This window comes from Mustela nigripes, chromosome 7 (assembly GCF_022355385.1).
Source record: "Mustela nigripes isolate SB6536 chromosome 7, MUSNIG.SB6536, whole genome shotgun sequence".
Classification (NCBI taxonomy): Eukaryota; Metazoa; Chordata; class Mammalia; order Carnivora; family Mustelidae; genus Mustela; species Mustela nigripes.
In genome coordinates, this window is record NC_081563.1 from 41,244,641 (window position 1) to 41,366,536 (window position 121,896).

The following is a 121,896-nucleotide window of genomic DNA, read 5'->3' on the forward strand; positions in this document are numbered from 1 at the left end:
TCTCAGATCCCTAGAATTAGGATGCAGACATCTTTTCAGGGGAGCAGGGCACCATTCGATCCATGACACCTCCCAAAGTTGTTTGTGTTAATGTTCCATGATTCACACTCATTCCGTGCGGCGGGACTGGGACACAGAGAAGCCAGTGCCTGGTGTGCAGGTCTGAATCGCACTTTATTCCAAGCTCTAGGAAGGATCTCCAGGGATGGGATCGGGCACATTCTTTTAGCAGGAGGGAGACAAGATTCAGGGTTTATTGGGTGCCCTGTGGGAGGATGCTGGAAGTGGTAGTTGTCTCTTCTTTTTAGAAAACTCTCGATGGAATGCAGACAGGGTCATCAGCTGAAAGTAAAGGGGAGGCAGAATTGTTGGAGCCTTGAAGAACAGGGAGAACGCGTGAACTGTCCTCAGGAGACTAGTAAAGCAACCAGTTTGGGTCTTTATCACACGTCAGCTAAGTGCTCATAATTGTTCCCTGCCACAGATCTCTCTACTGTCTTTATCTTCACGCCTCCCCTTCTTTGTTTTGTTCAACAACCTTCAGTGAATCCTTCGTTAAGACAATGGAGGTGAAAGTCCATAGCCTGGTAAGACCCACGACAACGTGGACTCCGACCATTCTCCTGTTCCTAGATCTGTTTGAGTGATTCCTCCTCAGCTAAGCCAGGAGGAGGCTGTTTTTTTTGTTTTTTTTTTTTGTTTTTTTTTTTTTCTGTAATGAACCACATAGTAAATATTTTAGGCTTTGCCAGCAACAGTCTCTGTTGTGACTCCCCAACTCCGCTGTTGCCGTGAGAAAGTCAGAAACAATACTGCATGAACGAGCATGGCTGTCTTCCAATCACTGTATCTGTCGGCTCTGAAATTTGAATTTCATAGAATTTTCATGTGTCACGAAAGATTTCTTTGACGGTTTTTCAACCATCCAAAAATGTAAAACCCTTTCTTTGCTTGCAGCCCTTACAAAAACACGGCAGTCCTGGATTTGGCCAGTGACCCACAGATCACTGAAGACTGACCTAAACCATGTATATTCTTTTATTCACTCGGACCACCCTTCCTGCCCCAAATCCATCTTCCTTACAAGTCTACATCTGTCCTTTATTTTAACCTTAGTGCTTTCCACTCCTTTTCCTTAGAGTTCTTCAATCTCCCATTTGCCCCAAAGCTCTTAGGGATTCTGCATGGTATTTGACTTTTTCTGTAGCCCAAATTGTCTGTGCTTCTCATGATGTTCAGCTAGGTCTGTTATTTGTCTTTTCTCTATCTATCTTATGCCTCCCAAGCAGACTGTATATTTCTGGAGGGCGGGCAGAACTAGCATTTTATGTGTCCATGTGTCTCATGGAGTCATGCCCTACACCTACTTGGTGTTCAATAAATATTCAAGAAGAAAAAAGGTACTTTTTAGCCCCTACTCTGTTGGGCTCAACGGGATTGTTTTATGCACTAAGTTCAGAAATAAAAAGCCAAACCCCAGCAAAATTGCTTCCTTTTGCATTCTTCATTTTGATGATGTCTCTAAGGTGTGGTTTCCTAGATTCTTTATGCCCCTAATATAGTCCAAATTACCTTATATTTCTGTTGTCTCTAATAGATAGGAGGTGACATGTAAGGGTACAGAGCCCCCGGTCACCTAGAGTCATATACCAAAACCTGTCAGTAATGTAAGGAACAGACTACATCAGATATTTTATTAAAGGCTTTTACCTTGTACCAGGTAATTGTGCACCATAAAGTTAATTCACACTGGAAAGAAGCAAAAGGAATTTGGGGTGTGTTGAATGTGTGGTTCAGCCCATTTGGACAATGATTCGGATGACTCTGTCTGAAACTATGGAGTATCGTTCAGATAGGGGCATTATTTGGAGGTCATTGAACAGACGTCATTTGAGAGACTGGTACTCTGGGAAGGGAGACTAGGGAGAAAACAGCGGATTCTGAATGTTTCAATTTCTTCACCTCAGGTATGCCCCACCGCCACTGCAGGAACATTCCACAGTCTATCTGTTGAAACTTCAGCCTGAACTTGAGATAGCCACCATGCTATTTTTGCCAAGTAGAAAATAATAAATTGTTGAAGACGTGTCTCCCTCTAAAAACATTGTTCTGTTTTGTTTTGTTTTGAAAGTAAGGGCTGACGCAGCATTTCCTCTCTTCTCTGGAAGTTCATTATTCCCTGAGTTACCTCAGGGAAGCCCACAGGCATTCAGCCTTCATCACCACAGCGAAATCCTGCTCTCAGACTTCTCTCGTGGAAAAAACAAACACCACAAACTCACGTTCAGGAATTCTGTTCCCTCTTTCCTCATTGCTTGGTACACCCATCATATACAGGGGAGTAGTTACATATGGAACCTGCAAAGATGCATGAGCAGCCGAACACTGGTGATCACTCCCACCCATTGCTCTCATAAGGCAGTCTCTTGAGAAGACTTTGGGAGATTGTTCAACTTTTATAGGACTTTATACTTTCTGGGAGGTCTGTAACCATGACCAATGAGGTCATTAGCCTAGACTTACAAAGGGACATGTAGATCTCTTACTTGAAAATTGCTCAGTCCACAAGACCAAGTGTATCTAATTCACACCAGGAGTCCAGTGTGGTATTAGATATAAAGTAGATGTGAAATACATATGTCTCCTTGGGTCACCCTCATAACCTATTAATTACTCTATAATTTTCAATGAAAAGTGATACACTATGGGTGTGACCTAACAAATACATATATATTTGTTAAATGATCGAATGAATCTTGACCACCCACATTATCGTTTTCTTTGGGATGCTGGCCTACATGGGAATGGGTGTGATTAAAGGAGGTGGGGTATATGCAAGTTTTAATTAGTGAGCTCCATGGGAGGCTATCCCGACTCCAGGCAATGGAGGCAGAGGACTGGAATGGAGGTTGCTGGCAGACGTCCCAAGAAGCGAATCAGACTTAAGCTTCCAGACTCTTCTCCACCACTGCCCTTCCACGGCTATGCTAGGGGCCCCGGCATCTTTCTATCCCCCTTCTCATATTCTCTTCCTTATGGCTTCAAAAGCTTCAGGCCTCACGAAACTCAGACCTGTCCTGGGAGGTTCTCCTTAGAAAGCTTCTTTGATTTTCAGGAAACCTGTTTTGATCAACATGTATTTCCAGCCACAGTTGAAAAGACCCCACTGGAGTATTTCCCAGACTCCTCTAGCTTCTCCACTCCCCCCCCACCCCCTACCTCACTCCCAGCAGCCACACTCCCCTTCCTTTGGTTTGTGTATGTGGTCACCCTCTTTGCCACCTCCAGGACACCTCACATCTTATTCTCTCTGTGGCCCTTGGCCCACATAAACATAACCAGCCTGAGGAGGTCCTTCCCAGCCGGGCGACAGGTCTATCCCCCGGGGCCCCTCCTTGCCCTCATTCATTCTCTTTCCAAGTAGCACCTACAGGCTTCCACCCTTGAGATCCTCACACATCCTCAGCTTACAGTGATTTGTGTGTGTCTCTCTGCCCCACCTATCTCCCCGCAAACTCGAGGGCGGAAGTAGAGCTAACTTGTGTTCACCCACGTTTGCCGTCTTAGACGCTGCCTGGCACACAGTGTGAGCACAGTGACTATTTAATGAATAAATGGACAGATGCTTCCACGGCACAGAGTGACAAATCACGTCACTTTACGGCTTCGTTTTTATTTGCTTATTTTGTTTGTCTTGACATTATTATCTCTTTCACTGCACATCCCTGTTCTTAGAGGACTGTACGTTTTTTATTATTTGTGTCAGGCACATAGATGAGTGCTGAAAAATACTGTAGTAACAATTAGGAAAAACCCTCTTCTGCCTTCCCTGGTGCGGTGCAGAATCTGGCAGTGATTTTGCGATAGTTTGCTCTGAGGTACCTGGAGCCGACCTTGACCTTGCTCTCCTTGCGTTGTTTTCTGAGGGAGTAGCTGAGCCGGAGAGAGAGTCTTTGAACCACTTTGCTCTTGCTTTCTGCTTCCCTGTCCCTGTTGATGTTAGGCTGTAGAAGTAAGAGGCAAGAAATCACGAGACAAAGCACGGGGGTGGGGGTTGGTCAGAAGGAGAAGAAGACCCCCCGCTGAGCAGGGAGCTTAACCTGGCACTGGATCCTACGACTCTAGAATCATGACCCGAGCTGAAGGCCATTGGTTAACCAACTGAGTCACCCAGGCATCCCACGTTCCCTTCACTGGCAGCCCTAAAGAGCGGCTGAAACGCCGGAGCGGTGATCTTCAAACTGTGGGGAAGATTTGAAAGAGCACGGACGTCTGGGACCCACACCAGAACACTTACAGCAGGATCTTGGCGGTGGGTCCTCCACGGAGGTGTTTTAAAAGCTTCCAGGTGAGACAGAAAGACAAACGCTGCATAGTCTCTCTTATTTGTGGAAACTAAGAACAAAGTCAAACTCACAGAAACAGAGTAGAATGGTGGCTGCTGGTGCTGGGAGGTGGGGGACATGGGGAGGTGTTGGTCAAAGGGAACTAACTCTCAGTTTTAAGTAAGTTCTGGGGATCTAATGTGCCACCTGGGGACTGCAGTTAACAATAGTGTATTGTATACTTGAAATTTGCTGAGAGTAGGTCTCAAGCACAGAGGTAACCGGGTAAGGTGATGGACGTGTGGATTAACTTGACCTGGTGATTATCCCATAATGTATACATGTATCAAACCATTACATTGTCTACTTTGCATATATCCAGTTTTGCTTGTCAATTTAACCTCCATAAAGCTTGGGGAGAAAAAAGCCCCCATGGGATTCTTTTGTGCAGTGAGGGCTAAGAACCAGTGGCGTGGAGGAGGAAACGCAGCTAGGGATTGGCTGAAGAGGGGTTCCTAGCATCTTGACTGTAGCAATGGCAAGCCCCTGGAACCAGTCTAAGTTTTTTTTGTGACTGGCAAGCAGAGAAGCCTTGCTCCCAGAGTATAATCCGCTTCTTTTCTCACACATGTGTGGACGGAGTAACCCTCTAGAGTCCATGTGGCCTGGAAAACTTCAGAAGGGAAATTAGGCTTTGGGACCCAGAGTATCTCATTTGATTCCCTCTGCTTTTTCAGCTGGCGGTGGGGCAGGCAGGATTTATGAGGTCTGCAGTGGGGCCAAGGTGATTTGAAATTTGATTATTAGGGGTGTGAGGGTATTCAGGAGAGGAAGATCCACTTTCCAGGTGATGACGCTGTTGGTCTGGGAATCACAGTTGGGGAAGCATTGGTTTATTATCCCATGGTCATTCTGTCTTTGATTCCTAATGACTGATCACTTTGAGATAACTAAGGCATCACTGAAATGGCTTTCTCAGAGGAGAGGAGGGTAAACAGCAATCCGCCCTGCTCACTCTGCCTTTCTTCATCTCTCCACCAACTCAAGACTTGCTTCCTGGAGCCAGATTTAATTCAAGCCTAGGAGCTAGTACCAAGTGCTTGATGTGTACTTTGGCCCATAACTATTTCGGTAGATTCAATATCTCAAATAACTCTTCAGAAAACCCAAGTGTTTTATTCTTCTGCTTCTTCTGTTTACTCATGACATTTCTTCTCCTGTAGATCTTCAACTTTATCCATCCATCCATCCATCCATCCATCCATCCATCCATCCATCCCTCATTTACTTACTTTGGCTTGCAGTGGTGCTGGACCTGATCCTCACTATTTGACTACAGTCTGTGTCTCTCAGTTCCAGTTCTCAAAGAATATTTGATTAGCTACCCACACCCGTGGGTGAGAGATACTCTTGGGTCAGGGGCCACCTCACTCCTACCTCAAACCGTCTGATGGGAAATTGAGGTAGGCATAGATGGAGGCCCACTCAACAGGGTCATTGAACAAGGACAGGGGTCAATAAAATTTTCCCAAAAGGGCCAGACAGTAAAGAGTTTAGGCTCTGTAGGCCATATGGTCTGTGTTGCTGTTATAGCTCCCATATAAGCTGTAGACAACATATAAATAAATGGGTGTGGCTATGTTCTAATATAACTATATTTACATAAATAAGATTGGACTCTGTGTTGGGTTGGCGGCTCCGGGAATGCAGGAGAAACAATAGAAATGACCGCCGGGCCGCCATCTTCCTGCCCTCCTCTCCACCCCTCCACTTCTTAGCCCTCCACTCTCCTACCATAAGGATATATGCCCAGGTCACATCTCCACAAGTAACCTGATACCGATGCAAGAAACCGAACTCGAAGACTCCCCCAACCCTCCAATCCCCGAATACCATACCTTCTATGGCTGTGAACCTATTCCCTGTCTTAACCCAGATAAAAGACCCACTTGACCCCCTCCTGACACGACTTCCCTGACTCTCCTCTCTGGAGTCGTGGAACCTCGCCCAAGGGCATCTTTAATAAATCTTGCCTTGTGCCTGCCTCGCCTGGTGTTGTTGTGTTTATCTCGCCTGTAAAACCTTACACTCTGTTTGATGCCTTGGCCACAGTTTACTGCCACTTGTATCTGAGCACCCTTAACACTTTTAACTTCTTAACTGCAATAACTTAATCATAATTTTTCTCTGTTAATTGTGTCACTTGCAAAGGCTTACAGAGCTCCCAAGACAGATATCATTGTCTATTTTGTATTCCTCATAACACTAACATGGCAAGTGATGCACATTGTGTCCCAGCAATTGTTTTGTAATGGATGTAAAGAATGTTTGGATGAGCTATTTGGACTTCATAGAGATTGGCATAATGTAAATCCAACCAGTCTGTTTTATTAAATTGGCCAAATCTTCTAATCAGCGCACATGCCTTAATTTTCCCCATAGAAGCCAAGTATGATGCATATTGGGCATTATTCACTAAAAAAAATTTCTCCTGATTGTCTTGATCCCACAGACCATAGGATTCTTTGTGAAGATTTCATTCCTTTTTTCTTTTTTAAAAGATTTTTAAATTTATTTATTTGATAGAGAGAGAGAGAGAGAGATCACAAGTAGGCAGAGAGGCGGATGAACCAGGCTTCCTGTGGAGCAGAGAGCTGGATGCGGGGCTTGATCCCAGGACTCTGAGATCATGATGGAAGCCGAAGGCAGAGGCTTAACCCACTGAGCCATCCAGACACCCCATGTGAAGATTTCATTCTTAAGTCCCTGGCCAGGAGTAGCGTAGATGGGGCAGAGTTGGGATCTGTGGAGGCAAGGCTTCTTACTCTGACTGAACATTTAAACATTAATTTAATTAATCTGATCATTTAATTTACTTTTTTTAAAAAAGATTTTATTTATTTATTTGACAGACAGAGATCACAAGTAGGCAGAGAGGCAGACAGAGAAAGAAGAGGAAGCAGGCTCCCCGCTGAGCAGAGAGCCCGATGCAGGGCTTGATTCCAGGACCCTGGGATCATGACCTGAGCATGAAGGCAGAGGCTTTAACCCACTGAGCCACCCAGGCACCCCTTAATTTACTTTTAATAATCACCTGGGCAGTTTTCAGAAATGCCAGTTGCCAGGCTGAAGATTCTTTGAGGATGAGACCTGGCATCATTCTTATTGTATGATAGGGCCTAGAAAGCCAAATACTATATTCACTGTAGTCCCTTCCACTTGGGTTCTAGAAAGGACCCAGCTTCTTCCAAGCAGATGCGCCCATGCAAGATAGAAGGAAAAAGTGACCATCACGAGGCAAATATAGTTGTGGGAGCATTTAGTATTTTTCTGTAGCAACTGTCACAGAGCCCTGCTGTCTGGTTTCATATTGTGGATATTGAGAAACATGGTATTTTATTTGCTGATGAACATTGCAGCAGAGGTGTGGTGATCTTGGTGCCATTAGGTGGCTTCTGGATCATGGTAGAAAGCAGCAGCTCCTGATAAGCAAGTTCTGCTTTGTATTGAGGGTCATTTCTGGAAGCTCAGCTCAGTTTTTCTAGTGTTTTTTGTAAGTCATCTAAAAATGAGCATTAAATTCCTTTATACTAAAGCTAGCTAGAATGAACTCTGTTGTTTGCATGGAACTGGGAGTGATATTGAAATCAGGCAACAGAAACTCAAGGATGGGAATCTGGAGTGGGGGATGTGACTTGGCTGGATTTGAAGGCACTGAGGATCTGGTGACCATTAGAGGGTAGGCTCCTAACAGACCATGCCAGGCTGATAAAATAGTTACTTCAGTTATGTAAATTCCAGGGTCACCTGGAAAAAAGTGCTTATTGGAATCATGGTGCTCTCAGACTGAGTGAGTGTGGATTGGGGTAGCAGTACAAAGACCATGGGAATGTGCTGGCTTATTTACTTATCTGAGAGAGGGAGAAAGAGAAAGAATCTCCAGCAGATTCCCTGCTGAGTGGGGAGCCCAACTGAGGGCTTGATTCTAAGACCCTGAAACCAAGACCGGAGATGAAATCAAGAGTCAATGGCCAACTGACTGCATCACCTAGGCACCCCTGTGTTGGCTTTTCTTTTTTAAATAGCATTTGAAAACTTTGAAAAAAGGAACTTAGATTTTAAAAATTTCATTCCAGCCTCGGCTAGAGAACTAGTGAGTTTCTTCTGCCCTAAAAGAATCTCTTATTTCTTGCTATTGTAGAGTTGATACAATCTAACTCAGCTAGCAGTCTGATGGGGGCAGGGAATGCTTAATTACATGCAGGTTGCACTCTTAGCCTCACCAGATTGCATGTGAATGCTGGAATAATCGTGGAAAGGAGCAGGAATTTAACACTGGAAATCCTCCCTCCTTTGGGAGGATTTGAATGAGTCCCAGAACCCAGAAGCCCCAAATCCTACTGAGTTTCCATTGGACTGGAAGCCTGTGTTTCCAGACTTCCTTATTTCTTGGACTCTGCAAACTGTTCTAGCTTCCACCAGGCAGACATGGCCCCACGAGAGTGGGAAGGCAGCGTGGACTTAGGGAGGCAGGTGCCTCCATTCTGGTGGTGCTGATCATGGCAGAGGCAGTGTGATTCTAGAGGCAGGGCACGTGGACACAGCTTCCTGATTCCTCAGCTTTCTTTCTGAAATGGCTGAGGCTTTCTCAGAAGGTGAGTTCTGCTGTATGATTTGGAAAGTTGCTCCTACAATCTCACCCTCAAGCCTGTTCTCCAGGTATTTCTGCCAGCCACCTAATAACACATGATACATTTTTTTCTGCTTAAAGTAGCCAGAGTGAAGTCTGTCCCCTATAGCTAAGCCCTGATATGGAGAGGTAATACATCAAGTCATCCACAGCCTTCTAGCCACTGTGGAACCCTAACAACCATAAGAAAAAGGCATATAGGCTCTGCCTGAATCCCTCTAGGGACAAGTTTCTTAGGCAACTCATTCCATTTTGAACAAATTCCAATTATCCAAAGAAATTTTTATGGTTGTCTGGAATCTGTCTATTGGTAACATGGTCCCATTGATTTGGTTTCCTGTTAGCACATTTGTTTGATTTCCTGTTAGTCACTTGGACAAGCTAAGAACTCAAATGCCTCTACTTGTTTTCTCTATGGCATGGTTCCTGGATTCCTCCACACTGCCTACAACCAGCTGAGGAAGACAGGACAGGAGACCTAAGGAGTCCTAAGGAAAGGAAAAGAAAAAAGGAAAGGAGCAGGAGTGGAGAGGAGAGGGGAGGGGAGGGGAGGGGAGGGTTAGTTAGTCCTAATGGGGACTGTCAACCCTGAGAGTGGCGACATGTACTGGTATAAATCGTTAATGTAGAAAAAAAAGCAAAAAAGGGTGGAGAAAGCGTATGTGATTAAAACCTTCTTATTTCAAAACAAAACAAAACAAAACAACCTTCTTATTTAGTAAGAGTCCCCGTGCCAGCTCTTGGCTGCTTTGTCAGCCTCACTGGAACATTTTATTTATACAGTAATTTATCTCTCATCTATTAGTTCATCTTTCTTTTGGTAAATTAGTGACCTTTGTTCATCCACTCGATAGCATGAGTTTTGTTATTTTACTCAAGGGGTAGTTACCCATATTGAAAAAGAGGAAAGGGGAATAGAAATTAAAAATAAATCCAAAGTAATGGGGGATTAGCTAACATCCCCCAATTATTTTTATTTCTCAAACTACTTACCACTGTCGAAGCATAGTTGTTTATATGCTTACTGTCTGTGTTCTTTTGCCAGAACATAAACTCTAAGAGGGCAAAGAATTTGTGTGTTTTGATCCTTGCTGTGTCCTCAGAGTCTGGTCTCTCTCTCCCACTCTGTGCTAATTTAACGAATGCATGTTAGTGGATACAATGATAGAAAGAAACCAGGGAAGTGGAGGAGCAGAATGGAGCCTGTGTTAGTTTCCTATTGCTGTGTAACTAGTTACCACAAACTTAGCTACTTAAAACAACAGGCGCTTATTATCTCATAGTTCACATGGGTCAGGAATCTGGGAGGCATTGCTTGATTGGGTCCTCTGCTCCAGGTCTCACCTGTCTGAGGCCAAAATGTTGATTGGCTCCATTCTTATCTGGAGGCTCATCTGAGAAAATACTTCTGAGCTTACTCAGGTTGTTGGTAGAATTCATTTCCTTGCCATATAACAGAGGACCCCAGTTTCTTTCTTTTTCTTTTTTCCCTGTTTATTTTATTTCTTTTCAGTGTTCTAAAATTCATTGTTTATGCAACACAACCAGTGCTCCATGCACTATGTGCCCTCCTTAATAAGCACCACCAGGCTCACCCATCCTCCCCCTACCCCCTCCCCTCCAAAACTCTCAGTTTGTTTCTCAGAGTCCATAGTCTTTCATGGTTTGTCTCCCCCTCCAATTTCTCCCAACTTCCTTCTCTCCATCTCCCAATGTATTATTCCTTATGCTCCACAAGTAAGTGAAGTCATATGATAATTGACTCTATCTGCTTGACTTATTTCACTCAACATAATCTCCTCTAGTCCCATTCATGTTGGTACAAAAGTTCGGTATTCATCCTTTCTGATGGAGACATAATACTTCATTGTATATATGGACCATATCTGCTTTATCCATTTGTCTGTTGAAAGGCATCTTGGTTCTTTCTACAGTTTGGTGACTGTAGCTATTGCTGCTATGAACATTGGGGTACAGATGGCCCTTCTTTTCAGTGCATTTGTATCTTTGGGGTAAATACCCAGTAGTGCAATTGTAGGGTCATAGAGTAGCTTTATTTTTAATTTCTTAAGGAATCTCCACACTGTTTTCCAAAGTGGCTGCACCAACTTGCATTCCCACCAACAGTGTAAGAGAGTTCCCCTATCTCCACATCCTCTCCAACACTTGTTGTTTACTGTCGTATTGATTTTGGCTATTCTAACTGGTGTAAGGTGGTATCTCAATGTGGTATTGATTTGAATCTCCTTGATGGCTAATGATGATGAACATTTTTTTATGTGTCTGATAGCCATTTGTATGTCTTCAATGGAGAAGTGTCTGTTCATGTCTTCTGCCTATTTTTTTTATGTGATTATCTGTTTTGAGTCTGTTGAATTTGAGGAGTTCTTTATAGATCTTGGATATCAGCCCTTTGTCTGTAGTGTCATTTGTGAATATCTTCTCCCATTCTGTGGGAATGGAATGGGAGAAGATCCACTTTGTTTTGTTGACTTTCTTTTGCTGTGCAGAAGCTTTTGATCTTGATGAAGTCCCAGAAGTTTTGCTTTTGAGGACCCCAGTTTCTTAGGGGTATCAGGTAGAGGCTGCTCTCAGATTTTAGAGACCATCCTGAATCCTTTGCCATGTGGTTCTTCCATAGGTGATTCACAGCATGGCTGTTTGCTTCCTCAAGGCCAGCAGAGAAAGTCTCTCTTCACTCTGCTATGAGTTTTATATAATGTAATGCCAGCATGGGAATGGCATTACTTTTGTCATATTCTGTCAGTTAGAAGCAAGTCACGGGCTCTATCCACACTCAACAGAAGGGATTTATACAAGGTTACTTCTTGGGGATCATCCTAGGGTGTGTTCACCACCGAAGCCCTGGAAAAACTAGAAATGGTCAAGAGCAGAGGGATTTGGCTTTTGTTTCTCAAATGTTTCTTTTTATGAAATTCACCCTGTATTTTACAATCAAAGTACAGTGCAGCTCAGAGACTTGGTTTGGAATCCCCCCAGTCTTAAACATTTTAGCAAATTCCAAGGTCTGGAATTTTTGGTTCAGTTAATGATTCACACTGTGTGGAGTCCTTCTCTGGATTTTAATTGCTCTCTGATGAAGAGGACATTTTGAGATAGATTTAGCCTGGATCTGGCTCCCTGGCTGCTTAAGAAGTAGAAGTATCTTGGTTAACAAGATAGGTAAAACTCCAAGCTGAGAATTTAGAGCACTCAGCATGAACAAAAGTCTACCAGGGAATTCAGAGGAGGTATATGGTTGGGAGACTGGACTTTTCCCTCAGAGCTGCTTCATTTTTTTTTTTAAAAGATTTTATTTTATTTATTTGACAGAGAGAGAGATCACAGGCAGAGAGACAGGCAGAGAGAGAGGGGGAAGCAGGCTCCCCGCTGAGCGGAGAGCCTGATCTGGGGCTCGATCCCAGGACCCTGGGATCATGACCAGAGCCGAAGGCAGAGGCTTTTAACCCACTGAGCCATCCAGGCACCCCAGAGCTGCTTCATTTTGTCACCAATGAATTTGGACTGCTCAGACAAGTTGTTTCATGCAGTTCTACAAAAAAACAGTCCTAAAGCCTTTGAAATATTTTCTTGCCACTTGTTTCTCTTCCATAGTAGTCGAGTCATCAAAATGTTAGCCCTTACCCTGTCAAATGGGCGAGGGGGTTGCCTACAAAGCCTGTGGTTATATACCAGATGGTATATATATTTGAAAATCGTAAGAAAAAAGAATGGATTAATCACGCTTCCGTGAGAGAACCTGGTTAATTGAATCAAAGATGCCATTGTTAGGCACAACCTTATTTTATATGTCACTAAGGAAGAAATTTAACAGTGACAACCCATTGGTTATACAATACATCACTATTTCAGAGGTATTAGTGTGTACAAAAAAGGCATGTCTTAGAATTGATGAATAAGGTTGGCTTCCCAGGAGCAAACATACTTGGAAATGGTATTACCTTCAGGAAGCCCTGATTCTCAGCAGGGCTGGGGTCTAGAAGACCTGGAAATGTGACACTGACTAGTTTGCTGTCACTAGGAAAAGAAAACATTCAAGTTGGAAATGTCCTTGGAAGTTTTGTAACCCTCCTCCCTCCTAGGTCAAGAGAAGCTGTGCCTCTCTTTCTAACAGATGTTTTTCCAGTCTCTGCAGAAATATTTGGAGCATTGAGGAGCTCACTACCTCATGTAGCATCTGGTTGCATTTTAGGGTATAATTTATCAGATAATGGGGTCCCGATTTAAACCTAATGATCTTGATCTAGCTATGTGTGAGAGCATCTGAGTGATTTTAGGTTGGGTATCATCTGTGAAATGAGAAAACCAAAGATCCTGTAGAGAAAGCTAATGCCAAGGGAAGAGGAAGATGGAATGACAGGTGTGCCCTAACAGTGCCTCAGTTTATTTATTCTTTCTCTCCTCCGGTGAGAGTACTTGTCAAGTGCCGAGGTCTAAGTCAATGACAGACATAAGTTCCCAGTTTCCACTCCTCTCAGCTCACAGCTCTTCCAACTCGAGTTTGAAAAATACAGAACTCTGACTGGATGTGTTTGCCTGGAGTCCCTGCATGGGGTCCCATCACTCACCACCCAGGGGTGCTGTGGTGTAGCAGACAAGTCATTGACCTTTCCATCTATAGGCACCTTGTCATGGCAGATGGATTGGGTGCCACTGGGCGCACCATTGATGAGTGTTAGCTGGAAATGAGGACGCACCGTGGTACATTGCTTTGCTTAGACCTCAAAGAGCCAGACTGAGGGGAGTCACAGAGGAGGTGGAAAATGATCACACATGGTAGCAAAGGGGGTTGCATTCATCGCACAAGGAGAAGCACCTTGATGGAGTGCCCGAAGCATTCAGATTTATGTAGCGAACGGGTTTTCATCATAGAAAACAGGGACAGGGGGCACCTGGGTGGCTCAGGGTTAAAGCGTCTGCCTTCAGCTCAGGTCATGATCTCAGGGTCCTGGGATGGAGCCCTGAGTCGTCGGCTCTCTGCTCAGCAAGGAGCCTGCTTCTACCTCTCTCTCTGCCTGCCTCTCTGCCGACTTGTGATCTCTGTCTGTCAAATAAATAAATAAAATCTTTTAAAAAGGAAGAAAACAGGGACAGAGCCAGGTACACATCACTAGCCAGCGTTAAGTAACCCTGCTTCAACAACGAGCAAAGAAATCTGCAGGAAAGCATGGATTATATTTTTGCTAGTTGCACTCATTATGACTAACACCATTATAGTGGATATTGTCATTAATAAAATATTAACAAGTTGTTAAAACTTTAATAACAATAAAGTGCTAATGCATTTTATTTATTTATATTTGATTGTACATAATCTCACTCTTCTGTGCTATAATTAATGAGTTCGCTGTCCCAGCTCTTAAGAGAACCATTCAGAGATGCCTGTGCCTAAATTCAGTTTTAGGAAATGGAAGTAGACTTCCAAAAGCCTGTGCCAATGACTGGTGGATGGTTTTGGAAAAAGCTAAATGAAAAGAAAATTATTTTCTTCTGAATATAAAAGGTGCATTTGATTTTTATCATGGGTGAAGTTAGAGATATGACTAGGAGGAGAACAATACCCGAGCTGATTGCAGTGCTTACTCTTGGAACAGATTTTGGAAGTTAGGCTCTTGTAGGTGGATTTATACATATTGATTATCGGCGTCCCACAATTTTAGTAGTCTTAAAACATTTTACCCTTCTCATTTCCAATTGTTTTTTTTCTTCCGTCATCATTCTCTGTCTTAGTCATGTAACATTTCATGCTGGAGGAGTTGTCTATTTTGTGTGTGTGTGTGCATTGTTATATCAATATCTCTTCCTTGGATTCTTAGACTTCTCCTACACAGTCGAGCCCCTTTGAAAAATTTCTTAAAAATGTATATCCTTTTGGGGCACCTGTGTGGCTCAGGTCATGATCCCAGGGTCCTAAGACTGAGCCCCGCATCAGGCTCCCTGCTCAGTGGGGAAGCCTGCTTCTCTCTCTCTGCCCCTCCCCCCTGCTTGTGCATTCTCTGTGTGTGTCTGTAAAATAAGTAAAATCTTTTTTAAAAAAGTAAATCCTTTCTTAAGTAAAAGAAAGCTCGAAAAGGCATAAATACCTTAATTTTTTTAAGATTTTACTTATTTATTTCAGAGAAAGAGTGAAAGGGAGAGAGAATCTCAAGCAGACTACACATTGAAGCAGAAATAGCTTTATTTTTTAAGATTTTATTTGCTTGAGAGAAAGAGAGAGATTGAGAGGTCTCAAGCAGTCTACAGGCTGGGCACAGAGCCCGACATGGTGCTTGATCTCACAACCCTGGGATCATGACCTGATCTGAAACCAAGAGTTGGACACCTAACTGCCTGAGCCACCCAGGCACCCTGGCATGAAGAAATTTGTACAAGAGAATAAAAACATAATTCTTAAAAATATTTTAATTTTGGCTTTAATTTACGATAAGTATTTCAGACATTCAAAAGATGTACATGGTAATATAACGAGTACCAAAACACTTGATTCCCAGATTAAGAATTAGAACATAATCAACACAGTTGAAGCCCTTGTGTATGCTTCCTCAAATGCATTCTTCATGCCCCTACCCCCACAGAAGCATCATCTTGACTTTATTATTCCAATGCATCTCTTTTACATGTTTACATATAATTACATATTAACTTGCCTTGAATAGTATGTATGTATTGTTCTGCATCTTTAAACATTTTACATAAATGGTATCATTTTGCATGAATTATTTTGCATCTTACTTTTTTCATTCAGAACTATGTATTTGTCCATGTTGATATATGTAACTCTGGTTCATTTTAACAGGGGTATGTTTTTCCAAAATACCCTCCATTTATTATCATTCTCCCTCCCAATGTAGGCATTTCATTTATTTCTGATATTTTTGTCTTTTTATATGTTATTAGAGCAAATGCAACAAAGTTGCTTATGCATGTTTCTTTGTGCTCCTGATGGGGAGTCTAAGGAAACTGTTTGGACAAATCATTGTGCCTGCCCAAATTCATATGTTGAAGCCCTGATGCCCAGTGTCTCAGCTCCTGACTGCATTGAGAGACAGGGCTTGCAAAGAAAAAATTAAGTTAAAATGAGGCTGGTAGGGTGGTGAGTAATCCAATCTGACCAGTGTGCTTATGAAAAGAGGGGCCTGGGACACACAGAGAACCCTGGAGACAGAAGCACTGAGGGTTGCGTGTGGGAAGAGTCCACAGAGGGTGGCTCTCTGAAAGCCAGGAGGTCGTTCTCCTCCTATTCATATCTCTAACCTCACCCATGATAAAAATCAAATGTGTCTTTTATAGTCTAAAGACAATAATTTTCTTTTCATTCTCTTGTTGATGCCTCCTGGTCTGTGGTATTTTGTTATGGCAGCTCGAGCAGACTGATACGCTCTCTTCGCATGACACCACTGGCTGGAGGGATGTTTGCAGGTTCAACTTTTTGAGCTAATGCCATGCACTCTCCAACATCCCTGACACACATCTAACTCCCACCACGGGGCCTATTCTAGGGGCACTGCCTCCCCAACATCAGAGGAGCATTGACATGGTATCTATGATTTTAATTTGCACTTGATTTTTGGTGAGATTGAACATCTTTCCTTGTGTTTCATTAGCCATTTGCAGTCAAATGCTCTACCACTGACCTATACCCCCTCTCATTAGCAATTTATGCTTTCTGTTTCTCTGTAAATGGCCTATATGTATATTTTTGCTTCTTTTTTTCTTGGATGGATATTTTTTAAATAATGGATGGGTGCTGTGTTCTATTAATGCCATCAGTTTAGATTTTTATATTCTCACTGATTTTTTAAAAAGATTTCTTTATTTGAGAGAGCAGGAGAGAGAGAGCATGCATGTGTGCAAGCCGGGGCGGGGGCTTTTAAGGACTTTCAAGGCCAGGAAGATAAGCTGCGTCGTCTTCTCTGTTTTAATAGCATCCAGTGCATAGTTTGTTGCTAGTTATGGTTGTGATCACATTTGTTTGGTAGATGCATGTTGAATTGTCTTTCTTTTCTAGACTGTGAGTTTCTTAATGACAAGGAGCGTGTCTTTATTTCTGCTCCCACAGTATAGGCCTGATTTGTATTTGTTGAATAAATAAATACAATAATAATATAATGTTATCATGAAGGAAAAGAATTTGTTTTATAAATCATAAATCACATCGCTCTCACTTCTGATATTTATATGCTTTTTTTCTGTTTCACTGAGAATGACTTGCCTTCCCAGCTGCATTGTGAGTTCACGTGGACAGAGGCTGTGTTTCATAGAGGATTGGTGCTGCTTTGCTCCGTAGCACGGTGTGAAGTATATTAAAAATCCCAGAAGGTATTGTTTGATTGATGAGAGACTAAATAAAATAATGTAGTATACATTTTTTATTTGTATCTTTTTATTAAAATAAAGGTATGACAATTAGTATTAATAATGTACCAGTTACTCGAATAAGGTGACATATGGGGACATATGTAAAAAGGTTTAAATGCAGAGGGACAGGCTCACACCCCCTTCATTGGAGCCAGTGCCGCATGGTTGCAGGTACTATGGTCAATCTCTGCCTTTCTTCAGTAACCCAGTCTCCTGGAGAGGCCCATTTTGACAATCTCAGCAGGTCTTGAAACTTCCTTCTCGTTTACTCACTAATTTTAATCTTTCTTTCCTTCTCAGAAATAGAAAAGCTAAGAAAGCCACCTATCTTCACTCTTAATCTGAATATAATCTTTTTTCCAAGATGTATTTATTTATTTGAGAAAGAGAATGAGAGAGAGAGAAAGAGAGAGTGAGAGAGAGAGAGAGAGAGAGCAAATGTGGGTAGCGGCAAAGGGAGAGAGAGAAGCTCAAGCAGACTCCCTCCTGAGCATGGAGCCCTATGCAGGATTCGATCTCACGACCTTGAGATCATGACCTGAGCTGAAATCAAGAGTCAGACACCCAACCTACTGAGCCTCCCAGGTGCCCTGATCTGCACATAATCTTAAGAGTCCTCTTTGGTTTCTCTTTTTCTTTTTAGGAGAGATTGCCTTTCTTTCCACTGATCAAAAATGATTTGGGATGAAATCATTTAATAGCCAAATGTTTATTAGACTACGGTTTCTCAGCAGTTAAAAACAGTGCTTTGGACTGACAGTTGTCAAAGTGTGGTCCCCAGAGCGTCAGCATCAGCGTCACTCAGGAACTTGTTGGAGATAGACATTCTCGGCCCCTATCAGACCTACTGACTCAGAAACTCTGGGGTGTAGCAGTCTGTGTCTTAATAAGCTCTCCAGGGGATTCTGATACATGCCAAAGTTTGAAAACCACTGCTTTAAACCTTCCGTTAAGGGTCTAAAAGGAATAAATACCTCCCTCCCCCATCTTTTCCTTCGTGATTATTTTAAAGACTTAAACAGCCCATGACTTCAAAACAAAGCAGTCATACAACTGTGTTAGGGAAGGACGTGATTAGGTCATATAGTAGCCAGAAAGACAGAGCAGAACAGTTACTACGAGGAAAAGAACTCCAAGACCAGAAGTTGGCTTCTGTTCACGTCCTGCTACCATTCTGTTGTGTGACCTTGAGCGTGCTACTGAACTTCCCCGCAGTTCCGATGCCTCATCTGTAACTCTGAGATTCTGGCAGTGCCTCTCTTATGGGGAGGGTTGTTGCTGGGAATGAAGGATTCATACTGATACGTGCTTGGAACAGTGTCTGGCATGCAATGAGTGCTCTGTTAAGTGATTGCTCAATCCAATAAATGAACTTGAAGCCGATGGGTTTCATAATCTGGGATAGTCCCCTACAAGGGGGACACAGAGCAGGTAGGTGGAGCAAGTCACACCCCATGCGGAGTGCCTTTTGCTACTGCCTGCTGGTGGTGACAGCCTGGGTATGAGGCCAGAGCTGTTCTCCCAGCTGTGGAGGGACAGAACTGGATCACCAGGGACTGCAGCGTACAGGAAATCTGTATATATTTAAGCAGGATTCACACTTGTGCCACTCTGAATCCTGGAGAGGGAGGCAGTAAGAAATGCAATGATCCTTCACCAGGATGTGGCAGGTGTCTGAGATCCCTGGGCCAAATCTTGGTTGTCAGAACTTCTGCATGTACTGCTTTAAAAAAAAAAAAAAATCCATTCAACATGAACTAGGCACCAACATCCATTTCTGTTGGTTGCTGGTATATGCTCCATCACTTGGCAGATTTGATGTATTTTAACCTAGCTTTCAGCTTTCTGTAATCTCGCTTCATCAATCCTTCTCTGCTCAGGCATGTCTGCCTTCATTTGGCAGACATGGCAGGTTTTTCATTTCCCCCATGTAAATGACTTGTTTATTACAGTAGGGGTCCCTGGTCTTTGGAAACAGCTTATAGATATCCTCACACAGAGCTGAGAAAGGGCTTCATGAATAATAATGCCCGAGTAAACCTGAGATGAGCTTGGACGTTGCCTCTTTGAAATTCATACATCATTCTAAGTGCCATCATTTAAATAGAATATGTGGAAGGCTTCCTGGGAAGGCTGGGTCTGAAATATGCTTTCTTTACAAAACTTATCATTTCAGCACGAAACAAACAAACAGCAGAAAGCAAAGGTGGGAGTATGTGATTCCTGGTATGTGTTTTACTTGAGCATAAAATTTGTTTTTCTGATTGTACTGGGACTTTTCACAGCCCCATGGTTTTAACTTTTTAATTTGCATTTCTCTTTCTACCAAATGTTTCTCAGCTTCCTTTGGATTTTTGGGAAAAAGCACAAAACTGAAGATGAGAAGACTGCCATCCAAGGTAAGTTATCGCTCAATTCCATTTATCTTGGGAGACAAAAGAGAATTATTAATGCATTTGTAGCATGGACTTCAGTTTCTGTCCAGACCGCAGCTCCTCGAACTTGGCTGTATGTGGGAATCACTTGGAGACTGTTAAAAATACGGGTGCCGGCGGGGCACCTGGGTGGCTCAGTGGGTTAAGCTTCTGCCTTGGGCTCAGGTCATGATCCCAGAGTCGCAGGCTTGAGTCCTGCATTGGGCTCCCCAATGCTTCTCCCCCTGCCCCTCCCTGCTCTTGTGCACTCGCTCTCTCTCTCTTTCTCTCTCAAATAAATAAATAAAATCTTAAAAAAAAAAAAAATAAGAGAGGGGCACCTGCGTGGCTCAGTGGGTTAAAACCTCTGTCTTCAGTTCAGGTCGTGATCTCAGGGTCCTGGGATGGAGCCTTACATTGGGCTCTCTGCTCAGTGGGGAGCCTGCTCCCCTCACCTCTTGCCTCTCTGCCTACTTGTGATCTCTGTCAAATAAATAAGTAAAATCTTTAAAAAAAGAAAGAAAGAAAGAAAGAAAAGTGACACCTGGGACCCTTCCTGGGTGTTCTGGTCTGGGTGTGTCCTGGACACTGATTTTCTATTGAAGATACCCAGGTGATTCTAACATGCGGGAAGGTTTGAGAATGACAGGTGCACATCGTGTCAACTACATAGATTTGGAGATACCCAGCCATGCATAGAAAACGTCATATGACCCAGCCAAAGTCTATTTAAATGTGAACCGAGTGGCCTCTGAAGACAGAACCCATCCTGAAGTAGGAATGAGCCAGGCATACTCGGGTATGAAAGCTGGGAATTGTGCTTCTGGGTATATTCACTCTGCTCTGTCCCCTCCCTACTGTTATGGTTGCAGATCGCAGATGGAGGGAGAGAGAGGACTGAGTGGAAGTGGAAGTGCTTTTCCAGTAAAAGCTCTGCACAGCACTGGGGTCCTGCAGAAGTGGTCACAGAGTGTGACATAATGACACAGGGGAGGTGGACTCCTCTGCCTTGTCAACACACTATACAGCAAATCAGGCCTAGAGGCGGGAAGGCAGTGGGACCCAGGACCCAGTGAGCCAGAGTGACCTCCCACAGCGCCCTGCGTGATCGGTAGTGATGGGCTGTGAGGGGTCAGGAGAGGGCTGCACCTCGTGGTACGCACAGCAGGTACTGCGTCTGGCAGAAATGATGAAATGATGGGAGGACGGCAGATTTGTCAGAGCATTGAGGTCACAGACATGGGCAGGGAACAAGGTAACTAACATTGGCTTTTCATACTCTTGGTGTCTATCCACCAGCAGGTGAGGGCTGGGGACTGAGCACAGTTCATCCGTGTAAGTAAGGATGTGAAGATACAGCTGTACTGTTAAACAGAGAAAATCAGAATTCTACCTTCCTGATCATCTTGACTTAGCTGCCCTAAAGAACGGTTGGACATTAATAGGATGCCCTTGGTCTGAATTGAGAAAGTAGCTACGTAAGAAGGTTTTGGCCATTGCTGTGGAGCTGTTGTTAAAGTAATTGTTCATTAAATCCTTCAGTAGTCCTCCTAAGGCCCCATGTAATTTATGGGATTTATCAATTATCCAATTATCCAATTTATCCAATTATCAAAGGAATTTATCAATTCCTTTTGGAATTCAAGAGCGAGTCTATCCTCGAATAATCGGTATGCTTCCATTTATGAGGTAGTAAGAACTGTGCAACCCTTTGCATTTCCCGCCCTCCGCCCCTCCTCAGCCATCAAGAATTTCAAACCAAACACAGTGCTTTCTTGCAATAAATACAACCTCTGCTGTTAATAAGATCGAGTCCTTCTCATTAGGGCTTTGCTGTGGTTTAATAACTTTCTCTATATGTGTCTTGTTTTAAACCACACAAAATATTTTTAAAACAAACAGGGTGGGGCGCCTGCATGGCTCTGTCAGTTAAGCATCTGCCTTCGGCTCAGGTCATGATCTCAGGGTCCTGGGATGTAGCTCCGCCCCGCCTTCCGTTTCCCTACTCAGCAGGAACCTGCTTTACCCCTTCCCTCTGCTCTCCCTCATACCCCCTGCTTGTGTTCTCTCTGTTTTTCTCTTTCAAATAAATAGAATTTTTTTAAAAAAGAAGCAAAGGAAAAACATGAAACTCTGAATTAATAGATTTTTATTTGTAAGTCTTTTTTATAGCTTTATTGTGGCATAATATATACACTAAATTGAACATATTTAAAGTGTAATATTTGTACATTTTGACATAATATATACCCCTGAAACCATTACCGTGATTGGGCTGATGAGCTATTTATCATCCGCCAAAGGTCTCCTCGTGTTCCTTGGTCATCTCTCCCCCAGCTCTCCCTGTCCCTAGGCAACTACTTTTGCTTTTTGCTACTGTAGGTCAGTTTCCATGTTTTAGAGTCATACACAAGTTGATTCAAACATTACATTCCTTTTCTTGTCTGAATTCTTTTCCTCGGCGTAATTACTTTGAAATTCATTCATCTTATTGGATGCATTAATAGTTTATATTTATTGCTAAGTAATATTCTGTTGAACATATACATCTGTAATTGTTTCTGTTCAGGGGTTGAAAAACATTTGGGTTACCTCCAGTTCTAGTTACTACACACAAGCTGCAAAAAACATTCATGAGCACATCTTTGTGTGGACATATGCTTTCACTCATCTCGAGGAAACAAATGTAATGGCTAGGTTATATGGTATGGGCACAGGTAGTTTTTTAGAAACTGCTGCCATGTTTTGAGAAGTGAGTGTACCATTTTACATCCCTATCAGCAGCATAGGAAAGTTCCAGTTGCTCCACATTCTCCCCAACACTTGGTATGATCAGTATTTTAAATTTTAGCCATCCTAATGGGTAAGTAGTCATATCTCACTTGGGTTTTGGCTTGTATTTCCCTAATGACTAATGATGCTGAACATCTGTTCTTGTGTTTATGTGCAGTCCGTATATGTTTGGTGAGATGACTGGGAATCTTTAGCTAATCTTCAAAACTTGAGTCGTTTGCTTTCTCATGATTGTGTTTTGAGGTTCTTTATATATTCTTGGACATAAGTCCTTTATTATATATGTTATTTGAAAAGTATTTTCTTTTTTTTTTTAAGATTTTATTTATTTATTTGACAGACAGAGATCACAGGTAGGCAGAGAGGCAGGCAGAGAGAGAGAAGGGAGGAAGCAGGCTCCCTGCTGAGCAGAGAGCCCGATGTGGGGCTTGATCCCAGGACCCTGGGATCACGACCTGAGCCAAAGGCAGAGGCTTTAACCCACTGAACCACCCAGGCGTCCCAAAAAGTATTATCTTATAGACTGTGACTAGTTATCTCGTAGACTCTGATGGTTAAGTTCACCATTTAAAGCACTCCAGCACCATCCAGGCTTGTGGGACTGTGAGAAGTGGTGTTCAGAATTACCACTCTGAGACTCTGCAACATCCTCGGGCATCCTTCTGCCTTGTGGTTGGATTCGCTGAGTATCCTGGGTGGGTGTAACTGGCCCCAGTTCATCCTCTTGCAAGCCTCGCTTTGCCTCCCCCTCCTCCAGCCTCTGCACACAACTGTTATTGAGATATGGATACCTGCTCATTGAAAAGACCTTTATTTGCTAAAATAGCACTTGTTACTCTATTTTTTTAAAAAATTTATTTATTTGAGAGAGAGAGAGAGAGAGAGAGTGCAGGGGGAAGGGTCAGAAGGAGAGCAGAGAGAGAGATTCTCAAGCAGATTCCGTGCTTAGTGCAGAGCCCATTGTGGGGCTTGATCTTATGACCCTGGGATCAGGACCTGAAACCAAGAGATCCATGCCTAACCCACTGCACCACCCAGGCACCCCAGTACTCCACTAATCTTTTATTTATTTTTTTTAAAGATTTTATTTATTTATTTGACAGAGATCACAAGTAGGCAGAGAGGCAGGCAGAGAGAGAGGAGGAAGCAGGCTCCCTGACAAGCAGAGAGCCCAATGTGGGACTCGATCCCAGGACCCTGAGATCGTGACCTGAGCCGAAGACAGAGCCTTTAACCCACTGAGCCACATAGGTGCCCCATTTTTTAAAAAAGATTTTATTTATTTATTTATTTGACAGATAGAGATCACCAGAGAGACAGGTAGAGAGAGAGAGGAGGAAGCAGGCACCCTGCTAAGCAGAGAGCCAATGTGGGGCTCTATCCCAGGACCCTGGGATCATGACTTGAGACAAAGGCAGAGGCTTTAATCCACTGAGCCACCCAGGTGTCCCTCCACTAATCTTTTTTTTTTTTTTTTAAAGATTTTATTTATTTGACAGAGAGAGACACAGCAAGAGAGTGAGCAGAAGCAGGGGGAGGGGCAGGCAGAGGGTGAAGGAGAAGCAGTCTTCTCGCTGAGCAGGGAGCCCGATGTGGGGCTTGATCCCAAGACCCTGGGATTGTGACCTGAGCCAAAGGCAGATGCGTAACGATGAAGCCACCCAGTCGACCCCCACTCCACTAATCTTTGATCTGCTTCACATACAGGAGATTGGAAGAACCTCATCTTTTTCTCCAGGGACTAAAATCTGGCTCTGCTGGGGTCGGGGGAGAAGGAGAACCTAACAGTCTACCTCTTGTATTTAGGTTGAATCAACTGAAATTACCGCTTTTTTTGTTGGTCAGAGAGTATCCAACTGTGGGTGTATTTGTATTTGGTTGCCAGAACAAAATAACAAAAATCTGGATGGCTTAAACAGCAGAAATTTACTGTCTCCCAGCTCTGGAGGCTCAAAGTCTGAGATCAAGGTGTCAGCAGCCTTGGTTGTATCTGAGGGCCATGAGGGAGAGTCTGCACAGACCTTTTTCCTAGTTTCCAGTGTTTGGTTGGGAGTTGTTGGCTTTCCTTGGCCTTTAGATGCATCACCCCAAAGTCTGCCTTTATCTTCACATGGTGTTCTCCTTGTATGTGTGTCTCTGTGTCTGAATTTCTCCTTTTTATAGGGATACCGATCATATAGGGTTAGGACTCACCCTAACAACCTCATTTTAATTAATTATATCTGCAAAGACGCTATTTCCAAATAAGGTCATCTTCTGACATACTGAGGGTAAGGGCTTCATCATATGAATTTTGGGGGAATATAGCTCAACCCATAACAATAGGCAATTGCATATAGCTCAGTCTAACAGAAACTTTCAATCGATGAACTTGGTTTTTTGCTCCTGACTTCCTTACACATTCGTCTTTGGATTGGTTCCTCCTATTTCTAAATTTTCCAAGATACCTTGGAGTCAGAGTGGTTATGTCTCATTACTTTTCTCATGTCTCCATCTCAGAGGTACTTAGAGTTGACTTTTCTTCTCTAGGTCTGTTATGCCATTTGACATTCATCCAATGAACTCTTTATTGAAGTTGATTTGTTGCTTTAAAGTCTTTGGCTTTAGCTTAGTCAGAGATTTTTGGGGAGTGTAAAGATCTGCTCTGCAGGTCTCCTGTATTTAGAACAGGAGTTTAGTGTCAAGACAATAGAATTTGGACTCAGAACACTTGGGTTTGGGCCATGACTCTACTATTTACTAGTCTTATGAAACTGGACAAATTGGAGGCTCGGTTTCCTCATCTGCACAATATGAAAACAATGTTGCTTGGTGTCTAAATAAATCGTGGACAAAAACATGGGGGGTAATTTTCATGAACATAATTTGTGTATGGTAAGGCTTTATCTAACCATTAATTATAACAACAAAAAGAATTATATTGCTGCTGTGGAGAACTACAAAATTAACAGCAAACATGCACTGAGAGTTTACTTCTCAGTTAGTTCTTAGCCTCTTTATACATTGACTCATTTAATCATTACAGCTGCTATTTCAAGTAGTTAACCATTTAGGCTCCACTAGAGGGAGGAGGAAACTGAGGCACAGAGGGGATGTGTATTAATCCTCTTTAAAAATCCCCTGCTCTGCATAAGACCCAGACAAAGCATTTGTCACTTTCTCCCTCCGCAGAACACTCTCCCCAACTCTCTTGTCTCACACTTCCTTTGCTGTCAGAGAAGGTAATTTCTCTCTTCTTCATTTATTGTTTTCTTTTCTTCTGTATCTCATGAGAACTCCCACTGCCCTGCATTCTCTCTCATTCTATATCATGCCACTTTCCTCTATTTGTAGGTTCAGTTTCTTACCCATCCAGAAAAGTAGAGGAGTCTAAGAAAAACAGGAAAACCGCTCAGACTGTTGTCTCTTTTATCTACCTTTAATTGGAGTCATCCCTTTTTGTGTCAGATAGCACTCGAAGTGTACCTAGACTCGATTCACATTTCTTCTTAACTCCTGCCATCTAGGTTCTCATCTCTCCAGTCCAAACACAGTATGGAAGCAAATCTCCCTGAATTTCCTTCTGTTCTATCTTCCTTCCTCTCTTACCCTTCTCTGCCTGTATGAGACTTCTGGTGGTGTCCATCTGAGTGAAATCACGTAGTCCTGAGCTCGCTCTTTGTAGCTAGTACTTTTTTTTTTTTTAAAGATTTTTAATTTATTTATTTGACAGACAGAGATCACGAGTAGACAGAGAGGCAGGCAGAGAGAGGGAAGCAGCCTCCCCGCTGAGCAGAGAGCCTGATGCGGGGCCTGATCCCAGGACCCTGGGATCATGACCTAAGCCGGAGGCAGAGGCCTTAACCCACAGAGCCACCCAGGTACCCCTGTAGCTCGTACTTTTCAGGTTTGATCCACTTGCCTTCCTTCCTACCTGGACCACTTGATCTCCTCTGTTTCTCTATTTCACTTTGAGAAATATTTCTGTTTCCTCTCTTTCACTTGGCGAAATTATCACTACTTGATACCATATTATATGTGAATATTTTCTTTTCTGTCTGACATCAGTTGTCTTCTTTCTTCAGCTTGTCTAACTCCATGGCCAGTATTTTTATAAGAGGCAGGGACTGGTGGGGTAGAATGAAATCTAAGTCAACTGTTTGTTTCTTTCTTTCTAGAAATAGACTGTTGCTTTGACCACATCTTTTTGGCTTTTGAAAAATTACTTGAGGGCTTCTTTGTATTTTCTCAGTGGTACAACTAGTGGTTTTGGAGGTGACAGGAATACTACAGAGAGCGTGGGAGGAGAAATAGACTGACAAGATGGGAATGAATGAAGGCATTAGTGATGTCTCCTTTCTTGTGGAATGGAGTCAGGCCAAATCTGGTGAAGGAATAAGTTCTAAATGGGTTGAAATGTTGAATCTTGGATATCAGCATGGATTGGAGTCAAGAAACTCTGCCATAGGGTAGGTGAGTGATGGCAGGTGAAAATGAGAGAGGTCTAGACTGGCGATAGGCAAGATAAGCAGTGGTTGATTCTGGAGCTTCTTAATGGGTAGAGGACCTGAGATTTGGGGTTCGATGAGGTACGGGGTTAAGAGAAAGAGAGGAGTCAAGGATTGGTGTCATTTACTAACAAGGAAGGAGCGGAGTAAATCCCACAATGTGGTTTTAGAGGTGATGTTTGAAGTAGTGAGATGAGATGTTTTGCACAGGCTAGCAGATGTAGAAGAAACAGTCTTTTTTGGCTGGAAGAGTTCCCTCCTCTAGATTTAAAAGCTTTCTCTTGGTGTGAATTTTCTGACGGATAAAAATCTCTGTAAACTGGGTGAAATGAGTGGCAGCATGGGATGGTTGGCAAGGCTTCACACATCCATCACACACACAGGATTTTTCCTGTGCTCATTTCCTAATCAAAGATGGCAAATTATTTCATGTTGCCTGCCAAAGTAGAAAAAATAGTCCTCATTCACAATTCCATGTGCCATGTGTGGAATACTAATAAATCAATATGATTTACTATAAAATATTTAATAGAAGTACATTTTCATCACTGATTCTAATAAAAGTCATACAAAGATTTGATCAATATTGATGATATCATTTCTAATTTGTTTTACCATATAAAGCTGTTCTTTTCTGTTGGGAACAAAGCAAAGTTATTTCTGACTGGATAGAATTTGTAGTAGAGCAAAGATATCAAGAAAAAATTAGTTACCGAAAAACATGATCAAATACATGATCAAATAAAAATTTTATTCTTTAAAATTTATAAAAAGGATTAGGTTATAATTTTGAGATGTGCAGATGCTACAACCTCAATCTGCAGATAATACCGCGAGCATTGATGTCAACTCAGCTTAAATTCAAATGCATGTAAAAGCTACTTTGGTCTTTATTTTTTGAAACTTAAGCTTTTTTATGGCTTTAAAACTAAATTTGTTGTTTTGGGGTGTCTGGCTCAGTACGCTAAATATCCAGCTCTTGTTCTCAGTTCAGGTCTTGATCTCAGGGTCATGAGTTCAAGCCCTGCACTGGGTTCCATATTGGGCGTGGAGCCTACTTAAAAATTAATCAATTAATTAATCCTTTAAAAATGGTTAATCCATAAAATTGATAGATATTTATTAAATACCTACTATGTGTCAGACTCTGGGTTAAATGCTGAGTACACTTAAGTGATGGGAATGAACTAAGTCAAGGCTTCATGGAGATTACATGATTGTTTTGGTTTCAGACATAAAGATGAAACAAATCTCAAATAATTTGAAATGCTTACAGATTTCAATAATTTATTTGTTTGGTATGTTTTACATGTTGGGAAATAATTTCTTATGTTTACCTATATTTTTTTTGACTGATTGATCTATCACTTAAAATGTTTCTTTGCAGAAAGTAATGCACAATGAATTGGTTTAAAGCACACAACGCGTGAGGATTTATCTCTGTTTTACAAAATTCTAGCTAGCAACTCACAATTATTTCAATCCTGTATGTCTTCTCTTTCCTCTTTTGTAACTACTAAATTAGAAAATTCAACTGGACAGTCAGTATAATTAAAAAAAATCAAATAAAGTTCATTTTGGTTTCTTTGAACAAAATTTTAGGGTGCCAGTAAAATCATTCAAGAAGCCAATATTAAAATAGTCACAACTCTCAAGCTCAAAATCAAATTAGGACCCCAAACCAAATGGAAAGGTTTGAGATGGGTTTTAAAATTAATGATGTGGGCGCCTGTGTGGCTCAGTCATTAAGGGTCTGCCTCCTGCTCAGGTCATGATCCCACGGTCCTGCGATCAAGTCCCACATGGGGCTCCTTGCTCGGCAGGAAGCCTGATTCTCCCCCACCCACTCCCCCTACTTGCGCTCCCTCTCTTGCTGTGTGTCTCTGTCAAATAAATAAAAATAAAATATTTTTAAAAAATAAAAAAATAAAAGTCATGAGGTATGGTGACTAACATAACACAATAAAAAAAAAATAAACCAACAAACATAAAGTCATCTGTAAGTAAACTGTAGAACAGCACACTTGGTTGAATAGAGAACTACACAGAATAAGATTTCCAACAACATGCACATTCAGCTCTATATCAAATGATCAGGGTCATGCTTAGGCGAGGTACACAGCATACACTGTTGTGTGGCACAACGCCATATGCAGTATTGTCAGATGTCATTATACTCATAGACTTAGTGTCATCTGATTCATTATGCGATTTTATATTCTCCACAGAAAAACTAAGGCATCTCCAAGTTCATTATAATAAAACTCAAGTGGAAATTCAAATTAATAAAAACCCCAACCTTTAAAAATTCATTTTCTTCTCAAAATTTAATTGGAATATCAGATGAGATTATTAAAGGAAAACATTAATTTGAAAATCTCTTCTATGATCATATCACCAAATGAACCCTAACACATATGTATGTTTGTATCTGTGGATACAGACGTGGACACACACACACACACACACACACACACTTAACCATTCCTACTTGATGTGTATCAAGAGAGAGGTGCTTCTACATTCCTTATGTCCATATGTTCTCCCCTCCCCCACAGGATGAATTTCTGATGATGAATAAGAAATTTACTTTGAGGTATTTTCCGGTGTAGAATAAACTATTCAATGGCCTCTAAATTGGTGTAACTTGGGCCATCTTGCTTGGTTAGAATGTACAGCGGGTTCTTTAGGACTCAGAGAGTGAATCACTGATTCTTGTCAGAGGGTGAAGGCCTGACAGCTTCTGCTGGTGGAGTGAAATCATGTCTCAGGTCTAAGAGTATCACACTTGGGGTCAGGAGCCCTCACTTGGAGTTCTAGTTCTGCCACCTTCTCAATGTGTGAAAGCCAAGCTTCCCCAGACTTGACTAACTTTTGAGTATAAAATTAGGTTGTTATCAATGGTCTGATTTCACTTTCTTCTCACCTGACTTAAAAAAGAACTCATAATCCTAAAATAAATCCCTTTCTTGAGGTTATCTCATGCCTTTAGCAACTGTCAATTGGAGTTGTTCCTCCAGAAAGCCCCTCTAGATGGATCCACATACACATGTAAGCCTCCTTGAACATAATGGAACGGAATTTTCTGCCTTTGTACTTGTACTCTCTAGCTACTAGGTTTTGCGTGTTAAATGGAATTCTCTGAATCCAATGGAATTTTCATATCTGCAGGAATCTCTCAATGCAGATACTTAACACTATAACCCTTCTCTGGCAAAGCTAAACCAAAGGCAAGGCCAGGCTCCATTTTCTTTGACAGTGGTGGTTGAGATGCGCATGTTGCACCAGTCAGGGGCAGAAAGACAGCTATTCATCCCTGAATGGCACCAGATAAGTAAGAGATAGTCTGAAATTTCTGCTGGGGTTTTCAATGAGAAACCTCCTACATCTGTCTAATTTTCTGTCTGTGACACTTTGCAACAACTTGTGGCCAGACTCTCTATGCCAAAGTCTAGCGGCTTGACTTTTAGTTCAGAAAAAGAGTGCTTAAACGTGGTAGCAGTATATGCATCTCCTATGTTAAGGTGGTCCAAAGGCACACACTTTTAGTTATTATCATCTGCTTCTAGCACTAGCTCTCCTTACTTCTCCTCCCCGCCTGCTCCCCTCCCCCAGCCAACCCCAATGAAAAGATGTCTTACGTTATTCTCTTGGACGAGACAGCTCTTCCTCCCAAACTTCCATGTCTCAGGCAGCACCTACAACTTAGGCAAAATTATTTCCCTCCACTTCAGATAGATTGACCTCTTTAAGAGCCATTCCTGTCTAGTCACCCCAGGATCAGTGCAGAACAGTGGAACCCTAGGAGATTTACTCAGAAATTAAGTATTTATCCACATCCAGAAAGAATCTCAGACATTTCAAGAGTGATGAGTCTTAAACATGCACTAAGACTGTCAACTTTGGTGTGAAGTGCTGTAAAAGAAATTATTGAGCTAGGAGGCTGATTGGACCACACAGAGTTTTGTCCTGGCCCACTGTCTGACAGACCTTACCTCCCAAATAATAGCTGACTCTGAGATGCGGAATGCTCTTTGTAAGACTTTCATGCCTCGGCCAGTGCTCCTCCCCCAGCTGTCTCTGTGACTCGTTTAGCTCACACAGTCCAGGAACAACACTTATCCATCTATATCTGTTAACAATCAAAAAAATGGGCAGAAGATATGAACAGACACTTCTCCAATGAAGACATACAAATGGCTATCAGACACACGAAAAAATGTTCATCATCACTAGCCATAACGGAGATTCAAATTAAAACCACATTGAGATACCACCTTACACCAGTTAGAATGGCCAAAATTAGCAAGACAGGAAACAACATGTGTTGGAGGGGATGTGGAGAAAGGGGAACCCTCTTCCACTGTTGGTGGGAATGCAAATTGGTGCAGCCACTTTGGAAAACAGTGTGGAGATTCCTCAAGAAATTAAAAATAGAGCTTCCCTATGACCCTGCAATTGCCCTACTGGGTATTTACCCCAAAGATACAGATGTAGTGAAAAGAAGGGCCATCTGTACCCCAATGTTTATAGCAGCAATGGCCACGGTCGCCATGGAAAGAACCAAGATGCCCTTCAGTGGATGAATGATAAGGAAGATGTGGTCCATATACACTATGGAGTATTATGCCTCCATCAGAAAGGATGAATACCCAACTTTTGTAGCAAATGGACGGGACTGGAAGAGATTATGTTGAGTGAAATAAGTCAAGCAGAGGGAGTCAATTATCATATGGTTTCACTTATTTGTGGAGCATAACAAATAGCATGGAGGACAAGGGGAGTTAGAGAGGAGAAGGGAGTTGAGGGAAATTGGAAGGGGAGGTGAACCATGAGAGACTATGGACTCTGAAAAACAACCTGAGGGGTTTGAAGGGGTAGGGGCGGGGGGAGGTTGGGGGAACCAGGTGGTGGGTATTGGAGAGGGCACAGATTGCATGGAGCACTGGGTGTGGTGCAAAAACCATGAATACTGTTATGCTGAAAATAAATTTAAAAAAATTAAAAAAAATCAGTCAGTGAACTCGCTCCATAGCTGAATATTACTTGGCTTGCCAAATTATGAAAACAGAAATCCCCATTGTTAGTCTGATGCTATTACCAATCAAACGCTTTAAAGCCCCCAGTAAGGGGGTAGGAAAACATTAGAGGGAGGATAAAAATGGCAGTGGGGCCCCAGATAGTATCCAGCAAATGGGGAAAGTTAGTTGGATTGGCCACAATAGTGGCCAATTAGACAGCATCACCTGCCTGTACTGACTTTTGTCTCACAAACTTTTACTCCTTTCCTTTTTTTCTTTCACTGTTAACTAGCCCAGGAAATAGTAACATCATCTCTGTTCCTCTTCCCCCAGTAACACGGAATTTAAGGCCTTGTTGACTTAGGGGCCAGATCTAAATATCCTTCAAGCTAAGGGCTTAAGATTTCTCCCATATTCCATGAACTTCTGATGTAGCAGAAATTTCCCCTCATATCATCCCATTCTGAAAACATCTCTCTGACCAACATCTTTTCCTTTTAAGCCTATTTTCTCCCACCAATCTGTTAGATCTTCTGTAAAATGAGATGACACTCATTTCTGAGCAGGAATTCTTTGTATGTGCTTACTCACTTTCCCTCTCCAGAGCTTCCTTTCTAATAACCTCTGCTCATCAAAGAATATTTGCATCTTCATCTTCCCACCCACTCTTATGTCTCACAGCATAAATGATGTCAGATTCACTCATTCTGCCAACTATTGCAAATCAATAGGAGTCCTACCATTCCCCTCCCAAATTACCTGAAACTGCTTGCAGCTGGAGTCAATCGTATTTTTCCTACCCTCTTCTGCCAGTTAAAAACCCCCAAATCTGTCAGAGACACACTTTTCTTTAGGATCTTCAAATGGTAGGTACTCCGGCTTGCTTCCTTTTCCTGTCATAATACAACCTACAATTCAAATATTTTCGTGATGCATTTTGTTCCAACTTTCTTTTCCATAATAATAGATCTTGACAGGCAATTTCTGTTTACTTTCTTCCTATTAAGGTTTCCATTTCACCTAGACCACAATTTCCCAAGACTAAAATCCAAAATCTTAAAAAGTGATTTAGATTACATTAGGTTTCCTGGAAACTCTGTTCTTGTTCAACACATTCGTGAACTAATGTTAGACTTTCTCTGCCTAGAAGCCTGCAAAAAAGGTGCCTTCACCTTGCTTCTCCAACACCCAGGGCTTCAAACCCCTCTGGTGACTGATTAGAGTAACCCCAAGCTTGCCCCGAGTTGTCTAGGACTTTGGGAAATGGCATCTCAGCTGGATAGAAACACTTCTCCTCCTGACTGGGGTGGTAGCCTCGGGACCCTTGGGCCCTGCAACCTCATGATGCACACCGTGGCTTGCGTGGCCAGGTACGGTGGGGAGTGGCAACAATAACATGTCTCAGGGAGAAAGCTTCTTTCACATCCAGCTGAACACCATCTTTCTCTTTGACCAAAACACAATCCATTTTGTACTGTTGGTTTCTTTCTCCTGATCATTGTACTGTGACTGAGCCACTACTAAATTTTGCCTCTTCACTTTGGATGAAAGCTCCAGAATCTCATGATTATCTTAGAGTTATAAATCTCATGAGGTTCTCCAAGACACCCTGCTTGAAATTTAGGATCTCATCCTTTCTTAAATGGGTCTGATTCAAGACTCTTTTTTTTTTTTTTTTTTAAGATTTTATTTATTTATTTGACAGAGATCACAAGTAGGCAGAGAGGCGGGTGGGGGCGGGGAAGCACTGAGCAGAGAGCCTGTTGTGGGGCTCCATCCTAGGACCCTGGGACCACGACCTAAGCTGAAGGCAGAGGCTTTAACCCACTAAGCCACCCAGGTGCCCCTGGTTCAAGACTTAAAGAAAGATGGTCCCAGACAAGGTGGTAAGATTTCCTTTTGCCCTCTTATATTTTGTTCAAGGGACCAAACTCTCCTCTGAGTGCCCAACCTGCGGAGGTACCTCTTCTTTTCATAAGCTTTATGCTTTAGCATCGTCGATGATGCACACCTGTGGAATCGGTATAGATTTTCATTTCTGCAAAAAGCATAATCTCTAACAGCCCTTTTTTTTCCCTTTATAATTCATCTAAAATGGCCGTACGCTCTGCTGTGTCATGGAAGGCTTTGATGAGGGCACACATCATCTCTGGCCACTGTTGCACCACAGCCAGCAGCCATTTGTCCTTCTCTGAACATGCCCTGATTTCTATTTGCATTTCTCTCATGGTTTCCTCTGGTACTTCTGCTCTCACATAATGTCGTTTCTACCAGCGTTGCCACGAAGGGCCAAGTTCTTCCTATTGGAACCATAGTCTCATGGCTAGATGCCGCTGCTCCAGGGAACTCATCCAGCCCTGCTGTCTGATTGTGTTGACATCTCCTGTCCGGGAAGCCTGGGCCACCTGAATGGCTACTGCTGAAGTCAGTTGTGCATGCTAGAGAGCAGTCCCTGTGGTGGTTTTAGTTTCTGCATCATTGTGAAGGGGATTTGGCGGGGGAAAAAAGCTATTTACAAAGTGAAGAGGTTTGCTTCTCCAAATACGTGAAGCATTTAGGTATAGGGTCTATATTAGTTTGCTTGGGCTGCTCTAACAACCACAGTCTGGGTGACTTAAAAAACAGAGCTTTATTTTCATGCAGTTCTAGAAGCTTGGAGTCTAGAAATCAAGATGTTGGCAGGGCTGGTTGTTTCCCTCCGGGGACTGTGAGGGGAGGCTCTGCTCCAGCCTCTTTCCTTGGCTTGCAGATGGTCGTCTTCTCTCTGTATCTCTTCACATTGTCTTCCCTTTGTGTGCATCTCTGTGTCCAAATCCTACTACCCCTTTTAAGAAAGATTGATTGATTTTATTTTTTTTCAAGAATTTTATTTATGTATTTGATAGACAGAGATCACAAGTAGGCAGGAGAGGCAGGCAGAGAGAGGAGGAAGCAGGCTCCCTGCTGAGCAGAGAGTCCAATGCGGAGCTCGATCCCAGGACCCTGAGATCATAACCTGAGCCAAAGGCAGAGGCTTTCACTCACTGAGCCACCCAGGCGCTCCTGATTTATTTATTTTGAGAGGAGAGAGAGAGAGAGAGCACCAGGCTGCTATGGGCGGGGAGGGATATAAGGAGAGGGAGAGAGTCCCAAGCACAGAGCCCGATGCAGAGCTCAATCTCACGATCCTGAGATAATAACCTGAGCCAAAACCGAAGTCAGATGCCCCCATATTTCTTGTTTTCATAAGGACACAAGTCATATTGGGTTTGAGCCCAACCTAATGACCTAACTTTAACTGGGTTATCTCTATAAAGACCCTTTGCCAATGAAGTCACCTTCTAAAGTCCTGGGCATTAGACTTCAACATAGAAGTTTTTTGGGGAGGGACACAATTCAACCCATAATAGGGTCTATGTCCTAGTGCCTTTCGGTTCATACTATAGGCAATCATAAATATATATACACTTCTGAACCCTAATCATGGGCAGGATTAAAGTGGGTTTTTTTCCTCCACAGGAATTTTATTCACACTTAGTAAATATAACTTGTATGGCCTGGCTTGATCCTCCCACAGTGAAGCCAGTGTGTTGAACATATCCAAGTATTCCCTCTGATTACTAGAAAAAGATGATTAATACACAAGGTTAGGACCTTGAGAATTTACAGAAACAACAAAGATGGACATGATTAAGTGTCAGCATAAATAGCATAACTACTAAAGGAGGGAACCTCTCAGGAAAAAACAAATATGCATGAGGAAAAACATTTTGAGAGAGGTGGGTTTGAGCTTCGGAAGACAGATAAGATGTAAACTGTTGTGGAAGGAGCTGATGGTGGAGACCGTTCCAGACAAAAAACTTACTCACAAACCCTCTTAGAGTTTCCGGGGACTAGATTGTCAGGAGACTCGTGTGGATGCAGTCAGCTTTTCCTTTAGTGTTTGAGAGGAGAGGGGTGTGCGAGGTGCGATGAGATTGTGAAGGCTCTGCTATTTCTCCCGGAGATTACAGAGGACAACCGAATGTTTCTGAGGACAGAAGTGACATGATGGGGAAATGTTTGGGGGACAGACAACTGAGTGTGGAGGGCACACAGTGTGGGGAGGTGGGGAGATGACTCCCGGGAGGGCTGGGTGGAGGCTGACATAAAGGGGAGGAAGGCAGACTAATGTCTTCTGAGCCTATAACCATCAAGCATGTTTACAAAGTCATGATGATAGTCACACTGGATGTTGATAGGATATAGATTATAAAGATCTGTATTGGGCAGTTGGGGAAGTGTGTGTGTGTGTGTGTGTGTGTGTGTGGTTAGAGAGGCAATGATGCAAAAGAGCTTAGATAGGAAATTAAGAGGTAGTGATGAAAAGGAAGTCTCAGAAATTCCTGATGTAATTATATTAATTAGTAGAATGGAGGAAACTATCAAAATATTTAACTGAGTCTTTTGCACTAAAAGTAGTTGCCTATAAGGAACAGGCAACAGTGGGGGTGTGGGGGTGTGCAAGTGGGGGTACGTGAGGGAGGAGAGGCAGATCAAGGGGCTCTTTTGTAAAACAAAAGGAACTCATAGAGCTACTTGAGTCTCTAAAATGTGTCTACAAGTAACTTTGATAAAATTAAAGATTAAATTCAGAAAGAAATGGTAATAACAATAGTGAGTTGTTTTTGTCTATCAGATTGGAAAAGTTTTAAAACATTGACAGTTTTTCTAAAAGGCTGCTTGATAATGCATATTAAATATTTAAGCTATATACTTTTTTAAAAAGATTTTTTATTCATTTATTTGGCAGGTAGAGATCACAAGTAGGCAGAGAGGCAGGGAGAGAGAGAGAGAGGAGGAAGCAGGCTCCCCACTGAGCAGAGAGCAGGATGCGGGGCTCAATCCCAGGACCTTGGGATCATGACTGGAGCCTAAGGCAGAGGCTTTAACCCACTGAGCCACCCAGGTGCCCCTAAGCTATATACTTTTTTTCCCCCTCTCAGAACCCCTGGTTCTGGAAATTGACCCTAAAGAGTACAGTACAATTGCAGGTATTTACCCTGAAGATACAGATGTAGTGAAAAGAAGGGCCATCTGTACCCCAATGTTTTTATAGCAGCAATGGTCACAGTCGCCAAACTGGAAAGAACCAAGATGCCCTTCAATGGACGAATGGATAAGGAAAATGTGGTCCATATACACTATGGAGTATTATGCCTCCATCAGAAAGGATGAATACCCAACTTTTGTAGCAACATGGACGGGACTGGAAGAGATTATGTTGAGTGAAATAAGTCAGGCAGAGAGAGTCATTTATTATATGGTGTCACTTATTTGTGGAGCATAACAAATAGCATGGAGGACAAGGGGAGTTAGAGAGGAGAAGGGAGTTGAGGGAAATTGGAAGGGGAGGTGAACCATGAGAAACTATGGACTCTGAAAAACAACCTGAGGGTCTTGAAGGGGCGGGTGTGGGAGGTTGGGGGAACCAGGTGGTGGATAATGGGGAGGCATGTATTGCATGGAGCACTGGGTATGGTGCAAAAACAATGAATACTGTTACGCTGAAAAGAAATTAAAAAAAAAAGTACAGTACAGCTATGTTCAAAAGTATGATTAAATCTATTCTACCATAAGCATCCATGCCAGCTGTCATTTCTGAGCCTTTTCATGTGCCTGGCTCTAAGCGGTCAGCAACTGATTTAATCCCAGTGACAGCTCAGGTACTTAGATCTTGGAGATGGCAATAGCTCTCTCTTGTTCATGCTCTCCTCTTCTTCTCTTTTTTTTTCTTCCCTGCTCACTTACTCTCCTCTCCCCTCTTCCTCCACTGTCTTTTCCTATATGGTAGGAGCACCAGGATAGCTCCCATCTAGCATGAAGTCTTCCATTCATTTAACATCTGTGATTAGATTCAAGTCAAGAAATAGAAAGGGAAAGGAAAGCTCCCTTTTGTCTACAGACTATGTTCTGTAATATTGCTTTATTTCTTTTTTTTTTTTTTAAGTAAAGACAGTATTTTTTCCCTCTTCTTCTCAATTGGTGAGAACTTGAGGTGGAGGACAGTGGGTGATCAGCCAGACAAATCTCCAAATGTTCATGTTGTAGAAAGTTTTAGTAATGAATGAGACTACAGACTAAAAGAGGACAGTAAGAAAACATGCCGGATTGGAAAGATCAATGTGGACCCATAACTTTTTAAGGAAACAGATATTCTAGCTAAAAAAGTGGCCCGTGGCAATAATAGTTTCAACAGTAGCCATTGTGCTCATCATGATTCTCATGTGTCTAGTGCCAGATTTTCATGTTTTGTTTTTATCCACTAAAAGAACTAGATTTTCTTTAAAAGTAGCTGATTCCCAAGTCTTGGCACGAAAATTCAGATGGGTCTAGAACATCTTGTTGTTGCTAGAAAGCAAGGATGCTTTCAGTGTGTCAACCCACTAGTCAAAGCATATCAGGAACAGATTTAAATGTATTTAGCTTGGGAAGCAAGGAAGAATACACTCCAGGGGAACCATCTGCATCTGGGTAAAAGGGATTCAGAGAGGCTTATTAGAAGATTTGTGCTCATGCTGAGTGATTTTTAAAAAGAGATTGGGGAAGCAGGGACCATCCCTGGACTGGATAATGTCAAGAAGCTGGGAGAAGTTGACTGATTCACTATCTCCGTAATGTCTTTCAGAAGGTAGGAGGAATGAAGCTAGGCTGGTAATTTCATTGGTAAGAAAATAAAAGTCACTCAGAAATACTTTTTTCTCCAGTTGCATTATGACTTTAATTATGTTAGAAATTGTTCAACATATCTTGATATTCACTTTCTCAAAAATATTCAAGGCAGTGCTAAAAGAATAAAGCAACCAACTTAAAAAAGGTCTCCTAGTGGCCATGTTGAGACAGTATGAGCAACAAATAGAGAATGATAATTATAATCATTAAGTCTATGAGGTCACTAAATACTCAAAATTAAAGGCTATGTATTAAAATGTAGCTATAATAAAAATATAAATATGATAGAATATATTTAATTTTTACTGACTATAATACCCACAGACAGACATTTAGTACCTACATGTTAAGAAATGTCAGCCATCCAAACATTAACACATCAGTTCTCAGAAAACAATCCATGTCAAAAGTTTGAAACCTATATGAAAGGCAAGCACTTAAAAATCTCATGATGTATCAAGTAAACCTTTATTATAAAAAGGTACTCTGCATAATGCCCCAAGGCTTAGGTTGAAATTATAGTGCTGTATGCAATCAGGACCCTTGGCTAACCAAGATCAGTGGCAAAATTCCAGAAGCTGTCATATCAGCTGATCTGAGAAGGTATTCTTCTTCTGTGACGGGTAAAATTACTTCAGCCTCGGGAAACTTGGATAAAACATAAAAACAAAAATCCTAGGGAGGAAGAAGCATAAGACTGTATGATGAAATTAAAATTCATCTTGATTTGAGCATCTTTATTACCAGTTTAAATGAAAGTATAATAAAAGTAATTTAAAGCTTTATTTTATTTTTTGTATTTTGTTGGATTTTTTCCAAAAGCTATGAAATATTTATAATCATGATTTTAATTAAACTGTTTAGAACATTTTATTAGATAAGCTCATAACCAATTAATAAGTTTGGGGAAATTTAATTTGTTAGATTCCAAGTCCAGACATTCATTATGAAGATACCATGTGAAAACGTAGAATAGTGACTGCTTACTCCTTAACGAGAATGTTATCTTATTTTTTACTGAAATATAATGGACAAACAATGTTACATTAGTTTCAAGTGTACAACATAGTGATTCGACAAGTCTATATGTTATGCTATGCTGACCACAAGTGTAGCTCCCATCTGTAGAAGGTTAATCCTTTAATGAAATTGTACAATTAACAAGTTAAGCTTTATGTAATAGTAATGAATATTCTGATTTACATACAGATTATTTTCAGACGTCTGAAAGTCTACCAACAGAACAGAGGTGAGGTTATAAGAGAACTCAAAAGCAAGGTGTTGAAGAACGTTTCATGTCTTATCTTTTAAGATGTTTCTAGAAAAAAGCTTCTTTGAGAACAGTTGTTCATCTACATCCCCTGAGAACCCTGTGATTCCATGGTCTTCACCGTAAATAATTAGGTTAGAAGAGATTATGTTTATTTCCCTTGGCTTTTTCCTAATGATCACAAAATGGTGCCCTCAGGATCAGGCAGGTGGCCAGGAAGATTGTACTCAGAGCTGTTCATAGAAGAGTACAAGTTTAAGTCAACTCCCTCAGTCAGGATTATCCCATCCACCCCTCCATTATGGCTCTCTTTATATGGAAATCATACATTGCAATGCCTGAAACTTCCCAATCCCAACATGAGTTCCCAAGCAACATCTCCATTTGTGAATTAATGGACAAATCTCTTGCCATTGTGGTCTCTTTGGTTAGGAATGTAAGGGAGGTTGGGAAAGGACGAATTTATGTCTGTTACTGCCTCTCTGAAAAAACTTGGGCCATTTAATAAGAAAGACAAGAAAAATGGATATTGGGTGACCGGTAGTTGTGTCTGCCACAGGAGTGATTAATTGTCCCAACCAGGTATCCAATTGGGAAAAAGAAAAGAAAAATGGTGCATGGAGGGAAAAATCCCTGGAGCAATGTACTCTGCTGTGGACCAGGCAAATAGAGCGTTTGGACACAGAAAGATGCTATGTTTTGTGATTTGGGGTGGGCCCGTGGCAGATAGAGTCATCAGTTGTGCACTCTCAGAGCCCTTGACCTTATCTACGATCAGCAATTTCCCTTCTTCTAGGCTCTCACACTTCCCTGATCTCAGAGCAAGCAAAGACCTGCTGTCCGTTGAAGCATCCTTGCAGCCTGTCCTGTGGACCCCATCGATTTCGTCTCTACTGCATCCCTGTCTTTCTGTGTGCCTTTCACTCCGTTTCTCCATCTCTCCTGTCCCCTGAGTACAAATGCACTCAGCCATTTGTACACTTCCCTTTGTAAAATATGAAACCTCATTCCTGATGTGAATCCGCCCATATTTTTTTCCATTATTCTATATTAAACACCTCAGTGTTGTGGCTCATCCCCAGTTTCCTTTTCCTTTCCTGCCCTCAGAATTTGGAGTTTCCCATTTCACACATTATTAAATTGGCTCCTTGGACGACATTCTAGATTTCTTCCTATTCACATGTAGTTGCTTTAAAAAACTTGTATTATCAACAGCCAGCTTCCTTTGGTAAGAGATAGTCTTGACCTTGTGTTCTTCCTAAAGGCCTTTCTTCCATAATTACTTTCTTACTAGCTTTTCTCTCTTCCCCAACCCGTGAATTTTCTGAGGACTCTTTCCCCCAACTCCTACCCTCCCTTCTATCTTGAGAGAAAAAGCAGAGGAGTATTTCCCTGAGTCTTTATTCTCTGGGTTAAGTGCTGGCCACACATGCACATCCCACTCCCTTGAATTTCCTCTGTTCTAACTCCACATTTGGAGTTGCTGTGGGAGATTTCCATTTCAAAGTCCCACCACCATTTAAAGCTGAGTTCATCTCCTGCAAAACCTCTTTCCCTTCCCGTTGCTTCCATCTCCAACAGGGTGGCACCATGTTTTCTAGCACGAACCCTGGAATCAAACAGAAAGACTGCTCTGACAGTGACCTGCCCGGGGCCTTTGGACCCATTATGTAACCTCTCTATGTCTCTTTTCTTCCCTGCAAAATGAGACCACCAACCTCAGAGGGCCTGGCACTTATTGAGTAGTTATTAGCTGTTTTACAAATATTTAGTTCTTTCCTCGAAAGCAAATGGGAGGGCTATACTCCTTTGCCCCATGGAACTCTGGTGGGTCGTGTAACTTGCTGTGGCCCAAAATGTGAGTAGAAGTGACAAATATCATTTCTCACTAGATCCATCAAAAGCTGTGATCCCTTTCCCTCTGCTGCAACAACCAGCAATGTTCCTCTGGTGACTTCTGGATCATTCTGGTGTCTCTGACGTGGGGCAGAGCCATACCAGTCTTTTATGGATCTGTAAGGTTAGTGAGAAATAAGCCTTTGTTGCTTGAAGCCACTGGAATTTAGGGCTGTTTTGATACTGCAACATCCCAGAGCTTATACTGACTGTTCTAAGAACACGACAGCAGGAGCTTACAGCTAAGTGGAGAAGACAAACACTGCAGAACAATTATGCAAGGCTTTCTGCCTGTGATAGCTCTTGCCTTGTTTTGTCTTCACATTTCAGCCTCCCATACTGTCAAATGCTATTAGTTCTCTGACACGAAGCTTCCCCTTTTCGTTGCCATGAAAAAATCTTTGTTTTGCTTGAGAGACTCTCGAATGCAAGCATGCATCGAAATCACCTAGAGGGCTAGTTAAACCACAGATAGCTGGTTTTAGCCCCAGACATTCTGATTCAGTAGGTCTTGGGTGGGGCCAAGAATTGCTTTTTTAACAAGCTCCCAGATGATGCACATGCTGCCATGTTGGGGACCATGCTTCTAGAAACACTGTTTTACTGGTTGTGGTTTTTAAGGATATGGGGGCATCCTCAATTTTTCAGTCTTTGTATGCCCACTAGTTAATGTTAGGTTTGACTTTAGTCTTCGAGGGAAATGTTTATGTAATACCAGGAAGGGAAAGAATTTTGGGGACCACTTGGAAAGGAAAAACACTGAGTCAGGGGTAGTGACATTCAGATCCCCAGGGGGCTTTATGGACAGCAAAGCAAGGCAGGCAAGATCCTCAAGCTGGACTTTGAGTTCGTGGAGCAATTCAACACTGATTTTATTGATTAGTGATGGGACCACATTGATCTGCTAAGAGCTGATCCCAGCAGAAAAAAAATGATTCAGTCCTCCCCGGAGCATCAACCTCCTACGTCCAGTTGTCTGCTCACATGGAAGTTTCCACCCTTCCAGAATTGGGTCCAGATGAAAAGTAAATATGTGGTATAGAGTGAAACATGTTGATCTAGGTTGATACAGGTTTGTCCCTTTTTCTTGGGACAAGACAGAAGATAGCGGGACAATTTTCACTTAAAGTGCAGATAAAAATCAACTGTGTCTCATATGTCCAAGTCTTCTCCTGCCATTCCTTTTGGAGAACTAAGCTCTTTAATGAATGCTCTTTAACGGATGCTCTTTAACGAATAGCTTCTTTTCCTTCTAAAATTTGTGGAAAAATAAGAATAACTAATTTTTTTCTACATCCCAGACACCATGCCAAAACCTTTCATTACTCATCTTATTAAATCCTAACTTGAACCCTTTGGTGTAAGTATTGCTATTCTCATTTTTTTTTTTTTTTTAATAGGTAAGAGAACACTGGGAGCTTCCCATCTTGCCCAGAGTTACCTGGCTAGTACATGGCAGCATGGAGCTTCAGACTGTGGTTGGCTGATTCCAGACAGAATAACGTGCCACAAACCCCGGTGGGGCTTATGATTAAACTTGAAATCCTCTTCTTTCTTCTGGGCATTTTCAAACCTCCCCTTTTGTGTCAAAAGCTCCAGCAGAGGATTGTTAGGTGACAGAATGAGCTGCAGCAAGGGGAAGCTGTAAGACTCATTCTAGGTAGATTGTTCTCCAAAATTAACATGTTTTGGCCTCCAAAACAAAATGCGGGAGTTTCAACCTTTCCCAGGTTCATGCTCTTACTTTAACTTTTTTTTTTTTTCTGATGTTTTTAATTAAGACCAGAACCCTCACCTGTTTGCCCAATAACTCAGTAAGCTATGTTAGCCAGATGGTAGGCCAATATCCTGTTTGGGACGGTGCGAGATGCTGGTTTAGACAACTTTCTGCCCCATGCCCCAACAACAATACCTTTCTTCAAGCAATATCGCATATGGTACCCCACTAGACCAAAGGCATAATAGTGATACTACTGAAGGCCCCCTCCTTTGCTGACCTTCCCTCCACTCAGTGGCTCTAAGGACATGGGGGATCTCCTCTTCCTAATGGCTGGCCTCTCCATCCCCCCCTGATGCCAGGGCCACTAACTAAACATTGACTGGACATTCAGCCTGGCTTCCACCCTTCAGCCCCACTGTGAAGTCCTCTCTCAGGTCCCCCTGGCGCTCCCAGGTCCTGAGAATTTTGGAGCCCCTATATGAATGAGTTTTCCTCTTACTTTCCCTTGGTTTTGGCATTTGGGGTCAGCTGAGTTGGTTTCCCCACGCCTATCTGCTTCTCAGCTTTTATGTGTATGAATGTACATATGCATGTATTATATCTGTAGAGTTGCTGTTCTCTTTATTTTGGGGGGTTATGCCTTTAAAAACTCATGCTGGTCTTTTCCACGGAGATTATTTTGCTTTTGTGATTACAGTTGAATTTTCAGTATTTTGAATCCCATTCTTAAAAAAATATCTTTATCTGTTCTTGATTCATAATTGCCTGTTTGTGTTGCATCATTTTTGGGGGGGTGTTTGTGTGATATTAGCCATTACTTTGTCTCATTGAGGATTTTTGCCATACTATTTTTTTTATTATCTTTTAAAAGAATTTAATTCCAGTATAAATAACATACAGTGTTATGTTAGTGTCAGGTGTGCAGTATAGTGATTCAGCCATTCTATACATTACTCGGTGCTCGGCACCGTAAGTGTGCTCTTCATCCCTTTATCTGTTTCACCCATTCCCCTGCCCACCTTCCCCCCATAACCATGTTTTTGGTTTGTCTCTCTTTTTTCTTTGTTCATCTGTTTTGTTTCTTAAATTCCACACGTGAGTGAAATCATACGGTGTTTGTCCTTCTCTGACTTATTTTACTTAGCATTATACTCTCTAGCTCCTTCCATGTTCTTGTAAATGGCAAGATTTCATTCTTTTTTATGGCTGAGGAATATTCCATTCTATATATATATAAACCTCATCTTTTTTATCCACTCGTTGGTGGATGGACAGTCAGCCTACTTTCATAATTTGACTCTTACAAATCCTACTGCAATAAGCATAAGGTGCATGTATCTTTTTGAATTAGTGTTTTCATATTCTTTAGGCAAATACCCAGTAGTGGAATTACTGGATCGTATGGTAATCCTACTTTTAATTATTGAGGAACCTCCATACTGTCTTCCACAGGGGCTCCACCCATTTGCATTCCCACCAACAGTGAACAAAGCTTCCTTTTTTCCCACATCCCCACCAACACTGATTGTTCCTTGTGTTTTTTATTTTAGCCTTCCTGACAGGTGTGAGGTGATACCTTGTTGTGATTTTGATTTGCATTTCCCTGGTGATGAATGATGTTGAGCATCTTTTCATGTGTCTGTTGGCCATCTACATGTCTTCTTTGGAGAACTGTCTGTTCATGCCTTCTGCCCATTTTTAATTGAATTGTTTGTATTTTGGTGTTGAGTTTTATAATTTATTTATATACATTTGGGAAACTAACCCCTTTATTACATGTCATTTGCAACTATCTTCTCCCATTCAGTAGGCTGTCTTTTAGTTTTGTTGATTATTTCCTTTGCTGTGAAGTAACTTTATTTTGATGTAGTCCTAATATTTTATTTTTGCTTCTGTTTCCCTTGCCTCAGGAGACATAGCTAGAAAAATGTTGCTATGGCCAATGTAATGTCAGAGACATTACTGCCTGTGTTCTCTCCTAGGATTTGTATGGTTTCAGGTCTCACATGTAGGTCCTTAATCCATTTTGACTTTATTTTTGTGTATGGTATAAAAAAGTGGCCCAGTTTCCTTCTTTTATGTGTTTCTGTCCAGTTCTCCTAGCACCTTTTGTTGAAGAGATTATTTTTTCCTATTACATATTCTTGCCTCTTTTGTCAAAGATTAATTGATCATATCATCATGGGTTTGTTTCTGGGCTCTCTATTCTGTTCTTTTGATCTGTATATCTATTTTTGTGCCAGTACCACAGTGTTTTGATTACTACAGTTTTGTAGTATACCTTGAAATATGGGATTGTGATACCTCCAGTTTTGTTCTTTTTAAATAATTCTTTGGCTATTCAGGGTCTTTTGTTGTTCCATACAAATTCTAGTATTTTTTGTTCTACTTCTTTGAAAAATACTATCTGCATTTTGATAGGATTGCATTCAATCTATAGATTGCTTTGGGTAATATGGACATTAAAACAGTATTTGTTCTTCCGATCCATGAGCATAGATCATACTATTTTAAAGTAAATTTTTACAAAAGATTGAATTATTATTTAGAATCCTGTAAAGGGAAATCTTTCATTTGTTCAATTTCTTGGCTTTTTTTTTTTTCAGCTTTATAAAGATATACTTGACATACAACATTTTATAAGTTTATAGTGTAAAACATGTTGATTTGATACACTTACATACTGCAAAATGTTTACAACTCTGGCATTAGTTAATGCCTCCGTCACATCACAAAATTACCATCCTTTTGTGGTGAGAACATTTAAGGTCTACTTTCATAGCAACTTTCAAGTATATAATACAGTATTATTAGCTGTGATCACCATGGTGTACATTAAATCCTTAGAACTTATTCATCTTACAACTGGAAATTTGTCACCTTTGACCTACATTTTCCTCTTTTCTCCCAGCCCCTAGCCCCTGGGAATCACTATTCTACTCGGCCTTTTTTTTAGATTCCACATATAAGTGAATATAGTATTTCTTTCTTTGCTTGATTTATTTCACTTACCATGATTCCCTCAAGGTCCATCCATGTGTCTCAAGTGCAGGATTTCATTCTTTCTCATGGATGAATAATATTTCATTACCTTATATTTATATTTTTATTTATGTTTATGTTTATTTATCCAATCTTGGCTTTTGTGAATAATGCTGCAAGGAGTGAGATATCTTCCAGTAGATGCCCAGAAGTGGAATGGCTGGAGCATGTGGCAGTTCTGTGTGCAATTTTTTGAGGACCCTCCATACTGTCTTCCCTAGCGGCTGCACCAGTTGGCATTCCCACAAGCAGTGCCCAGGTGTTCCCTTTACTCCACATCCACGCCAACACTTCTTAGGTTATGTCCTGTCTTTTGGATGTGGCTATCTTTTCTGACGTTAGTTGTACTCACTTGCTTTGGAATTTTAATATTTGGAAGCTGAGAGTGGAGAGCAGTGTTGGTGTGTCCTGTCTTATTCTCATTATACACCTCCCTACAGTTTCCTCCGCTCCCCTCAAAGGACCCACGGCTCAGAACCAATGTTATACTGATGACTTAGAGCTCTGCTTCTCTAGAGATGTTGCAGATCAGATTCCCGAGATTATGGACAGCTGCCTCTGCTTCGTCTGGCCTTCCCTCTAGGTGACAGGAGGGGATGCCAACTCTAGTGCCAGTTTTCCTGCAGGGGCTTGGCTTTGGTCTTCCAACATCCTCAGGGACCATTATGTCACCCAAGCCCAGTGGACCTAGAGTTGCTGCTCATTTTGTCTTGTGTTGTAATGTTTCCGAGTGTTTCAATCTCACCTCCTCAGTAGGGTAAGCCTTGTTCTATTTTTATTTTTTGAGTGAGGTCAAGACTTGAGTATTGTTTTGGGGAAGATGAAGGTTCTGTGTGGTTCAAATGCCATCCTGCCCACAAATAATGTCCTTTGGTTTCTATGGTATAAAAATGTACAAGACACACCTTCCTGTTGCTAATATTTACATGTTTTATGACATTAACTTCCACAAATTATTGAATTACTAGGCTAACAGAGCTTAGGTCTCTTTACCATAGAGACCTCTGCTCAAACCTTTCTGCAATAGAGTTTAAAGTAAGTAAGGAGTTAAGGGCAAAAAGAAATTCTCTTCTGCCACAAAATAAGTGTTTTTTCGAGTCGGCACGATGAGTTAACATTGATCTTATTTCTGAACTTCTGTAGCTTGAAACCTTTAAAGGTATTTTAGTGTTTAGTTCTTGGACTTTAGTTGCTGTCTTAAGGGCTTAGCTTCAGACTATCCCCTCCTGCATGGGGCCTTTTCTGACTGTTTGAACGTGTCTCTTCCCATGCTTTCTTCTACTGCTGCACGCAGACACAATCAGAGTTTGCACCTTATAGAGTCTCACGTAATTATGCACTTTTTGGGGGGGGGTGGCGGGGGAGTGGTTGAGCTGTAATTATTCTGTATGTGTTCCAGTCTTAACTCCTCAATGGTGTTGTCTTACAAGGGCAGACTGTGTTTTGTTACTTTTGTGAGCACGCTCTGATGGCTTATGTAACAAAGAGATGGGTGCTGAGCAAGGTCTTACTTTCTCGGAGATGAGTGGGACTTCTCCAGCCAGCGGTGCTTCCTTAGCTGGGTGTGCTGATCTGGATACGTCCCTCAAGAATGTACCTCCCCGACCAGAAGGCGTTGTATAGTGTGATTTATATTTTATGTATCCAGTGTGATAGGGTGTCAATTTATCAGCTAATCAGAGAATTGGAAGGAAACATTGGGGACATACAATCCAGTGGTTCTCAAATGTGTTTTTAGTCAGGGAGCACTGCCTTTAAAAACCCCAATATAAAATGGATGAAAGAGGTGGTGGTAAATCTCTTCTTTCTCCATGCAATCCAAGAGAGAAATAGAGACACACTTTGCCTTCACTCTCTTACCACTCTTTCCTCCATCTCTTGGGATGTGACCCAATGTGTAAACGGAGAACCCAGAGTCCACAGAACATATTTGAAAACTCTGATCTACTTCATACCCCTTATTTGTACAAACTGAGACCATCCCCCTGCCCACCTTGGAGGGGGAAGGTGTCTTGTTTAGTCTCACAGCAGGTTGGATTTAGGGCTGGCTCTTTATCCAGTTCCCTATTCTTACTGCCTTTTCTACGTGATAGGGTCTCCTATCAGAGGTAGAAAAAAATCCGAAAATTTAAATTGAACTGTTCATAGAAATGTTATGGGGTGCTCCCTTTTTATGCTGTGCCTCCAGATACCTCCTCTTGGGGTGAACCCTACATAATGGAGCCTGTGCAGCCCACCCTCAACCCACTAGCTCAGACCTTGGGGACAGGCAGCTTCCTGAAACATGTGAGAAAGCTTCAGCTTCATTCAGTCTTCCAGAAAGTGTTTCACCCAAGCCTAACTATTTAACTTAGCTCAGTTCTTCCTTCTAGCCCCCACTAAGTTTCTGACTCACCCACAACACGCCTGTCCAGGAAATCTTCACTACAAGTACAGCTGAGCAGAGGGGTGGGTCTGGAGGGGCTCCAGTGCTAGGTGAGAAGGTTTAGGAACATGCTAGTTTATATGGTTTTCTAGGTTAAAAAAAAAAAAAAAAAGGATTCAGTGAGACTTCCTACCAAATTTTTGAATTTAATTTTTGAATAGTTCACCAAAAATCCAGAAACCAAGGGGTGCCTGGTGGTACAGTTTGTTAAGTCTCTGACTCTTGATTTTGGCTCAAGGTGGAGCCCCTTTTCTGGCTCTGTGCTCAGTGGGGATTCTGCTTGTCCCTCCCCTCTGCTCCTCTTCCTCTCTCTCTCAAATAAAGAAGTTAATAAAATCTTAAAAAAAAGAGAGACCAAGATTCTAGACAGATTCAGGGTTTAAAAAAATATGTTCATAGAAAAGTCAATAATTAGATTTCTTAAAAGAAGTTAATAATCTTCAGGGTATGGAAGAAAACTGTGATAGACAACAGCTATGAAGCTTTCATTATATCCTTCAGCTAAATTAATGAACATATTTAGAGAGGATTATAGTCCAAAAGGTACTTTTAAGGATATCATCTCATTGAATTTTTACACCACCACTGAGAGGAAGGTCTTCATAGAACTATTTTACAGATGAGTAAATTGAGGTTGGGAGCAGATAAATAACCGCTTGCCCAAAGTCCCACAGGCCAAAGCAGTGAAGATAGGCCCCTAGTCCAGATGCTTCTGTTTCTGGATTTCATATTCTTTTGTGCCCTTTAAAAGGCAGACTGCTGGACAGGACAGACGATTGATCTGAGCCAGTTCGGTAGTTTTTATGTACAGTGATGCCTCATTAATCTCATATTACTGGGGAATGAGCTGTTCTACATAAGTGAATATTTCATGTAATGGAAGCATTAAGCACTAAAGCTTAACATAAAACTTAACCATTTTGAAGGGAATCTTTCTGGCTTGCATTAGACATTTTTGTTCTGTAGGTCACTTCCTGCGCCAGCCCCATTTTCTCTGTCCCCAGTCCTTGTTGTCTGGCTTCTGCGGAGCCAACCCTGTCCAGGCTTGGGGCCAATGAAGCCACGGGCCTGGGTGTGCGTGGATAGTCCCTACCTCAGTGGAAACTGGAACCTGAGTTTGGGGCTCCAGTCGCTTATGGAAATGTGGATGGATTTAAGCCTGAGGACCTTCCTGATCACTGAGCTATCACTACCCAGTCTCCCACCATCATGGCCTGGACAGCAGATGCTGTGGAGCCGTTCTGTAAGCACCTGCTGCTCAGTTTTCCATAAGAGACTATAGATTCTGAGGGGCAGGCTGGTTATTGTCTAGCAGATCTGGCGGCCTAACCCATACTCTCCATGGCCATTTGACCCAAGACAGAGCCCTGCTTCAATATTGATATTCTTATTTAAAGACTTGTGCCTTCACCTGATGTTAAGATGCCCATAAACCAGAGTATCTTTGTTGTGTCTCACCCACCTCTTTGGACATGACCCTTGGACTTCGGTGATGGCTCAGGGCATCCTGGGTGGGCAGATCTGGCTAGTTTTCCTTAGTTCTCATACTTGATTGTGGCATGCTCTACTCTTTAGGTGAAAACTTCCAAGCATAACCATGGGCTTGGGTCAGGCCATTTATGATAATCTGATTTCATTTTTAAAGTCACTTAAAACTTTTATCCACATTGGAAGGCTGCTAAAGGAAACAAACAAATCAGGGTGCCTGGGTGGCTCAGTGGGTTAAAGCCTCTGCCTTCGGCCCAGGTCCTGATCCCAGGGTCCTGGGATCAAGCTCCACATCGGGCTCTCTGTTCAGCGGGGAGCCTGCTTCCCGGCCCCCCACTCCCCACCCTCTCTGCCTGCTTCTCTGCCTACTTGTGATCTCTGTCTGTCAAATAAATAAATAAATAAATTTTTTTAAAAAAGGAAACAAATAAACAAACAAGCAACCAAACCCAAAGTCCCCTGCTCTATTCTTCTGTAAGCTTTTGAGTGTTGTGTTAGTGCTTGACTTACCAAATTTTATCATTTTCCACTTTTTATTGGCTTTTTATTATGAAGGTGAGGACTTCACATCCTTATATGATCCAACATCATTGCTTTCCCTCCTGTTTTCAAAAGAATTTGATAATTACCTCAAAATGTTTAATTAAAGCCGTATAAAATGTTTGCCTGATTCTCTGGTATTTTATGATTATACTTCCTTTTTTATTCAAAATATTTGGCTTCCTGGAGTTAATAGTCAACTTTATTTCCCCCAACCTACTTCTTTGTCTATGCTCTTAACACTGATTGTTTCCCAAGTTTCCAACTCCAGTGACTAGCCAGCCCAAAGCATCAGCTTTCCTTTGTTCTTGGGAGATGTTCTTCTGGGAGTCCTCAGTCCTCCTGCTCCTCTCTGACCTTGTTGTGACCTAGACCTGCTCTACAGATGTGCTCTTGGCTCTTCTTTTTGCTTCTCTCCTGAGATGTGTTTCTTATTTATTAAATCCCACCTCTTTCCCACCCTTGGTATATGCCCCGATTTCAGTAGAGCATATCCTTCAGTAGTTTCTTGAGAAAGCATTCATGAGAAATATTTCTTGAGACCCTGAGAGTGTTGATACGTATTATTACCTCTTCGCACATAACTCATGATTTGACTGAATGTAGCATTCTGGGATGCAGATATTTATTCAAAATTTGAAGCTGTTGCTCCATTGACTTCTAGCTTTGACTCTGTTGTTGAGAATCAGATGACATTCATATTCGCAGTCGTTTGATGTGAGCTAGTTATTTATAACTTGAGGATTTTAGTATCTTCTCTTTATCCCCAGCGCTCTGAAATTTCACATCAGTGTAACTTGACGTGGGGGTTTCTTTATTTATTGTGCTATACATTCAATAGACTTTTATAACATGAATATTTATGTCTCCCACTTATGAGAATATTTCATGCACCAATATTTTGATAACTTCCCTTTATTTTACCCTGTTTTCTTTTTCTGGAACTCTATTACACAGTGCTTAGACTTCCTGAGCTGACTAATACTCCAGTTTCCTCATATCTCCTACTGTCTGACTGTCTTTTTGTTCAGCTTTCTGAGTAAGTCTTTTTACTCTCCATTCCAAAATTTTGATTGAATTTTTTTCTGGGGACTCTCTTATCCAGCTATCACATTGTCAAACTGTAATTGTTCTGATTTGTCTTCTGTTCCTTAAAAAATGCAGCTTTCTGTTCTTTTGCTATGAAGGGTATTTTCCCCATCTCTTTAGGGCTATCAGTTACATACGTTTAAAGTTTTCTTCCTCCTTCACTGTCTTGATTTCCTCTGGGTTCTTTTTCTGTTTGTTTTGGTCTTGATTTTCCTTATTGGAGGCTTACTTCTGGTGCTTTGGGTTTGATTATATTGGAGCAGACTGGTCACTTTTTGGGAGGGGAGGAGCAGGGCTTGTCAACTATATGATGTGGCTGGCTGGGGATCCAAGTGCTCAGGGGAAAACCCTACATTGAGAGTGTAGTATGTGTAAATACTGAGCGTCAGGGTTTAGAGATCTTTTCTCTGGGTGTAGTCTGTTTCCCCCAGTAAGAGTCCTCCAGTTTCCTGCCTTGTCCTAGTTCCTCTCATTTGAGTCTTTCCAGGGATCGGAGGCCTGACCTAGCTGGCTTCTCACTGGCTTCCTTCTGGAGACCCTTGCTGTTTTGCTGTATCAGCTCTAATCATTTCATTTGATCCTTTCTAGCTTAGAAATATTGGGTGACATCTCTTGTCCATGTGGATATTTTTCTCTCTCCTTTTCCTTGTGGAAATCATATACACACATTTCACACTCCTGTCCTTTTAAGTAGGGTATAGGAGGGAAGCAGAGATAAGCCCTGCATTCCCTCTCCCGTGTTTAACCAGATGTCATCATTTGCTATCTCAGTGAGAGCTTACCGAGTGTAGTTTAAATTTCCCCTGCTTTCTTGGACACCCATGTGGATATTAACTGCAGTGTGTGTAAGTCTTTGAGAGGTCCTTCAAGCGTGTATGGTCATGGGTACCTGTAGTATTTCCCTACCCACTGTGCTTAAAACAATCGTATCGGCTTTTTGTAGGTATTGCTTTCATTCATTCATTCTCCTTCCTCTGGTTCATTCATTTAGCATTTATTGTGCATATACTATGTACCCAGCCCTGGGTATACAGCAATGAACCAGATAAAATCCTGACTTCTTGAAGGTTTCTGTTTTCTCCCTTGGGCTTTCACTTCTTATCATTGTCAGTGGTCTTGCCTGTTTCAGCTAATTTTCCCCTCCTAATGTGGTGTGAGCCCAGCAAATAGAGCAATCAAGTTACTGGACCAGTGTAGCAAGGAAGAATAAATTGATGGTGAGCCTGTGCCTACCAGCTTCTGGGAGATATAAAATGTATGGACTTTGTAACATTGGCTGATGCTTTTCATGGGTTCTCTTTCTCTCTTTTTGCCCTCCTTTTGAGTCATGGTTATATTTTTGATAGTTAAAATAGTCAGAAGAGGGGCTTCTGAGTATAGCGCTTGTTTAGGATCAAGGAATTTTAGAGCTGGGGGATATCTTTGAGGGCACGCAATAAAATCTTTTTATTTTATAGTTGTGGTAGTTCATGCATGCCTAGAGAGGTAAAAGGAATTGCTCAAGGTCACCCGGTTAGTGATTGGCTGATCCAAGGCTGGAGCTGAGAGCCCTGGGGGCTTTGCACGAAGAAACGCTCAGATTTATAACCTTCAGAAGCTTGCATGGAAAATGAGCTGCCAGTTCAGCTAGTGGGAAATGGCAACAGTGATGAGGCTCACTCTTCAGAAGGAAGAAAGTGGATCTCATTAGCATACCGGGGCATCTTCGGCTAGAGCCAACCCGAGGCTGAGACAGAAAGAGCTTTAATGTCCGCACCCCTCTTCTGTGTAATGTAATTACATCTTCACTTCAGCTTAACTGGAAAAAGAGCTTGAATTTACACTGCACACGATTTTTACGTGATTTCTGCTGATCACTGTTTAACAAGGTATTCCACGGGAGAAGTTTGTTAGCTTTAATAGCCCTTAAATTACTTATGGCAATTACCTGCCTTACTTTCAACTCCATGGAGGTTATTAAAATGCTCTCATGGCAACTGTAAAGAAATATAAAAATGGGTAAAGATGAAATTATACCCTTTCCCTGAAGGCGTTTTCTTGGAATGTATTTGCATTGCTTTTATACAAGGGGAGGCATTTAGTTCAAGATAAATATCCTAACCACAGAGGCTTAATCAACCTAAAAGCAGACATATCTCATTAAAAATTTTTTTTTTCTCATCCCACAGGTTTATTCCAGTGCTGTCCTCGCAGAGGTAACTGGGAAGTATTTCAGCTGAGATTTAATAAGCGTTTGCTGAGCCTCTAGCGTATGTGAGCCGCTGTACCAGATAATGTCACATACACTATTCCATCCGAATTCAAAGAACCCCTGAGAGTGATGTGAAATTCTACCCATTTTACAGATCAAGAAACTGAGGCTCATAGAAGGGTGGAAAACACAAGATGACAGAAACAGTGAGTATAATAGATGGGATCCCAATTCAATCTCGATTCCAGCACAACTTACACGCTGTCACCACTACCCCTACTAATTGCGTGACCTTACCCGTGGTCAGAGGTCCTTCTGTGATATTGTTTGCAGGATTCCCAGGAGGTGTTTTTTTCTTCTAGCTGATCACTGAAATGCCATTGCTTCTTGTCCTTTGGGCTTACGTGCTTTCTTTTTGGGATTCTCTTGCAGAAACCAAAACCCAGATTTGAGGAAAGCTTTACGTGAGTCTCTAACCCCCGAATGCCTTGCTTACTCCCAGTGCAGTCTGTGGGCCACTAGCATTAGCATCGCTGGGAACAAGTTAGGAAAGTAGACATCACTGGGAACATGTTAGGAAAGTAGATTCTCAGGCCCTGCCTCAGACCTACTCAGTTGAAATCCACATGCCAACAAGATCGCAGGTGATGCACGTGCAGAGTCGAGTCTGGGAAGCACCGTTCAAGTCTGAGGGCGTCTGCCAGAGACTTCCATTTGAAGTTATTGATCACGGGGTGGCATATGGAGAGACGGAGAGAGGACTGGGCAGAGGGGAGGGTTCTGCTTCATGGGAGGACTTGCCATGTGGATCCCACCAACATCCTCATCAGGTCTGAGAATCGCTCTGAGTAACTAATACCAGAAGGAGGTAGTCCATGCACAGCCGTACCACAATCCCTTCCTTACGATGCCTGTTGTGATTATTTCCTTAAAAATAACCTGCAGCGTTTTCCTGTGAAATGGGCGGATGTGTCTCTGCCTCCTGTGGTCAGGACAACCTCTCCAAACCATGCCTCCCTAGTCTTTTCTTTTCATCCTGTCCTCTCCCCGGGGTTCCTATGTTTCTGTCTCTCTCTGACTTAGTTCTGAGCATCCTGATCCGAAAATCTCCTAGAAGCTTCTCACTGGACGTACCTAACTCCAAATGCATCGCCTGCCCTCTTCTCCGTCAACAGAGCTGTTTTCATCAGTGGTCAACGGTGACACTGATTTATTAATCCAGTCAGTCATTCTGCAAGGAGTTACTATACAGATGCTATGAGTTGGTCACTGTTAATGATCCTGTTTTTAAAGGCTGACACCCCAACAGAAAATGGAAACACACAAACCCAATTATACCGCAGTGTGCTAAGAGTGAGGTTAGTCTGCACTGTTCAGTTCAGCATCCATTACCCGCACATAGCCCCTGAGCCCTGGAAATGCAGCCATCGTGATTGAGACATGCCATAAGTGTACAGACACACCGTTCTGGAAACTTCGACTGAAAAAAAAGATAATGCAAAATACCTCAATATTTTATTTTCTTTCTTTCTTTCTTTTTTTTTCTTTTTTATTAAGGATTGATTTACTTATTTGAGAGAAAGCTTGAGAGATCACAAGCAGGACAGGGAGAGAGAATCTCAAGAGGACTCTGCACTAAGCTCAGAGTCTGACTTGGGGCCTGGGCTCAGACCCTGAGATCACAACCTGAGCCAAAACCAAGAGTTGGTTGCTTAACCGACTGTGCCAACCAGGTGCCATCTCAATATTTTAAAAGTATTTTTTAAAAGATTTATTTTAGAGAGAGAGAGAGAGAGAGCATGCAAGAAGGAGGAGGGGCAGAAGGAGCAAATCCTCAAGCAGTCTCCCAGCTGAGCGAGGAGCCAGACGTGGGGCTTGATCTCATGACCCTGAGCTCATGACCTGAGCAGAAACTGAGAGTCAGAGCCACCAGGGGTCCCTCAACTTTTTTTTTTAAAAAATACTGATTACATGTTGAATTGATCCTGTCTGGGATATATTAGGTTAAATAAAATGTATTTTTGAAATTAGGTTGACCTGACTCTTTTTTAAAATCCTGTATCTAGGCTATTTAAAATTATACATTGGCAGGCATTGTATTTCTTCTTGTTTTTTTTTTTTTTTAATTTTTTAAATTTTTAAAATTTATTTTCAGCGTAACAGTATTCATTGTTTTTGCACCACACCCAGTGCTCCATGCAATCTGTGCCCTCTCCAATACCCACCACCTGGTTCCCCAAACCCCCCCCCCCCCCCCCGCCCCTTCAAAACCCTCAGATTGTTTTTCAGAGTCCATAGTCTCTCATGGTTCACCTCCCCTTCCAATTTCCCTCAACTCCCTTCTCCTCTCCATCTCCCCATGTCCTCCATGCGATTTGTTATGGCGTTGTATTTCTATTGGGTCATGCTCCTTATGGGTTCTGGAGTATAGTCAAACCACAGAGTCAGGGAAGGTTTTAAAAGGGGGAAGGGGCAATAGGAGTTCTCCAGGTGAAGGAGAGAGTTCACTGTGGCTTTGGTGACCAGGAAAGCCTGTGAGTTGCAGTGCAAGCAAATGAACGGAACGGTCGTTTTTCCATTCCCAGCAACTATGTGGCAATGGGGGAAGATGGGAAGCTTCAGGATGTGTCCAGCCAGAGAAGCAGAGTTCTCTCTTGCACAGTCACATTCTCGAACAGAGCCCTGCCCTCTGCCTTGTTGTCCCACTGCCCGGCTTTCTGAAGAAGCCCCTCACTTCCCTGCACTCCCCTCCAAGTGAAGCCATTGCTTCCAAGTGCAGACTGCAGTGTGAGAGAGTGAAATAAAATTCATTCCTGACTGCAGACGAAGGGCTAAGGATAGTTCAAGGTTTATGTGTGTTGTTCTGTTGTCTCTGCTAAGTGATGACTTAAAATCAATTATAATCAAATGGAAAGAGGCAGAAGTTGCTGATCCCTGAGACTTCGGGGCAGGACAGGGGAGGCCGGGATTTCTTTCTCTCATTTCTTTCTCCTTCCATAAAACTTGACACTTGAGATCCCAGGTTTACCCTGTGGTTGAGAGTTCTGAGGTGTGGCGTCTTTTTAGTAGATGGGAGACTTCTACCCCAAGTCTGTCAGAGTGAGGGCTGTGGGATCGCACAGGGGAGGGAGGGCCTGTCCCTCAGTAGAGCAGCAGCTGGGGGTCTCTTCATCTCCCTTCTGTTTTGGGCAAACGCAGGGCTCCTCTGGGAGGTCCCAGGACTACAAAAGACAGGTGCCAGCGACCTAGGTAACCTTGAGAGAAAGATCTCATAGGGGAGAGTAACCGGAGATTTTACCTGTAGACTGAGAGCTGGTTCTGGAGATAGTGTGCACTTTATTCAGTAAACATTTATTGGGTTATTTCTCTATTTCTCTGGGGGTGGAGGAAAAGGAAGGAAAACACTATAATCCTGTGAGATTAGGTATTTTTGTCCCTGTCTGATGGATGAGAAAGCCGAGGTTACATTCTTTGCTCCAGATGGTCTTAAACTCCAGGTCACTGACCGCAGCTTTGTTTTCTTATCCTCTCCAAAGCCTCCCCCCAACACCCTTGGCTCAGTTCTGTCCATTTCTACTCTGTTGAGGCCCCCAGGTCCTGGTGATCCTGAAAGGGAGGGTTTGGGAGGGGCGTCTGAGGCGGGCTCTGAGCAGTATGTGTTGCAAAGGGTAAGCAGTGGGGGTCAGGTCTTGAGTAAGCCAACTTAGCAAATCCTGCCCAATGCCCTCCTCCAGACAGCAACTTTTTTGGGGTGAAGGGAGGAAACACTGCTACAACATAGTTCTCTATATTTTTATTCTTTTTTCTTCTGTGACTTGGTGTCTCAGACTGACCACCAATACGTTTATGATATAAAGTAAAATTTCCTCTAGCTTATCGTATAATACGCCATAATCCCCATCCCCCAGGCCAGCCAAAGCACCTGGAGAGCACCCAGTTCTAAGCTCTGGTTGCCAGATGTCTGAATCCAACCCTGAAAAGTCAGTTTTGATTTTTCAGGATCCAAACTATGAGAATATCAGACATATAAGTAAAATAAGTTTATACCGTTTTGGCTGATAAATATTTATCAAGTATGTGAGGTGTTTTTGCTGAAACCATCTGGCAAGTCTGCCTCTTCGCTCTCCTCCTTCAGACATGCCAGAGTTTAATGTCTGGATCTTTATATCCACCCCACCCCGTTAAAATGGTGAAGAGTTAATCCCTAATGAGATGGTATTAGTAGGTAGGACTTGGGCGAGGTAATTAGGTTTAGATTAGGTCAGGAGAATGGAGCCCATGATGAGATTAGAGTCATCATAAGGAGAGGGAGACCCTGGCGCTCCTTTACCCTTCCTGTGGGGACACAACAGAAAAGCAGTCATCTGCCAGTCTTGCAAGAGCCTGACCAAGCTGACACCCTGATCTCGGACTTTCTAGTCTCCAGAACTGTGAGAAATAATTGTCTGTTGTTTAAGCCGCCCGGTGTTGGTATTGTGTTGTGATCGTCTGAGCTGATCAAGACAAGACCTAAATACCACGTCAAGGTGAGCATGAAAGAAAGGAAGGATTTAACCATGCAAGAGAAAAGGCAGCTACGGAGGTCTGTAGAAGTCTCATTCTGCCCCTAGTTTGACAGATGTGGAGAGTGTGAGCCCAGAAGAGGGGACGTGGCTGAGTAAGGAAAACTGTAGTAGACACGGCCGGCCGGGCTGGGAGCAGGCTTCCTGAGGGAGGGTCCCACAGGGCTGCCTTCAGAGAGGCTGCTTCAGTTAGGAAGCAGAGAACAGGAAAATCCCATAGCCTCTTTCATCAAAGAGAACTCGGTCTTTGCTCTGAGCTAGGATGGCTGTGCTGTGTGGAGGAGCTCACGCGGGTCTGGGTAGGGATTTGGCATTCAGCTCCACACTCCACCATGGGAGAGGGTCTGTTGCCTCAGACAGAGGCTCTGAAATTTTCGGTACCTCCCTCTCGCTGTCGGTGGATGAGGGGCCTGTAGGACTTGCTGGATTAATCAGGTGAGGTGTGGAGAGATGTCAAGAGACTCTCTGGAGAATCAGATCAATACCACACATGAAAACAAAGCTGACTTTGAAGCCCCTGAGTTCACAAAGGAAAGTTTCTTTGCTGCTAAGACAAGTTAGAACAACACAAAAATGGTTAAAAATAGTTCAGGAATTTTCTTTTTTTCCCTTCAGCAAGCTTTGGCTTTGGGAAGGGATTTTTCCTGGAGTGTATCCGGGCATGTATGGATCAATAGGAGGCGGAGAGAACTGTGAAGGCAAATGAGTTTGCTTCTGTTGCTTGACTGCTAATCTGGAAAGCCGCCTCTCTCTGTCCCGGCACGGAAGACTTACGCTTCTGACTGCTGATGGCTACATGAGCCCTCTCTTCCCGGCCTGGGCTCTCGTTCTGGAGCTCTCCTCCTTCCCACCCCAATTTATAGGTGCCTAGTCTATCCACCCTCACCCCCATTCCTTCAAAGCCTTGGTCACAAGTGCTTGAAGCTCGTTAGGTAGCCAGATCCTGCTCAAGAAGGTTGTGTTGGCTATCAGTGCTTTACTCACAAGAGAGGCTAATGCTCTGTGGTTTGATTCAAGTGATTTATGGCCTGGATGCCTCCATTTTCTTATCAATGAATAACTGAGTCGTGCTCTACCAACCTGAAGATGGTGGCAAGATTCAAAACCCTTGTGAATGAATGGATGGATGGATGGATGGAAGAATGAATGAATGAATGAATGAAAAGGCCCTTGTCAAACTGTAGCATGCCTTATAAAATGTAAGATAACATTAGTAAATACTTAGTTTAAAGAAGTAATTATCTGAGTTCATGTCACGTTAAGGGGAAGATAATTATTGGTAGGTGCCTCCTCAAAGCACCTTCTGACTTGCCCATGTAGACCCATCATTTCTCCACCTGTGCCTCAGTTTTTCCCTACTCCTTTGTTTAATCCCTCTTCTTCTAGAGATAGGAGGGAGTGCCCAAGGTGACCTCTAACATAGAGATGGAACAATTAGCCAAGGCAAGCCTTACCCGAGCTGACCCAGAGTGGAACTGGGGGCAGCCATGGGAGAAGAATCCGAATACTTTGTCTTTTACTCCTTCCAGGGGCCCACCTGAGCCCTAGACTGGACTCTCTTGGGAGTAGATGTTGGGCAAGACTTTTCAATTGCCCAGAATTGGTAGGGGTCCAAAAATGAGGCTGAAGAGGTACCGCATGAGCCACATTCTAAAGAGAGAAGTTAAAAATGCATCCCTCTTCTGGCCCAGCCTTACTGAGAGGTGGCAGCTGTCTCGGGCAATGTTCCCCACTCATGGCTATGCAGGAGTTCATTGCTCTGAGAAGACATGCGGGATGGGAGAGAGTTATCAGGGTCCAGAGCCTCGGGGCCTCAGGACCCTGGGAAAGGAAGAGAGCCTTTTCCCAAGGCTGAAGGAGAGCAGGGGAGGGCTCCAAGAGTATCATGCATGAAGATTTCAGGTGCCTGTAAGAAGGGACAGATGATGTTTCATTTTCTAGAGGGATGTTCATTACTGATCTATTCTGGGCCATGTGTGCAAGGGACAAGAGTAGGTATCATAGAAACAGTCTGCATTTATGTTTGGTGGGCAAAGACGTGAGGATTTCTATGGGTCAAGGAAACTAGCAAATAGGACTCCAGAGGACCCTAGCAGAAGATACTATTGGGTCCACTCCCAGTGATGGTCTGCAGGGTATGGGCGGCAGGGAGCTGGAGCTCCCTCTCCCATAGGGAACTGTGCTCAGGAAGTCTTTACAAGAAGCCCCATGTGTGGGGTCCCTAAGGGAGAGCAAGCACTTGGTTTCCTGCCATGTGAAGGCCACTTTCTGTTTGCTAGGAATGCAGCTATACCCAGTAGCTGTGAATGGCGGTTGATTAGAGAGATGTATGACATCATTACCCTGAAGAATAGAGAGGAGGAGGCACCCTGAGCTAGACCAGGCCCTCCTCTCTCCTCCTTTGCTCCAAGAGCCAGGGTCCCTACTCATTCCTGTACTTCGCTGAAAGATGGAGTGTGAGAGAAGTTTAAAACTGGACTGAATAAGTTTTAATAACTGGAAGTAGCCCCCCAACTTACGAATTCTGTTCAGCTGTCATTAAGAAGTCTGCTTTCCAGTGGGCAGGGTAAAAATCATTAAAAAACAAAAAAAAAAGGTTTGTATTTGCACTTCCTGTTGAGCTGTGACACCTCAGTAAACTACCTGCATTGAGGAAAGGGGACAAAAAGGCAAGAACCTTGTAGGTATTCATTTCATTGCCCACATGCCTCTGTTTCCTGTTTTGTTTCCCTGCTAAAGCATTGAGTTTGTCCCAAGGACCTAGCATGATGGCTGGTCCATCAGACGTGGGTTCCAGCATGTGGGACGACCAGGGTCCCTTGCTCCTGATATGCCTTTGGCAGCAGCAGTAGGAGGAACCTGAAGGATTAAGTCCTGAAGCCCCAGAAGTCCTCAGAGATGTCTGCAGGCAGCTGTCCTGAGGTCCTGCTGGGAATCTCACCGGCCAGGCCGGCTGTGAGCTCAGCGGAAGTCTCTGGACTTCTGCTCAGGGATCTGTGGTCAGATAGCTCTCCTGGTCTCTTGGCCTTGATCCAGGCACCTGTGTCGTCTTGTAGCCCTCAGGAGTTGGATTGTCCTTTAGATGGATCTGGTCGGGAACCCTTCCCCATGGTCAAGTGGGCCACCTCTGTCTCCCTTGCTGATGCTTGGTTTTGGGGGTTGCTGCCCGAGGAGGGCCACCTTGACGGGTTATCTTGAAAGGTGTTAGGGGATTTTAGGCCACAAGGTGGCAGCAGAGGACTAGCCTGGTCAGAGGCTCCCCGCTGGTGGAGTTGGGAGACCCCCTGGGGGGTAGGGAGGTGGAAATTCTGTACCACCAGGGCAGGTTGGAAAGGAAAAGGAGTGAGCCAGGATTTAGGAGGGCCAAGGACACTCATTCTAGGGCGCAGAAAGATTCCAAAGCAGTCTTGAGATGAAACTTGAACAGAAAGACTATGATCAGGAATGTTTACGGTGACCTTGGCAATGTGCTTAACACCTAACATATGATATGTTTCTTAGAACATCCTTATAATTATCCCCACTCTACTTGTGGGAAAATAGAGGTTCAGATTAATTACTTGCCCAAGTTCACATCGCTCTTAGGAGCCAGGGATAAAATCAAATCTGTCTGATTTTAAAGCCTAAGCGCTAAACTGTGTTAAGCAGTTCAAGCGTCAGGATAGACCAGTAGTTCTCCAAGTGTGGTCCTGGGAACCCCAGTACTGGTATTACTCAGCGACTGGTTAGAAATGCCGACTCTCGGGCCCTACCCCAGGTCTGCTGAATTGGCAACTCTGAAATGGGGCTCAGCAACCCTATGGGGTTCTGATGCCAGTTCCAGGTTGGGAACCACTAGTGTAGACAGTAGTCCAACCTGCTTAAATGCTGGGCTGTGGCTTTGCTTCTGGGAGTCCCCTCTCACTGTGTAGTCGCTGCTTTGCCCTGAGCTGGAATAACCTTGCTGCTGACTTGAGGCCAGCTGGCCCCAAAGATAAAGTAGTTATTTTAGGGTTGCCCCAATTCTGCCCCTGAGTTGCCAACATCTCTTTCTCTCCTTCAGCTGTGGGGGAAAAAAGGTCTTTGTGGAACTTGGAACTTTTCTCTTCATTAACATGACAAACAGGCTCCCTAGATCAAGGGCAGCCGGGTGAGACCAGCCTGGAATTTAGAATCTCCTTATAAATAAAGTCTCTTTAAGCATTAATGAAAGACATGGGATCTTTATGGCGCCATTCATTTCTGATCTTGCCAATTCAGTAGCTGGAGAGTGTCTTCTGTCTTCCCCCCTGCCACTAATTATGGAACTCTGCCCTAATGTGCGGTACAGGTTTTTGCAAAATCGTTATTCATCTAAAAATATTATGTAATAGGTAAGACTGGAGGAAAAGACTCCACATTGTTAATATTTGTATGTCTAGCTAGGAATTTCTGGGTGATTTTTCACTTGTTTCTTTGTGCCTTTATTTATTTAACTTTGAAGTGTGTGTAACTTTTTCAGGAAGAGAGGAAAATAATAAATAAACCTTTTAATCTGGAAGATGAACCCAGCGGAATATAAGTTCAAAGCCTGAAATTCCTGTTGGGGGTGATTTGACTAGGGAAGAGCTGTGTGAAGTTTTCATATAACCATATAGGGGGAAAAATCTCATTAATTATCACTTTCTTCATTTGAAATTTATGATCACATCTGTAGGAGGCAGGAGCACTTTCTGCTGAGGCTGCGGAGGACCTTAAAGACAAGACAATGTTTAGGAGAACAGATTGTTTATATGGAGTTGGAACTACCTTCGACATTCTCATTGATGTGGTTGTTTTATACTTTCCTTACGTATTTGTTAGATTATAGGTAGTAACCCTGTGCATTAGCACCTGTCTCACCTTGACATTGGACTTTCAAATGTATCAGTATATCAACTCTACCAGCATACCAAGTCTGTCAAGCTCGAAATAGTCATGAATGTTTTTTATCCAGACAAATACGTAAATCCTGTCTCCAGGCTGAGTCCCAGACGTTCCATGGGTTGGACATTTGATGCTACAGAGGAATGAAAGCAATAAGACCTACTGAAGTGACTACCTCTCAGAGAATGGGCTTCTGGGGATTGCAAACCTTTTTAGAAGCCAGGCAGCCTTGGGAAGTAGATAATACCTTAAGGGCAAACTCATCATTATCAAAGCATCCTTCCTCTGAGGTCCACAAAGCATGGCCTGGCCCACCTCAAAGACAAGCAGGTTCCCGGACTCCCACTAGATCTCAGGGAAGCCTGTGAGGACAGAGGGTCTCAGCGATGGCGTTTGAAGTAAACGCCCGTGGATCCCAATGAGCTAACCCCCTGTCCTTTCCAGAAGGGATGGTGGCTCCTCAGAGTCTGGGAGGACTGAGCGGGAACACCAAGCCCTTTTCTACAGGATTCTGGGCACACAGGGCTTGAGACTGCAAGATGTGTAGGACTGAACGCCATCTCTGCACACGTTGTCTCCTGTTCGTCTCCCTCATTAGAATGTAAGCTTCCTAAAAGCCAGACCCGTCTCTCAACTTTAAGGTGGTATCCTCAGCCTCCAAAACATAGTAGATGATACTCAATAAATGTACACTGAATGACTATGTGGAGGTTATCAGAAACTCTGTTTATGACATTTGTTGACATTTCGGTTAGGTTAGGGCACTTTCCTAATAATTCAAGAAATTATATTTTCTTTTCAGCAACAGCATATTACGAACTCCAGTAACCAGGGTACCAGTAGGGAACATCTAAAATGATGCCAAGAGGAAGTTTTCTTGCTACAAAAACCCCATGGACCCTTCACATCTAAGAACTTGAAAACAGTGGTTCAGACTTGTTTATTTTGTTAGCAGCAGAGCTCTTTCTTCAGTGGAAATCTGAGGCAGAGACCCAATGTATAAACAAGATAAAAGTGGGGATGCTCAGGTTCAAGCCAGAGGGGAGGGCAGAGTGGAGGCTCTGGGCCTGTCCCCTTCTTTTCTTCTTCCTAAGAATCCCAAAGCAGCTCCCTGCCACACCTGGGACAGTGGATCTCAGCCTTGGCTGCATATTAGAGTCACGTGGGCAGCTTTAAAGGCACAGACGTGCAAACCGCACCCCATGAACTGCCCATGCCTGGCGGCAGAGGAGCAAGTGTTGCTCTGCTTTCCTTGGTTGTTTTTCCCTCTCTTGAGAGCACACACAGGATTTTCGGTGTGAGTTAGCCTTTGTCATAGAACAGTATTGAGAGAGCATAGCACTCAGAGTCAGAAAGAGCAAAGTTCAAATTCCAACTTTACCACTTTCTAATTCTGTGCTTTTGGACTCATTAATTTAGTCCTTTATGGACAAAAATCCGTGAAAGAATAAAGTCTGTCAGAGCAGGGATATTGCCTATCTTGTTTAATTGATGCGCCTAGTATCGACACACGGGATACTCAATAAGCATCAGTTCAAATAATGAATAACTCATTAATTATTCATGGCCTCAGGGCGGATTGCATCTAGGTTTTAAAGGTTCTCAACACTGTGGTCTGAACATAAGTGCTGTGCTGTTTTCACCTGCCAGGTTCTCCAGTGTACAAGGGTTAGTTCCGCTCTTACCGCACGCTCTCCTTTCTGTGTGGGGTTCATGGGCAAGCTAGACAAGGCAGGACGAGGGCACAGAATGAATGTGGGATTGCTGCTCCAAGTCTGCTCAGGACGGAAGAGCAGACACAGGGAAGGAAGCTGGAAAGCTCATCTCTGAACCACAGAAATGGAGGGTCATTCATTCACTTGTTCAATTTGTTATTAGTTAATTACTTTACCAGTTTTACCTTCTGTCTGTAGCTGTCCCCAATTCCTACCTGGCAGAATAATCAGGCCCCATACCTGCGTATTGTGAAATTCTTTTTTTTTTAAAAATATTTTATTTATTTATTTGACAGAGATCACAAGTAGGCAGAGAGGCAGGCAGAGAGACGGGGAAGCAGACTCCCCGCTGAGCAGAGAGCCGGATGCGGGGCTGGATCCCAGTACCCTGAGACCATGACTTGAGCTGAAGGCAGAGGCTTAAACCGCTGAGCCACCCAGGTGTCCCCATCTTATGAAATTCTAAGTGTATCTTTGTTGAAGCTTTTGTCACATTATATTATTGAATCTCCTGTCTGTCCTCTATGATGATTTACGAGCTTGTTGAGAGGAGATTCTGATTCATTTTTCTTCTAGTAGGTGCTGAATTAGTTTTCTAAGTTAGATTAAATCATTGAAAATGCTCTGTAGGAATGCTTATTCTAGAGACTGGAGAACCTAACCACTTGCCTACACGTTGACTTGGTCATTGGCTTTCCCATGGTTGACAACGTATGCTGGATTAATCTGTGTATGCTGAGTTTGATCACAAGAGTAAAAAGCATCTGGAAATGACCATTTATGTAGAGAATACAAAAGCACTGCTCATAGTTTAAAATGAAGTAAAAGAATATTATATACAAAAAAGCTTATTCTGTTTATATGGAAAGGTGAGGAGGACATCCATCTCTCTTGCAGTGGATGTTAATGGGGACATTTCTCCACACTGCTGTCCTTCCTTCCTGTAAAGAAGGCTTGACTGCTGCAAGTACAGGCCTCTCTCCATGCCTGTATTCACCTCAACCCTGGGCAGGTACAGAGATTATTATAAATCAGAGAAGAATAACCAGGCAGGAGTAGCTCAGGTCTTCCTATCCTGCTTGTGTTTCCTGAGCGTGAAGAGTGTTCTCTGCAGCTCCGTAAAGAATGGTCTTTTCAGAGGCTCCATTCTGTCACTTGTCCAGGGACTGCTCCTGTGCAGGGAGGCCTGCCTTGACCTAGTGTCACCTATGACAGCATGAGGAAGTCTGCCCTCATCACCTGATGAGTAGTTAGGGATTCTGCTGGCTCTCCTATAAATCCGTATCTCCCAACTTAGCGTCTGTCAGTATTAGATTGCTATTTTGGCCACCATCTTTGTTTTGTATCGTATTTCTCAAAATGTTCAAAGCCCAGGTAGAGAAGGTGGGTTTTGTTTTTGAAAATACCTCTCTGAGACTGCAGCAGCAGACACTCCATGGCATTTGGCTTCGTGGTGTATGTGTTCTAAATACGTTAGCTTCCATCAAGCAAAAATAGGAAGCCTAGAACGTCTATGCATGGAAGATTTAGCGGCAGGTCCCATGTTGGCATCCTCAAGAACAAGGCACAGGGCAGGGGTGGAGGAGTAAAAAAAATTACATTTCTGGAGTGCTCACCCAGTAATAATTCATGCGTGGTCCCTCAGCAGGTAAAGATTTGAACCATTCTGTGAAAACCTGACCAGGCTGAGTGCCTGAGGCATGGTAGAGACTCAACAGATGGGTTGGTGCAAGAGATGAGTGGATACATGAACTGGTGAACGAGCAAGAGAAATTGAGGAACAAAAGAGGGAAAGTGGAGGTAGGAACGAAAAGGGAGAAGGAAGAGGAGATGAAATTCAGACACATTGGGAGGGTCGTCATTATTGCCAGCTCTCATCCGAGGCTCTTCGAAGTACAAATGGCTTGATTCACCTCCAGACACTTTGCTTTTCAAGCTTCTTAGGGCCAGTGAGCTCGCTTCCTAGCAAGCTAACCAGTGCAAGATAGACTGAGAAATTGATACAAGTGGTTTCTGCTCGGGGAGAACAAGATGATACTTTAAAAAAATGTCTCAGTAGGGCCACGAAAATGCCTGCATGGTCTCGATGCCTCCTCGCATTGACTCACCTGGGAGACACAGTTTATAAAGTCTGTAGACTGTTTTTATTTTACTTTTTTTAGGAAACTTCTTGAGGTCGGCAGAATAATTATTGTTATCTTCATCTTATAAATCAGTAAATAGAAGTGCACGAAAATCAAAATGATCATCCAAAGATTGCACAGCTAATAAGAGGATGTCCCTGGAGATCAAATTTAAAACTTCTGATGTGGGGCACCTGGGTAGCTCAGTCGGTTAAGCGTCTGTCTTTAGCTCATGTCATGATCTCAGGGTCCTGGGATCAAGCCCTGTGGCAGGCTTCCTGCTCAGCGGGAAGTCTGCTTCTCTCCTGTCTGCCCCTCCCCTGCTTTTGCTCCCTCTTTCTCTCTCAAATAAAATCTTAATAAATAGAAAAAAAGAAAGAACCAGCCCCTGGATGAACTGAGTTTGTGGTCTCAACTCGTGGTCAAGTTCTGTAGGACTCATCTTCATATATTAAAAATAAATAAATAAAACTTCTGATGCCATTTCTAGTTCAAGATTTATAAGTTCATCAGCACTATTCTTTCATACAGTTTGTGACTGTAACAAGTTGGTTAGGTATCCAAAGTTCATGGTTCCATAACATCATTCTCATCTTTCAGCAGGCTGGTCACATCTGGAAATTGTCAAAGCTAGGGAAACTGCCTGCATCCTCAGAAGGAGCATTAGCCCAGTAAGAGATGGACCATTTCTTCAGATACAACTTGGAAAGTCTCAGCCTGTGATTAATGTTGCAAAGCATACTATTAGTAGTGTCATCTGGGAGTTCCTGGTGGACTGGGAGCTGATGACTCATGGCATTGCTTTGGGTCATTAACTGATGTGGCCATTGCTTTGATGGAAGGGTCTTGAGCTCTTATCTTTTGAAAAGCCTGGTTGATTGATTGATTGATAGAAAGTGGTCTCCTTGCCCAACATGGAGCCCAGTGTGGGGCTTGAACTCATGACCCTGAGACCAACACCTGAGCTGAGATTGAGTTGGATGCTTAGCTGACTGAGCAACCCAGGTGCCTGAACTCTTACCTTTCTAGCTGCTGATGAAAGCTTTTTTAAGGAAAATTAAAGGTTTTGGGGGGTCAGAGAGTTTTTAAAAAATTAGATCTTGTGCACAAACCTCTTTGTGGTAGAGTTCTTGGGGGTGTGAGTGTGGGTATACTTCCCAGATGATGTTCAAGATTTGTTTCTGATGTTTGGGAAAATAAGGGAGGAAGGCAGGTGATCTCTTCAAGCTCTGTCAAAAGAAGTAATCATGGAGCCACAATTGAGTTAGTTCATTTGGTGTTTTGGTTCAGAAAACAAAATCTGAAAAATTGGTTTAATTTTTTGTTACAGAGGATCGAGTGCCAGGGGAAGGGGCTGGAATTGGGGCCACAGCATGTAGGCTGGGTGGAATTATGGCCCCAGCCACCTCTATCTAGCTTTTGTATCTATCCTCTAGCCTTACACTGCCCCAGGGAGGCCGACAAGGCTGGGCATCTGTCCCCTGGGCTCTTAGGATGGCCCTGGAGTGGATACTGTTGATTTTTGACTATCTAGCTTCCATTCCTCCTCCTAACAGCACCTCAGTTTCCTTCTGGGGGGTTTACTCCTCTGTCTTGTGGAACAGTCGAGGAATGAGCTGAACCTCCACCACAGACCCCTGTGAGTGACCCCTGGGGATTCTCTCTCAGCTCTGCATAGCCAGGGAGCAGCATGCCACGTACACTAGTGGGATGGATTTTCTCTCCCCAAACTCTGAATCTGAAACAGAATGATCAAAACAGGAGGAATGCTAAGCATCTGCCTATCCGGCAGCAGCGTCCAGCGGGGCAGAGTGGTGTTTTTTTTCACAGTTTCTCAAGCTGTCCCATTGCTGAGGGCTGCAAGCCTGGTTCTCCAGCTTCCCTGCCCCATGAGCACCCACACAGCCTTGGATAAATTCTTTCGCTTCAGTTGCTCTGAGTTGTATTCTGTCATTTGTGATCCCTATGCCTGAACTGGAAAAGCTCTTTCACCTGTCCTCTTTCCTCCAGAAATCCTGCACGTTTTTCTAAACCAGCCCAAACCTGAAATTCTTTCAATGCCTCTCTCTTGCCTCTCTTGCCTACCAGGAGGCTCAGGCTCCTTAGTATGGCGGACAAGTCTCCTTACGAAGCCTGGATGGGAATGCAGCCTCCTGCCTGAGAACCATTGTTCTCACACTGTTCCCTTCTGACGTCAGTTTACTTGGTAAGCACCTTGTCTCTCTGAACTTTTTTTCTTTATAAAACCTTCGACCTTTTTCCTCCTAAAATTGACTCCTCTGGATGCAGTTTCTGTCCTGATCCACTTACTTGGCTCTCCACGACCCTAGTAAATGTACTTTGCTTGAAGGGGGCATTCTATCAGATTCACCTTTGCATTCCTGGTATCTGGGCCCAGAGTCCATTTTTCATTTTGTGTTTGCAAAATGGTGGGATGGGTGAAGGAGTTGTTGCATTCCTTAGGGCACATTCACACATGTGAGTCTGGGACCTGTCCTTCTAAATGCCCATCCTAGAGCACATACCTGCCTTATAATCAGGGAAATGACCCTGAGAGAGTCCACAGGGAGGGGAGAAGCCTGCTTTCATAATGGTGCCTCCTCTTTTCCTGTGGGTATAACACGCTTGCACTGTGACCTCATCGCTGTTCCCATCAAGAAGTGGGTTTAATCTTCCTCCCGCTGTATCAGACCCTGTGACTTACCTTGACCAAATGGCTGTGTTTGAACTGACGTTGTGGGACTTCTGAACCAGACCTCAAAGAGCCTCACAGTGTCTGCTTTTGCGCTTTTCCTTTGCTGACGCAAGACCACCATGGAAAGCAGCTCTGTCCAGCCTGCCAGAGTGCGGGAAGCCAGGCGCTGCAGCTGATAGCTGGTGCTGACTGCCAGAACCCGAACGGGGCCATCTTCAAACAGTCCCCCCATTCAGGAAACTGAACAGTTGCAGCCAAGTGGGTGACCTTGGGAGACACCAGCAGAAGTGCTGCCCCAGTTGTCTTGGCCTGAGCTGTTGGCCCATGGACTTGAGAGCCAATGGGTGGTTGTTGATTGAAGCTTCTAAGCTCTCAGTGGTTTGTGATGAAGCAGGGAGCTCTCAGTGGTTTGTGATGAAGCAGGGATCCAGAACTGACACAGAGAAAATTTCTCGGTGGATGTAATGAACAGGGATGCATTGTCCCCTTCATAGTCCCTATTTTTTAATCATCATGACTCTTTGCCTCTGGTGTCCACTTAGCGTGCTGACCAGGGCTTCCTTGGGTCACAGTTAACCCCAGATCTTTGTCGCGTGAATTGATTGGCTTGGGCCGCCTAAACAAAGTGATACTGAGTGAGCAGTTTAAACCATAGAAGTGTCTTGTCTCACAGCTCTGGGAGCTGGATGTCCCCCATCAAGGCCGCAGTGCTTTCCTTTAAGGCACTTCTCCTTGGCTGTGGATACCATCTCCTCTCGGTGTTATATGGGCTTCTCTGAGTGTGTCTGTGTTCTAATCTCCTCTGCTTATAAGGACAATTTTTGTTTAGGGTTAGGGCTCACCCATAAGACCTCATTTGACCTTATTTACCTCTTTCAAGGACTTATCTCCAAATATACTCACACTCTGAGGGGCTGGGGGTTAAAATTTCAACAAAAGAACCTTCGTGGGGGCTACCATGCGGCAGTAATACAACCTAAACCCTCAGCCACAGCTTATTTTCTTTATTTTTTTTTTTTAAAGATTTTATTTATTTATCTGACAGAGAGATCACAAATAGGCAGAAAGACAGACAGAGAGAGAGATGAGGAGAAGCAGGCTCCCTGCTGAGCAGAGAGCCCCATGCAGGACACCATCCCAGGCCCCTGGGATCATGACCTGAGCTGAAGGTAGAGGCTTAACCCACTGAGCCACCCAGGCGCCCCAGCCACAGCTTATTTTGCTGTCCACTTCTTGTCTACTGGCCATTGGAGAAGTGACTGTACCATGCTTGGGCTGACCCACCATGAGCTGGCCAGCTACCATTGCTAGTAATACCCTTCCAGACGTGCAAAACCCATAAAACAATTCAGGGAGGACAGGTGCACATGTCACCATCCACGTCCACGTCTTTGCTGGCTGTGTTCTGGGGCAGCCTGCGTATCCTCTGAAGCATGCTAAAAAAGACAAGAAGGGGACAGGATCTGTGAGGCCACCCTAGGCTGGGGTCGTCGCTACTGATGCCACAGCGTTGCTGCTGGAGAAGTTATCCTCCTGTGTAAAGGACAGGGTGGGAATGAACTTCCGCCAGACTCTCGAGAAGAAAAGCAAGCTCCTATGGAAACTCTAGAAAGAAGGAATTTGCTCAGATTTTTAGAATGGTACCTGGTGCCTCTGTAGCCAGCCCGCAGATGGAGACCGGGAAGCTGGAGGGGACAGGTGGCGGCAGGATGGACGGTGCCCATGTGTGTCTATGAACGTTTACCTTGGTTAATCAATATACACACCACTAAGGAGGAATTTGTAATAGAATTATCTAGATTTTGAAGAATGATCAGTTAGTATTTATTAAATGTTTGCTACATGCGAAGCCACGTGTTACAGGTTGGGAAGAAAAATGACAATCTTAACTCCTGCTGTCAAATAATTTCTGAAATGCCCAAGTCAACTCTTTTGCCTAATTGTGTCTAAGTTGGATTGTAAGTCTGAATCTAATTGCTGGCTGCTCTCCAGCCTCAGGGCGCTACTTCTTACTTCCACTGATCACGTGCACAGGTTGGGAGCTGGCTTGGAAAGACGGGATCGATTGGGCCCCGTGTCAACAGATCTAGTTCATGCTTTCATCTGTTTATACAACACGCATTTGCCGCAGGTCTCGTTATGGGCGCCAGACCTGGGCTGTGGACCCAGAAGAGCTGCCGGCCCCGAAGCCAGGGCCATTGTGCCAGAGAGCTTGGAGCCGTGGGTTGTTTCAAGACTCAACCTAGAAGTGGCTCATTTGCATGAGTTCTTGAAAATAACAGCAGTGTCCCAGTTACGTGCATTCTTGACATTCTAAAAGTGGCTTCAGCAAAAATACTCCAGCTCATTAATGCCAGTTAGCCGGGTTATGTGCACTTTCCTTGCACGTACACGTAAATTGTATGCTTTTACCTGTATGTGTCTCAGACGCACTGGCACACAGCTGGGCACGATGATCACACGGTCTTACTAATCAGGTCATTCCTGTGACACATTTGCCCTTGCTTATAGGTGTACCTGTGCACAAACACACACGCACTAACCTGACGTATAAACCGATCTGTGCAAGAGAAGGAGCTTTGAGAAGGATCCCCTGCTGCCAGCCCTGTGTGGGGTGACCACAGGGGTGGCCCCTCAGATATCTGGAAGATACTAAATCCAGTCTGAGATGTGGCGAGTGGTCAAGTTCAGGCAGTGACATTCACCAGAAAAGCAGTTTGTGGTGATAAAAGAGCAGCCCAGGGCTGGCTTGAGGATAAGTGACCAGGGGCACAGAATAACAAATAAATGTGTGGCATAGTCAATAGGGTGAGGCATATTCTTCTCGGTATTTCTACTGGTCAGTGCCTCTGGGCGAGACTGCACGATAGAAAAGGTTCTCACAGTGAAGCCAAGAAAACCTTGTTCTGAAGTTCAGCCCTTCTGGCCTGTCCTCACATGAATCACCCCCTCACAGGCTTTTGGGAGGATTACCTGCATAACATGTATAAAGCTGTTGTTACTTCGAAGTCTTTCAACAAATACTAGCCTCTTTCCTTCTCTGGCTCGAAACCGCTTTCCGTGTCTTGAAGGTGCCACCCAGACACAGGTCAAGGAGACAAGATCACGAGGGGTGTCCCAAACAATTCAAATATACATCCCAGAGTGATAAAGGTTGAGAAATCTTTCTCTTTTCACCACTTTTGGAGCTATTTAACTTCTCAGGGAGCATGAACAATATTCAGAGAGAACTGACTTCCACAGTCTCCAATCTTAAAGCCGATGGGATGAGACTGTGCTCTTGCTGGGGGGCTAAGGCAGCTGTTGATGGAGTTTCCATAGGAAGCCCACAAATACTGACACATGCAGGAAAATCATGTAAGAGGTAAGAAGAAACGGGGTACCTGGGTGGCTCAGTGGGTTAAAGCCTCTGCCTTCGGCTCAGGTCATGAACCCAGGATCCTGGGATCGAGCCCCGCATTGGGCTCTCTGCTCAGCAGGGAGCCTGCTTCCTCCTCTCTCTCTGCCTGCCTCTCTGCCTACTTGTGAACTCTGTCTGTCAAATAAATAAATAAAAATCTTAAAAAAAAAAAAAAAGGTAAGAAGAAACTCTTCCGGCACAATATTTATCAAGACAGCATGGAGCCTCACGCAGTCTTGTGTCTTACCTACTGCTGGGCAGTGGTGAGGACTGATCTTGGGCTCTGAGTGAGCTGGGGAAGGAACTTTAAGGCAAAACAAAGATAGAGCCAAGTTCCAGAAAGCATTTAACATGCTAGAACCTCTTTCCTCTAAGCACTTTTGTGTTTATTAACTCATGTAACCCTCATAAAAACTCTGTAAGATACGTACTACTACATCTGGAGAAATAAGGCACAGAGAAGTTAAGCAACTTCTCAGAGTCACACAGCTAGTGAGTAACTGAGCCAAATACAGACTCAAACACAAGCAGCCTACCTCCCAGGCTGTGCTCCAAACCGTGATGCCATGGCTCCCATTGTAATCGGGCAAAGAAGTTTGAGGTCTTTTCAGATTTAATGCTGCAGGGATGAAAGACCTAAAAGTGAAAGGCAGAGTTATAAATCTTTTTACATTGAATACAGAACAATATCTTTATGTTCTTGAATAGGAAGGATTCTTAAATGAGACCCCCTCTCTCGCCCCCAAAGCACTAACTCTTAGGGAGAGACTGATAATTTCATCTGTTTATTAAAACTAAAAACTTTTGTTCAGCAAAACACATCAACAAGAAAGTGACAAGCCAGACCCTGGGGTGGGAAAGATATTTTCAACAATTAGCATTACAAAAGGCTAGTGCCCAGAATACGCAACCGACTCCTTCAAATTATTAAGAAAAAGATAAACAAGTCAAAAGAAGAATCAGCAAAGGATTTCAACCCACTCTTCATAAAAGGAAAATATAAATGGCCAGTAAATATGTGAGAATGTGCTTAATTTCATTAGTCACCCAGGAAATGCAAAAGAAAATCACCATGGAGTATCGTTAAGACTCAACCAGAATGGCTAAAACTAAACAATTTGAAATACAAAGTGCTGATGAAATGTGAAGCAGAGGAAATTCTCCCTCATGCTGGTAAGAACGTAAAGTGGTACAAACACCTTGGAGAACTGCAATCGATGATCTTCACTCCTTATGATCCAGGGCATCATTTTCTGGGGATAAAGCTAGAGAAATGTGTGGGGCACCTGGGTGGCTCAGTGGGTTAAAGCCTCTGCCTTCGGCTCAGGTCATGATCTCAGGGTCCTGGGATGGAGCTCTGCATCAGGCTCTCTGCTCAGCAGAGCCTACTCCCCGCCTCCCCGCCCCCCCCCCGCCTGTCTCTATACCTACTTGTGATCTCTGTCTGTCAGATGAATAAAATCTTAAAAAAAAAAAAAGCCAGAGAAATGTGTGCATAAGAGCACCATGAAACATGTATCAACAATAAGCAATGTTTATAACAGCTTTATTCCTAAATGTCCCAAACTAGAAACTACCTAAGTGTCTATTAACAGAGGAATGGATAAATTATGGGCATACAACTGAATATTATCCAGCAGCGAAAGGAGATACACACAAGGGAAAACATGAATATTACAAACCTAACAATGAGGATTGAACAATGAGCAATGAACACCAGAAAAGCCCCAACACTTCTAGTGGTGGTATCCACCTCGAACATTCTCCCTAATAAAACACACTTGCATGATTTTACTTGGGGAATTCTGGGGACAGCGTCACATCTCAGGACAAGCTCTGCTGTCACGTGGGCTTCCTTTCTCTGAATTGCTTCCATCTGTTGTCCTATCTCTACACCTCTCCAGGAAAAGAGAAATTTCTATAACATGACCTCTGTGCCAGCTACTAGTCTTCATTCTTCACATTTATTATTATTATTATTTTTAAAAATTTATTTGATAGATCACAGTCGGCAGAGAGGCAGGCAGAGAGAGAGGTGGAAACGGGCTCTCTGCTCTGCAGGATGTGGGGCTCGATCCCAGGACCCTGAGATCCCAACCCAAGTTGAAGGCAGAGGCTTCAACCCACTGAGCCACCCAGGCACTCCCACATTTATTATTTTATTCAATCTCCATGGAACACCACAAAGGATCCAATTGCATTATGCTCACTTGCCAGTGAGAAAATTGAGGTACAGAACAGCTAGGCAACTGGTCTAAGGTTGCACAGCTGCTAAGTGGCAGAGTTCAGATTCAAACGCAGGCCGTCAGATTCCAGAGCCCATGATCTTGTTCCTGACTTTACCATCTCCCATTAAAGCATTTCTTCTAGACACATACAGAACTCTCCAGAAAAGGAACTTCGGTGATTAAAAACCTCTTCATTTCTTTTTGTAGATATGTGTACTTCTAAATTTTGCATTGAATAGTCAACATAGGAATATTCAAGATTGGAAACATTGTATTTTATTGACTCTAAGACACCATTGATGGAAACATGCACCATTATTTTGTTCATCATTTAAACTATGACACAAGGTCTTAGTGGTAGGGCAGCATGACCCATGACTTGGTTACATTGTTTTAAATTTTGCTTAACAAATTTCAAAGGTCTGGGCAATATCTCTTGCCTTCAATCTCAGTAACAAAATATATGTGGCTTTATCCTGGTCTTCCAAAGAGTTTGTTAGTTTCAAGAAATATATATATATACATATATAAAATAGCACTTATTCCTTCAATGTCAAATGTTTGCTTTACTAATATAACATTGACACTGTGCTGCTCTGTTTTCTCCTTTTCTGAAAACACAAGAGGCATTTCACTGCAGTGTTGAATTCTTGTACATTTTGGAGGATTTTTTTTTGTCCCTTTTGATTAAGGAAATGTTGAAAGATATAAAAAAAGTGGAAAGAATAGAACAACGAACACCCATGAATCTATTATCTAACCTCAACAATCACCAACATTTTACTCTTCTGGTGTGAAGACGTTTTAAGCTTTAATTAAACTCAGTACGTGAACAAAGACAGTGGAACCAACTCAGACATGCTGGGGTACGTGGACAACAACCTCCACTATATTTGACTCCTGGCTGGGAGAGATGGTGCCCATCATCTCTGCAAGGTACAACCTGACTTCAGAGATCAGGCAGGCCTTTAGCAACCCACGGATGACCTTTGTGGAGCCTAATTGGAGAGAGCCCAGGGCTTCTTTTCTTCCCAGGAGACTGGGTCATTCCCCTGGGGGGAATGTGGGGCCAATAGATGCCTTCTCTAGGCTCTGACCTGGTGGGGCTGCTATGAGGATGTGTGTCTAGCTCAGATCTGGTCTGCTAGGGGCATGGAATCCAGTCCAGACTTGTTGCTTCTGTGAACCACAAGGGCTTGTTGTTTGCAGATTTAGGACCTGAACCAGGTTCTAAGTCCCCTGTACCTTCTCTTGTCCTGAGGTTCTACCACTTGGCCTCAAGAACTTACCTTTCTTCTATCTTGCCTTTTGTCCTGGTCGCTATCCACACCAAAGTGTGTCCCTGGATAGATATTTTGTTAACAGGTCTCTGTAGGCCTGGACACAGGCCCCCAAAGCTGTGAATTCTCATGTCACGTACTCTGTACTAGGTTTGCAAGGCTGGGCATACTTGACTGAGTGTCTGAAGCTCAGAGAGGACAGTGGGGCCAATAGATGCCTTCTCTAGGCTCTGACCTGGTGGGGCTGCTATGTATGGGAAGAACAACCCTGGCAGGAAGCAGTCTGAGCAGATGCCTCTTTAGGTCAGGATTTTCATCCATAGTGTCAGAGGAGAGCATGATAGGGCAGAGGAGAGAGGTCCTAGAGGGTCAGACAACCAGAGTTCTGGTCTCAATGCCCACGACCAGTTGTCAGTGGCTGTGATACCACACACACATCCAAGGCATCTTACTGCTTCAGTACCCTGTGGCCAAGCTCCAACCCGTCAGCTTCTGTTTCCATTTGTCTGCAGGCTTTCTCCAAGGAGCCATGGAAGGCCCCTCTGCCCACACTGTCCCAACAGCCTTCAACCAATGATCCTGGGGAGTAGGCATTCAGCACTCCAGCTCCCTTACTGCCTGGGTGGGATCACTCTGAGGCCTTTGTTCTGCTCCATTTCCAGAATTTCCTCAGGGAAGTAATCTTCTGGTACCCACTGGTTATTTGGACTGTGAACACAGCCTTTACGGGCCACCTTCTCTTCCTTGGCTCACTTTCCCAGGACTTTTTTCTTGCATTTCTTAAACTACTTGAATTCAAACCCTTGTCTCAGGGTCTATTTCTTGGGGGGACCAAAACCAAGAGAATGGACAGGTGGATTGGTTAATTTCCTCAGGTCCAAGGTTTCCCACCTGTTAGGTAGTAGCAAAGTTTCCAAGTATGTTGTGGTGTTGAGTTTCCTGGGCATTTTTGCAGGTACTGTCTTATTTGGTCAGACCTGTGAGCAGGCAAGGTCTTAGTGTCCTATTTTGCAGATGTGGAATGAGAGGACCTGAGAGGGTTTGTAAGTTGTCCAAGGCCCCTCCACGGGGAAGTGGCTGAGCTGAAACCGGAGCACAGGCGCTTGAACTCTGAGACCACTTTCCAGTGGTTTCCTTTCCAGTGTTTCCTGGTCTTCGCGGTTCCCTTCCAAAAGTTGTTCTTCTGTTTCGAGTCCAAGAAAAAGAGTTCAGTGTTGGAGACAGATTTCATCATCTGGGCTTCGTCCTTTGGGATTGTGTGGTCAGCCCTGGATGGGGGAAGTGCTCTCAGGGGTAAGTTTCTGGTACCTTGCACAGGCTCAAAGCCTCTTCCATACGTCTCCTGAGGGTGCTAAGCTCCCCGGGCTGCTGAGCCTTTAGGAATACATTCACATCCCATGATCCCACCTAGTGGCAGTTCTCTCCTATTGGTTTTGGGTCATCAGCCTCAGTGTCATGGTAGAACCATGTCAGGGGGGTGATCTTTACTGGTTCCACATCTCCACTTGGTTGTGTCTTCCTAGCAACATTAACTTGCTCTCGGTACTGACTCTTGGCAAGGCCTTTGTCTTATAATGTCCTGGGCAGAAGGTCATTAAGTTCTGGAGTAAAGAGGGAAGGTGTCAGCGGAGGGCAATTTCCCCAGTAAGACAGTAGCCTTATTATTATCCCATCCTAAGGGGACTATATTTGGACCCCTTTGGACCCCAGCCTTATACATCTAACCTGACTCCACATCCCACCCAGTCTCCAGGCAGGAAAACCAAGTGTAGCTCTTTGAATTTACTTAACTTCCTTGGACTTTTTTTTTCTTTTTAATTTAAATTCATTTAGCCAGCATATAATACAGTGTTAGTTTTTGATGTAATGTTCAGTGATTTATTAGTTGCATCTAACACCCAGTGCTCTTCACATCACGTGACCTCCTTAATGCCTATGACTCAGTTACCCCATCCCCTACCCACCTTCCTTTCTGCAACCCTCAGTGTGTTTCCTGGAGTCAAGAGTCTCTCATGGTTTGTCTCCTTCTCTGATTTCTTTCCATTCAGTTTTCCCTCCCTTTCCCTATGATCCTCCATGCTGTTCCTTATGTCTCACATATGAGTGAAACCATATGATAATTGTCTTTCTCTGATTGGCTTATTTCACTTAGCATAATCCCCTCTAGTTCCATCCATGTCAATGCAAATGGTAGTATTTATCCTTTCTGATGGTTGAGTAATATTCCATGGAGTATATATACTATGTCTTTATCCATTCATCTGTTGAAGGATAGTTTGGCTCCTTCCACAGTTTGGTTATTGTGGACATTGCTGCTATGAACATTGGGGTGCAGGTGCCCCTTCTTTTCACTATATCTGTACCTTTGGGGTAAATACCCAGTAGTGCAATTGCTGGTTCATGGGATAGCTCTATTTTTAACTTCCTGAGGAGCCTCCGTACCATTTTCCAGAGTGGCTGTACTAGCTTGCATTCCCACCAATAGTGTAAGAAGGTTCCCCTTTCTCTGCATCCTCGTCAAGATTTGCTGTTTTCTGTCTTGTTAATTTTAGCTATTCTAACTGGTGTAACGTGGTATCTCTATGGTTTTGATTCATATTTCCCTGATGGCAAGTTATATGGAGCATTTTTTTCTTGTGTTTGTTTGTGTATCTTCTTTGGGAGATGTGTCTGCTCATGTTTTCTGCCCATTTCTTGACTGGATCATTTGGTTTTTGGTTGTTGAGTTTGAGAAGTTCTTTATAGATCTTGGAAACCCGCCCTTTATCTGTTATGTCATTTGCAAATGTCTTCTCCCATTCTGTAGGTTGCCTTTTAGTTTTGTTGATGGTTTCCTTTGTCGTGGAGAAGCTTTTTACCTTGATGAAGTCCCAATAGTTCATTCTTGCTTTTGTTTCCCTTGCCTTTAGAGATGTGTCTTGCAAGAAGTTGCTGCGGCTGAACTTACTTGGACTTGTTGACTTCTTTCCCTTGTTTGTTCCTGGAACACTCCTTCATCCCACCAGCTTTGTTACCTCTGTTCCTTATTCTTTATTTCATGCTCTCCCTTATTTTTTGGAAGGTGACAAAAATCTAACCAATCTCATTTTGATTTGGCATCCCTGAGGACAAGCTTACAGACACTCCCACCCCCACCTGTTCCTGGCTATTGCAGGTAACCCCTTCCCCGGAGCCAGCTGTAGCTACTAGAGCCTGGTCAGGTGTTGATTTCTTGGCCAGCACCTGTGTGGGCCCAGGCATGAGCATCCGCATTGAATATCTGAAAGGGTATCATAGATCACTTAGGTAGACTTTACATCTCTGGAAAGCAGCAGCAAAGACTATGTTGATGAGCCTTTGCAAACTCAAACCTATCTGGATGAGCTTTTTAAAATTTCATGGGCTGTTTTTATTTTGAGAAATTAGTTTTGGCCACTGGCCATGATCATGAGCAGGTGATGGATAGTCAGTGATGACTGAGGGAAGTTTTGGCCCCCACCCAGTAATACCTATGCCTGTTAGCCTGAAACTCTGACATCAGTGTGGGGTTCATGTCGAGTCAACAGAGCCCATGTCAAGGTTGCAGTACTATCAGGAAGGGGTAGCACTGGAGTGACTTTTGGTCTTAATTACCTTAGCACACATGCAGTGAATCACAATTCTTAGAGTGAAGGGCATTTCTCAGGAGGTTTAATGATGAGATTAGAATCAATCACTTAGAGAGACATGAGGGAGCAGACACAGGTAAGGACATGTAAATTTTGAGGGGAGGGAAGGAGTTAGTGAGGTTAGAGTGTAGGGTGCTGCTCATGGGGGCAACATAGAAGGGTTGCCTTGGTTAGCAAAAGGGCAGAATAAAGGCCCTGGACATTGGAGGGTAGGGGACAGAAGGCACTAGGCGCCACCAAAGGTGATTCTTTACAGTTTTGCCTCAGATCAGCACTTGGCCTTGATCTATCTTGTCCAAGTTCTATAGTAGTCCTTCCCACTCATCTGCAAGTTGTGCCACCTCAATTTTTTCCTCTTCCTTTTCACAGCAGTGCAGAAAAAGCAAACATCAGAAACAAGCAGAAATCAAAATGTAATATTCAAGTCACCTCTTTCTTGGCTCTAGCATGGGAGAAATACAGAATTATTGCAAGGATCCAATAAGATCATGTGTCCACAGTGTTTTGTAAACTGTAGGCAAAGGTCCAGTTGAATTTTCTTGGAAAAACACTTCGCTTTGCACTGTCAGTCACTCTCACCTTTCGAAAATTAGCCAAAGATTTCATATCTTTTTGAGGTAACCAGACGCCTCTTTGGCGTCTCTTTCTGAGTGAGAAATTATTCTACCGGGCCTGTAGGCAGCTGTTATTTTTCCCCCTTGGACACTCACCTGGAAGAACTTGTCCAAGGTGTCATGTCTGGGGAGGTTCGGAGGAGAGGGTAATGCGCGCGAGGAGGCAGACAGTGGCTCATCAACAACCCTTCAGACAGGAGAGGCTGTGTTGCCCGAGACCTTTTGTTTGGTGCTCTCTCAGCCTGCAGCAAAAAACCTTTCCCAATTTGTGGGGTGCACAATGGCAGGCATTGTTGCCCATGAATCCTCTGCAAATGTCAAACCCATTATCAGGCTGAGGAAGGCAGGTTTTAATTGAGTTTTTTCCTCCAACCTTCTGCCCTCCACAGCTATAACAGGACCACTTGTGCCATCGTGGCCTTTTTATAAGACCCAGACTGGAAAAATCAAATGATCTCTAAAGAATGTTTGGACAGGAATAAGTCTGAACTTGAAGGGTTCTTTTTGGTTATTGTTGTTGTTTTTTGTGGTTTTTGTTGTTGTTGTTTGTTTGTTTTGTTTTTAAAAGTCCCTGTATCTTCTTGAGGCTCACATTTCTTGCTCACAGATAAGGACACCCATCACAATAGGTCTTCAATGCAGGTAAACAAGAAAATGTAAGCAAGAAAGGCCACGGGAGAATCAGGCTGACACTTTAAAGGGCATGTACTGGTAACTCTATAAAGGCACTTCAACTCTCTCTCCTGTCTTAACCACCACCCTTCCCGCCCCATCCCACCCTCTTTTAACCCTGAATTTTCTTTCTCCCTTGGCCAAACTTCTGAAACAATATAGTTTTTACTTGCCTTTATTTTTACATTCCAAAGCTTGCCCACGCATTCGGGTTAGTTCATTGGCCTTGCCCTTGCCATATCACCAATGGCTTCCCAATGAGAATTCATTTATTCTCTCCGGCCCCACTTCTGCCTTGTCTCAGGCTGCCGTCATTTCTTGGTCGGATCATTTCAACAGCTTCCTAACTTGTCTCCACATCCTGTATCTTGCCCCTTTTTTAAAATTTATTTATTTTTATTTATTTATTTTTTAAATTTTATTTATTTCTTTGACAGAGAGAGATCACAAGTAGGCAGAGAGGCAGGCAGAGAAAAGGAAGCAGGCTTCCTGCTGAGCAGAGAGCCCGATGCGGGACTCGATCCCAGGACCCCAAGATCATGACCTGAGGTGAAGGCAGAGGCTTAACCCACTGAGCCACCCAGGTGCCCTGTATCTTGCCCCTTTTGAACCCATTCTTTTCACTGTCTCCAAAGGGATCCTCAAAGACACTTCAGGCCCAGAAAGATGTTCTGAATCCTCTCACTTGGTTTATAGGACCATCTGGATACAACCATTCCCCACCGTGCCCCCTACTGCCTGCCAGTCCCTTGTCACATGTGGTGCTCTCGCAGTACTGATTTATTTGTAATTTCCCCACCTCGCTCCGTTGTTCCTTTTTCAGGATCTTTGCCTGGCTGCTTCCCCTGTCAGAAATGCTCTCCCATGTTGCTAGGCTGATTCCTTCCCACTGCTGCAGTGTTAGCATAGACTTCCGTGGCTCCTGGAAGCCCTCTCTGTTCCCATAAGTCTAGAGTCTGCACCTGCCCCATATGTGCTCCTGGCATTGTGTCCCCCCCGCCAACTTTTTTCACACTGCACTTCCTATTCACTTGCTCCTCCCGCTTCTAGAGAGTGAGCACCTCAAAGGTCTCTGAAGCAGACTCTAGCATTAGGGTTCAAAGATAAACGATGTTCTAAAGGCAGTGAGTTTGGGGAGCAGGACAGCAAGGGGGAGGAAACCAAGCCAAGACCTGTCCTCAAGGAACATCTGGGAGGGTGACTCCAGCCTGGTCCTTCAGGGAGCTCTGGAGTGTAGGTGATGCTCCTGCATTGCTCTATGGGAGCAATGGGCTGTGGCATCCCCACATGTATAGGTCACTGGCCAAGGGTTGCCATGGATAAAGTAAACCCCCACAATTCCAGCTCTCCTGTGTGTGAATGTGAGGATAAGCCTGTCAGTGGGGCTGTCTCACTGCTGAGTATTAGAAGCAAAAGGGATACTGAGGACAGTGCATTGCTACGGTGACCGAAAGTGATCCCAGAGGGCACGGGTAGAGCATTGACATCGTCACTACAGTCACATCCTTGTGTGGCACCATTCAGCAAATGTCCCAATGTCCACAGTGCCTGGTACATGGAAGGTGTGCGGTGATTTTTCTTTTTGTTTTGTTTTTTAAGGTTTTATATATATATATAATCTAATAAATATTTTAATATATTTATATATAATATAATATATTAATATTAATATTATGTTTATATATTTATATTATATTTTAATATATTTATATATTATATTTATATATGAATATAAATATTATATATATTATATATAGAGAGAGTGAGCCAACAAGGGGAAGAGAAGAGGGAGAGGGAGAGAAAGAATCCCAAACCGGCTCTATGCTGAGCACAGAATCCCATAGGGCTTAATGCCAGTACCTGGAGAACATGACCTGAGCCAAATCAAGAATCGGACGCTTAACCAAGTGAGCCACCCAGGTGCCTCTGCAGTGATTTATTGTTTAATTGAATGGATGAGGATTTTTCAGGTCTTGACATTTTAAACTATTCAAGTCTCCTTCCTTAAAGGTATCTCTTCCAGCGGCTTTTGAGGAACCACTTTAACCGCCGCTTCTCCTCTTCCCATTTCATTCTGCCCTGTGTCCCTTCTTGGTTCATCATCCCCTGCTTGTTTTAAGCACTGGTGTTCCCATGGGTTATGTCCTCAGTCCTCTTCTTGGTTCACTCTCCATGAATGGTGCTCTTACCTCCGCATATTGTTTAATTATAATTTATCATGCCCCCATTCTTATTTGATTCATTTATTTAACAAATATTTCTTTTTTAAAAAATTTTTTATTTCTTTTCAGTGTAACAGTATTCATGGTTTTTGCACCACACCCAGTGCTCCATGCAATCTGTGCCCTCTCTAATACCCACCACCTGGTTCCCCCAACTTCCCACCCCCCGCCCCTTCAAAACCCTCAGATTGTTTTTCAGAGTCCATAGTCTCTCATGGATCACCTCCCCTTCCAATTTCCCTCAACTCCCTTCTCCTATATTTCTGAGAGTATATTGCTGAGTATGTGTCAACCACTAGCCTAGGTTCTTAGGATACAACATTGACCAAAGCATACTCAGATCTGTCTTTAGAGAGCTTGCACTCTGGTAGTAGAGTGGGAAGGGGGCAGACAATATGCAATAAGCATAAGTAAATAAGAAAATTATGAAATGCATTGAAGGGAAAAGGAAAAGCAAAGGGGATGAGCAGGATGGAAGTGCTGAGGACACGGAGGGCAGGAGGATTCAGCTGAGATGAGCACTGTAGTCCTCACTGAGAAGGTGACTTTCTAGCAAAGCTCTGAAGGAGCTGAGGGAATCAGCTGTACTGCTGTCTGTGGGAAGAGCATCCAGGAAGAGGGAACTAACAGTACAAATGCGCTGAGATGTATTCTTTTTAAGTTCAAGGAATGGGGAGGAGGAGAGTGTGGCTAGAGCAGAGTGATCTCAGGGAAGAGAAGTTGGAGATGAGTTCAAATGGAAATTGGTGGGGCAGGGGGTAGATCATGTAGGGCCCAGAGCCCCATGGTAAAGACTTTGGCTTTTGATCTGAGTGATCAAGTAGCATTGCAGGGCTTTGAGCAAAGGTGTGAAAGATCTGACTTATAGCCCAGATATCCCTCTCCTGGCTCTATACTGATATATTTGATTGGTTTTTGGATCTCTCATGGGCATGTCAAGTTGAATGCAGTTGGTCTTTATCATTTGAAGATTCCATTTCTGTGAATTTATTTACTAAGTAAAATGTATTTGTTATCCTCAAATTAATACCTGGGATGCTTTTTTCAGTCATTTATGGACATGGGTATAGCAGTAAACAATTTTGATAGCATGTTTCCAGCCAAGGTTGAACAAGGTAACACCTCACCTTCTTAGTTGAGCTCTCATACTGTAAACAAGTTTCCTTTTCACTGTTTTTTGCCTTTTTGTGCATTTTCTTGGTGATTTGACTATTTAGAATGGCCCCCAACCTTAGTGCTAATGTGCTGTCTAGTGTTCCTAAGCACAAGGAGGCTGTGACATGCTTTATGGAGAAAAGGCACGTGTTAGATAAGCTTCATTCAAGCATGGGTTACGGTACTGTTAACTGTAAGTTCAATGTCAATGACTCAACAATATATATGAAACAAGGAGTCTTTAAAGAGAAATGCACATTAAACAACGTTATATCTTGGTTAATTGATGAAAAGTTGTGGCCAGAGGCTTGTAGGAACTTAACCTTGCATTTCCCCTAGGAGCAATGGTTCAGTATTCATTAATTCAGTGTTTGCAGGGACAACAGACCACAACTACCATGAATAATGAGAAGTGACTGTATGTAAAACACAGCACTTATTTTTAGTTCCATCATTCACCAAAACGTCCCAGCCAGATAGAATTCCTACATCCTTATTCCTTAGATCAGATCAGTCTGAAGTTCCTCATTACATCTTCTTCTTTCCATCTCCACTATCAAAGCCTTGTTTAGATTTTCATTTTGCCTGGGCTGATAGAGCAACCTGATTTTCCTGCCTGCCTCTAGTCCAGGCCAATTCAATTTCTCCTTCATATATCTTCCAGGGAGATCTTTCTAAAATGCAGCTTTCAACACATCATTTTTCTGCCAACGACCTCCAGGGGCTCCTTTTTTTCCCCCTCCATCAGCAATGACTTGGTACTTACTGCTAAATACCTCAGTAGCCACCTTCCAACTTCTCAGGTGGCAGTGTGTCCAGCCTATCTCAGACACTCTTGCAGCATGTGGCCCAATGCCACTCACTGAGATGTATGCACAAGTCGCTGGATGGAGCTGTTGGCATCAACAGTTTACCCTTTGATCTTTCTTCCCTTGGACATACTTTTGAGGCAGGAGCCATCTTGCTAACCACAAAACAGAAATGAAACACAAAGGATAATGTTTCATTTGTCTAATGCTGTGTAACGAATCATTCAAGACTTAAGGGCTTAAAACAGTACCATTTATTTGCTCACAATTCTATCTGGCAGGCTAAGATAGGTGGTTCTTCTACAGGTCTTTCCATGGGACTGTGTACGATAGGGAATTGGCTAAGGGTTGGTGGGTCATGGACAGCTTCAACAATCATATGATTGGAGCCTCAGTGGAGATGTCTGGACAGGTTGTGGTTGGCTGGGCCTTTTTCTGTCTGGCTTCATTCCCCATTTGGTCTCTTTCTTCATTTGGTTTCTTTCTCTATCTGGTTTCCTTTTCTCTGGGAGGCGTGGACATTTCTATATGATGTTTTCAGGGGAAGATGATAACAGCAGATGCTTCAAGGGTCCTTGAGGATAAGGCTAAGAAATCACACAGAGAAACTTCTGCCATAGGCTATTAGTCAAAGTGAGTGACATGGCCAGCTCAGATTAAAGAACATGTATCCAGGGATGGGAGCAATTGTTGTGGTCATTTTCGCAAGCAATCTGCCATAGATGACAAAATCAGAGGATGGCAGGAGCCTGGGTCTCCATGGTTACTGTGAGCCCTGATGTCAGCACTGGATTGTCTATCTCTAGACTTCTTGTCACGTAAGAAATAGAAGTCTTATTTATTTAGCCCCTGGAATGGTTGTTTTTATCACATGGAACTGAACATATTCCTAACTGGCTCAGGTTGTTCTTAACTATGTTCTTATTGTACCTTAGTGGTTCCAATCAGTGGTTGAATTCACATAGGTAATTTATCACTAGTAATAAAGTGTCAAAATTTTTGAATAATTCATAGAGCTTAAAAAATAAATTAAGGTGGATTCAAGGTCCCACTTCTGAACTGCCCATCTCCTCTGTCATGGGGATAAAAGCCAGAGATACACTGTCCTGCAAAAGCAATCCATTGTCCTTTGTTTGTGGCTAATGTTAATATTCATAAGGGACTGTAGCTTTAGGTCCCCTTTGGTTTTATTGTGCTTCTCTTACTCCAAACCAGACTCTTCCCTATTTATTTCTGAGAGCCCCCAAGAGTGCCTCCATGTGTATGCAAAGCACTCCCAATCGTCATTTGTTACTGTGGCTTCCGTGGCCCTGACAAACTCCGTGAGATACTGCTCTGAGCTACGACTATTTTCCCCTTGATGTTGCCTGGGGATCCTAAGACTTGGAGGGCCTCTGATGTTCTTCTGATTCCTCCCACCACCAGGCAGTATTTATCACTCCTCCTCACAGCCCTGGCCCCTGTTAATTTCCCTTTCATCTCCTGAACAAGAAGGAAGATGCTCCCCTCTGGTTATACTTTATTTGAATGCCCCAGCAAGGTGGCCTGAATGCGAAAGTCTTACAGAGGAAGATTCTCTGCTTGAGCTAACTGTGATGAGACCACCCCTTTCCCCTCCCCCCTCGTTCTTGACACTGTTAGGGGCAGCAACACTGAAATACCTACTCCACCACTGACAGGCTTTGACCCTGCCCCAGTGCCAGAGGTTCAGCACCCAAGAAGGCCCTGGTACATTGAGAAGGACGTTCTCTTGTTGTTGTATTCAGACGTTGTTAAACAATTGCTTGGACCCTAGTTAATGATACAACTTTTTCCCTTTGACTTTTTCCCTTTCTTAAAGTTTTTAAATAGCAACTTCATGTATGTGATCAAAAGCAAAAAATCCAAGCAGTAGAAAAAGATACAACAAGGCAAAGCAAATCTCTCTAATCCTGAAATCCACTTCCTTGGTCTCCTTCATTTGAACAAACTTCCAGAGGAGTTTATGCATTCCTCACGAGTACACGATCCAGTCCTTCTAATTCATTAACACAGCGTCAGCTGAACCTGAGGCCCCGGTTAGCAGAGGTTCTGAAGAAGCTGCCACACCACATCCAGACCCCCACTCCACTCTGATCCTCAGGCGTTGCTTAATTTGGCCAGCCTCTTCCTTTTCTCATGGAAGCTTCCTTATTCATCTCTTCATTCCGTCTCTTGTCCTTTTCTCTCTCTGGTCTTCTTGAGATAAAACCGACATACAACTCAGTTGTCTAAGTTTAAGGTGTGCCTTATAATGACTGGACATCCATATATTGTAATATGATTACCAAAATAAACGTAATTAACATCGATCTCCTCGTATCGTTACAAAAAACTCTCTTTTCCTCTTGGTGATGGGAAATTTTAAATTCTGCTCTCAGCAACTTCAGATAGGCCCCACAGCCCATCTGCTGTCTTCTGAGGTCATCAGACATGTTAGCACATGTTTGGACCTCACAACTGGAGGGGGTTCAACTAGTTTTCCTGGGAGGTTTGTGAGCCCTTATGCGGGAGTGAGAAGTCACCTACTTCCAGCTTTCGGATACGGCTGAGGACAAGCTCCAGCTCGTTCAGCACAGCTCCTGACATGTGTCCCAAGACCCCTCATTGTATAATTCCGGCTGCCTGGCCTGTCTTAGTCCCCATCCCACCCCCACTCCATGTCCCCCCTCTAACATTATTCTGCAAGCTCCCACTCTCGTGCCTTGACAAAGGCTTTCCTTCTTCCTGGAATATGCTTTTTCTTTTGTTCTCCTTGGAAATTCCTATTTCTCCACCAAGACTAAACTGAACTCTTACTTTTTCTGTGAATGTCTTACATGATTTATTTCCCCTCCAAACCCCTAAGCTGAGGTCATTACATGGACTCTGGTCACTGCTGTCTCTGGCATTTATTCTGGTTATTCAAACAATCACATTGTGCTACAATTTTATTTTTGCTTATCTTTTTCTCTCCCATCAGTATTATGAGCAACTTGAGAATAAGTACTTGGTGTTAAAATTTATGCATGTCACATAGGTAGCCATCAACAAACTTTTCTTAAATAAGCTCTTGCATATAGTGTATAATTTTTGTACTTAGGCAGCTCTGGTGCTCACTGGAATTTGGAATCAAGTGAAAAAGGTTGGGAGCTCTTGTCCTACAGGGCTACAGCTCAAAGTTTCCTTTGCATGCAAGTGGGTGTCCCCTGTATCAGGGGACCAGCTTTAAATCCTCAACCATTCAGCGGCTGTAACAGTGGCCAGCCACTTAATCTCACTGAGCTTTGGTTTTCTTGTTGGAAAAAAAAGAACTCTTACAGAGTTCTGGGAACTAATTGCAACTATGAGAAGCTGCCTGGAAGGGTGCTAGGCACCTACTGGGTGTTCAGTACATGTTCATTTAGTGAATGAATAAATGAATGAAATTAAGATCTCTCATGTTACAGTAACTGACATCTGGACCAGCACAGCGTCTAAAGGAGGAAAGTTTACAGAAATAGCAAAAGAACAGCATAATTAATGTATCTTTGCGCTTCTATATTTTATTCTCTCTCTCTGTCTCTCTGTCTCTCTGTCTCTCTCTCTCTCTCTCTCTCTCACACACACACACACACACACACACACACACACACAGGAACACTCTGTCTTCCTCTCCTATACATACAATTCCAGTTCCTGGTTTTGTTTGCTTGTTACACAGCAAATCTCCAGGACAAGGTCTTGCAGGTGGCAGAGAAGTTGAGGCAGCCTTAGCGACGGTTTTGATGTTATGCCCCAGTGATGTTTCATTTTCATGTCTGCTTTTCTGGAGTCCAAGGCTGTTACACACCTTTCCTTTATGTGCACAGCTAGGGAGAGCTACTTACTTCGGTTTTGTGAGCTGTTTTGATGGCCTGCTGTCCACATTGGTATTCTACGAGCCTAGGATTTCTAGTCTTCCTGGAAAGCCCCGATATCTTATCATGTGGACGCAGGAAGTTTTTTCAATGCTTACTTTGCTTCCATTTTTCAGTGTGATTGAATTCTGCAAAAGCCTCTCAGTGAAAGAATGTTTTTTGATAAGTACTTGAAATCCTCCATTTGTCAGATTTTACTTTTAGTTGGTATTTGGGCTACTTTGTACCACACAGGCACCCGCTAGGCTCTCAGTGTCTCTCTCCCATGCATATGTACACACGTGTCCCCTCACTGCCTGATCTCCAGCCGTCAGAGCGGCGGAGTACATCTACCCTCAGTCCCTGCTCCATCTTTAAGCCTATTTGGGGAAAAGCAGACTTCTCTCAGGTCTGTTCCTGGACTGACCCATGCTTAGCTTGCTTCTCTACTGTCAGACCCAGCTCCCTCTTGGTTCTAAGGTCGTGGTCACTGATAATGTGGCCCTTGGGGGCTACAGTCCTCCATCAGTAAGAAGTTGTTGTCCTGGGGCACCTGGGTGGCTCAGTGGGTTAAGCCTCTGACTTTGGCTCAGGTCATGATCCCAGGCTCCTGGGATCGAGCACCGCATCAGGCTCTCTGCTCATCGGGGAGCCTGCTTCCCCCCTTCTCTCTGTCTGCCTCTCCACCTACTTGTGATCTCTGTTTGTCAAATAAATACATAAAATCTTAAAAAAAAAAAAAAAAGAAATTATTGTTCCCACAGTGTTCCCAGAGACAGAGCATCTTTAGAGGGGACGTGTGGGGGGAAGTCACATCCCCACCCCATGCCATGCACACCACTTCGGTTCTTAGCAGCACTAATGTGGTGTTAACAGTCTCAGAATGAAATCTTGGGGCCGCCAAAAAGGATGATAATGCGGAACAGAGATATCTTGAAACTTCCCCCAATTGACTAGACCCCCATTATAGAGGATCTTTCCCTAATCATATCTCACTTGGGGTCCCAGCCTGCTGCTGGGTTGATGAGTTGGAGATTTTTTCTCAAGGAGGATTTTTCCACCTTGTTCGTTACTGAGCTCAGAGGCCCCATCCCGGCCTATTAGGTTGTACGATAAAAAGTTCAAGGGCTACTCCTTTGCTATGCAGAGTAGTTTATCTTCCCTGGGTCTCAGCCATTCTCTCTAGCCCGACCTTCAGCCTCCACTTTCATTCCCAAATGCCCACCAGGAGTGTCTTACCAAACAGCAGGGCAATTCTCACTCCCTCAAATTTTGCCACTGCCCTTAGAATATGATACTGGCTGCTTTTAGTTTCCATTTTTTAAATTAGTAACATTTTTTCTCCTTATGACACACAGATCTCACCCTTGTAAGTAATCACTTCCAGTTTTATATTCCAAATAGGTTTTTCTTATTGGTGCATTAAAAAGAAGCCACTTTAAGATCACTAATCCATGGCCGTTTCAGTTATAACTCATCTACTAATTCATACCTATTATAAATATTATGATAATTATTAGAGGCAAGGGAAATTATTAATTGTTGGCATATAATGTATCTGTTATGCACATTTGTGGTAACTCATGACTACATGCCCATCATTCAATAAAGAGTCTTCTCTGTAGTGTCTCATACGCAGGATATACTTAGTTCGTGCCATGTCCCAGAGCAGTGTACTGTACCAGCCAGCGAACATCGTTTTGGGCCACTGTGACTGTTCTTACTGATTGGAGCCCTGCTAAATATCTTTGATATTATCATTGTCCATACTCAAGCCTGGCATCAAATAAACAATTGAAAATTAAATGGTTAAGGTAGAAAACCTACTTGGAATATGTAAGACCAAGCATTAATTTATTGTGATGATAATTGGTTTAACTAATTGGGCATTTGATAGCAGAACAGACTTTTCAGGTGTGTAGAACTCCATCCCAGAGGCTGGGGCTGCGTTCAGGGAACTAAAACCTGAATTAGGTAGCTAGGATCACCCCATATAATGGGTGCTTTATGCTTTTGTATTTTGTGCTGGTTTTCCCGGGCTTTTCTGATTCTTGAGATATCTTTGACCATCTTCATGATGACCCTGATAATCTGCACAATTGGATCCTGACGACTCTTCACATCGTTCTTGGGTTTCTGGTGGCTCACTCACTCCTCTCTGGTGGTTTCCTGTCCTCAGTGGTTTCTTGGTGGCGGGTTGTTTTCCTGCCTGTGTTCCCGTTATCTTGTCTTGAGCCTCCTGGGGTTCTAGCCTCAACTGTGGTGGGCGACAGCTTTGGGCTGGAGAGCAAAGGGACACCAAAGGCAACATCTCAGATACTGTGTGCAGTCCAGTGGAAGGTTTTATAGACTGACTAGGAAGCAAAACCTGAAGTATGCTAAGGAGGTCGAGCAGGCAATGATCTGTGGGAAGCGGGAGCATTCCCAGGGGCTGGTGACGGCATCGGAAAGAACTGTGCAAGGCTGGCGATCTTTCCATTTTTTCCTACCACTGTGGGCATCTTCACTCAGCAGGGGACTCTGTTTACACCTCTAGCACCCCACTGCTCCTCAAGCTAGAAAGGAGCCCGGGACCGCAAATTTTTGCCAAAATGGCACGATCTGATATCTAAGTAATGACTAATCTCATCTTGTCATTGCATTGCCCCTTCTCTTATACAACTTCAAATAAGTTTTCAGGGGAGATTGACACCTGTGAAACCACTGGGAACTACCCTCACAGTAATGAGCTATACTCAGTCCCACAGACTTGAGCTCTCTCCTATTTCCTGTGTGTTCTTTGCCCTTCCGGGACATCCTCTTTGGTGTACTCTACCCTGTGAGTTGGGCGGCCATCACTTTCCCCTTCATCCAGTCCTCACAATTCCTATGTCTGAGGGCCACACCTTTGGTTTCTGAATCCCTGTTGATCTGGCAGCATTCTTACAAATACTTTCCTTGCATCCTTTCCAGAAGTTCCGTCAAGGTACACGGATGAGTCTCCACCCTGACACCTTGGAAACATAGAGTTTATCGTGATCACAAGTGTGCAGCTTTGCACACTTAATATCAAGAAGATAGGGGACCCTCACTCCTGGGTTTATGCTTCCTTCCTCTGTTTTAATGTAATGTCTGTCTGCTCCCCCAGACTCCCTTTCTTCTGTCCCAGTTCTGGCTTGTCAGCCTGATGAAGTAACCTCAATACTAATGGTCTCCCTCCCTTCTGCTTTTGAGCCCCATATCTACATGGTAATGCTGTTCTCAATGGAGTAGGGTGCAGAATTCCCTCTACTTGGTCCTCAGTGTTCACCTCTGGTCGCTGCAAGGCCACATCTACCTGACAGGAGCCACAGGAGGGCTGCATGGCATGTGAGCCTGTCAGTTGCTGTCAGTTATAGGCAATGCACTTCAGCCCATGATGGTGCTCCAGGAAGGAGACCTGAAAGAAATTTTTTCCTTCTGCTTGAAAATCACAAGATCCAGTCATCCTTGGAGGTGAAATGGACCCTGCTTTTCTGCGGATAGTAAATATTTCCACATTCTCTGTTGAAGAGGAGACAAACAAGTTGAGTTCCTCCACCTACCCCCATGAATGTTACTGGTCTGGTTTGGGAGCCTGAAACATGTCTGGACCTTAATTTTTTTCCCTCAGTGTCTCCTGAATTTCAATACACGTACACAGCTTCTAAAAAATCCTCAATTGAGGATTCTATAGGACGAGAGATCTAGGCTAAGCAGCAGCATGCAAAATTGGCCCTTAAGGTCATGGTTTTTATTTTGGGGGGTCATGGACTCCCTTGACCATCTGATGAAATACACACACACGCGTAAGAATAGACACCCCTCCACCCCCACACACATATACATTTTTTTGCATACCATATTCAAAAAGATTCTATATCCTTGAAGCCCATCCATTAACTCAATGTCAAGAATTCCTGACTTAGGGGATTCAATCAACATGGTGTAGTGGGCGAAATGAAAAGAAGTAGAGTGTTTAGTGATCGTCCAGAGCTAATCTGTTCGCATCAGTAGATGATGGGAATCTGTGCTCTGTTTTAAAGTGAGTCTTTCAAAAAATGTGGACAAACCAGACACCATCAGAGGAGAGTGGGCTTGGACTCTTGTTATGGAATCTTGTTAGGTACTGAAAAACTGGGAAGCCTCAGAAATCTCCTCATGAAGAAGCATGTAGAAAGGCCTGGGCAATGCTTATAGTGATGACCCTGAAGACTCAAGGATGTCTCAAATATTAGGGATAATTTTCATGATAGATTTTTGAGATTCTGAGCAACCCTCAGTAATGAGAAATTTGAGTTTACAAGCAACTTTTATTTCCCTAGTGCTCCATTTAGTTGAGGTTTTTTGTTTTTAATTTATTTATTTGATAGAGGGACAGCAAGAAAGAAAACACAAGCAGGGAGAGTGGGAGAGGGAGAAGCAGGTTTCCTGCAGGGCAGAGAGCCCGTGTGGGGCTCGCACCCAGGACCCTGGGATCATGACATGAGCCGAAGGCAGAGGCTTAACAACCAAGCCACTCAGGCGCCCCTGGTTGAAGTTTTATTGCACTGACTTGGATGTGTAAATGAAAGAGCGCGGCCGATGGCAGCTCTGATTCTGTGCGGTAAACCTGATGGTCTAGGACAGAAGTAGAGGCCGGATCAACCAAGCATTCAGGGACTGTCAACTGCCTAAATAAGCTCAAAAAGAACTCCAAGAAGGTCCTTTACTTTAGTACCTCCCCAGAGTCTCCATCTTCCATGCTTTGCCAGATATCATAATGTTCTAGATGGTTCTGGCCACAAGCTCAAATGTGCAGTGCCTTTATTTTTTAACGTAACAACTTACCTTCTAAGTTACTAGGGGTGGGGCTCTATCTTAGGTTCTATGTCTGGCAAAACACATCATAGTCTAGGCTCTCCTCACTTGTGGTTCCACCGTGCTGGTGTAGGAAGCTGTTCTTCCCTAGGACATAAGGCACTGGGGTCCTTTATTCTTAAATTCCCCAATGCATCTGGTACTTCTGCCCCCTTCCTCCCTTTTGACTTCCCTCCCCCAGTTAAGCACAGGACTGAGACATCCACAGGAAAGGTCACAGCTCTCTCTCACTCTCTCTCTCTCTTTTTTTTTTTTTGGTCCCCCTCTCTCTCTCTGACTTTAGTTCTCTCACACCCAATTGAGTCCAGATTGGTGGGGACCCTGGCAGTTCAGATCTTCTCTGTTTTATTTGAAGAAGCTCATATTTCATGCTTTGTGTTCTTTAGGGCTTAGGCTCCCAACCAAAACCCCAAAGGTTTGCAAATAAAAAGCCATGACTTTTAAGTCTTTGCTACAATTCTTAAAAATTTATTTAGAAGCTCAAAAGCATTCTAAGCCGACATTTCTTTGTATTCTGGGTAGGGTCCCCTAGCAGGTAACATTTGCCACTGACACAGGAAGTGCAGATGAAAAATCTGATAAAAAACTGTGGAGGTGGGAGGTTGCAGGAACAGACAATCCCAGAATACAATGGGACATATAGTAACTTACTTAACTTAAGTCCATTTTCCTCTACTGGACACAAATATCCCATGACAGAAACAAATGGAGGATCCGTCATTGGTCATTATTAGTAACTTAACGTGAATTAGTTTCTCATCTTTACACAGGCTGGGTTCTGAGAGCAGGCTTGACAGGGGAGAGCACAGAGGCAGGTATAGAGTAAGGCAGCAGAACAGCCAGGTGTGGTAAGAGGGAAGGGCAGCTAGGGGCATTTTGTGGCTAGTGGAAGGCTGGGATGGATGAGTAGAGCATGAAGAGAGGCAAAGACAGTATCAGGGATAAGCTGCATACATTTCCCAGTGATGCTGGAGCTGGGAAGACATGGGGTCAGCACATTCAGATAGAGGAAGAGAAAGGTTTGTGTTCAGATGCATGTCAAGAATTGACTTAATGGGGGTGCCTGGGTGGCTCAGTGGGTTAAAGCCTCTGCCTTCGGCTCAGGTCATGATCTCAGGGTCCTGGGATCGAGCCCCGCATCGGGCTCTCTGCTCAGCGGGGAGCCTGCTTCCTCCAGTCTCTCTCTCTGCCTCCCTCTCTGCCTACTTGTAATCTCTGTCTGTCAAATAAATAAATAAATAAATCTTTTTTTTTAAAAAAGAATTGACTTAATGACTTGTTGGACACACTTCTCATATTTTCAGGTAAGTCAAAGGTAATCTCTCATAAGACAGAAATTAAAGCAGCAAAAGAAAAATGAACACATAAGGGGATGCCTGAGTTCATTAGGAAGATAAGCTGTTTGGGAATACACGAAGAAAGAAGGACACCCATTCTGGGCTGAACCCATTCCGGGCCAGCGGATGGACAGCCTGGAGGATGGGTGGAGGGGGAAACAGACAGCATCCTAAAATTAGAGCTTTTACATCTGAAGTGGGACAAAACAGAATTATTCTTTCACTAAATATGACTGAGAAAAATAGCTGGATCCTGTCTTCATGTTCTTTTCAGTGTTCCACATTCTCTCTCCTGCTCTGTTTCTGTGCAACAAAACATGGTCCTTCCCAAACTTTTGCTGTGATCACAAGCATCAGAAAGTGTGGCATTGCTTGGTAGGCAGGGAAAAGAACGATTCAGCATTTTTTCCTTAGAAGCTCCTTGTGTTCTGAGTTTTTGACTCTCTTTTTAGGACATCTTCACTAAAAACCATTCTATCACACGATGGCAGCAGAGATATAATCTAAATTTATAAGCTATAATGCATGGATGCATCCCAATGGGGAGAAAAGTCTAATTTATGTTTGTCCATATATTTTTCTTTGGTTGGTATTTGTGTTCTAAGTTTCTGGAGGCATCAAACATAGAAAGGCCCTGTAATTCCAAACGGGATTAATACAGACAATATTTCATTCAGGAAGTGAGACCATAAATAAGAAGAGGTACTTTTAGATGGCCTCTAAATTTTTTGAGATACCAGTCAAGTGCCCGTAAAAACCAAAATCAACTTTCTACTTGCATTCTTAATTTTCTCTGCACCTCATTTCTTTCCCGGATAGAGACAATTTTTCAGGCTGGAGAGGAGATAAAGAACATCTATGAAAGATTCAGACTTTTCCCTTTCACATTATCTCTACCCTAACTCTGAATTCCTTCTGTTTTTGTCAAAGGAAATTTTTCTTGGGTCCTAAACAGTGATAAACAAGAAGATAAGAAAAATGTGGAATCCATTAGGATGGGCCAAAAACCTTTGTTTAAGAAGATTTGTATGGGGGTGCCTGGGTGGCTCAGTGGGTTAAAGCCTCTGCCTTCGGCTCAGGTCATGATCCCAGGGTCCTGGGATCGAGCCCCGCATCGGGTACTCTGCTCAGCAGGGAGCCTGCTTCTTCCTCTCCCTCTGCCTGTTTCTCTGCCTACTTGTGATCTCTGTCTGTCAAATAAATAAATAAAATCTTAAAAAAAAAAAAGAAGATTTGTATGTTTTGCTATTCTCTGGGGATATGCTTTCCTCAAGCCACAAAAGTGTTCTGTATAACAACCATTGTCTTCTTCAATAATGCCAGATTGTCTTCTGAAAGAAAAAAACAATTTCCCCTGAGGATTCATTTATTCACCCAACACACTAACAGAAACCATTGTGTGCCTCACACTAGGGGACTGAAACTATTTATTTAAGTGATCACTATTAAGAGATCTCTAATCACATGCCACAGTGCTCCAAGTTCCTTGCACATATTATCTTATTTGACCTCACTGTCTTGCCATGAAGCAGGTCCCAGCAATATCCTTGTTCATCTTACAGATGGGGAAACTGAGACACTGAGAGGTAAAGTACCAAAATCAGACAGCTAGTCAGGGGCTGACCATGATTAGCATCCAGGCAGTCTGGGTTCAAAGTCCAGCTATTAACCATGGAGCTGCAGGAGACAAAGGTTCTTTCTGCAAAGTAGTTTAGACAAAGTAGTATAGACAAAGTAGTTTGTAATCTCCTAAGAAATGAAAGTTACAATCTCAGGGAGACCTGCTGAATCAAAGTGAGATGACCTTCTGGCGCCATATTGGATATGATGTACAAGAAAATGTGAGCCTAGCACATGGGTCAGTTCACTAAAAGTTTATGGTTTACACGGGGAAAAATTAATAGATGTGCTGCTGAAGCAAGCACTATATGGGGGAAAATTAAAACATAGGAAATTCTCCCATCTAGAGAGTGAGATGGACATTTTATTTCCCTAATTCTTCATCCTGAGTATGGCAAGCTTCAACAGGAGAATGAGGGTACGGAGGCTTAGAGGTTTTGATTGGAGACTCAACTTCGGGGAGGGAAGCTGTGGAGACTGCCCTGTGTTTTGGGAAGTATTTTGGCCTGCTTTTGTGGGGTTGTCTCATTTTCATTCACTCTTTCCCCTCCTTAAATGCCTTTCTCCTATGCGTCTGGGAAGCTCAGAGAAGATAAGAAAGAAGGCTACATAGTTATGCTCAATTCAAGGGTGAGATGGGTGTCTTCAAGTCTCCTTCTAGTTTGTCCATCTCAGTTCCTCTCAGGGATGGGATAGGAGGCAGGGATTCAGGGTAGAAGTGCAGTCCAGAAATAGATAGCATGCATTTATCTCAAACATCTCTTGTGTTATAATTTTTAGGAACCAGGGTGAGGCAGATGGAGTATATGAACCCAACACTAATCTCTGATGAAAACATATGAAAATTAATTCCCTGCCTGAATAGCAAAGGTGTTAGTAAGTCATATTCTTGGTACATCCAAAATTCTGTTAACTTTATATTTTCTAATTAAATTTCATGTTAAGAATAACTTGGAGTTGTTTAGCTCTTCTTGTCCTAGAAAAAACTATTATTTTTGGATAATTTTAGCCCTCACTGTTTTTGCTCTTCTGTATTTTGAAGTTTGCATGGATGAGTTAGAAATTAGTTACCTAAAAACACCTGCTTTCTTTATACTTTTAGAAAGAAGAGACGATTAAGCTCTCTTCTAGTCTACTTTTAACTGTCTAAAGTTTGAGATAACCATCTTAAGAAGATAGATAATCGAATTGAGGCCATTCTTAGGGATCATGACATTAAATGGTGCTAAGGATACTCAAAATGACAAAAATCCAAGGAATAAAAATAATGCTTGACTTTCATTGTACTATGGAACCATTTGAACTATTAAAAGTGAGAAAATTTATTGTAGTGAAACAGTTTATGCTTTCCCATTTCTAAAGAGATAAATAAATAGAGAAATGGGGCCATATTTCTCCAAAGATAAATGGCTTAAGACAACAGAGAGACTATTCACTAAAAGCCATAATGAGTAGGGGCTAAAAATATAGCCACTTTATGACGTCTGCAGTAGCTCTTCAGCTATCTGCATTTTATAGGGTAGAAGAGAAAGAAAGTTATCTCCACTGGCCTGACTTATATTCTACTCAGTGCACTTATTCTATCTCCCAACACCGTTTGCTGGTCTCCAAGGTATTTCCTTTTATTTTTATGATAGCTAAGAGTTGAGTTGGCTTAGAAGGCCAAAGTGAACGTGAGGGTGAAGAAGACTGGATTCACTGTTGTAGTTTTGACCAAAATGGCTGTGTGAATCGAAAACCTTAGAAGTGAAATGTTAGTCATTTGTCCTCACTTATGGATCTCTATGTTGCCAAGCATCTTTATTAAGACTAACTAAGCTAATATTATGAGATAGGGGAAGGCCTCTGTGTTGACTAGTAGGATTGTTCTCAGGTTGCATGGAATTCTTTTCTATGGAAGGTGCATCTGTAAATCCTATAGAGAGGAAGAGACCCATTTTTAGTCCACCTCTGCCCCAATTCAGAGAATGACGTAGGGCCCAATGGGACAAAAGAGGACCGTTAGCTCTGACATGAGTTCAGATAGTAGATAAACCCCTGAAGGAGTGGGAAGTAATAAGGCGCATAGCCTCAGTAGTACAGAAAGTAGACGGCCTTCTCATCAGTTCACTGCTCTGTTTACTCATCAGAATTCAGAGGTGACTGGAATAAAGTATTATCGTCTCCTTTTACTGTGTAAATTCTTTTGGTTGGCTATACATGATTCTCTTTTAAGGGGCAAACAAACCTGGGCAGGCCAGTTCTGAGCGGCTCTTCACCTCACCAGAGGGCTGTGGAATATTAGACTTTCTCATTGTAATGGGCCCTGCTGAATCCACAACTTACGGACTCTTCCCATTTTCTGGAAACTTCTCCTCTCCTCACCTATGGGAGGTGGCCTCCCCCGCCATGTGTGTTCTGCTTGACTCTTCTCCCTTGGGAAGAACTAACTCTGTCAAGAGTTGAAATCTGTCTCAAACTGGGAACGTTCTCTTTTTTTCTGGGATTTAGAAGAGGGAGAAGGAGAGACAGAGGGGGAGATGGGAGAGAGAATGGAGGAGTGACATGCGATGTGGGGGCTGCAGGGTAACCGTGCTCCCCTGCAGTCGAGGAGAGGGAGCTGAGAAAGCTGATCTGGAGTAAAAGTGAGAAAAACAGCAGCTTTCCGTTTTTTTTTTTTTTTTTTTTTTTCCCTCCTTGATTTTTGTGAGAATCCCCACATCCCTGTAATAAATTGCTCCAATTTATTTTATCTAGATTGAATTGGTTTCTGTAACTTACAATCAAAGGATCCTAACTAAAACATAGACTAAGGAAGACACTGATGATTTATTTGGCTTGTGGATTTATTTCCAATAATTTAAAATATAAATCTACAAAATTGTATCTTGGCTTGTATCCAATTTAATAGGACTTTGGAACAGGAAAGTCAGGTAGGGACTAAATGGGGCATAAGAGTGTGCTCTGGAATTAATACGGACGGAACAGGTATCAGCTTCTTGTTATCTTTTAGAAAGTAGGCATATTATTTGGTATCTCTGAACTTTAGTTTCCTTAACTTCAAAATGGATATCACATGTATCTCATAGGATTGTTGATAAAGTTATCTAGCTACAATACATAAAGTAACTAGCTAGCATAATGAAGGCATCCTCTCCTAGTTATGGGGAGTTTCTGTTGGGGAAAAGCTATCCTATTGCCATTTTTGTTCTTTACTGTTGTTGTTTTTGGGACTGCTTAGTGTTGGGTTAGGAACTGGATAGAGCTGAACCCAGGCATGGAGGAGTTACAGTGTCTTCGAGGGGAGCTGGGAGGGGCAGGAGCTCAGATGACCTGAGGATGTTGGAACAGGAGAAGACAGAAGGAAGAAGAGGGGGCACATACGAGCTTCGTCTGCCCAGCAGTTTGGGTGATGGCCAGCCTGGGCTGATCGAGCTGCAGGAGCCTCCTGGGAAGCTGCACGGCTAGTACCACAGGGGTCATTTCCCTTCCCCCCCAGACTGGAGTTCTCATGCGTCTACATGTTCTGCTGCATTTGCTTGTAGCACCCAGCTCTCCCAGAACCTCTTGCATAGGGTTTCTCATTCTTTTTTTTTTTTTTTTAAGATTTTATTTATTTATTTGACAGACAGAGATTACAAGTAAGCAGAGAGGCAGGCAGAGAGAGAGAGAGAGAGTGGGAAGCAGGCTCCCTGCTGAGCAGAAACCCCGATGCAGGACTCGATCCCAGGACCCCAAGACCATGACCTGAGCCGAAGGCAGTGGCCCAACCCACTGAGCCACCCAGGTGCCCCAGGGTTTCTCATTCTTAATACTATTGTCATTGTGGGCCCAGAGTTGTTCATTGTGAGAGCTGTTCTGTGCATTGCAGGGATGTCCAGCATTTCTGTCCTTTATCCACCAACTGTGATAACTAAAAATGTTACAAGTGTCTTGAGGACATTGCCAAACAGCCTATGGGATGGTGATGGTGCCAAATCACCCATGTTTGAGAATTACTGTGTTAAAATACATTTTTATAGATTAGTAACTCTCTTTTAATCAAGGACTCTAATCATAGAGACAACCATCAGTAGAATGGGCCATTGTACTCCCCTATTCCACCCGCGCCAGCCCCACCCATTTCCTATTTTTACAAACTTGGCCCTGATGGCACCATGCACGGCTTGGGAGGAGGCTGGATTGGGAATGAGTAGACTTGAGTCCAGATCCTTTATACTCTGGGTGTGTGCGAGAAAAAAAAAGAGAGAACATATGGAACTGATTACCAGTAGTTATTACTGCTATATTAAAGAGGAGTTTGCACAGCTACAGAGAACAATCTGGTGGTGGCCAGAGGTGAGGGGGTGGATGAATTGGAGAAATAAGGAAAGAGGATTAAAAGGTACAAACTTCCAGTTATCAGCTCAATAAGAAATGGAGACACAATGCATAGCATAGGGAATATAATTAATAATAAGTAACAACTTTTTTTTAATATTTTATTTATTCATTTGACAAAGAGAGATACAGCGAGAGAGGAAACACAAGCAGCGGGAAGTGAGAAAGGGAGAAGCCGGGTCCCTGCAGAGCAGGACCCTGGGATCATGACCTGAGCCGAAGGCAGACACTTAAAAACTAAAACACCCAGGCACCCCTGTAACAACTTTGTTAAGGTGACATGGTAACTGAATTTCTCATGGTGATCACTTTTTATTGTATGTAAATGTTGGATCACTATGATGTATGTCTGAATGAAATACACCATTGTACGTCAACTCACTTCAGTAAAAAATAAATAGTAAGAAATGTGTTGCTTTGTCTAGCTAAAAGTCACCAGAGTTCAAATCAGGAAGGTCCTTCCTTTAATTCATTCTCTACTCACATCTTGGAGGGCACTGGAGATTATGTTGACTTGGCATTCGAGGCCCATCAGGACCAACCCCGGGATTTATATGTTAAATATCCAAGTTTCAGAGTGCGCTTGATTTGGGATTTATAGGGATCTGGGAGGTCATAAATTAAGCCTATTCCTTTAAGCAGTATTAAAAATATATATTTAAAAAGTTGGTGTAATCCTTATATGATCTTGAACAGAGGGCAGTGAACACCATCTGTTCCGTATTGTTTTGTTTTGGGTATGATGCAGATCACTCCTGCTAACCCTTGATGTATGCACAGCAGGGGCCCCGTGGGCGCAGACAGATCTGCTTCTGGGTTTCTCGTGTCTGCTTTTCATAGTTGCTTTTGTCTATCATCAGAAGCAGGAGCTCACTATTGTCAGAATTTGTTTATCAAAAAATCCTTCCAATTTCCTGCTGAAAATCAACTGTAGGCTAAGATACCAAATGGCTAACGAATTAGAATAGTGTCTAGAACAGGGAATAAAAGGACAGTATGAGGGCCCCATGTTTCTCAAGTTGTGAACAGCATTTGTGAATGGACTTTAGAATATATATTTTGAAAATGTATGATCTCTGCTCTTCTCTCTTATTAAAAACAAACAAACATTGCCTTGTTCTGAGTGGGTGAGGTTTTTAATAACTAACCTTTATTAAACTTACATGATAGATTACATACTATACCACCTAAGTTCAACCAATATTAGTTGGAAATGAAAATTTTTAGGAAAGGAATCAATTCTACCGTTAGGTTTCTTTGCCAGGAACCAAAGAACAACTCAGGAGTAAACAAAGAATTGAAGGAGAATACGTTAATACTATATTTTGGAAAAAAAAATGTTCAAAATATGTACATAGAGCTTTGTCAACATAACTAAATAACATGCTCCACCCAAACAACTTAGCCTAGAAATCATGTACCCAAGATATGCTTCTATTAAACAGTTTTTTTTTTTTTAAGATTTTATTTATTTATTTGACAGAGAAAGACAGTCAGAGAAGGAACATACTCAGGGGGAGTGGGAGAGGGAGAAGCAGGTTTCCTCCTGAGCAAGGAGCCCGATGAAGGGCTTGATCTCAGGACCTTGGGATCATGACTTGAGCTGAAGGCAGAGGCTTAATGACTGAGCCATTAAAGCACCCCTGAATATTGTTTTAAGATGAATATTGCAAGGGCATTTTGATACATAGAACTTCTGCTGTCTAAAGTTAAAGCTCATTGAAAATGCCTATGATGGGGCGCCTGGGTGGCTCAGTGGGTTAAGCCGCTGCCTTTGGCTCAGGTCATGATCTCAGGGTCCTGGGATCGAGCCCCGCATCGGGCTCTCTGCTCGGTGGGGAGCCTGCTTCCTCTTCTTTCTCTCTGCCTGTCTCTCTGCCTACTTGTGATCTCTCTCTGTCAAATAAATAAATAAAATCTTTAAAAAAAAGAAAAGAAAATGCCTATGATGAAGGCCACCATGAGTGAGGCAGGCAACTTTGGGGTTTTGCTGGGAAGGGATGGAGTTACATCTGGAAAATACTCTCAGACATTCATCAGGATCAAGGGTCCCCAAAGGCTGACAGAGTCCAGAGTTTGTGTCCTTTTCTGTATAGGTTGTATTTCTTGTGTTCCTGTTACAGTGAGATTTCTTTCTGGAAGGCAGGTGTCCTGGAAATTCATCTCACCTATCTGGACCACTTCTCTTTTCTGTTGATTAGGAGTATTTTCTACCTGTAATCTGGGCTAGTCTGGGAAGGCAGCTTCCAGGTTTGCTGGACTGGGACAAAATAACACCAAATAGTTCTGTGTTTATTGGGTCCAAATCCTGCCCAAACTTTTGTCAGCTGTGTGGTGTGGAGTGAGATTTCTTTTCTTTCTTTCTTTATTTTTTTTAAGATTTTATTTATTTATTTATTTGACAGACAGAGATCACAAGTAGGCAAAGAGTCAGGCAGAGAGAAAGGGGGAAGCAGGCTCCCTGCCGAGCAGTGAGCCTGATGTGGGGCTTGATCTCAGGAACCCAGGATCATGACCTGAGCTGAAGGCAGAGGCTTTAACCCACTGAGCCACCCAGGTGCCCCTGGAATGAGATTTCTAATGAGATAATATATTTAAAGTGCTACATAGGGCTTGATGCAAAGTAAATACTGAACAAACTAATGTTTCAGACTCATATACTTACTATTATTAAAACACTATTCTTGCGGCAATGGGTGGCTCAGTGGGTTAAATCCTCTACCTTCAGCTTCGGTCATGATCCCAGGGTCCTGGGATAGAGCCCCACATCCGGGTCTCTGCTCAGCAGGGAGCCTGCTTCCCCACCCCCCACCCATCTGCCTCCCTGCCTACTTGTGATCTCTGTCAAATAAATAAAATATGAAATCTTAAAAAAAAACCCACAACACCATTCTTGTTTATTTATGATTCATTGAAGCTATCTGACCACTGAAAGTGATCCTCCCTGTCCAGTGCTATGAAATGTCAGGGTCAGAGGATTTGATGGGGGTGCTATAGACTTCTAAAGCCTCCCCTCCCCTGCACCCAAAGCCAATGAGATTTATCAAGCTGACCCAATGTGATGATGATGATGATGGTCTCATGTATGCCTTTCTTAGTAGTACCCCCTGGCTGAGTCTCATTTGACACCAAGATAGATGTGAGTGGAACTGAAAATCCTTGGTCCCTAAATATATCTTCACCACTTTGTCTCAGGGTTTAGATTTCCCACCATGGGCCATTCCTGCCTAATGGCAAGGGAAGTTTTGCAGAAGCAAATGTGGGTTTTTTTTGACTAGTTTGCTCTTCCCTTTTAGAGGTGACAAAACAGATGAGAGAGCCCTCCCCCATCCCAGCTCTGAGTGCTATCATCACAGACAGGTTCCTGGACAGGAAAAGCCATGGACAGCCTTTAAGGTGTTGAAGGTTTTTATTTTATTTTATTTTTTATGTTTTTCATGGATGATTTCTGTAGGAATAAATGCATAACAGATGAGCAATTTCTCAATGCCTTGAATTGACATCCGTGGACTTTCAGTAGAATCCTGGCCTCAGGCTTTGGTGGTTCATATGTCATTCTCCACTTGAGCTGTAGAAGCAGCAGGTGGAGTGAAAAGAGCCTGTTTAGAGCAGCCAGATTTTGTTTTTGGTTGTCAGTTAAAACAGAAACCCCATCATTCTGAGCTTGGCAGCTTGTTAGTAGAAAAGCCACTGGGAAGCTCTGAGTTGGTAATTTGGAGCCCAGACTCATTCCCCAATACAGCTGCAGAGCAGCAGGTGGCTGTGACTTAAGCAAACACCAGCTTTAAAAAACATGAAATAAGAAAATGGGGATTTTTGTCTTTTGCACCTATCAGTATGGCTAAGGATTTGAGAGTTCGTATCTTGGTTCTTGGGATTCTCGTCTCACTAATTTGCTTAGACATATCTAAAAGAGTATTGCACTCCATCCAATTCAATTTAACAAGCATTTATTGAACACCTACTGTGTGCCAGACACAGTGCTAGGTTTTGCGAACCTTCATTCCCTGGTTTAGAGTTTGATGTGGAGACAGACGTGCACAAAGATTCACAATAAGGAAACAAAGCTATTCCTTCAGAATCCTGGATGGGGAGAGAATCTCATCATGGAAAGGGAGAAGCCTCCTAGGAGAAAGTGAGCAGCTAAAGGGGTAACTTGAACAGAAATACTTTGGAGGAAGGGGGTTGTAGGAAGTGGGAATGTCAGAAATCTGAAGGCTATCAAGAGTTAGTGTGGGAGGAAATAAAAATAGGGATGTCCTTGAATTCATAATTGATCATATCATTCTATCATGTCCACTTACGGTCCTAATTTTGAAAGAAAGTTTACAGCTGTGTACAGATTTATAAATCTTACAGGGAAGAGTACATGGATCTACTTATTAATAGTGATTATTGATGGTTGTTAGGATTAGAGATTATTTTAATGTCATCTTTTCAGGTCTGCTATAAAGAATTTGAAATTGAAACAGAAAATGCACCTACTCCATTTTCAACAGCCTGATCTCAGGGCCTGATGCAGAGCACTCTTTCAGAAATACTGATATTGAAACATTTAGCAACTGGAGTGGAAAGTGTGGAGATAAGAATGTTGATGGCAGAGGATGGAGCCAGCTCTGGGCTGCTTGGATTCACAGCAGCCTGGAAGACCCAGAGGACCTACAGAACAGGAAGTGAGGACAGTTTGAAAAAAAATTCAGAAATCACACCTTTCTCCTTCCTCTTCTCTGCTCTCCCTGCCCTGCTGTTCACACACCCGGCATCCAAGGAAGGGTTGGGTTTGCTGGGGAATGGAAGGGCTGATGATACAGTGGATACAGTGCATGGGCTTAGCTCTGGGGCTATGGACTGATCCGCATCAGTTTTCAGAGTGTGCTCCCCAGCTGCTCTGACCTCTTGAAGAATCTTTTATGCTAAAATAGAAGAAAAATGCTTTCTTCTTTGAGCAGATGACAGAGTGGAGAATCAGAGGCAGAGGCAGTGCATGAACTGAGGGTCCCTTAATTCAGTAGGCCAGGAGATCTTCATCAAACAGCAAAGTGAATGAGAATTCCCAGTACTCCAAGCGGAAAAGGTTGGCTACCAGTAGGTTAGAGCTGAGGTTAAGACCCAGATAGAACACAGGAGGACTAAAATTAACACTGAATGGGGGCAGCCCATGTTCTACTCACACATATTCTTTCTCTCTCCTCCATATTAAGCACCTACTGAATACCAGCATACTCTGGGAGCCCTGGTTCCAAACTTCAAATGGCTCAGAGGTTTAATAAAGCTCCCCTTCTGGTCCAGGTGCACTTTAGGGGCTCTGTAATTGTCTCATATCCTCTTCCAGAATTTCCTGGCATCCTGTCATTCCACCCTCCTGCCCCCCACCCCACCCGGCCACCCTCCCATCCATTCTTCCCTGAGGGATACAGTGAGTGATAATCTGGACTCTTTCCCATGATATTAGCTAGACAGTGGGATTTAAGCCCCTTCTCTATTGAAGGTGACAAATCTTGGGAAGACAAAAATGACAAGGTCCAAACTCAATGGAGGAGAGTTAAGGAGTAGGAATAGGGGAAGCTTCTTAAAATGCAGATTCCTGGGGCATCTGAGTGGCACAGTTGGTTAAGGCTGCGAATCGATCTCAGCTGAAGTTTTGATCTGAGACACGACTTTAAGCCCTGCATTGGGCCCCATGCTGGGCATGAAGTCTACTTTAAAAATGCAGATTCCTGCGCTCATTTCCCGATATTCTGTATAATTCTAGGGTAGGGCCCAGACTGGCTTCCTAACAATGCCCCTGGTTGATTCTGAGGCAGATGGCCCGCTGCACTTCGGGAAATGTTGCTCTAGGCTTTGAGTTCTTGCCATCTTGATGGATTCTCTCACTGGGTGATGGATTTTGGCTGTGGCCCCCAGAATCTTCTGTGAACAACTGCTAGGTATCCAATCAGGCAAGGTTAGTTTAGCCCCATTTTTTTTTTTTTTTTTTTAATTATTTGACAGAGCACAAGGAGGCAGAGTGGCAGGCAGAGGGAGAGGCAGGATCCCCGCTGAACAGGGAGCCTGATGGGGGCTCGATCCCAGGACCCTGGGATCATGACCTGAGCTGAAGGCAGCCACTCAACCAACTGAGCCACCCAGGTGCCCCTAGCCCCACTTCTTGACTCAACTTCTTTTTGAGCCCCTTTCTCTTGAGCCCTCTCAGCCATTGTGCAACTGGAACAAGAAGCAGCATTTTTAAAGGGCTATTCAACATCCTCCAGGTTTCAGGAAAAGTCCTACAGAAGTTTGCTATTTTCTCAGTAGGATTTCGGAGAGATCTCCTTTAGGTCAGTGCAGTGATAGCAGGGTAACCAAGCTTGTTTTCCAGGAGGGAAATTTTGGCCAGTCTGCACAGAATAACCCTCTGACACCTGCCTTTCGGATAGGCTGTGGCAACCTACCCAAGCTACTAATTTCCTTTCCCTACAAGGCAGGAGAAAGACAGCATTTAGGGATCTTCTTGATTTTACCTCTGTCACTTGCCATGTCCTGTTCACTCACCCTTCTGTCACCCTTCCATTTCAGTTGTGAGCTGTGCTTATGGGTTGAGTCCGTTCACCTGCTTCTCAGATCTCAGCATTGGCCGAGGTCAGGAATTTGATTTGTTGCATCTTCAAACCTAACCTTGACCTTTTACCTTGGACCCCAGGTATTCTCTGAGCCAAGTTTTATTTCCCGGTATTGCTGCTCAGCATGAGGAATGAGAATCACGGCAAAGCATGATACCAGGCGGCCCCCATTTTCCTTAAGTATTAGCTTTAGAAACATGGTCAGTGCACTGTGAGGAGCTTTGCCAGCTTGATCGACACATCTAAGGTTTTGCCATAAGTCTTGGACCTTGCCTCTAGACCTTTTATCCACAAAGTACAATAGGGGACCTGTGGCTAAATTTCCACCTTTCTATGTTTTATTGAAGCAAAAAACAGAAGGGTACATGCTCTTCTGGGATTGGAGAAACCTGATCTTATCTGCATCAGGGAGTTGGAAGTTCTTTACCCAAAGGTCAGAGAAGCAGTGATAAAAAGCATCTCATTCTGGCTCATGGTGAGGCTCATGCACTGTGACTGGGAAGGCAGCTAACCCCTGCGAAGGGTAAACAGACCTAGGCTGCTTCTGCTCTTTGGAGTCCCTGTAGCATCAGTTGGCTCGGTGGAAGAAATGATAGAAGGCCATATTGGCATGGGTTGGCAAGACCACTTTATCTCCTTCCTGATTTGGCCTGCTGTTTGTGAGTGTTACTTCTGAGTCACTTCTGCAAAAGATCTCTTTCTCTTTGGCAGTTTTCTTATTATCACCCCCCTCCCGTTTTTTCCCTCTGATTTCTTCTTCCTCTGAACTCTCAGAACTTATTGTCCATGTGGTTCATTTTCCATTGATTATTTCTCATCCTTTTCTGTTTCTGGGTTCTGCAATTTGAGAGCCTATCTCCTATCGCCCTTCACAAGAAAGGTTGGGGAGACAAGTGCTCCAGTCCTCCTCCCCTGCTCCTGCTCCATCTGCGTGTTTCTCTTCCCATTTCCTCTATCCTGCCACCTGCTCTCAAGAGTGGCAGAGCTGGTACTTGGAGGGTTCACCAGCGGGGAGGGTGTCGGTCGTCAGTGAGCACGGCCACCCCGTGCTTTCCGAGTCAGCCCAGGCTGTGGTACGTACTCTGGTATTTCTTGCTCTTGTGTGACAAGTGCAGCCTGGCAAGCTATTTTCTCCTACTTCGTGTGTTGGTGTTCTTCAGGCTTCTGTCTATGGAGGCCTGAGCATCTTCTGTTTGGTGCAGGAGGGGGTGGAGTTATTTATACTCGTCGTGTGCGTATGCGTGGATGCGTACGTGCGTGCGTGCGTGCGTGCGTGCGTATGTGGGTGGAGACAAGACGGATGCGCAGTCTGTGTCCTCGGAGCCAGCTGTGACCTGAGAACCCTGCCCTGGGTCTTCAGCTTATTCTTTCTGCCGCCCGCCAGACTCCACAGAGAAATCTTAGCACAGTGCATTTTCCGTAGTGCTTTCCCATTGTGCATGCTTGAAGGAGTGAGCAAAAGAAGGACGTAATGAAGAAGCAAAAGAAAGGATCTTTAGAGCGACCTCTTAAAAAGACATTTGGATGTTTGACAGTCATGGAAGAAGACACATTCCCCGGGTCCGGGAGTGGGTAGCCTGAGGCAAAGTTGTCAAGTAGTTAGCCAGCTTGTCGGCCTTCTTCCTAGCTCAGTCATTTAGTTTGCTAATCCTGTCTTCAGGCTGTTCTGGTTCTTCATGTTTTTAATTCTACTAGCTTTCAGTTCGTTAGTTAACCCCCAGACACATTCCTGGTCCACTGTTAGGGGGAAATAGTTTCAATGTTTGAACACTAAGGGGTTTGGAGGCATGGACCTAAGGTCCCTAGGAAATGCTTTTCAGAGCACTGTGGGGAAGGGGAGCTGGAGGATCCCTTTGGGGTTGTTGGTCTGTGGGAAGTAGGAGAGGGAGGAAGGCAATGGTCCTACAATTTAGTTCTTTTCTGTTTATTGTAGATGAGAGGCTGCTAGGGTCTGTTCTAGGGCCAATAAAGCGAATGTACACTTAACATGGAGGAAGGCTCATATGAACAAGAGTGTCAGCCATCCCTGTGAAGGGAAATCAGGTCTCGGGGTGGGGTGGGGGTAGCTGCCTGCGTGGTATGGTCTAGAAGGTAGGAAAAGTCTTGTTGAAAAATCGTCTCTTTGCTGACCTACTGTGGTGCTGGAAATGCTCAGCCCTGTGGATTTAGGTATATTTTGCAAAGCCCTTGCCAAATAATAATTGGGTTAATGAAGAGGTAATGTACTGTACACGGAAATACCTTAACGGGGGGGCGGGGGGGTGGTAATGTATAAACTCATGAACATGTAGGGAACATGGGCACAGGGTACTTAGTAAAGCATGGTTACTATGGCTGAGCTAGGGAATGGAACAGAGGTCTAGTCTGTTTTGAGAGACTAGTGTGTTGCCACGCAGGCATGTGTGAAGATTCTGGGGGTGAAGAAGGGATTTGAGGTTTTGGGGTATTTGGGTTTTGGGTATTTGGGTTTTTGGGTATTTGGTATTAGGAGAGGGTAAAATCATAAAGGGAGAGAGACTATTTAGATAGAAAATGAGGCACTAAAGATAATCTTTTTTTGTTTTGTTTTGTTAATTTAAAGATTTTATTTATTTGAAAGATAGAGAGAGGGTGTCTGTGTGTACATGAACCTTGGAGGGAGGTAGTTGGGGGGCAGAAGCAGAGGGAGAAGTAGACTCCCTGTGGAGCCTGGAGCCCAGCGTGGGAGCTCGACTCAGGGCTTGATCCCAACACCCCGAGATTATGACCTGAGCAGAAGTCCGAGGTTTAACCAACTGAGCCACCCAGGTGCCCCCGATAATCTTTCCTAATTCACAATTTCCCCAACTTTAATTTTTTCTGTTGCTATTTTTATTTGTATTTAAGTATTTGGGGAGTTGATCAATAGCTCACCATGAAGGAGAAACTTTAACTAACTGCTTGTTAGAATGCATTAGATTGTCAGAATGGTTAGCTCAGGCTTACAAAATACATCTATTCAGAATAGTGAACTCTGTGGGCTTATTGTCCATATTATCCAAATGAATGAGAAAACTGATAGATATCCTTAAAATCAGTCCATAATACCTAATGGAAAAGAAAAGGGGCCTTTCTACAGTAGCCTAGGTTTTAGTCCGTCACACACTTGCCCTGCAAGAGGGAGGGGGAGATTTATGTATCTTGTAAATTGCAGAATTAGGACGATATCCATGATCTCTTCTTAACATTTACTAAGATAAACAGGAATATCTGACCATCAGAGTGTTGAATTAGAGAAATAAGCATATTCCTTCTTTCTAATTAATCTGGCTAGTCCCTACAGCAACTTTAACAAGCTATGATAGGCAGAGAGATGAAACATTCCAATTATTTTTCTATAATGCTATAATCCTTTTACAAGTGCTTCCCTCTGATGTATAATCACCTAAATCAGACACTAAAGAAGAAATAGCAGCTTTGATTTGACAAACCTATCCTTCTCACTGAAGGGGGGTGAAAAACAACCCACCAAAAACCTTGATTCTCTCAACAGTTGTGAAGTATTCCCTTCCAAGGGAAGTTTTTCTGCTGCTGAGTGCTGAGTACTCCTGGGCTTGATTTGTTTCCTGCAGGGGCCACCACTGATTCAGAGGTAGCATTTGGATTCAGCCACTGTTTTCTTTCTGATGAGCATGAACACAGCATGAAGTGAGCAGGCGTGGACATGGGAGGAGCAGCAGCAAAGGTTAGGGAGAAAAGCATGAGTGGAAAGAGTCAGAGGGGCAGGAAAGAGGGAAGGGCACACAGAGGAGGAGGGCGCATGGCAAGCAACCAAACTCCATCAAGCCAGTTCACAGAGAGAGACCGGGCCAGTCCAGGAGGGGACACCAGCTGGAGATGGAAACAGAAATCTGGGCTTTGGGTTTTGTGGGATTTGAGAGCTGATTTTGAGCCTGGGTCTCCTCTTTTCTCGCTGTGTGATTTGAACTGCCACAATTACTGTTGTAAGATTTTTATTTTAATATTTTAATTTTTATTTATTTATTTGAGAGAGAATGAACGAGAGCATTGTTAGGTCCCCCAATAATGGGCCCGTGATTAAAGGAGCGAGACTGATAAAAAGCGAAGGTCAAGCAAAGCTTTATTTCACGCCAAGCATCAAGAATCAAACCGAACATTCGGGCTGCACCTCTTACAAGAGAGGGCGACCTTTCTCTGTTTCACAGACTATTTTTTAAGCACAAAGGCCATGCGGTTGGGCCTGTCCACACAGAGGTGGCCAATGAAATTGTAGCATAGAGAAAGCTGCACAGTGATGCTAGGTGACCAACTGAATTACAATTTACCCTATAGTAGGCATTTGACCTAGCCTATCACCTTGGTTAGAATTGGCATCCAAAAGGCTCCCAAAGGGTGGGGCCCATACTCCTTGGTAGCTAGGGAGAGAGTATGCAACCCGGCACTGCACTGATCGGATGTTTTCACCTGGCCTGACCCATCCTTGTATCTGGGCTTTGTTACCTGGGGCTGGTTTCCAGGACTTGTTTTTAAGTAAGTCCCCTGGGGGAAGGGGAGCAGGGACAGTTTTAGGGTTAAACAACAAGGTTATTGTTTAATCTGGATGGAAGCCTCTGGCTAAATAGATCCTTACAGCAAAAGCAGTGGGAGGGGCAAAGGGAGAGGGAGAAGCAGACTTCCCACTGAGCAGGGAGCCAGGTGTAGGCTCCATCCCAGGACCCTGGGATCATGACCTGAGCCAAAGGCAGACACTTGACTTAACAAGATTTTTTTTTTTTTTGAAAAGTGAAAGAACCTTGTGGATTGAGTCACCATGCAAATATGAGTCATTCTTAGATATTTCATAGAGATGCCACTAGATACATATAGAGTTATATTGAGAAGCAGCAGGAGAGACAAAGCTTATACTCATTTAGGAAAACTTCAGAGTGTATATTATATGTGACAAGTTTATCGAAGAGTTGCCACTCCTTGGGGGTAGAAACAGGAAACAGTTTTTGTTGTTGTTGTTTGTTTGTTTCCTAAGCAAGTGCTACCAGCTCTGCACTCTCCAACCTTTCTGCTAGGTAGCAAGATTCCTTATGGCCTCAGTCCCATTTCCTCATTTCTCAGATGCTTTCTGTTCACAAACCTGTCTCATGTCAATTGTGTGAGACTCCATTGTGATTATTTTAAAACTTCATTCACCGGCATAATCAAAGCCATTGTTTCCCCAGTATTTGGAGTTGGACCAGGGGTATGAAGAAAAGAGGAGGCTGAGGTCCCTCCTTCCATAGTGTTGTGACTCCCTTTCCTGTGCTCATCCTCACCTTTCATCAAGGTCTACCCTGGGGGCTAGTCGGAGTATTTCCCATGAGAGGGCCACAACCAGACTGATCCTCATGCATCCGTGGTCCCTTCTGGCTGATCCTTACCTGGAGGCTCTCCAAGAGTCCTCTGCTCAGAAGTCCTGTTTGCTTTGTGGCTGATTTCAGCAAGCACTTTGAGGACATTGCTGCCCCTGAAAGTGGTATTTCTGAACTTAGAAGTAGAAAATGTTTCTTTGCTTGTTTTCTTAGTTGTATCGTGAGTTGTCGAAACTAGGAAAATTGAAGAGAAACCAATTTCTCTGGAGTTTAATTTGTATATTGGTATGTAATTGTATGATGTGTAATATTAATGTACATATTAAACTCTAACAGGATCTATCCATGTATCCATCTGTCATTATTTATCTATCATCCATCTAGTCTTCCATTTTTATCTAAAGCCCAACATAGAAAATCTTGAAACCCTTTCTTGCATATAATTATTTTCCTATTTCTTTGTTTTGAAAGGTGGTAAATACTCCTTCCCATTTTATAGAAAAAAAAATCACTTTCATGATGTTAGAGCTTCTCTTGTAAGTTAAAACTTCTTCCAGAGTTATTGATATATAATCAACATCTAACATTGTATAAGTTGAAAGGGTACAATGTAATAATTTGATATAAGTATGTATTGTGAAATGGCTACCACAGCAAGGTGAGTTAACCCATCCATCACCTTTGCATTGGTGGGGGTAGATTTTCCTGGTATCTTGAACTTAAATGTTTTCTAAACCTTGGACCAGCTAATGAAATTATCCTTTTCTGCCTCTTTTAGAAGCTTTGCGATAGGGAAGCTGAAGGGACCCCATGAAAGACTGCTTTTTTGATGCTTCTTTTCTTTTTTATTTCTTTCTTTCTTTTTTTTTTTTTTTAAGATTTTATTTATTTATTTGACAGAGAGAGATCACAAGTAGGCAGAGAGGCAGGCAGAAAGAGGGTGGGGGAAGCAGTCTCCCTGCGGAGCAAAGATTCTCAATGCGGAACTCGGTGCTAAGACCCTGAGATCATGACCTGAGCCAAAGGCAAGGCTTAACCCACTGAGCCACCCAGGTGCCCCTCTTTTTTCTTTTTCTTTCTTTCTTTTCTTTTTTTTTTTTTCCAAAATTTTATTTATTTATTTGAGAGAGAGAGAAAGCAAGAGACAGCAGGAGCAGAAGGGGAGGGGAAGAGGGAGAGGGAGAAGCGTACTTCCTGCTGAGAAGGGAGCCTGATGTGGGACTTGATCTGGGATCACGACCTGAGCCAAAGGCAGTCGCTTGACTGACTGAGCCACCCAAGTGCCCTGCTGCTCCTTTGCTTGCTAGGACCTCCCAGCCTATACACGGCTTTTAGTACCCATAATGTATGTCCTCCTTGGAAAGGTCAAAGAGCTAATGATTTCTTTGGAGTCTTCCAGAACAGTAGATAACATCTAAGGACTGACCACACAATGTCGTCACGTATGTTTTCCAAGACCAAGGACTCCAGACGCCATGAGACCCAAGAGCCCTGGCTCCGGGACATAAGGGACTTTGGGAGGACTCAAGGAGGACCTGAACACTCATCTGTGTTGGACCAGTTCCTGGATGCCTGAGAAGACATGTACACCAGACCACCGTCCTCAGGAAGAACCCCTGACCCCAAGCAAAACTGAAATTCTTCCTTCCTTTCTGAGTCACCCAGACACTGTCTGTACCTGCATTCTCCATCTACCCTCAATAAACTCTACTCTCACTTCATCCTGGCTCACATGTGATTTCTATCCTGCGCTTTGCCAAAGACTCTGTTGGCTGGTTCTGTGGGACTCCCTGTGGGTCCTCAGACCCGTCCTGCCTGCATCAGCTTGGCCTTGTGAAATGCAAGCTCTGAAGCACTTTCTGTCCATAAGATTATCTCTGATGTTAGGCTCAGCCGAGAGCTTTCCAAAAAATCGAAAAAAATTGATTTGCTTTCCCAAGTCCTCACCAAGGCTCCCATTGTTGTGGACTCTCTCCTGCTATCTCTCAGCAATGTCTTTTTTTTTTTTTTTTTTTTTAGCTCAGAATGCCAAAGGCTCCCATTTAGGTGTGTGGCCAAATGTGCCCGACAGCTGCCTTCCCTAAATTGGGCTACAGCAGCTGAAAATCTGCCCAGAGAAGAACCGGGCAGATTTTTGGCTTTAGGGAAATCCTGGAGCAGTTCACAACTTTGCTTCCCCACATGTCTGCAACAGAAGGTGCATGGAATAATGATCAAGTGTTGCTTCCTAGGTGATTTTGTACTGTCTGCACGATGATCTGAGAGAGAGAGGCTTTCACGGTTTCCAAAAACGCACATTGTTCTTAGTTTCTTGTAAAGAACATCTTTCTGAGGCAAAGCAATCTCCCCAGAGGTTGAGGAACTATTTGGAACCATGGCCCCTGGGCTTGGTTCCAAATAGAACTGCAGGGCCCTGCAGCAGGTATAGCTTTATCATAGCTAGAAGCTCTAAATCTTGTCCAAGTGGGGAATCTCACCTTCCGCCCTAGGGCCAGGCCTCCAGATGTGTTTTTAAATCCCCCTGATGTTAACGATTTGCCGCCAAGGTTACAAACTTCTGGGGATATTGGAATGTTCCATCTCTTTCTGCCTCTTAAGAAGGTAAAATGGTGTTTAATTCTTTCTTATTAAAGAAGGTAGATACACAGTTCTGAAAATAGCACATCCCTGCTAATGGCATCAAGATCCGTCTCTTTTCTTAAAAGGTAATGATATTTTCTTAGGCTGGGATTTGGCATCAGGGATGGTTTTCAGCTGCCTCTTCCCTTTGATCATTATAATTGAGTAATTATTATATACATTCAAATGTTCTATTTATGCTAATGCATTGGTTATAAGGGATGACACAATATTCAGATTATGCCGGTTGCATTAAGAATGGAAAAAAGGCCGCATTGAGATAATTTCCTTTCATTATTTTTGTAATTATTTCTTCCTCATTAATGCACCTTGAAATCTTCATATTCAAAGCTAGTGTTTATTGAACAAAACTGCCCTTACTTAGGCTACATCATTGTTCATAAATCCCGTAAGACTGGGAAACATGTGAGTATTCACCCTCCCTATGTTTCTCAGTTGAGACTGATTTCCTTTCCTCATCAAAGAGAACCAAACTAAAGAAGTCAGAAGATGATTTCTGTCTGACAAGGAGGTGTGGAGCACGAGGCAGTCTACGGCTGGTATTGTGCCTCTGTTCTACAAGTTGAGCAATTCAGGCTCCATCCAGCATGTTCATCCACTTTTTGTGCCTTGTACTGTTAATGTCAATTGATGGCCCAAGATGGCTGCATTGGTTTCGACTCTTGGGCTGACCTTCCAGTCTACAAAGTGGAGGAAGGGCTGGGGCATGGTAGGCCAATCAACTGGCCTTTAAGAAAGTTCCTTGGAGGTGCAACACATCAGTGTTGTTTACCTCCCCTCAGCCAGATTTTAGGCAGCTGGCCCCATTTAACAGCAAAGAAACCCGAGAAGCAGTCCACCCCCCAACTTTTTTCTCCCTGGGCTGTCATGGACTGAGATCAAAACAAAACAAAACAAAACAAAAACCAACAAACAAAACAAGGGGCACCCAGGTAGCTCAGTCGGTTAAATGTCTGCCTTCGGCTCAGGTCATGATCTCAGAGTCCTGGGATCAAGGCCCACATAGGGCTCTCTGCTCAGTGGGGAGCCTGCTTTTCCCTCTCCCTCTGCCTTTCCCTCTGCTTGTGCTCTCTCTCTCTGGGTCAAATAAGTAAATAAAATCTTTAAAAAACAAAAATGAAAAACAAAACAAACAAAAAACTCACAAAACCCCCAGGATTCTATCACAATGGACGAGGGGAGAGAGCCTATTGGTAGTCAGCCAGCACTCTCAGCCTCATTGTCCTCCAGCCTTTGAATGAGCTAGAGGGACGAGGTTGAAGCTTCTTTGAAAAGTAATCTAAATGAGGCCAGTGGAGGGGCATTCATATTCTGCCCCAACAGCGGGCCTGATGGGCAGTTTCTCTTGGCTCTCTGGGGAAAGACATTTCTTCCTCTCAGCCTGCATTTATTATGGAACCCATTCATGCTCTTTAAAATGTTAAAGCTTTGAATAAAATGCAAATGTTCTCTGTGAATATTAATGGATTAACTGGCGAGATGTAGTACAAAGAGCACAGATGTTGGAATCAGACAGAACCGCATTTAATTCTCGGTCTGTCACTTAATCAATGAGTGAACTTGGGACTCCATATGAATATCCTGGCCTCAGTTTTCTCATGTATAATATAAGTGTAATAATACTTCATATGTTTTACATATGTATGAAGTAAAGTATATAATGTCTGAAAAGGGCAAAGTTTGGTGATTAAAAATGACCCCTCCTTTGACTTTCCTTATTATCCATGAACATAACAGCTCCAATCAGATTCTTACACTACAACAGCATGAGCCTTGGAGCAGATGGAAGTGATGATGGGTAAGTTTTTTTTTTTTTTAAAGATTTTATTTGTTTATTTGACAGACAGAGATCATAAGTAGGCAGAGAGACAGGCAGAGAGAGAGAGAGAGGAGGAAGCAGGCTCGCCGCTGAGCGGAGAGCCCGATGTGGGGTTAGATCCCAGGACCCTGGGATCATGACCTGAGCCGAAGGCAGAGGCTTTAACCTACTGAGCCACCCAGGTGCCCCGATGGTTAAGTTTTGATAAAATTATTCTGAAAGCGCTACATGAGTTGTTGATGATGAAGGCTAGTTAGAAGGCAGTCAGGCAGGGACAAGGGGCCCCCACTCTAAGAGGAAACCACCCTTAAAAGGGTTCTATACCACACTGAAAGGAGCCCTCCACCCTTTTGCACGTGACAGATGACAAAAACCTGTCGGATGACAGGCACAGGGAGGGTTAATCAGATTAAAACAGCTGCCAACAAAGCCCATAAAAACCCCTAGACTTAGAAACTCTGGTGGCAACCCTCTCAGGTTGAAATGACCAGGAACCAGTGACCAGGCACCAACGGAGAAAAAAAAAAAAAAACCAGGCATGGAGTGACCGGGCCCCAGCAGAGGGAAAAAATCCTGTAACAATATGGTACCAAGTCCTGATCAACACTAGCCAAGATTAGAACTCCCAACGGCACCCGAGAGAGTATTTATTTTGGCCTGTTGCTGTGATGGTCTAATTCAGTCATTTTAGCATGGGAGCATTTTGACATAATCTGAAACACAAACCACTCAACTTTCACCCTTCACACATTGTCAGTGGGTGGGGGAAAGCAACCTCCCCCTGGAGTGAACTTCCAGAGGTGTTTGAACAATGGGGTGTGTGTCAAGAGTGAAGGTGAGACTCCAGGATGGAGTAAGGACCAGAGGCAGCTCTTGCACACTTTTTTTTTTTTACACATTTCTTTTCTTTTCTTCTTCTTCTTTTTTTTTTTTAAAGATTTTATTTATTTATTTGACAGACAGAGATCACAAGTAGGCAGAGAGGCAGGCAGAGAGAGAGGAGGAAGCAGGTTCCCCGCGGAGCAGAGAGCCCGATGTGAGGCTCGATCCCAGGACCCTGGGATCATGACCGGAGCCGAAGGCCGACTTTTTATCTTGGATACTGAAACACCAAAAATATCCTGCTTCCAGTGCAGTCTCAGTGCTGAATAAGCATAACATATATCCTGCTTTGGAAGAAGACAGTCATTTAGGAGATGCACAATCTTTCAGAGCTTCAGGAAATCATCTGGGAAATACAAGGACCTGAGACCCTTCAGAGGGATGGAGAGTCGTCAGCAGGCTGCACGCCCACGGTGTGCCCTGGTAGTGTTCCTGTGCTTTGAGTTTGGGCATCGGCACAGGCTGGAGTTGGCCATGGGTGGTTTGGTTTTACTGCTCCCCCCCTTACCCCCCGGTTTCCTGTGACCATCTCTATGCTGGATGTGAGCACAGTGAAGCATAAAGCACCAACGATGACTTTCAGTGCTGCGGAAATCCTTTCCTTGATGAACTAGGAGCCTCTGTGGCCAAGATAAATGCCCAAGAAGGGGGAATCTAGCCAGCACCCTGAAAGAAAAAGCCTGATCTAGGTCATAAGAGGCATGCAGAGAAATTCTGCTCCGACCTCAGGATTTTGTGTCATATCATGTTTCTGTTTAAAAGCCTTCTGTCTGGCAGTGCCTCAACATTGAAGAGGAAAGAGAAAGAATCAGATAAATGTGGCTGTGTATCTTGTCTTTGTTATAACACAAAGGTGACCGCTTTGTGGTCCCTAAATAGGGACTTGAGGAGTAAAGTAAGGTAGCCATCCTATGAAGAGATATGGTATATTTTTCAAATTACCAATACTTGACACTACACTTTCGGAGTTAGAGCTGAGAAAGTAGCGAAGAGAGGATTTTGAGAAAGAAGTTGAACTGTCAGCTTTTACCTATGTGTGTTACGAACGGTTCTTGGATCAGATACATCAGTGCCCGTGTCGTGGATCGTAATTGTGAGGCGTAAATAAAACATTATGGTAGCAAAAAGTCATGTGACTTTTATGTGGAGAAATAAAAATGACCTAGTGTCTACTATAAATTGGGGTGCGGGCATCATATGAGGCAAATGGTAGGCCAAGAAATAAAATATGGGTAATATATGGCCACAATTTTCTAAGTTTTAAATCTCTGCATATGGAAGTTGATCTTAAGTGAAGCTGTGGATTGAATCTTGAACCCTTAAATTAACTATATGAATTTGTTGAATTTAAAAATGAACTCAAAATATATACTTTCCTCCCAACAGAAATAAAACCTGTTTTTCTTTTTTTTTTTCTTTCAACCAACCAGGGAACCAGTTTGAATTGGATCGAGACTTAAATATATTCAAAGTCTGAAGACATAAACAAAACTATACCCTGGGCCAAATAAAAAGCCCATTTGGTCACCTTGTAAGAGGGTCAAACCATCAAAGTATTCTTTTTTTTTTTTTTAAAGATTTTATTTATTTATTTGTCAGAGAGAGAGAGAGAGAGCGAGCGAGCACAGGCAGACAGAGTGGAAGGCAAAGTCAGAGGGAGAAGCAGGCTCCCCGCGGAGCAAGGAGCCCGATGTGGGACTCGATCCCAGGACGCTGGGATCATGACCTGAGCCGAAGGCAGCTGCTTAACCAACTGAGCCACCCAGGCGCCCCCCATCAAAGTAATCTTATGAACAGGTATCATTGGACAGTAGGACAGGAAGAAGCAAACTGCCCTACCCACTCCCTTCTTTTAAATCTTTTTAAAAATTATAATTATACATACTTTTAAAAAAAACTCATTCGCCCCTAGTATACCTTTCAGCATTTAGATTTTTCATTCTGTTGTCACATGGCACATTTTGCATGATAAATATTTGATTAATATATGACCAATTTCTCATTTCTCTAATATTTGATTTCATCTTGGACTTTCTTGCTGGTTCTAATTGAAAATTTCACCGAGTAAATATGTTGGATTCCCAAGTGTAGATTCATCAGTTCACAGAGGGCACAACTCGC

General features: G+C 43.3%; 1 long non-coding RNA gene across 1 annotated transcript; it reads left to right on the plus strand.

The window, feature by feature from the left end:
* The first annotated feature begins 19,732 nt into the window (after window positions 1–19,732).
* LOC132022491 (uncharacterized) lies at window positions 19,733–116,118 on the plus strand. Its single transcript, XR_009405593.1, has 3 exons — window positions 19,733–19,793; window positions 54,438–54,666; window positions 115,891–116,118. It is a non-coding gene; the product is annotated as an uncharacterized LOC132022491 (long non-coding RNA).
* The last annotated feature ends 5,778 nt before the right edge of the window (window positions 116,119–121,896 follow it).